A 115,226-nucleotide genomic window follows, 5' to 3' on the forward strand; every position below is an offset into this window, starting at 1 on the left:
CAACTGAATGTAGAGTGTGGAGTATGCAACAAAGAAGAACCAATATGAACAATAGATAGACCTTTACCATCACCAATGTACACTTTGTCTTCTCCATGATAAGGATTGGGAGATTGAATGTTGAAGATATCATTTGTAATATGAGAAGTAGCGCCAGAGTGAATTAACCAGGATGGAGTATTAGGCTTCATTGAATGATGATCACACATTGCAGCCAACTTTGCAGAGGGTACTTTACCAGCAATCTCAGGATTCATGTGATCATAACAGTCCATAGCCTCATGACTATTGGAACCACAGATTTGACATTGTATACAATAACTAGATGTATTGAAATTGTGAGAGCCATGATAATTTCCCCGGTGATTGGAATGATTACCTTTGGGATTGTAATTGGAACCACGATTGCCACGATTATTGTAGTTATGACCTTGATTGTTGTAGCGGTTGCCTCAATTACCAAGATTGTGCTTCACAAAATTCTGTGATTGAGGATACTGAGTTGCAAAGACTTGTGGTGTAGGAAGAATAGGAGCTTTAAGAAGCCTGAGTATGAACGGAGAAGGCTTGAAATCGTTATGTGGCAGTGGAGGAAGCAAGTTTCTTTCTTCGGACAATTCTTTGGTGCGAAACAAACCGTGCAATTCATCAAGTGTTGTGGGAGAAAGATGAAGCATAATAGAATCGATCAACAACTCATATTCATCTGGCAAGCCAACAAGTGTAGCAGCAATTAAGTCACGATCGGTAACCGAAGCACCAGCAACAATCAAGGAATTAGAGATCTCTTTGATTTGCTGCATATATTTAGAGATTGACAAAGATCATTTCTGAAGAGATTGAAGGCGATATCTCAATTAATGAATGTGTGCATTAGAAACACTCCCAAATCGTTGCTCCAATTTGATCCATAGATCGTGAGATGATGAAACGCCAACCGAGAACGGAATAACTTCTTCAGAAAGGATAGAATTTAACCAAATAAGGATGTTATGATCTTTCTCATACCAAATTTCAAAGGCCGGATTTAGCGAATGATCTGGAAGTAGATGAAAAGGACAAGGTTTTGTGCCATCAATGACACCAAGGAGTTTGTGGTGGCGAAGAATCGGAGCGAACAAAGCACGCCATGGAAGATAATTGGAGCGTTTAGCTTGATCGAAACCATACTGCCAATATTCTGAATCGTAAGAGAAGTATATGAATTGGAAGGGTTAGGGTTTAAGGAAGATGAAATTTGGGCTGGATTTGGCACCGACTCGTGAGAGAATTCTAACGGAGAAGCCATTGATACACACAATAGAGCTTCACAAGAACACAAATCAAAGAAACAGAGAGAAAATGTCGTCGAGAATCAAAGAGTGCAAGCGGAAATTAGACGGATCGAAGTCGTCGGAAGGCAGAGGGCGAGTGATATCATATTGAGCCTTACAGAGGAAGCTTAGAGAGGAAGAAAACTCTAAACTGAAAATACTTGTATTTCTCATTAAAAATAATTAGTTATACACTTGGTATTTATAGTGTTAACAGAACTAGCACTTTACACATATACCCTTAGTAATACTAACAATTACATATTCAAGTATAACTATACAAAGAAGAAAAGAACATTACACCTATATTTGATTACTCTATAAGGTGTTGTAATGTCCAGGATAATCTAAACACAAGTTATGTGCAACTTATTTTGGATGGAAGATTTAACGAAGTTAGAATGGGATGACAAATTATAATTTCAAAAAATTAATTTAACAAATCACTTAAATTTTTAATTCATATGACAAATTAAAAAATAATGTATACGTTTATGATATTTTAAAAAATTTCTCAAAATAGTCTTCTAGAATATGATCTTGAGGAATATGGGCTTCTCTAAAACCTTAGCATGGTCAAAGGATTGGATGAAGATGAGGCTCCGTGCGCAGCCGGACGAAACACGTGGTCTTGGACTCTTGAGATAATATATTTTTTTGGATACGATCGTTATAGAAAATGTTGAAATTTCGCATCAGACAGCTAAGAACCGATCGTGAGATTAATGACTCTCAACTAGCTGAAGTCCCCATGCCACATCCTCACAGTGTCTCACATGAGGCAAAATTGCACCCGTATCCACTTTTTTCTTTGCCTTGCAGTCATAAAACGGGGGAGCATGAGAGCAAGGCTCCATCGACCTGACCCGACCACAAGGCGGATCCGGCGTCGTTCGATTCTCCGGCTTGTACAGAATCCATGGTTTTAAACCTCCAAGACCTTGAGCCACGTACCCGAAAGTTGACTGCGCACTTGTGACCAACATATCACACAGACTGAGCAGATACATTTCTACCCAAGCTTTCCGGTCATGCAGATTCTTATCTGTCTGCTGATGCTCTTCGTGACTAGGCTGGAAAACCCCGATTGTGTCCCCATTCACAGTCGGATGTTCCCAGTACATGTTCCTCACATCCTCAGAATACCCCGAGGTCAAAGAAGTAATTAAAACCGACTTCAGTATCGGCATCCCTGATGAAGCTGTGACGATTGGTTTCCTCCTTTCTACCAGAGGCAGTAGTTTCTCCTTGAAAACACACGCATAAATTTGGTTCATCACATGCGGAAAGGGACTAGGCCCCGGCTCAAAAGTTCGAACTTGAATCCCAATCCTCTCATCTGCATTTGCTAAGTAAGCTTGGTAGTACCTTGTGATCATCCCCCATACATGATTTGAAGGGTGGAAAAGATACTTACCCAAGAGGTGGAAAACCGTTTCCTTTTCGGGGAAGAGCTTTTCGAGTTCTTGCTCGAAAGATGGCATCAAGAAAAGCGATGGAACAAAGTAGATGTTTGTTCTCATTACCAACCATGGCACTTTCTCAATAGGAATTTGCTCTTCATCACAGAAAAAAAGTTTGTCTTGATCATCATTATTATGAACCAGATGGAGATACAGAAAAGATGTGACTGATTCTGGTGAAGTGTTCTTAGTGTTGTTCTTTTTCAAAATGTTTCCATGACAATGGGGAGATTTCTGATCAAGTGTGACGAATTGATCTTTTAAGGGGAAGTCATTAGGCAACAGCCATGAGTTTTCAGGGAAGGGCTCACAGAAGAGGTCAGCCATGTCCGTTCCAGGGTCGACAAGAAGGACTCTGTTAGAGAGCAGGGCATAGAGGAAGGCGGAGGATATGGTCAGTATCTTGTTCCCCAAGCCACTGTAAGATATCCAAACCACATACTTGCACTCTTCTGAACTATCAGCGCTAGTGCTGCTAGGGTTACTGCTGGACTTGAGTTGTTCTAGGGTTTTGTTGTAGGGTTTGGTGTGGGGTCCACATTTCTTGTGGAGATCTTCATAGCTTCTCAGTCTGGAGAGAAGATGAGAAGATGGTTTTTGTGGTGAAACTTTTCTGTATGAATTGGATTGATATCTGCTCAAGCAAGAGGCTTCATCAAATCCAGGAGCAATTAATCCATCTTGTAGCTTATCTTCGGAATCATACTCTGCACGCACATAGCAATTGACAACATGAAAGAAAGTAAGAAAATGAGCGGAATATATATAGACATATACTGAAAATATGATTTTAGCCCTTGAAACTCAAGTTTCTTTACATAAAACCCAACATAGTCTTTTTACTTGAGTAAAACCCAATGATTAGGTTCCGCATAAGCAAATTCATTAATTCTGTTTAACTTTACAAATTTTACATTTTCTAGATGCTTAAAATACCCTAATTACAATTTTAATATATACATTTAATTCTATGCAGATTTGAAGAGAGGGATTAATGAAAAAAAATGTATTAATGTTTAAATTCATTGCATATTAATAAATCATAACAAATTGTATATTAATGCTTCTGGCCAAAAAAAAAAAATAATAATAATGTTATACTTTCCTTTAGATTTCGTAATTGTTTTCCAAATTTGCATAAAATTAGACAATTTTAATTTAATCTTGTCATTTTTTACCAAATGGAAACCGAAAGGGTGGAATAATTTACATAAAAACATAGGTAAATTATTTGGACATATGTGTTAGTAATAAAATATTCCCAATATATGTAATAGTACATGCAAAATAATTTACCTACAAAAAAAAAAAATGTTATTTGATTCAATATTAATTTATCTACATTTGATATAATAAAATATAATTGCAAATATATATTACTAAAATGTGCCCAATATATGTAATAATGTATGTAAAATTATTTACCTACAAAATAAAGGTATGTAAGTTGATTAAAAAAATAATATATCTACTACTAAAATGCGCCCGGTATATGTAATAATGCTTTTAAAAAAATTACCTACAAAATAAAGGAATGTAATTTGATTGAAAATATAATATATCTACTACTTTTTGTTTTTGAATTTCAATCTTCCTTTTTTTTTTTTTAGAAACATAATGTACCTACAATATAATTTACCTATTGTTTAATTCTTATAAAAAGTTTAATTTACTTATACTTTACATATAAATATGGATAAATTATTTTTGACACACATATATAATAACAAATCAAAATGGCTAATGTATATAATAATCTGTGTAAAATAATTTATCTACAAAATAAAAGAATATTAATTGATTCTTGATTTTTTTTTTTTTATCAAACAATATTATTTGATGCAAAATAACTGATTATACAAAGAATCTTTTTTTTTTTCCATATGAAAAATGTGCCTATAATTGTTTATGAATATGGGTAAATTAATATATATATATATATGTATAAATGTTAATAATATTAATTTATGAAACAAAAAAGGTAAAATTTCCATACGGCGTTAATTGCTAATCATAATTAGGGTGAGTAATAATATTTATTAACATAATTAGGGTCTTGTGGCATAAGTTCTAAATATGTTGTAATAATTGGTTATATATTTATCAAAATAGTACTCTCTTTGAAATTTGAGTTTTATTTGAATGTTTAATATTAATCGGATTTTTGTTTGAAAAATAGGATTTTCAAGGGTCATTCTCTAAAGAACCTAATTAAAATAAACAAATTTTGATACCCAAACTCCCAATCTTGCATGCAGGAAAAGTAACCATTAGAATTAACGTAGAAAACTCATTGTTATACTTTCCTTGCATTTTTCTCTTGAGCCAAACAATGAAACAAATATTAAAGAAACTATCAAATATGTTACCCCGTTTCGTTTCATTTGGAACGAGTGTTTCGATGATTCTGGCGTCGGCGAAGGCGTTGATTCGTTCAGGAGGCGGGTTTCGAAGAACAACACAGAGGTTGACGAAAAACAGAAGAGAGACCAAGAGGGCTGACAATAGCTTGGTCAAAGTCATGGGAGTAATCTGCCTGAATTTCGATGAGAGAGATCTCAGAAAACTGAAATAGTGAAACTGATAGATGGCTAGAAGAATTGCAGACAGTGGTTGATAGTTTTCTGTATTCATTTAGAGCAAAGAGACTAAAATATGTACAAATACACCAATCCAAGCACCTTCTTCTACGGCACAGAAAACGTGATCCGCCTAAGGTGGGATTTGGTGCAACTGGAAGATTCTAAAATATGATATTGGTGTTCAACTGGATATGGAAGTCAGGACTCCAGAAGGCTGTTGCTGCAGAAGACTCGGCGGCCTCGGCAGGAGGAAAAGAATCACGTGGTCTGGCCCCTTGGTTCCCGCAACGCTGGTGGTTTTGATTTGCTCGGCCATTTGAGGTTCCTGTACTGTTGGAACCAACGCGTGATAAATGTACATTGCTATTATTTATTCATGATATTTATTATTTGGAGCAAGTCTTAAAATTTCCTTTCCATTCCTCCCTCTCTCCCAAAACACTCCAACATTTGTTTTAAAATGGAGTTAAGTGTTAAAACTTAAAAATAAAAATAAAAATAAAACCAAATTCCAGCTAAGATTTAGCCCAAAGTAATAGAGTCCACATATGAGGGTTAGAAAAAGCAAGTGAAAGGAGACAAAAAGTATATTATTTTCATTACTTATATTATGAGATGTAAAGTACTGTTTGAAACCCGATGCATAAAAAAAAAATCTGTAAAGCTCAAAACAATTAGCACAGAATAATCTGGGCCCAGCAAAATAAATGATTAATCTGAAATTTGAACTTCTTCTTCTTCATGAATCCAAAGACACGCCCATCAATGAAATTGGAAAAAGAAGCCCAAGCTTAAGTACTCAAAGCCCATCAACTAAAGTCTAAAGAGGCGGCGGAGGACGGAGGGAACGTCACCACGACCAAAATCGGCGGCCTTGATTTCGGGCATATCTAAAATTTACCCAATTAGGCTGGCGGCCTGGATTTTCGGGGCATATTTCGAATCAAGCTAGATATACACTAATCATATATTAGCATTCATTAAATCAAAAGATTAAAGCTAAACGACAGAGATTAGCAAAATTAACGATCACCAAACGAACAGGACAAAAGTATTCGTAATCGACGATTTGGGATTTATCCACTCCCAGTTTACAAGCTTACGGAGCTGAGCTGAGTTACCGCGAAGTTTTCCTCCTTGGCACTTAGGATGCGCTTCCTACAGGTCTCATTACATTTTTCACTTTCTAGTACGTTCAAACACGTGTGCTACTCTTATTCACGTTGAAAACGGATATGGAGATTGGAGATAGATAGTATCACTTGTTTTCTAGCTTATAATTTTCGTAGTCTCATGTCTTCTGTGTGGAAAGATGCACTTGCAGATAGCATATTGTTGACTTTTAAAGTTTCTATTTTTTGTATTGGTTCATCGTACTGAGAACAAAAACAAGATACAAATATATAGAGGAGTTTGAGTGAGTTGCAAACTACACTCAACACTCAAGACCCTAACCTAGGACTTTTTTGAATCACACTGTGAAGCCGGCATAGGGAACATAACTAAGCTCCTTCGATTAAGGAGATGACAACCAGATAAGACCCTTATACAAGTTGAGAACAAGAAGAAGAAAACAAACGGCTATTAACTAGATAAAACACTACTAGGGTAGACACAAACCCTATTACACATATAATACCGAGAAACCCTAATCCAGTGAGACCCTAAATACCCAGAGGACTTTCAATACTCCCCCTCAAGCTGGATCCAGAAGGTTGATGGATCCAAGCTTGCCGAGAAGCCGCTGAAATTGAGGAGATGCTAAAGGTTTAGTGAATAGGTCTGCGAGTTGATCGTAGCTCTTGACAAAATGAGTTTTGATGACCTGTGATTGTACTTGTGCACAAACATAGTGACAATCAACTTCGATGTGCTTGGTTCTCTCGTGGAAGACGGGGTTGGAAGCAATGAGCATTGCTGCTTGGTTATCACAGAAAAGAGACATGAACTGAGGAGTAAAGACACCTAAGTCGCATAGCAAACCTTTCAGCCATATTAGTTCACATGCAGTAGATGCCATGGCTCGATATTCAGCCTCAGTGCTGGATCTTGCAACAACTGCTTACTTTTTACTTTTCCAAGTAACAAGGTTGCCTCCCACAAATGTGCAATACCCCGTTGTAGACTTACGATCAATAGAGTTACCAGCCCAATTAGCATCACAATAACCGGTGATCTCAGTGCTCTCATTCTTCTTCATGATGATGCCACGACCTACTGAACCTTTTAGGTACCGAAGTAGTATTTTGACAAGATTAAAATGCTCCATAGTGGGATAGTGCATAAATTGGCTAGCAATGCTTACTAAATAGGCTATGCCAGGCCTTGTAATAGTCGAGTAGATCAGCTTACTAACAAGACGCTGATAATAGCTGATGTTTGGAAGTGGTTGCCCATCCAAGCTAAGTTTGAGTTTCGTGTCAAGAGGTGTATGGACAGGTTTAGCATCACTCATGTTTGCTTCCTTGAGAAGGTCCAGAACGTATTTCCGTTGGCTGAGAAAGAAACCCTTGTGAGAGGTAGCCATTTCGATGCCAAGAAAATATCTGAGTATGCCAAGATCTTTGATTGCAAAACGTTGTTGTAGTGAATGCTTGAGCTTAGTTATTTCGTCCGTGTTATCTGCTGTGATGATCAAATCATCGACATAGACAAGGACGACCAATTTCCCAGCAGTGCCAGTGCGCACGAACAATGAAGAGTCTGCGTTGCTTCTTTTAAAACCAACCGTTATGAGGACGGAACTGAGCTTGGCATACCAAGCTCTTGGTGACTGTTTAAGACCATAAATTGATTTGTGCAATCTGCACACAATATCAGGTTCATGACTTTGAGGATGACCTGGGGGTAACCTCATGTAGACTTATTCTTCAAGCTCACCATGTAAAAAGGCGTTCTTTACGTCCATTTGATACATAAGCCATCCTTTGTTAACAGCAACTGAAAGGAGTACTCTTACAGAGTTCATCTTTGCAACAGGAGTAAATGTTTCTTTGTAGTCCACATCAAATGTATAAGTAAAGCCACGAGCCACTAATCTTGCCTTGTGTCTTTCTATGGACCCATCTGAGTTGAATTTAACCTTGTATATCCACCTGCAACCTACTGTCTTCTTTCCCTTAGGCAGTGTCTCAATGCTCCAGGTTTTATGTTGATCAAGAGCATGCAGTTCATCTTGCATAGCTTGCTGCCAAACTGGTGATTGATTTGCTTCTTGAAATGACTGAGGCTCAACATGCTCAGATATAGTACACAGGAAAGCAATGTGTTTAGGAGACAGTTTGTGATAGGACACGTAGTTGGACAGTGGATGCCTTGGCTTGTAAGTGACAAAGTCTTGCAGTCTTGCTGGAGGGTGTCTTTCACGAATAGGATTGCGTCGAGGCGTAGTCGATTGCAACTCGTAGGATGATTCCTCAGGAGCAATATTGTGGAGAGATTCATTTTCAGCAGAAGCGTTGGTCTCATTACTTGAGTTTTGGTTGTCATTTTTAGCAGGGAACTTTGTGTGATGAACATGCACCATTGCATCAGGTTGAGTGACTGCAGTGGCAAGGATTTCAGTTCTTGGCAATGGAAACAGATCCAAGCAATACTCCCCCTCACTTGTACTATCCAGAGATTTGCTGTAATGAGGGTTAGTTTCATGAAATCTAACATCCTTGGAAACAATTAACCTCTTAAGTTGTGGATTGTAACATTTGTATCCCTTTTGTGTGGATGAGTAACCAAGGAAAATGCATTTGGTTGCCCTCGGGTCAAGTTTGTCTTGATGTAAGGACTGAACATGGACAAAACAAATGCATCCAAAGACCTTAAGGTGTGACAAGTCTACTTTTCTGTTTTTGACAATTTCCATTGGTGATTTGAACCCCAAAACCCTGCTAGGTAACATGTTGATCAAGTCAGTTGCTGCCATAACACTTTGAGACCAAAAACGTTTAGGTACATTCATTTGGAACATCAATGACTTAGTTTTTTCAAGAAGATCTCGATTTTTTCTCTCGGCAATACCATTTTGTTAAGGTGTGCCAACACAACTAGTTTGATGCATGATGCCATTGTTGCTCAAATATTGAGTCATGACTTGGGACATGTATTCGGTGCCATTATCAGACCATAGAGTTTTGATTTGAGAGGAAAAATGGTTTTTAACAAGACTATGAAAGTCTTTAAACACTTCCATCACTTCACTCTTTGATTTTAACAAATATAGCCAAGTTGCTCTTGAATAGTCATCAACAAACGTTATGAAATATTTGTAACCATCAAAAGACTCACTAGTTGGTCCCCATATATCCGAGTGTACAAGTTCAAAAAGATGAAAAACTCTAGACAAAGATGAACCAAGGGGTAACTTTGTTGCCTTTGACATATGGCAAGTTTCACAATGAATTGGTTCTTTGTCTAAGTCAGGAAACAAGGTGGACAAAACATGTTGAGATGGGTGTGCTAGTCGCTGGTGCCACAAAAACTGATCTTGAATGAAGGCACGGATGGGTATAGACTTGGCTTGTAATCCACTAGAAGAGCTTTTTCGATATGTAATAGAGACCATCTAGGTAAAATCCCTCACCAATCTTCCTCTTGGTGACAAGATCCTGAAAAATGACATTTTTTGGTGAAAAAATGGCTACGCAACTTAAGGAATTTGTGATTTGTCCCACTGAGAGAAGTTGGAATGGAAACGAAGGCACGTATAAGGCCATGGACTCTATTTGATCAGATATCAAGTGAATTTTTCCCTTGCCTACAATCCTAGCACCTTTACCATTAGCTACAGACACATGTGATGGTTTATGAAGTTTCTCAAATTTATGCAATTTTGACACTTGATTAGTCATATGATCTATGGCACCTGAATCTACAACCCAAAAATCATGCAACTCATTAATTTTAAGAGCAGTTTTGAAAGCATTTATGATACCTTTCATGTCTTGTTGAGGTAAGCAATCAGCATCGGCCAGGAAACCAGCAAACTTGCCAAGCAATGCCGTGGTACTTCCATCTTCATGGTCAACAGCTCGATTCTCCCTACCCTTCTTTTGATGGAGATAGGCTGCGAACTCATTTATAAGAGTAACAGGATTTGCAGTGAACTGTTTGTATGGATCAGAACTGTTGAAAGATGAAGATGATGTGGTGTTGGCACGAGGATATGCTCGACTTGTCTTCTGTGTAGTTTTATCCTTCATGAAATCCGGCTTAAGTTCTGGATGCAGGATCCAGCACTTATCTCTCACATGCTCGATGTTGTCACAGTGTAGGCACTTTAGAAAAGGGTTTTTTCCTTTGTATCTTTTTTCATTTGTCAGATAAGCCCTAGCTTTAGTCACAATGGTTTTTGTACCATTGTTCATGACTTTTCTTCTTACTTCCTCACGTTGGATGGTTGCACAAATACTAGTGAAGGATGGTAGCTCAGGATTCATGAGGATATGGCTTCTCAAATCCTCATAGTCTAAGCTCAGGCTAGACATCAATTGAAATATCTTATCTTCTTCAGTTCTTTTAAGAAGCACAGTGGGATCAGTGGTGTGAGGTCTATAAACATCCAGCTCATACCACATGCTTCTTAGAGAACCAAGATGTTGAACAAAGGTTTTACCTTCTTGTTGAACGTTGGAGATATCCTTCTTGAGTTGAAAGATGCGGGCAAAATTATTTTGATTACCATACATCTCCTTCACAGTTGTCCAGAGAGTGAGTGATGACTCGGAATAGCTGAAGATTTCAGCAATCTTCCTTTCCATGGAATTAAGCAGCCATGACATGACCAGTTGATCTTTACAAAGCCACCCTCCATATTCAGGAGAAGTGACTCCAGGAGCAGGATGACTGCCATCAATGAAACCAAGTTTGGATCTTCCACCCAGTGCGAGACTAACCGCTCTTGCCCACGGTAAATAGTTGAACTCATTCAGTAACACTGAACTGAGTCGTTGATTTGGATTGATATCCACTTCAGAGATGTGAGTAGAAGGAGAAGCAATGGTGCTTTCACCCTCTGAATGCTCATCAGCCATATTCTTGCTGAAGGGAAATCACAATGGTGAGATATGCAAAGACAGGCTTCATAAGGATGCCTGCTCTGATACCATGTTGACTTTTAAAGTTTCTATTTTTTGTATTGGTTCATCGTACTGAGAACAAAAACAAGATACAAATATATAGAGGAGTTTGAGTGAGTTGCAAACTACACTCAACACTCAAGACCCTAACCTAGGACTTCCTTGAATCACGCTATGAAGCCGGCATAGGGAACATAACTAAGCTCCTTGGATTAAGGAGATGACAACTAGATAAGACCCTTATACAAGTTGAGAACAACAAGAAGAAAACAAACGGCTATTAACTAGATAAAACACTACTAGGGTTGACACAAACCCTATTACACAGATAATACCGAGAAACCCTAATCCAGTGAGACCCTAAATACCCAGAGGACTTTCAAAACATATCTTGTCTTGCAGTGCATTCGTCGATTCTGTGATGAGAAGGATGTGAAGTACATTTGCAATGGTTTAAAGTACTTATCGACAATCGTTGCAGTTATTATACAGACTGTTTATGAAATGAAAAAGGGAAAGACCTCCTGGATGGTGGTAGCTTTGATTAGCTCCGCTGTTGCAACGACAATGAATACGTACTGGGACATTGTAATAGACTGGGGCCTTCTGCAAAAGACATCAAAGAACACGCATTTGAGAGATAGGCTTCTAGTTTCACACAATACCGTATACTTTGCAGCCATGGTAAGGTTTGTGTTACAGTTTCTACTATTAATTCCCAGTATGCTTATGTGTTTTGGAATTTAAACTGCGTACCATTCATAAAATGACAATAACAACCATCATTTGCCTTCCTAGAGGTCATTCGTCGTGGCATTTGGAGCTTCTTCAGGTATTTTTTCTCATGAAATTCAACTTGAGACTTTTTGCAGTTTTTGTCTTCAGTCGTTGCATCCTTTAAGTAGCTTATGCTTGAGAGGTTAACGTGTTCAATTTAATCAGGTTAGAGAACGAGCACTTGAACAATGTAGGCCAGTACTGCGCTTTCAAGTCAGTCCCTCTTCCCTTTGGTTACTACGATGAGGACGCTGACAAGGATGACTAAACATGACAGTCTCGCTCCATTCATACACCTTAGTATAATAAAGCAACAAACCAAGAACAAACGTACGATCTGTGGTTAATTATATATATGGAATAGCCTTGTTCATTGTTGATCCTGAACAAAATTCTATGGTTCTGGTTCATAAGAAATTGTATACAGGCAAAAGCATATATATTTACTAGTCCATCAATTTGTCGACCTGTTAGTTATTCGACGGAGTATACCATTTACAAATTTCCGAAAAAATCAGAACAAAAGAACTACTGATGCAACTCTGCGTTCAGCAAAAAATTAATGGAGAAGGGGAGAAAGAAAAGAAAGAAAAGTTTCAGCAGCTTGTAGACAATTTGAGATGTTTGCAATTTTCTTTGCCTACAAAAGTTTGCCATGGTCTTCATCATAGTTGAAGGGCAGTGGCACTGACTTGAATGCTCTGTACTTTCCGACATTGTTCAGATGCTCATTCTCCAACCGGAAAAAATTCCATATCCCTCGACGAATTATCTCCAAGCTCGCCACAACCGTGATCATTGTCTGTCTATGCATGAAGGAGACATTGAATTTCAGAACTGTCTGCAGCCAGGCAAATCTCAGCAGCACATTCAACACCTGCAGTGTTTTGTCAACAAATCAGTCAGAAAATTTTAAGCATTGCACAAATCGAAGTAAAAATTATACTGTCAGACTGTGAATCTGAACCATTTATCAAGAGCACTGACCATCGCTATGAAGTACACGCTTTTGTAAGGGACCAAGAGTTTGTCTCTCAACCATCGGTTCTTGGAGCGGCGTTGCAGAAGTCCCCAGTCTACAACAAGATCCCAATATGTTGCAAATATGGCCGCAACGATTGAGAAAATCCCAGCAAGAACTTTCCAGTTCACGTCGTCGGTAAGTGTGTGGGCTATCCTCATGCTAACTGATACTATGATTAAGAAAAATTTCAGTCCATTGTAACCTTGCATCGGATCTTTCTCGTCAACCAAGCGGCGGATGCACTGAAGGAGGCGGGACCAAAATGGAATGCACGCAACGAGGAAACTGAAAATTTTGAAGACGTCACTTGATCTGCAAGTTGTTTCTCTGACCTTGTAGTCTCCCCAGCCATAATAACAAATGTAGAATTGCAGACTTCTAAAGGCTTCCACCTGGCTAGTTAACTGATCTGCCAAGAAGAAATCCGGCAGTGTGACCTGTAAAGGAATCGAAACTTTTATCAGGACATCCAACCGAGTTAAATTTTACAGTTTTTAACTCGAAAAATTAGGGTGTCTGCAGTAAAATTTTACCTTATAGAGAGGAGCACAGATGCTGTGGAACACACAAACAAGGGAGAAGTAGCGACTCGAGCGATATATGATGTTGAAGGGGCATAATAATATCACAATCAGAAGCTGCATAAGAAGAATTAGTTCAGTATATAATCTCTAGAGTTGTGATGAGCCAATGCAGCTGAAATTAACTAGTTCAATTGATGACATGATCTTACCAGGAGCAAGAAGAGTGGGAGAAGTTCGGTTAGCTCTTTGTAATCTTTGGTTTTCGGGTCCATCTCCATGTCAAGATTTGAGAGCACAGATGCTAGTGCTAGCACTGCCACACCAAAACTCAGAAGGAGGACCTCTCTGTATCCCAGCTCGGTTCCTTGCTTGAAACCGAATATGAAAGAGTAATTGACTCTGAACCGCCGCCAAAAGTATATATTTCCGGCATACATAAGCATATGCAGAACAATGAATCCGAACAAGCTGCATTGAACAATAACATGTCACGAAAAATTCAGTATTATCCCTTTTTTCGGAAACTTGGAATGAAGAATAAAAAAGCGTAGGGTTAGTTACCTGTATAGGGGGAACATGTTTTCCATGTATTGACTTCTCCCCGACTTATCCATAATCTTTCGAGCACGAGTGACCAAAACAAGGGCCAATATGAAAGCAGCTGTGCAGCCAGCAAAGCAACCTGAAAGTTTTCGAGTGAACAGATTCAGACGAAAGAAATTGATACTGAAATTATGCTTGTTCAGTGAAAGAAATTTTACTATGCTGATTCAGCTAGAGGCCTTACCCATTGCGAATGTTATCCTGTGTCTTTCCACCTTCGATTTTGGCCTCAAGACCGCCATTCCTTTTCGGCGATTTGAGTTCGAGAAATGCTTGATGAATGTAGTTTCAACCCTCTCCATAAATTTGGTAACCTGCAGTATTGGAAAATGCCATGAAGAATTTAAAAATACGAACAGAAACTCATAATCATTCCTCTATTTAGCGTCACGCATGAAGAATCCTCACCTCGTCGGAGCTGCCAAGGTGCGAGTTATCCACCATGTTCATGTAAGATTTTGATGCATCTCTCGAGGCCACCTTATCGTATTTCTTCATGATCTTCGAGAAAGCCAACGTATTCAAAAATCTGTTTCATTGGCGGATAAAAAAATTAGCTTCACAGTCAAGAAACAGAAGGAAAACCAACCAAATAGGTGCCCCAAAGTCGTTATATCTTTACCCGTAGCTCTTCAGAAGCCGAAGCTTCTGGTAAAATACAACGAAAGCTCCCCTCAACAGTTCTTCAACTTTGTTGAGATTAACCCTGCTGAACTTGAGCTCCGTTTGCGGAGCCACGTTGAGGAAGCCTTTGATGGTGGAACACGGCGTCTCAACCGTGTGATTCATTGTCACACGGTCTAGTATATCCAGTGGCGCAGGCCTAGTGCCTCTCCTGCCCTCCGACTTCTTCATCATTTCCATCTCAACGTCTCCACTCTTTTTGTCATCTTTTTCTTCATCACACGAACTGTTTGACTCGCGCTCTTCAATCGCATCCATAGCATGTACCCGCCCTGCTCGCAAATCATAATGTTAAACAACCCACGTTTAGACATAAACACAATTTAGCCCAGCGAAGCATTTAAAACTAAGAAAAATTTGGAGTTCAAAGGAATGTGCGGGAGTCTACTTCTAAATGGCTAAAAGTATTTGGGTTCTTTAGATATATGCTCATGCAACACTTATTTTTCTTTACAAAAACTCATCTCGTTTTAAACATCCAAATAAAATTCAAATTTGAAATAAACTGTCATGTAAACAAATAAATACCTATTATTTTCAAAATATTTACAATTGTGCCACAACACCTTAATTATGTTGTTGAATTTAATTATCCACCATAATTATGGCAAATAAGTGCTATATTATTACCAAAGTATCTACTTATACTTGTCTTACCATCATCTGTTCCATTTCTTATATTTGTTTGACAATCATTGTAGGTAAATTATTTTGCATGTATACATTAGGCACATTTTGTTATTATTATATATGTCTGAAATAAATTACCTATATTTTTAAGTAGAATATAGGTAATTAATTAACTTTGAATCAATTGGCTAAAAACATCCTTTTATTTTGTAGGTAAATTATTTTGCATGTATTATTACATATACTAGGCACATTTGTTATTATTATGTGATGTTTGCAATCAATCAACATTCATTTATTCTATAGGTAAATTACAAAAGTATCTACTTTATATGTCACATCCCGGTCCCAGCCCTGCTGTCACATCCCGACCCGGGCGGGACCACTTCCCGGGCCCGACTCCACCGTAGCACGATATTGTTCGCTTTGAGCCCCTAGCACACCCTCATGGTTTTGTTTCTAAGAACTCACACGAGAACTTCTCAGTGGGTCACCCATCATGGGATTGCTCTCACGCACTACTCACTTAACTTCAGAGTTCCGATAGAACCCGAAGCCAGTGAACTCCCAAAAAGCCTCATGCTAGGTAGAGATGGGAATATACATATAAGGATCACTCCCCTGGGCGATGTGGGATGTCACACCCGTTGTAGCACGATATTGTCCGCTTTGAGCCCCGGCCACGCCATCACGGTTTTGTTTTTGGGAACTCACACGAGAACTTCTCAGTGGGTCACCCATCTTGGGATGGCTCTCGCCCGAACTGGCTTAACTTCGGAGTTCCGATGGAACCCAAAGCCAGTGAGTTCCTAAAATGTCTTCTGCTATAGGGAGGGGAACATGTATATATAAGGCACATCACCCTTTCTCCGTTGGTTGATGTGGGATGTTACAATCCACCCCCCCTTAGGGCCCGACGTCCTTGTCGACACACTCGCACCATACGGCAGAATGGCTCTGATACCATTCTGTCACATCCCAATCTCGGCCCCGCCGTAGCACGATATTGTCAACTTTGAGCCCCGGCCACACCTTGACGGTTTTATTTCTGGGAACTCACATGAGAACTTCCCAGTGGGTTACCCATCCTGGGATTGCTCTCGCCCGAACTCGCTTAACTTCGGAGTTCCGATGGAATCCGAAGCCAGTGAGTTCCCAAAGGGCCTTATAATATAGGGAGGGGAGCATGTACATATAAGGCACATCACCCCCTCTCCGTTGGTCGATGTGGGATGTTACATTATACTTGTCTTACCATCATCTATTCCATTTCTTATATTTGTTTAACAATCATTGTAGGTAAATTATTTTACATGTATACATTAGGCACATTTTTGTTATTATTATATCTGTGTGAAATAAATTACCTATATTTAAAGTAGAATATAGGTAATTAACTAACTTTGAATCAATTGGCTAAAAACATCCTTTTATTTTGTAGGTAAATTATTTTGTATGTATTATTACATATACTAGGCACATTTGTTATTGTTATGTGTTGTTTGCAATCAATCAACATTCATTTATATTGTAGGTAAATTATTTTGCATGTATTATTACATATGTTAGGCACATTTTGATATTATTGTATATATGTGTATACAAATAACTTAACTTTTGAATCAAACAATATTTATTTATTTATTTATTTTGTAGGTAAATTATTTTGCATGTATTATTTTACCTGGAACTTATATTGTTATTTTATATATGTAAAATATTGGTAATTTTTTTAATAAAATAACATTTGTATATTTGTGAAAAATACTAATTTACATGTTACAATTATTTGAAAAGGATAACAAAATGCTCATTTTTACGTAAATGTGAAAACAACTATATAAGGAATCAAAACTCTAATATCATGTAATTTTTGTTATTAATATGCATTGAAATCATGATACTAAAATTTTTCTTTTCCAAATTTGCATAAACATTTCAAAACGTTTAATTGAATGAAATAATATAAAATAAATGTAGATAACAAGTAATAGACCAAAAGTCAATGATATTAGGGGTGATTTAGACATCTAATACCAATTTTGCCAAGTCATACTTAATTATGGATAGAGTGTTGTTAAGCCTACCCCAATGTCTTATTTCCACACTCACTATAAAATGATACTTTTATTGACAAATTTATCCTAGTATAAAATAACTTTTAAAGACCTAAAAACCAACCAATCATATAAAAAAAACCCTAAAATATCATAAATAAGAACAAGAAAAAAAATATAATGAACCCCACAAGTTTTCCTGGGGAAGGAAGTTTAGAAATTAAACTTATCAGGAAGAGGGTGAATTCGGACTTGACAAAGCAAAGCCTTAAGGCTCGCAATAAAGCGCATGTTGTGGAAGGTGTGATCAAGCTTCACCAGAGAGTAGAGCAAGATAGTCTTCAAGACTATTATAATGTTGAGATAGATGAAGAGAGAAGCTCATAGTCCATATTACATTAGGGGACTCACGGATCCGACACTCGTTGAACTCCGATCGTGTTTGGTGTTTTGGAACAATTTGGATACCTACCAAATACTGAATTTGGAGGAATTTGATGTTAGGGAAAGCCAGTGCAGCACCAAACTATGAGTGAAGCTCTTCCAATTTAATCACACTCTCTCTTGTGTGGTCTGAATTCAAATTGGAAACAATAGAAATTAGGTACTGGAGCGGTTTTCGAGACTTGGTGGTGCTGCGATGGTTGGCGATAGAGGAGGGGCGCTTGGTGTTGGGGATTTGGGGAGTCGATAGTGACGGTTCTGTAAATTTTCTGGGGAGAGGGCTGCTGCTGGTGATATTTGGAGTGGGCATATCACCACTCTTATGGATATTGCTTAGTTGAAGCCTAGTCATTGAGTTTTTATTAAAAAAATTTACAATTGTGGGTTTTAGTTAATGAAAATTGAATTTCAATGAGTATACTCATATTTTCAGAAAGTATTTCTGACTATATTCGTAAGTCCTTTTGGGTCACGAAAATGAAATCGTTTTTGAAAAGCACCTGCTATGAGCATATTTAGCATTGGTGCTTCCAATTTTCAATAAAATTTCAAACATGTGTTTAAGCACTTCTGGCAAAAGTGCTTATGAGTATACTTACAGCTTGCTCTGGCACCGTGAGGGCTGGCGGCAGCCAATGCAGCGGTAGACGTGGCAACATCGGAAGCAAGGCGAGTCATCTCCCCCGACCAATCAAACATTCTCTGAGGGTTCTCCACTTTGATCCGAAACGCAATCAAAGCGTCCATTTGCTTGTTCAGAACTGCAGCTTCCTTCATCACCTCGTCAACCTTCGACCTATAAAACTTGTCAACTTTATTAAACTCATTGTCGAGCTTCTTGAAGTACTCCAGCTCCTGAACACCGCCTTCCTCCGCCGCCATCAGAAAGGTCGTCTGGTAGCTCTCGGAGTCGTTTTCGTTGACGGAGTGAACAAGAATGGCCTGGCTCTCGATGTCGACACCACCAAAGGTGGAAGACGGGCTGCTGGGCTGCTGGGCGTGCCTGCTTTTTGTCAGACCACTGAAGGTTCTGTACAACGCGAGCCTCCGCTTTCGGGCTTGACTGTGGGGCGTGGAAGCGGCGGCCAGTGAATCGGGGTTGTTTCTATGCTTGGAGAGTTGGATTTCTTTTAAGAGGGATTTTAAGTACCCGTAATCTATGTATGCAGCTCTCCATTCCGGCACCATCTGTGCCGAAAATTCCTTCCCAAACTTCATATCCGAAAAATTGTCAAATTCGTTTTCAATTTTATTTCAGTTTTGAGCACTAAAAAACGTAGGGTTTCAGATTGGTTCTTGATTATATTGCTGTACGTGCATATAACAAGAGAAGAGCAAAGAGTGGAGTGAGGGATAGGGAGAAATATCGATGAGCCAATGAGGTGAGCTTTCTGATGCAACTGCAGCAACTCTCTTTATATATATATATATATATGTATGTATGTATGTATATATATATATATGTATGTATGTATATTAATTTAAGCTACCTTTCTTCGGTTTGTTGAGGTTGAAAAATATGGAAAGGAAGTTTCAAAGTATGAGTCAGTCAAAAGTCCATCTAGGCTGGCATGACAAAATCATAATAGATGAGGAGAGTGAACTGTCTGAATCTCTGGTGCATGAGAAAGCAGAAGATATTATTTAGAGAAGAAGATATAGGCAAAACGTGTCACGTGATTTCCTTTAAGTAGCGTCATTTTCACCTAGCAATTGCATGTAAGTTCACCTGGGGGTCATGACCTTAGTTAGTATTATTTATAATTAAATGCACACGTTTTGCCTATCTTCTTGTCTTTCACTTACAAGTTTTCAACAGACCAATTTCTGGTTGGACGACAAGAGACAAATTTCAACCCAATTGTCCACGTTATATATAATCGTAACCCCACTTGGCACAAGGGCAAATGCTAGTCGATGCTTTGATTTAATCTTCTTAGAAATCGAAAGTTCACCACTACAAAGTCAAAGGCACCCTGAGAAAAATACTAGTGCCACGATAATAAATTGACTACTCAAACCTGATTGGCTGCATGGCACGCTACGATAACGTACGAATATCTTTCTTAATCATTACACTGGCTTTTTAGTCAAAATGGCCGCATAAGATCATCTCTAACCGAAGGGGTCCGAAGGGTCCAAAGGATCGAAATAGCCCAAAAACCGTCTCTAACCGAAGGCTAAGCCAGAAGGCTCGTGGGTCCCATGGATTATGAAAAGGCCAAAGGGCCAATTGGCTGGCCCAATCCAGCCAACTAGCCCCGAGCTAGGCCAGAAATTCTAGCATTCATGTCGGTTATAACCGACAAGAATTCTAGGCAAAATTTCAAATGCAACAGCTAGCCGTTATTTTTTTTTATTTTTTTTTTTTTACAGTTTTTTATTTTTTACACAATTTTTTTCCTATAACTTCTATTTTACAAAATTTGTTTTATATTTTTTCTAAATTATATATTTTTTTTCCTATAACTTCTATTTTACAAAATTTGTTTCATATTTTTTTTTAATTCTACTTTTTTCCTATAACTTCTATTTTACAAAATTTGTTTCATATACTTTTTTAAATTCTATTTTTTTTTCTATAACTTCCTAAGCCATTGTTGTCACATCCCGGCCCGGGGCGGACCAATTCCCGGGCCCGCTCCACTACCGTAGCACGATATTGTCCGCTTTGGGCCCCGACTACGCCCTCACGGTTTTGTTTTTGGGAACTCACGAGCAACTTCCCAGAGGGTCACCCATCCTGGGAGTGCTCTAGCCCTCTACTCGCTTAACTTTGGAGTTCCTACGGAACCCGAAGCCAGTGAGCTCCCAAAAGGCCTCGTGCTAGGTAGGATGGGAATATACATTTAAGGATCACTCCCCTGGGTGATGTGGGATGTCACAATCCACCCCCCTTAGGGGTCCGACGTCCTCGTCGGCACACACGCGACCAGGGTTAGGCTCTGATACCAAATTGTCACATCCCGGCCCGGGGCGGACCAATTCCCGGGCCCGCTCCACTACCGTAGCACGATATTGTCCGCTTTGGGCCCCGACTACGCCCTCACGGTTTTGTTTTTGGGAACTCACGAGCAACTTCCCAGAGGGTCACCCATCCTGGGAGTGCTCTAGCCCTCTACTCGCTTAACTTTGGAGTTCCTACGGAACCCGAAGCCAGTGAGCTCCCAAAAGGCCTCGTGCTAGGTAGGATGGGAATATACATTTAAGGATCACTCCCCTGGGTGATGTGGGATGTCACAATTGTGACAACCCGTTCCAAATTTTAATCGGATATCCCCGAAGGGACAAGGAACCAATTAGAAAATAAAAGTGAAGCTTGCAGCTAATCAAAAAAAAGAAAGAAGAAAAGAAAAGAAAAGAAAAAAAAAAAAAAAAGGGAAGAAAGCTTCCCGTGCACCCATACCGCACCACCGCGAGGCCATCTTCCAAGGCCGATTCCGGCCAACTCCGGTGGAGTTTTTCGATGCCACCACCACCATCTTGAAGCTCTCATTCCCCTCTACAAAACCCACCCAAGAACCACTTTGATTAACCATGGGATGTGGAGTTTTGAGGCCACGAAAGTTGACGAAAATCAATGGTGCTCCGGCCACCCTTTTCGATTTTCCGGCAAATCGGCAAAGCAATGGCCGATGCCATCACTTGGGCTTTGTAGCCCATCATCCCAGGAGCAAAACCCAACCAACCTTGACCCCGTTGGACCACCGTAGACGACGAATCGACGTCGGGAAGTTTTAGGCATCCGCCGGCTTCGTGGGCAAAATTGACCATCTTCCGTCCATTTTTGGACTTCGTGGCAGGTATGAAAGTTGCTCCACTCACTGAGATCTTCATTTCTGTGAAGTTTGAGAATTTTTGGAAATAATTGGATTTTCCGGCGAGTCGAGGCGGCCGACCGCCACCCGCGGCGGCGCGTGGCCAGTGGGCCGCCAATGCTATTTTTAGGCTATGTCAAATGTCTTGAATTCAGTTTTGTCATTTGAATGACGTAGGTTGATAGTTGGAACCTAAATTCGTTACGATACGTTACTTGGTAAAATGTGAATCGATGATCCGACCGTTGGATCATCACCAAAATTGGATACATTATAATACATAATATTTAAAGATTATAGGAATTTACGGATCGAGAATCCGACTTATGGATCTTCCTGAATTGGATTTGTAAGTTAGTAAAATAAATGTTCACGGCCACTTGTTTTAGGCAATTGGCGGAGATCTGACCGTTAGATCATAATGAAATTTTAATATGTTATTCTAGAAACATATTGTGGATCGTTGGGAGTTGCGGATTGGAAATCTGATATGCTGATCTTCCGGGTCAAGTTATACAGGGTTGTAAACCCTACCGTCGATCTTTGATCGACGGTTGACTTGTGGTCAATGGGTCTCAAACTATTTTAGAATGTCGTTGAGGTTGTGTTTTATGTGAATTACATATTCTACGGATAAGAGTTCTGAGATGTGATTTGATAATTGGTCACAGGGACCAATCATTCAGGACGCCTCGATGCGTGCGCTAGAGAATCATAGCGTGGACTCCAGGTAAGTGGATCTTTTCCTTTTTATCCCACATATTATTGAGAGTTCTATCGACACCTTTAAATTGATTAGCCACATTACTTTCATATATAATTATTGTGAATGCTTGAAGTACTATATGAACTACGAATGGCTTGATCCCTGTTTAGGGTACGTAGGCAGTCTAACGAGACGTTAGATGCAGCCATAAAATATTTGAGACAAAAACCTTGCTTGGGAAATTAAGTAAGGCGAAGGAAATTGGTAAAGGCAAGTTTTAGTTTTATGAATTAGTTAGCTAAATTAGTGTTAATTGGGTCGTCATGGATAATTATCCCTGAAAATGAGTAGTTTGGGAGTAGGGCGTTATTGATTATACACTTCTCACTGTATTGTTTATAATTGAACATGCTACGACATGGTTGAGTATTAGATTGCATCATGGTATATCAATATGTATATTAATTGCATATAATTATTGGGAATGCTTTCAAGTGCAAAGGTGAACTCAGGACACCCAGGTAAGTTCAGGTGAGTTTATGGTACTAGTTGAATCGATTACGTTATAGCATGGCTACAGTTATGAGTTAGGCAACTTCGATACTGTCGTACTGGTTGCCATGAGTTGTACATGCTATATTGAGATGCATTGAGAGCTCATAAACCTGCACCCCGGTGTTAGTGCTCCCGCCCGTGGCCAGGGCACAGTTCTTCACGTGATGTTCACCTCCCGCACCTTACGCTCACCTTGGATCCAAGGTAGGTGCACAGTCCTGTCGTACAGACCACTTTAGGTGGTTCCGACTCGTAGGTGACCCGCGATTATTCGCACAGCCTTCACGTGATCGTAGCACTAGAGCGTTTATATGTATTACACCCAGGCCTGTCGTACAGACCACTTTAGGTGGTTCCGACTCGTGTGCAGGTATACTTATTGAGATATTGGCTAGCCAGGATTGACGAGATATGGATAAGTCGTACAGGTCACTATAGGTGACTCCGACTTATATGCTAGCCAGGCTTGACGAGATATGGATAAGTCGTACAGGTCACTATAGGTGACTCCGACTTATATGCTAGCCATGATTGGTGAGATATGGATAAGTCGTACAGGTCACTACAAGTGACTCCGACTTATATGCTAGACAGGATTGATGAGATATGGATAAGTCGTACAGGTCACTACAAGTGACTCCGACTTATATGCTAGACATGATTGGTGAGATATGGATAAGTCGTACAGGTCACTACAAGTGACTCCGACTTATATGCTAGACAGGATTGATGAGATATGGATAAGTCGTACAGGTCATTATAGGTGACTCCGACTTATATGCTAGCCAGGATTGATGAGATATGGATAAGTCGTACAGGTCACTATAGGTGACTCCGACTTATATGTTAGCCAGGATTGATGAGATATGGATAAGTCGTACAGGTCACTATAGGTGACTTCGACTTATATGCTAGCCATGATGGATGAGATATGGATAAGTTGTACATGTCATTTTAGATGACTCTGACTGATATATCATTTTGTATTGATTTAGTTCATTTGGCCTACTTATTGATGTATGGTGGAGTTGATGGCAAACCGTGGTTTTGGTCATTTCCGAGTATGGTTTGGATATATGTATATATGTTGTATTGTCTTATGGAAAACGATACGGGTTTTACATTTAGGGGCATTACTTTTTGAGAGGTAGTAACTTTGGGAAGCTTGGTTTTATTGCTTACTCACACCTTCTGTTTGGTGCCCTCCAGGTTTTAGCTGCTGAGTTTGTATCGACAAGAATCTGTGACGAATCTTTGTATTGATGGATATTTTTGAGGGTATGATTCTTACCCATACTACTGTACCTTACTTATGCTCTGACATCGCGTGTGAAATGGGTTCGCTCCCACTCGTAGCGCACTCTGGTATTTAGACACTTTTAGATTCAAATTTATTCACTTTTTATGCACTATCACATTTTATGGCTTCGTCACCTTCCAGGTGTCGGCCAGCACAGCTCGATTCAGGGTCCAAGTGGACTTTCTGGGTCGGGGTGTGTCAGTTTGGTATCAGAGCATTTGTTGGGCAGTATTGTGTTCATCATACGCGTGATGTGAGCACTCTTGGTTTTTGTGTTTGACTTTCGATGATGCCACCTCGTCGAATATGGAAAAATATGTTAACTTTTCTTCAGTTTTGGACAATTTTGTGGTTTTGACGACATTTTATAAATCATTTTGGCGGTTGTCCTTAGAATTAAAACGAAGATTTTCCTTGTGGAGGAAAGGTATAAAAATGAGGCTAGTTGATGGACTAAGTAAATGTTTTGATAATCATGTATCGCCAGAGATATTACCAAATAATTCTATCATTGTCCTACCACCGTTAGTATTGACTCTTTAAAGATTGGAAATCTTAGTTAGTCTTGATTTCTTAGTAACATTTCGCGGAAGATCATCTGAGGAATAATTATTGTTCGGTCCCTATTAGCACTAATATCTTCAAGCATACTTGTGTTTATGTTGGATCTTTAGGAGGAAGATCGACTGTCGATGAAGTCTTTTTGAAAGTAGATCTTAAGCAAGGTCTTTTTCTAGCGTTGGGATTTTTCAATCAACGCTATTCCCAGATTTTTGCTTTCGTAGTTATACTTATTAAATGGGTGAGAATAGGCTTGCGAATGTAAGTTGTCATATCCTGGGAGTTGTAGGAATCCAAAAAGCAATCATCAAATCCTCCTAGGATCAATGAACTACTTCGCTTGAGCCGAATAAATTAGGATTGTGGAAGCTTAGGAATAAGCTTTGCAATAGGACGGTAAACTCATGATTGTTGTTTTTACCCTATCACTTATCTAGGTAAACGAAAACCCTTTGACTAACCACCTCTCGATCACTTCCATAGGTAGACATTAGAATCGAAATGCGGGATGATATCTCACTGTTAGATTGTTATGGGTGTCAAGGAAACTGTGAAGACCTTTTAGTTCGTGTCGTAGAGTTGGTTAGTAGTACTGTAAATTTCGAGGACGTATACTTTTGGCATCATATCCCAAAAATCTTACCGCGGATACCACCACATTGTTAAGTTGCTATGGCAACATGACGGAGTATTGCTTTTATTTTTCACGATTAGAATCGTTTGAAACGAACCATCTTATTCATTGACCTAAAGTCAACAGTCATCACATTATTTCGAAGGCTAGATGACACTTCTCGATGGAGATTTTGATGATGCATAGTGATTGTCGATTGATGTGACAAGTCAATTCGGATTCAGACTTTCTTAGTATGTTAACGCTTATGTCTCTCGGTGGTAGAACTGCTAAAGATGAACCATCATACTTATGACCTAGAATTAACAATTTCTAATTTCATTGGAATATTGATTGGGACTCTTATGTAGAAAAGTGTGTCCAAATCTTCATTGATCTTCGAACTTTTTATTACATTTACTTTTTGGAACAAGCTAAGTTTTGTCGGAGGCAATAGTAGAATTAAATTGGCATCTATGAGTGCACTATGATGTACCTACTCTCGCACACTTCCAGCATGTCCTTTTCTATTTGATTGGGAAGTATGAGTATCGATATGGATTTACCTTTAATCTACCAAGAAATGGTTCAAATGATTTTAATCATTTTGTATGAATGGAGTTAGAAAGTATCTTTTTATATGCTCAATTCGAGATATGTTGTATATGTAAAGAATGTGAAATTCATTAATCGTGATGCTAAACCAATGATACGCTTATATGATGTTCCAATTGGTGGTTGTTTACTTAAGTAGAAAACAATATTCTTCTTGCTCTAAAAATTGAAGTATTGGCAATAGTTATTTCCTGAAAATGGGTGTTGAAATTTCAACAACAAGACACTTGTGAAGACCACTAAGATAGAAGTGGGATGTAGTCAACCTCTTCGGGGGATGTGATCTAGAAATTATCTTTGTGACGTGATCAAATGTGGAAGTAGGAAAGAGATAAAATCGAGGCTCCCGTTGATGTGTTCTAAATGAATCCTCACTCTAGATGTACCCCGCTTTTGATTAATGTTGTGGGGATGTTGAGGATATAGAGTTCAAACTTCCTTGGGCAACTACAATTTTCTAATTATGTCCAGAGGACGATGACTTTTGAGAAAACTACTCCTAGACTCCTATACAAATTCAACAAATAGAAACCTGACAAGATTATCATCTTGGTGTATTTATATTTCATCATGTTACATGTTTCACTTCCAAGCCTTTGGATGTCGTTATGAAGGTTTTGAGTATTAGAAGTTGTTCATTATTGCATTTCTATCCCTAGATTAACGATTAGTTTGAAATGAGTTACTCAGAACTTTGTGGACGAGTTACATCTTGTTTGTCCCACCAGTAGCATGGTTGCAGTATATCCTTATTTCCATTCTAGTCACTTGTAACCACAGTTACAATTTCGGGTTAACTATGGTATCATTGGAGATGATGTATGGAGATTTTACGCACAGCGCATATTTAATGGACGCATACTTTTGTTAGAATTATGGGTAACTACGGTTACATTCCTGTATAGGAGTATGGTATCCTTCGAAATATAATACAAATATTGTGTGTGCAGCTTGTGATTTACAGCAGATTATTGCGAATAAATATTTGATTGAGATTGTGATGTAGAAAATTTATGTTAGTGACGATGTTGCCTCAGAAGGTAGTGAATGAGTACGATCGAGGCTGGTATGTGTATTTCCCATTGAGGGGCAAGATGGTAATATTGCACCCTCGGGAATTGTTACTTGCTTATCAAGACAACAGTGAATTGTCGGTTTTGTGGGGTGCAGACCGTAATATTAATAACTTATTCGTTGGGTTGTTAAGCAAGTAAACAAGTAGATTATTCTACGTTAATATTTGTATTTACTTATTTAATTCGTTAATTGTTATTTGGGCTTGACCCAAAAATATTACATGCTTAATTTCGAAGTGCATTACGCTTTGAACACGTTTATGAGAGGATAGTAGGAATTTGGAGGCATGAAAGAAGAGTCACTACACTCCGATCATGACGGAATGTCATCCTCTTTTATGTAGTCGCTATCACTTTGTGTCTTCCTCGTGTATGTATTTACATACATATATCTCTTTAATTTTGAGTATTTTACTTTGGACTTATGATTTTAAATTTCGAGGACGAAATTTTCTTAAGGTGGGTAGATTGTGACAACCCGTTCCAAATTTTAATCGGATATCCCCGAAGGGACAAGGAACCAATTAGAAAATAAAAGTGAAGCTTGCAGCTAATCAAAAAAAAGAAAGAAGAAAAGAAAAGAAAAGAAAAAAAAAAAAAAAAGGGAAGAAAGCTTCCCGTGCACCCATACCGCACCACCGCGAGGCCATCTTCCAAGGCCGATTCCGGCCAACTCCGGTGGAGTTTTTCGATGCCACCACCACCATCTTGAAGCTCTCATTCCCCTCTACAAAACCCACCCAAGAACCACTTTGATTAACCATGGGATGTGGAGTTTTGAGGCCACGAAAGTTGACGAAAATCAATGGTGCTCCGGCCACCCTTTTCGATTTTCCGGCAAATCGGCAAAGCAATGGCCGATGCCATCACTTGGGCTTTGTAGCCCATCATCCCAGGAGCAAAACCCAACCAACCTTGACCCCGTTGGACCACCGTAGACGACGAATCGACGTCGGGAAGTTTTAGGCATCCGCCGGCTTCGTGGGCAAAATTGACCATCTTCCGTCCATTTTTGGACTTCGTGGCAGGTATGAAAGTTGCTCCACTCACTGAGATCTTCATTTCTGTGAAGTTTGAGAATTTTTGGAAATAATTGGATTTTCCGGCGAGTCGAGGCGGCCGACCGCCACCCGCGGCGGCGCGTGGCCAGTGGGCCGCCAATGCTATTTTTAGGCTATGTCAAATGTCTTGAATTCAGTTTTGTCATTTGAATGACGTAGGTTGATAGTTGGAACCTAAATTCGTTACGATACGTTACTTGGTAAAATGTGAATCGATGATCCGACCGTTGGATCATCACCAAAATTGGATACATTATAATACATAATATTTAAAGATTATAGGAATTTACGGATCGAGAATCCGACTTATGGATCTTCCTGAATTGGATTTGTAAGTTAGTAAAATAAATGTTCACGGCCACTTGTTTTAGGCAATTGGCGGAGATCTGACCGTTAGATCATAATGAAATTTTAATATGTTATTCTAGAAACATATTGTGGATCGTTGGGAGTTGCGGATTGGAAATCTGATATGCTGATCTTCCGGGTCAAGTTATACAGGGTTGTAAACCCTACCGTCGATCTTTGATCGACGGTTGACTTGTGGTCAATGGGTCTCAAACTATTTTAGAATGTCGTTGAGGTTGTGTTTTATGTGAATTACATATTCTACGGATAAGAGTTCTGAGATGTGATTTGATAATTGGTCACAGGGACCAATCATTCAGGACGCCTCGATGCGTGCGCTAGAGAATCATAGCGTGGACTCCAGGTAAGTGGATCTTTTCCTTTTTATCCCACATATTATTGAGAGTTCTATCGACACCTTTAAATTGATTAGCCACATTACTTTCATATATAATTATTGTGAATGCTTGAAGTACTATATGAACTACGAATGGCTTGATCCCTGTTTAGGGTACGTAGGCAGTCTAACGAGACGTTAGATGCAGCCATAAAATATTTGAGACAAAAACCTTGCTTGGGAAATTAAGTAAGGCGAAGGAAATTGGTAAAGGCAAGTTTTAGTTTTATGAATTAGTTAGCTAAATTAGTGTTAATTGGGTCGTCATGGATAATTATCCCTGAAAATGAGTAGTTTGGGAGTAGGGCGTTATTGATTATACACTTCTCACTGTATTGTTTATAATTGAACATGCTACGACATGGTTGAGTATTAGATTGCATCATGGTATATCAATATGTATATTAATTGCATATAATTATTGGGAATGCTTTCAAGTGCAAAGGTGAACTCAGGACACCCAGGTAAGTTCAGGTGAGTTTATGGTACTAGTTGAATCGATTACGTTATAGCATGGCTACAGTTATGAGTTAGGCAACTTCGATACTGTCGTACTGGTTGCCATGAGTTGTACATGCTATATTGAGATGCATTGAGAGCTCATAAACCTGCACCCCGGTGTTAGTGCTCCCGCCCGTGGCCAGGGCACAGTTCTTCACGTGATGTTCACCTCCCGCACCTTACGCTCACCTTGGATCCAAGGTAGGTGCACAGTCCTGTCGTACAGACCACTTTAGGTGGTTCCGACTCGTAGGTGACCCGCGATTATTCGCACAGCCTTCACGTGATCGTAGCACTAGAGCGTTTATATGTATTACACCCAGGCCTGTCGTACAGACCACTTTAGGTGGTTCCGACTCGTGTGCAGGTATACTTATTGAGATATTGGCTAGCCAGGATTGACGAGATATGGATAAGTCGTACAGGTCACTATAGGTGACTCCGACTTATATGCTAGCCATGATTGGTGAGATATGGATAAGTCGTACAGGTCACTACAAGTGACTCCGACTTATATGCTAGACAGGATTGATGAGATATGGATAAGTCGTACAGGTCACTACAAGTGACTCCGACTTATATGCTAGACATGATTGGTGAGATATGGATAAGTCGTACAGGTCACTACAAGTGACTCCGACTTATATGCTAGACAGGATTGATGAGATATGGATAAGTCGTACAGGTCATTATAGGTGACTCCGACTTATATGCTAGCCAGGATTGATGAGATATGGATAAGTCGTACAGGTCACTATAGGTGACTCCGACTTATATGTTAGCCAGGATTGATGAGATATGGATAAGTCGTACAGGTCACTATAGGTGACTTCGACTTATATGCTAGCCATGATGGATGAGATATGGATAAGTTGTACATGTCATTTTAGATGACTCTGACTGATATATCATTTTGTATTGATTTAGTTCATTTGGCCTACTTATTGATGTATGGTGGAGTTGATGGCAAACCGTGGTTTTGGTCATTTCCGAGTATGGTTTGGATATATGTATATATGTTGTATTGTCTTATGGAAAACGATACGGGTTTTACATTTAGGGGCATTACTTTTTGAGAGGTAGTAACTTTGGGAAGCTTGGTTTTATTGCTTACTCACACCTTCTGTTTGGTGCCCTCCAGGTTTTAGCTGCTGAGTTTGTATCGACAAGAATCTGTGACGAATCTTTGTATTGATGGATATTTTTGAGGGTATGATTCTTACCCATACTACTGTACCTTACTTATGCTCTGACATCGCGTGTGAAATGGGTTCGCTCCCACTCGTAGCGCACTCTGGTATTTAGACACTTTTAGATTCAAATTTATTCACTTTTTATGCACTATCACATTTTATGGCTTCGTCACCTTCCAGGTGTCGGCCAGCACAGCTCGATTCAGGGTCCAAGTGGACTTTCTGGGTCGGGGTGTGTCAATTGTACAACATTAAATTAAATTAAGTAACATGAAACAACATTAAACAATATGAAACAACATTAAATAACATTAATCAACATAAAAAAAAATATTTAACAACATGAAACTTAAACAACATTTTTAAAAACATTTAACAACAAAAAAATTTCAAATCAAACGACTAGCTGACGTCACTTAGCCGTTGGATTTGAATTTAAGATGTAGTTTTTTAATAATAAATTATGTTTGGCCATATGGCCCTTTATTTGTTGTGACAGGGCTAAAACGAGTCATATGGCCCTTTGGCCCTCAGTTGGAGATGGAGGAAAATATGGCCATGTATTGTTCATTAAAATATTAATATCTTGGAAGGCCAGAGGGCTAAAATGAGCCCTCTAGCCAGCCTTCGATTGGAGATGGCCTAACTCCTCACTTTGATCCCTAAGATTTGAAATCAATAGAATTGGTTCTTGAGTTTGTCCACCATCAATCATTTAGGTCATTCCTTAAAAACTCCATTAAAAAAAAAGTAAAATGACAAAAACACCCTTGAGTTTTGTCAAATTAATTTGGCCCATTGTTTATTAAATTGAGGATATTTTTGTCATTTGGTCCTTAATTTTTTAGGGAAGGATCAAAATGATTGATGATGGACAAACTCAGGGACCACTTCTATTGATTTCAAATCTCAGGGACCAAAGTGATGAGTTATGCAAATCTCAAGGAACATTTTTGTGACATCCCACATCGCTCAAGGGAGTGATCCTTATATGTATGTATATTCATATCTCTACCTAGCACGAGGCCTTTTGGGAGCTCACTGGCTTTGGGTTCCATGTAAATTGTCACATCCCGGCCCGGGGGACCACTTCCCTGGCCCGCTCCACCATCGTAGCACGATATTGTCCGCTTTGGACCCCACCACACCCTCACGGTTTTGTTTCTGGGAACTCACACAAGAACTTCCCAATGGGTCACCCATCTTGGGAGTGCTCTCGTGCGCTACTCGCTTAACTTCGGAGTTCCCATGGAACCCGAAGCCAGTGAGCTCCCAAAAGGCCTCGTGCTAGGTAGAGATAGGAATATACATATAAGGATCATTCCCCTGAGCGATGTGGGATGTCACAATCCACCCCCCTTAGGGGTCTGACGTCCTCGTCGGCACACCACGACCAAGGTTAGGCTCTGATACCAAATTGTCACAATCCGGCCCAGGGGGGACCGCTTCCCGGGCACGCTCCACCACCGTAGCACGATATTGTCCGCTTTGGGCCTCGACCACGCCCTCACGGTTTTGTTTCTGGGAACTTACACAAGAACTTCCCAATGGGTCACCCATCCTGGGAGTGCTCACATGCGCTACTCGCTTAACTTCGTAGTTCCCATGGAACCCAAAGCCAGTGAGCTCCCAAAAGGCCTCGTGCTAGGTAGAGATGAGAATATACATATAAGGATCACTCCCCTGCGCGATGTGGGATGTCACAATTTTGGCTAAAGAGTCTATTACACTTGATTCCATCTTAATTAAACCCTAATTAATCTGTTTTCAAATTTAACTAAATATAAATATATTTTTTTTCTTTTGTCAAAATTGTTTCGTTCACGTTTAAAAAATATTACTTATTCGCCACTTAGTACTATGGTGGGGTCTAGTGGTATTCCTCTTCACTTGTAAGTAAGAAATATAAATTCAAATCTCCCCAAATACAAATTTGAACCACATTATTATAGTTGGTCCATTGTGAAGCTTAGCACACTCCTTTACTCCCTCAATGTAGACACTACCGTTTGTTTAATAATAATAATATCGTTTGTTAAAAAAAATATCATTTATTCAATGATAGAAAAGACTGCTATGTTTTATCTTTTTTAATTACAAGAGACTTCAAAACTCGAGCAAAACCATATTGATTTTTTTTTTAAATCTTATATAAAATGTTATTCATAGAATATTATAAAATTTCTATATTTAGATTGCGAATTATAATACCTAATAGAAAATGAAACAAATATAAATACATTACCACACGAGAACAACTTGTGTGAGGCTTAGCTTATCGCTGGATTTTGTTGAATGACACTACATGACACACCCCAACCTAGATCGACGTGCTGGCCGTCATCCTCCCGGGCCGGGATGTAACACTACAATCCAGTCAAAACTCGCCACATGACAAGTTTAAATATAGTCTTTTATCATTTTTTTTATATTTCACATTCTCATAATTAATTTTATACTAATTAATACCCATCATAAAATGTAACATCCCACATCGCTCAAGGGAGTGATCCTTATATGTATATTCTCATCCCTACCTAGCACAAGGCCTTTTGGGAGCTCATTGGCTTCGGGTTCCGTAGGAACTCCGAAGTTAAACGAGAAGGGGGCTATAGCAATCCCATGATGGGTGATCCACTGAGAATTTGCTCGTGAGTTCCCAAAGAACAAAGCCATGAGGGAATGGTAAGCCCAAAGCGGACAATGTCGTGCTACGGTGGTGGAGCAGGCCCAGGAAGTGATCCACCCTGGGCCGGGATATGACAATTGGTATCAGAGCCTAAACCTGACCGCGTGTGTGCCGACGAGGACGTCAAGCCCCTAAAGGGGATGGATTGTAACATCCCACATTGCCCAGGGGAGTGATCCTTATATGTATATTCTCATCCCTACCTAGCACAAGGCCTTTTGGGAGCTCATTGGCTTCGGGTTCCATAGGAACTCCGAAGTTAAGCGAGAAGGAGGCTAAAGCAATCCCATGATGGGTGACCCACTGGAAACTTGCTCGTGAGTTCCCAAAAAACAAAACCGTGAGGGAATGATAAGCCCAAAGCGGACAACATCGTGCTACGGTGGTGGAGCAGGCTCGGGAAGTGATCCACCCCGGACTAGGATATGACATAAAATCTATCCAATTTCTTCTTATCCCCTTTTTTTTCTTCCCATATCTTCCCTCTAATTTATATTTTTCTGTAGGACTATTCATTTTATTCTCTCCTATTTCTTGCTTTTCTTATAAAAAAAAAATAATACTAAAAATTCGGCATCCAGTGGTAATTGGGGGGTTTTTGGTTCTTTAAACAATATTCTCTTTTTTCCTTTGTACAATAGTTTGTTTGATCCCGTATTAGGGTTAATTCTTTCTTTCTTATAATTGAGGGTTTTCGGGTTCGGGTGGGGATATTCGGTTTCTTTATATTGATAATATGAATTAGGTTATTTGGCTATTTTGACACAACATCTAGCTACTTTTCTTTATTATGAGTATTTTAAGAATATGTTAGTCTAATTTTGATTTTTTCAATTGATAGGAGACTACTGAAACAACGAAGTTTGCAGAAGATCTGAAAAATTTGAGAAGAAAAATGAGAGCGAGGAAAAAAAGAAAAAAAAAGAATCATTAAATTGATCTCATGGTGTATATTGTATATTAATTAATATAAAAATAACTATGAGAATGTTAAATATAAAATAATGATAAAAAAATATATTTAAGACTTGCCACGTGGTAAATTTTGAGTGGTTTGTAGTGTCACTCAGCAAAATCTAGTGGCAAGTCAACCTCTATACAAGTTTTTCTCTTACCACACAGTCTTATGAGCTAATGCTAAGGAGATCAACTTTTTAAATCAAATTTGATTTAAAAAGTTTGTATACATAGCATTACTCGACTATAAAAAGACACAAAAATAAAGTGTTTAATAAAAGGTTGACGTTTTGAAAACTTTAACATGTGAGAAACCCCACAGGGGTCAAATAATTGGGAAAATTTGAAATAGGTCCAATTTTATAGATTACCTTTTGAAATAAGTTCAATTTTTAGTGATTTTTGACTTTTGAAATAGGTCCAATTTTTAGTTACTTTGGACCTATTTCAAAAAACCCCCAAATAATTCATGCCATGACATTTCTTCGCGGATTCACTTTCAAAATATTTACCCTACTTTCGACCAACCAACGTGTGAAAATCTGCACATTTTACCCAAATTGTGATGCATACAACAAGTTTGTCTAAGACATCAAAAGGAGCACCTGAATCACAAACAGTTTCAAGGTTTAAACCCAGAAATACAGAGGTAATTAAGCAAGTGAACTTTGTATTCTTTGATTTTACAGGAGGCTTCTCATCAGGGACGTCATTAGGAACATTGAGTTTGGTGATCAAGTCCTTCAATCTCCCCATGCTTTCTTCTTTCCCACAGACCAGTTGCTCGGGAAGAACATATCGTAAGCGACAAGTTTTAGTGTAAATATATCGTTGTATACAAACAAGTTTTAGTGTTAACGACGACTAGTACAACAAAAATGATAGAAAAGACTCCTATTAATCCATTGAACCGGCTCCGAAAACGAATTTATAATCAATAGTTAGGCGAATTCCCGTTGTTGTGTGCATTGACCAAAATCTTAATCTACTAGAAGAACTGAAGAAGCAAAGCATTTAGGAAAAGCCCGTGCGAAGAAATATGGATGGTTTAAGTTTATAAGATCTAAAAGCTCAATAAAGGCTGCTATAAATTGTCCGAGTTTTCAAACCATCTAATCTATGGCCAATTTCTTACTCATAACCCAACCCACTAAAATGGGTTATCCCTTTCTTGCTAAACCCATTTTATATTTATACCATTTTGAGTATACTTTCATAGAGAAATGCTAAGAGACTCTCAAAAGTGTGACCCATGAATTCTCAGACACTTTAAATTTTCAGTACAATATTTTATAATGTTGACACGGAAAATCACATTAACTATGAGGTAGCAGAGAGTCAATGAAGAGTCCTACCTTGAAAGAGTTTCCGTAGCATTTCTCTACTTCCTAATTTGCAACCAAATTCACACTTTTTTTTTATCTATGGTAAAATAATCTGAATAGGCCATGTTTCATTTTCACACCTACAAAATAAAATGCAATTTGAAGGATCAGTTGCCAAAACACTTGGAAAATTTTTAACCCAACAATAGACTTTTTAAAGTGTTGGAGCGTCCACAGCTGTTAGGTTGGAATTTTGTATTTTTATTGTCTTCTTTATAAATAACTTTTTTCCACTTAAAAGATATTCAATCCATCAAAATAAAACTTAAAGTGGGTATTTATGCTCTTCGTCTTCTTTATATGAAAATAAAAGGACAATGAACCATTCCAACTTGTAAGTTGGACCCGAATTACAAATTTTAATTATTTAATACTACGGTGTAGTTGTATTTCTCTTCAATTGTAAGTAAGAGGTTTTGAGTTCGATCATTACCAAAAGCAAATTTGAAACACATTATTATTAGTCAATTATGAGACTAAACTTATTCCTCTCTTTTAATATAGATCGTTTGTTCAAAAAAAAAAAAAAAACTCTAATGAGAAATAATGCGTACGGAAATTATTTACCCACACCACTAGGTTTTTTGTTTTGTGGGAAGTGGCAAGTTGTCACATTTGTGTACCTGAACAGTATGCATTAGTGCAGTCAAGATTATACACATCAGAGACAAAAAACCGTGAACATTTGATTAGCAGTTGATAACGTATCAAGATAATCTTATCCACAAGCAAAATCTATAATCCATCAGATTTGTTGAAACGCACTGCAAAAATCTAGAGAGAGAGAGAGAGAGAGAGTTACAGAGAGAAATAATGGACACTCTCTTCACTCTATCTTCTTCATCCTCCAATTTCCTCTTCCCCACTCCAAGAACAAAGCTTTCACTAGCAAAACCACCAACCCATCTCAAGAATCCCGTCCGGCTTGCTGTCACCGCTCTTTCCTCCCCGCTCCATTGCGACCCGTCGCTCCCTCCGCGGGTCCAAACGTTCTGGCAGTGGCTCCGGGACGAAGGCGTCGTCTCCGCCAAGTCCCCTGCCGCAAAGCCTGCCCTCGTCCCCGAAGGCATGGGGCTCATTGCTCACCGAGACATTTCCAAAAACGAGGTCGTTTTGGAGGTACCCAAGAGGCTCTGGATAAACCCAGATACCGTCTCGGCCTCCGAGATCGGAAGTGTCTGCAACGGGTTGAAGCCGTGGGTGTCGGTTGCTCTGTTTCTGATCAGAGAGAAAAGCAGAGCCGACTCCAAGTGGCGGACTTACCTTGATATCCTTCCAGAGTCGACCAATTCGACTGTGTTCTGGTGGGTTTTGGGTGATTTAGTAATTTTGTTTAGTGGCAATTTCGGGTTTTTAATGGGTATGTGGATTTGATTGTGGGGGTTGATAAAGAGTTTGTCTTTGATGGGTTTCAGTGCAGGTCAGAAGAGGAGCTAGATGAGCTTCAAGGTTAGCCACTTTAACTGAAATTCATTAGGCCATGTTTGGAAGTGCTTTTAGCTATCGTAAAAAGCACTTTCATTAAATCAAAATCATTTCTAATAGCATTTGGCATGAAAATTTTGAAGTGTTTCTAGATTAGAAAAGCACATAGAAATATTTTTGTCAGAAAAACCACACTCGGACTTGCTTCTGGGTGGGAAAAGCACTTTAGAAGTGATTTCTGGAAGAAGCATCTGCCTCCCTTTAGGAAGCACTTGGTCTTTTTTATTACAAATTTTGATGTGCTTCTAATGCTGCTTCATATACATAATACATGATATTGATAGCAAAATCCTAATTAGGCCAATGTTGCTTATGTTTGTGAGTGTAATCTGGGAGACAGAAAAACGACAGTAAGTTCTATCGAACATGTTGATTGTTGCAACTTTGAATCTTTGGTCGGATATGATTGAACTGAGATTTGCAGGAACCCAACTTTTGAGCACAACAATGAGTGTAAAAGAGTACGTGCGGACTGAGTTTCAAAAACTTGAACAAGAAACCATCCTCCCTAACGAGCAGCTTTTTCCTTCTCCCATCACACTGGACGACTTCTTCTGGGCCTTCGGCATACTCAGATCGAGGGCATTCTCCCGCCTTCGCGGTCAGAATCTTGTTTTGATCCCTCTTGCAGACTTCGTAAGTTCTTGAATTCCCAATGCAAACACCTCCATCTTCGAACGTTATGATATCTTGGTGGTTTCCTTGGATATCAAGTAACGGATTCATTTGTCAGATTAACCACAGTTCAAGCATAACCACTGAAGAACATGCATATGAGGTCAAAGGAGCAGCAGGTCTTTTCTCTTGGGATTATCTGTTTTCGCTACGGAGCCCCGCTACTGTCAGGGCTGGTGAGCAGGTGAAGTTTTCCTCGTTCTGTTTTCTTTGTGTTGGGCAGTGATAGCCTGTGCTCTGCCGCAGGAATCTCATGCTTCTCATTTCTGGACAGGTTTTCATCCAATATGATATAAACAAGAGCAATGCTGAGTTTGCTTTGGATTACGGATTCCTGGATTCCAACGCTAATCGCAATGGATTTACCTTAACGCTGGAAATATCCGAATCAGACCCATTTTACGAGGACAAGCTGGACATTGCCGAGACAAATGGTTTGGGTGCAACTGCGTACTTCGACATATTTTTGGAGAGTTCGCTTCCACCTGCATTGATACCATATCTGCGGCTGGTAGCTCTTGGAGGGACCGATGCTTTCCTCTTGGAATCTATATTCAGGAACGATATCTGGGGCCATCTTCAATTGCCGGTGAGCCCTGCCAACGAAGAGCTCATATGCAGAGTAGTCCAAGACGCCTGCAAATCCGCTCTTTCCGGCTATCCCACCACTATCGAAGAGGTATGTCTTCATTCCTTCATACATCTGCATGCTTTAGTACATTTGTAACAACTGAATTACAAAATCTTTGGTTGCAGGATGAGAAGTTGAAAGAATCAAAACTGGATCCAAGGCTTGAGATTGCTGTTGGAATAAGGCAAGGGGAGAAGAAGGTGCTGCAGCATATTGACGGGATTTTCAGGGCCAGAGAATCAGAGCTACTTCAACTGGAATACTACCAGGAAAGGCGTCTCAAGGATCTCGGCCTCTGCGGGGAGCTCGAAGACATTGTCTTCTGGGAACCCAAGTAGGGAAAATTCATGTCACTATGAGAGAAGTCATAAACTAGTTTCATCTATGGACAAACGCTTCCGTCTATATTCGTGTTATTTGTAATTTATATCGAACTGAACAAATTGAAAGATTAAAAACGAATGAATACATCTTTGGACGCCCAAATGGGGAACTCGAATCCTTTTTATACCGTTCCCTACAAAACTCTCGTGTGTGTGTACATGCTTTACTAATATGAAAGGCCACATGGATTTGTTTACCCCTCTCTTTAAGACAATTCTGTGGAAGGTTGATTCCCGATTCGATCGCTTGCAGTCACCCAGTTTTACTTGAGTTGCCAGCGCTAAGCAAGTCGTCGCAATTTGTTTCCTCGCAGAGGCACTCCTGCGGATTTGCATAAAAATAGTCTTCCTCCTTTGGCCTGTCTGCAATAACTCTTCGTCGAGTTGGCTGTCCCATTCTTTTCTCGTGTACGGACCGCACAGCATCTGAAAATTCATTCCATGTATGTGTTCCATTAAGATGCAAGTCCAACAACTCCACAAGTCTTTTCCTATCCAGCAATATGCTTTTTTTAAACCCAAGGTATCTGCACGAAATAGAATGAGAGGTGTGTTAATTATTTTACGATACAAAAACCTACACCGCCTTGTGAGGGTGTTTGCATACCTTCGGTGACCTTCAACAAGTTTCGCCATGTTCCCATCATATGTAGGAACAAAAGTATTACTAGCTACCGAAACTATAAAATCCAAAGCTGCCATTTGAGATGAATGATTCTGAAACTGTTGCAACTCCTCCGGAGCAAGAAGTGTTTCCTTCTTAACCTGAAACAGACAAGCAAGATGACCGAAGTGTTTCAACAACCATTCAGTGCAAAACTAATATAAGAAGTCCCAAACGTGCAACAGTAAAAAGACATGATACATATTTTAGAAAACCAACTCACAATCTGTGGAAATGCAGCCCGTAGCGGACCTAGTCTCCTTTCACTACCATAAATCTCACCAGCTGCTATATAGATTTGTGTATCCGTACTAAAACCCAAAGCTTGCAAAATTAATGCACTCTCCTCGGGTGTTAGAGGACAAAGACCTTGAGATCTCTTCTCTTCAGACACTATCTCTTTCTCTCTCCACCAAGGATATGCGTATCTGAATGAAACGTCCACCAATACATGCAACCATACCTAGCTCAATATTTTTTTTTTTTTGCTATGTACAATAAAGCTCAAAGCTTGCCTCTTTATCAAGCAAACCATAATAAAGTAATACTCATGAAGATTGTTTGTTGCTTGAATTTCAAAAAAACATTCCACAAAACTAATGGTCAAATTTTGAACACAACAAACCTCAATCGTTTGAGCTCGTCAGCTTCTTCCTCAGTGCAGCCATGAGTACAACCTGAGAAAGCCAACATGTCCATCTCGTACCTTAGATGCAAAGCCACATAAGGTCCCTTTTCTTGAAGTATACGAACCAATTTGTACCCTAAAGCCTCGATCTCGGGAGTGAACTTCAGTGCCTGGAAATTAACACGACACCGGAGTTTCTGAAGATCAGGAGGTATCAAATTGTTTGCCAAACGTGCATCTGTTCTGTTAAAGTGCACCACCTTATGCTTGCTAATAAGTGGCAAAATCTGCATAACAGGATGAAGACACTGAATCAGGATGCGTTACTGAAAAGTTGAAACTTCTGCATACGGAATCAAATGCATTCAATCAGTAAGCAGAGAGAACAGATAAACTATGAAGCCAACAAAACAGAGACATCAAATATCTTTTATCACACTACAATGTGGAATATGCATTAGTTACATCTCTATGTTAGGCAAAAGTGAATTGTATGTTATCCACAGGATGATAAATAGTTAACAAACCAAGCTGTAGAATCACCAATTTAGTACTCAAAAGACCAGATACTTTGTTGGCCAAAATAACTGGGAAGAGAGGACACAAACCTGTTCCAGGTAGTATTTTTCGTTTGACCAACTAATTGGAGGCATCTGGAGCGGTTTATATCCATATTTTCTACTAAACATTTTTGGAAGTCTTCTGACAATTCGGACTTCATCTCGCAGTGAATCAATGAAATGTCTTACATCAAAGATATCCTCAAAATTACTGCAAAAAAAATACCAATAGTTGAAATTAATAAGCATAAGCGAATGATTTTTTTAAGTCACGGTTTCATTCAGACCAAGGACTATTACCTAGGATCAGCCCAGAAAGATGTCTTATCGAGCTCTGGAACAACCAATGTAAGATTTAAAAGCCGGGCAACAGTGACCATGTCACAAATCTGAAATGCAAAAGCTTATGTCAACAGCTAGACATAGGATAAAGTAATAATGAAAAGTGAAGAAGAAAACAGCACAAACCGCAGCACGCATTTGATTCAAGCCCCCATTGCAGGAAACTCTAAGAAACCCATTACTTGTATAATTTCCTGCAAAACTCAGGTCAATAGGCATACATATCTAACCAGGCTCCAGATACTACAACGGAACTGAACATGCAGTCAGAAAATCTTACGGTCTCACCACACAACCTATTTGACAACTTCATTAAAACCTTGAAATAACGAACTTCTCACAAAAGCAGATTTTAATTTCAACAAAAAAGAGTTCCAAAAGTATAGTTCTTGCAGGCATTCTGTCATGCGTCATTCCAACAGCCACTCACCTCATACAAGGTGCTGAGTCTGCAGTGAGCCGAAAATGACAACAACGACCTATATGAGCACGCCTAACCATAAACAAATTCTCCACCGATAACTAAAAACAACCTACTCCCTCCTAACCTCAAATGATGCAAACTTATAAACAAACAATCCTCCAACACTGCCAAATCGGTTTGCATTCCTCAATCGAAAAAGCAATTTCATGGCCTAAACTCTGAATTCATGAACAAAATCCGGTAACATTTACAGAACTCAATTGAAGTAGTGCACTACTCTCAAATTAAAACTACAGCAATTACATTCATGCTCAACACAAGTGAAACTAACAAATTATCTGCACTACAAAACAATTTAAGTTAAACAAAAAACAGAGCTTTTCTTTTTAATCTAAAAACTCACTGGCAGGGAGAAGAGGCGGCGGCGAGGGAACCGCCGGAAGTGGAAGCTGCGTGATTTCGGAAATCCGATGGGTCATATTGGAGAGCAAACGCGGATGCCATAGCTCCCCAACCGCCACTAACTGGACCAAACACGTCCACAGAAACAAGCTCGAACACACCCGAATGAACCACACCTGCAACCGCGTCCGCCCAATCACCGGCGCCGGAATCTTATCGCATCGCACCTGTAAAGCGCCCTCAGATCTAACGTCCATTCCTCTTTCACACACCACATCGCCACTTCATGGATCGTTTCCGAAAATGCCAAAAAAAAATCCAATTCAAATTCAGCTCATGAAATCCCCAATTTCAATCCCGCATTTCCGAATCAAACACACTTGGGAGCCGTAAAAAGCCCAGATTTTGAAACGGGAAAAAGTTCGAAACTTTGTGTGAAGAATCGGTGCGGAGAGGCAGGAGGTTGAAATTTCACGAGTAAAATGGATGACCCAATTAAAATTTTCAACGACCCAATGCGACCGCCAGGCACTTTTTTATTTTCCTTTTGCTTCCTCCTTTTTCCGGGAAAAATCTTCCAATTTTCTCAGCAACGTGATATGAACTCCTTTTTAGTAAAAATTAAAAAAGAAAATGAAGAAAATAATTGAGGAATATTTGGTTGGTTAGATCCAGGTTTCGTCCCAAGTCGCAAATTTTAACAGCAATTTTTTACTTTTTACAGTTTTACTTACTCGTCTGATAAGTGCTGTCAATTTTTACTATTAATTTTTTGAATTTTAACTGTCAATTTTTTTGGAAGTTTTAACGAAAAACTTACAATATTATTCATTTTATTTTTTTTTTTATCTTTAATTTTGTCCTTATCATTAAAATTCAAAATTTTCAGACCCTTTTAATTAGTTTTCCTTAAAAAAAATTATTTGGTTTATAAAAGTAGACAGTAAATTGCAGTGGAAAAACCAAGATCCACCCTTAATTAGCTGATTCTCGTTCTTTTAAATTAAGAAATAAAACAAAATTAGATGGATTTAAATTATATATTTTTAGATTTGACACGCAGCCAAAATATTTCCTATATAACATTAGGATAAATCGAAACTATGTTACCAAATTTGCTATGTATTTATTTTATATATAAAGTCCAAATTATCATAAAAATAAAAAATTAATGGTGTTTAAAACATGCATGTCTTTGCAATACACAAGAAAAATTTGAGCAATAGTTTCTGAATTTTAGTTCAATTGGAATTTTAGTTGCTAAACTAAAAATATGTGAGTACTGTTTCTTGAATTTGTTATGATATGAAACAATGATCTTTTTAGCTAACTCTGTTATAACATCCATCTAAATAAAAGATTTAAAGGAACAAATATTACAAATACAAAAGTGCTCATGCACTTTAGTATTTTGAGGAAACAAACCTAGTGGGTGGTCTTAATTGTGATTGAAATATGACTTTAACTCTAAAACTCAATTTTCTTCGTATAAAATCTGATATAACTTTTTTATTTGATTAGACTCCACTAAGTAAATTCATTAATTATATTTAACTTTACACTTTGTTAAAAAAAAATTAACTTTACACATTTTACGTTTTTCAAATATCTAAAATACCCCTAGTTGCATGTTCAATGTGCACAATTAATTCTATGTGGATTTTAAGTGGTAGGAAAAAAAAAAAAAAAAAAACACTACTGTTCTAAATTCATTGCATGTTACATGAGAGTTTATGATTTTCATGTTTTGTAATTAATTTGGTTGTAATTGATCACGTGCATTCATGTTTCTCTCACTTCATAAAATCTACTTTTAATTGATATAGGAATTGACTTAGCCGAACTCTCTTATCTTTTAATATAAAAATATCGATATACTCAAAAATGAAAATGATATAAGAATTAATTAAGAAAGTTTTTTTAATCTCAACAATATTTTTCAATTTAAACACACTTCTTTTTTAGTGAAATAATTTATCTATTAAATTGTTTATTACAAAAATAATTGTACCTATAATTTCATAAGATAATTTATCTACCGTATTTTTGGACATCTCAATTCGCTCTCACGTCAGGTCTCTTTACCCCCATTTTTTTGAATGAGTGAAGCGGGCAAAAAGCAGTGTGAAGCAAAGCAAAGGGCAAAAGTGTCATGAACCGTGAAATCATGGTAATGTACGTATAATTTTATAAAATAAATTCCAAATTGATGTAAGATGCTGAGCATTTCTGTATAATTCTCACACATATAATTATTTTCTTTGATACTGCTATTTTTTAATATATGTGCATTCGATTCTGAAAATGATCTTACACTTCCAGATCGATGGAGACATAGCACGTATGAATGCGATATGCAATATTAACACTGTCGGACTGGCTAGTGGATATGCAGGCTAAGCTGGCAATTTCCGGACATATACATTCTTCTTAACCACTTTACTCCGCGTAAAATATTTATTAAACGAGTTACGTCATTTTGGAAAAGTGATAAATATCTATTGAACGAGTTCCGTTATTTGACTATGTCTTGATGCCAGCTATACGGCTTGATATTATGAATATTAACATTTGCTTACACATTTTGTGTGTATGAACATATTTTTTTAGAAAATGAGAAAAAGAGAGAGAGAGAGAGATCGTGGGGGGTGAGTGGGAGGTTTTTGTTTTTAAATGTTTGAGGTATTTTAACATCACGTGTAGGTGAGGTTTCAATAAAAAACAGTAAAATTTGGACCTGTGAAATTACATTATTGGCCATCATTTTTTTATTTTTTTTTGTGATAGAAGACTAAGTTGTCTTTTCATCATCTTTTAGTTGACCAAGAGAGTTTTATTAATTAGTAGAGATAAGTGATAACTTATTTTCAACGGATAAAAGAGTAGAATGAAATCTTCTCAATAACCTATGGACAAATGGTGAGACAAGTTGCAATATGAATAGGCTCATGCGAAACATGTGTCTTGGCGCATGAAAAGAGAAGATATACCTCTTTAGGTTATTGTTATGGACATTGCACAACTAAAATAAGGTGTTGAAAATTATCTCGTTTGCTTACCTAGCGTGAGACCACTCCATGGAATGGACTTGGACTTTGGTACTTCCAAATAGGCTAAAGACTTCATTATTGAAGAGTATGGCCTAGTGTACCTCTATAACCTTCCACACGTCAACCCCTTTAGCAAGCTTCGTGAAATCCGCATGTCTTGGGTCATATGAGCTTGGTAGATGTTGGGTTTAAAAGAATGTGTTCAGAATGACATAATATATTTCCTTATTTGGCATATCATGATAATTAATTAAAATTTGTGTAAAACCTTATTTAAATACTATTTATTTTCACGAACCCCAACAATGGGTCTTCAATCCACTTGGGCTTTCATGTGCACTTTTTGGACCCCAACAATTTCATGAAGTAAAGTTTGCACTATATCCATATGCGATATGATGCACATACGTGAAGTTTAGATAAGCACGGGAAAGTAAAATTCAACAATCACAAAGTTCATCAATCGTTTAGTTACCACGTTGTTTGCTTGCAATCCTAAGAATGTCCAAAAAAAAAATTCTTAAGAAATCACTAAACTCTTTGCTGTATTGCATTCCAAAATTTATATAATTCGAAAGAAAAAAAAAATACCTGATTTAGAGAGACGAAACTTGACACAAAGAAACCACTCATGGTTAAATTCCAAAACCGGCCTATTAAATTTATTAAAAAATTTGACAACAAAAATTATTAAAAAAAAAAACAAGAAGTCCAACAGGGCAACCTTTGGAATTTCCGTGTGTCAACAAATGACGAACAAACACGTGTTCAAAAAGCTGACATGGCCTGGCCTAAATCAAAGCAGGCCCAAACGGCCCAACCGTAAAATCTACACAAACGAAGGATTCCAGATTCTCTGACTCACCTCCGAAGAGAACGAAGAACACCCCCCTCCCCCTTTCCTCTCGGTTTCTCTCCGAGTCGCCGCATTTTTCCCACCCGAGTCATCCCTCAGTCAGAGCAATGGTCGGATTGCGCCTTCTGCTTGCTGCCGTAATCGCAGGGTTCTTATTATCTTCATCCGAATCTCTGCGGTTCGAGCTGCAATCCGGTCACACGAAATGCATCGTCGAAGATGTAAAAAACAACGCCATGACCGTCGGAAAATACAGCGTCGTCAATCCCAACGAAGGTCAGCCCATGCCCGATTCCCACAAATTGACCGTCCGGGTACGCCTTGATTTCTTCAATTTTTTCTACCAAAAGGATGAATTTCTAAGTTTTATTTATTTTGGGTATAATTATCGGTTTAATTGTATTTGTATATATGTATAGGTGACGTCACACCACGGGAACAACTATCACTACTCGCAGCTGGTGGAATCGGGGCAGTATGCGTTTGTGGCGGCGGAGGAGGGAGATTACATGGCTTGCTTCTGGGCACCGGATCACAGGCCCCAGACGACGTTGACCATTGAATTCGACTGGAAAACCGGCGTCGCCGCCAAAGACTGGTCCAATGTCGCTAAGAAAGGCACCGTCGACGTAAGCATCTTCCTACCCTTTCTTATTTTTTGAATTTTGCATCAATTTTCAGCTGAATTTAGCTTGTTTAATCACGATATTGCTATGGATTTAGCTTAAATACTGTTAACTGTGTAGTAATTTTGTTTACTTCTTATCTAAAACAGATTGTTATACAAAGGATTTATGTTTAACCATTACTAGTAATTGATGCTTATCTGCTAATGCAATTGTCAATAAATCTGATTGTATTAAATCAACAAGCTTTCCCTCATACTTTTCTGAATATACCAAAAAGGATGGTGCTTGTTTTCGAATTCAGATCCACTCTGGATCTCGCAGTCGGGAGACGGACCGAGAAATCTGGACCGTATGAAGAAGGATCCGGACCATTGATTTGTGTGAGGAGGGTCTAATGGGGGCTGTAGGATTTTAAAATGAGCGATCCGGATTTTTCGGGCTGTCTGCCCTAGACTGCGACATCCGGGGGATCTCGATTGGTTCGGGTAGTTAAAACTTAAAATACGGAAATTGAGGTATTGAAACATTGTTATGCCATTTTTCTTACGTGCCAGGTAATGGAATTAGAGCTTAAGAAGTTGTTCGATACGGTTACGTCCATTCACGAGGAGATGTCCTATCTCCGTGGAAGGTAAGCAACTGTTCTCCGTCCTTCGAAAGTTCGAATATTTCATGGTGGAAGTATATTTCTCGTTTCGGCATTTTACATTTTGTGTGCCCAATGTTTGTTTCAGGGAAGAAGAGATGCAGGACCTCAACAGAACAACGAACTCGAGGATGGCCACGTTGAGTCTTCTTTCGCTTTTTGTTTGCTTAGGAGTCGCAGGTATGCAGTTGTGGCACCTCAAGACCTTCTTCGAGAAGAAGAAGCTTATCTAATTTATTTCGGGAGAGTTCTGTAGTTCCATCTTTCAATGCTTGTTTTGTAACATAGTTTGCAGAACATTGTATGTTGGGATACGACCGATTAGCGGATCACATTGTTAGATGTAGGACAACCAAATGTTCACTACAACATGTTATGTTTCGTTTGTCCTTCGTTTTAAAGACTATTTACGTAAAATGTTAACCGGATTTCCCGTTCCTCCGCGTCAGGTGAGAGTGAGTACACCTGTAAATCGATCTTGATCAGAAACGCGAGATTAGACATACCTGGCCTTGGAAACGGATATCTCCAACTTTGCACCATCAGCAAATTCTTCCAAGTTCCGACACAGTTTCAAAGCCGAGAACTTTTTCTTCAACCATTACGGGCTGGTTTGGTATTGTTGTGCTTTGAAAAAAAGTTGTTTCTGCTGTGTTGTAAAAATAAGCAATTGTGAAAAAAAGCAGCAGAGTGTTTGGTAAACTTTTTTGTGAAAGTGCTTTTGAAAAAAAAAAAAAAAGCAGTATTATAATGTTTGGTAAACTTTTATGTAAAACAGATGTGAAAAAAACCGATTTTTCAAAACTGGATTTTGCAGCTTTTTGTTTTTGGCTTTTTTTCACCCAAAACTGTGAAAAAAAAGCTGAAACTGAATGTTTACCAAATACAAAAACAGCTCCTAGCTTTTTTTCTATACCAACTTTTTTCAGAATCCCATCGGCACCAAACTAGGCCTACAGAAAGAAGAGAGAAGAAAACATATAATCCGGAGTCCCGGCTAATATACATCTCTTCTCATAGTCACTTCAAGACTAGAACAAATTACGGTTGAAAGAAGATAAGGAGATTATCAAGTCAAAACATGAAAATTCTCATACGTTAATTTGGACAAGTTTGTAAGACGACGACGTACTGTTATGCAGAAAAAAAAAAAAAAAAAAAAAGAGAAAGGAAAAATGCCGTTCACAATAAGAATCTGAAACAGAGTAGTAGAACGCTAGTCGCAACAATTACTCTCGCAAGATTTCACGGTTTAGCCTATTCACAATCCCAGTGCAGATCCGGAACTACAAGTGAGTGGCAGAGGATCACTTTCACTTATGTACCTGGCAACGTCGATACTTTCAAATTTATGCATTAAATATGTTCCAGTGATGGTCTGCTTGTAGAGCTTTTTCCTTTACCTTCTCAAGCCTTTTGAGAATGTCCAAGAAAGAAGGCCTCTGGTTCATGTCGTGAGACCAACACTGCTCTATTAACCTGTAAAACAATCGACGGAAAGAAGTAAGCAACCCGGATTTCGAGTTTTAGTGGATATATTAAAAGCATAAGGATCTTTAATTTAATTAGCAACCGAATGCCACTCTTTCGGAATGATGTAAGGTAAGAGATACAAAATGCAAAATTTTGTTGAACATGTGGACGTAGTTTTGGATTTAATTCAAAGATGGGCGATGCAAGTGGAATAACACGAACGAAGGGAACATTTTGGTTGGCTGAAAAATTACAGAATCGACTTACTCTTTCAGTTCCGGGGTGTGACCTTTTCCATGAAACAAAGGCCTGTGTCCTTCCGCCACATATTTGGCTGCTTCATAAGGCTCGTAATTCGAAAGTGGTGGGTCCCCTTCAAGCATCTGCATCAGTTGAGAGTGTTATAAATCGGGCCTGGAATTGAACAATTTGACATCTTTTCCTTTAAGGGTTAATCTGAATTTGATATCTGCAGAAACCAACTTTACCTCGTATAGTATCATTGCAAAAGAGAACACGTCAACCTTCTTATCATATCTCCGGTGCCTAAAAACTTCAGGAGCCATATAGCGGTCTTTTGTTTGTTCCGAGGCAAAACACAAAGAACAAGTTTTATTGCAATAATTTATTTTATCTAATAGTAACTCGTACTCAATATTGAACTTTTCAGAAGACACTCACAACTTCCAGTTTCGCCGGTCATCTTGTATACATCATGAGAATTCTGAACCTTGATGAGCTTGCTTAATCCAAAATCTCCAACTTTTAAATGGTCGGCACTAGAATTGACTAAGAGAACATTCCTGAGATAAATAAACAAAATTCAGAAGTACAAATAGAAAATACTGCAAGCAAGCCACATTTTCTCAGTGATGGAAACAGACTAGAGAAATAGAAATGGAAACTCGTAAAATTGTACAAATCCAAAGTTTCTTTCATCCTGTGCAGACACATCATCTAGGGCATTGCATTAATTAAAGACATTCTAGCATAAAAAATCAACTTACCTTGGTTTTAGGTCTCGGTGAATTATAACATTTGGCTCGTTGTGAAGATAAGCCATGCCTCTGGCCATGTTGAAATTTAGAAACATTAGCAAAATTGTCAAAGACAACTTATTTCTACATGTTCATAATAGTAAAAAGTAACCATTCTTTTTAGATTAAGAAAAGCACACATTTTCATGTGCTAGTATGATTCCAGTCTCTGCATTTTCCAAACAGCAGATGTACTGAAAACTGAAATTGGAGAATCTACTAATTTTATAGCCTTGTTTTCCTTCAATGGGATGACAACATCAGCCATATATCTCTGCATGAGAAACCTCTTTCATGTCCGAAGGGGTTGCTTAAACTAAGGCAATAAGTGGATTGAAGTTTTTATACAAGTACCTGGCAATATCCAAAGCAAAGTTAATTGCCGTTGTAGGACTAAGTGCACCCTTTTCCTTGAGGTACTGATGAAGATCACCCTAAAACAGTACACGATACATTAATTAAGAAGCAGCGTCTTTTGCAAGACACATTTTAAAAACCAGTATCAAGAACTCTGACGGAATTCCAAACATAAATCAAATATGGAGAAGTATACCCCTCTTAAATACTCCGTTATTAGCATAAGGGGCTTCTTCTCAGTGACAGCTCCAAGAAATTGGACAATATTAGGATGACGAAGCTTCACTAGCAAATTAACTTCATGCCGGAAGTCTTGGCTGTATCAGGAAAGCAAAGCGCAAGTCAGAAATTTACCTTTTAATATAATGGAAATGTGGGGTAAAGAAAATATGCTGATTGTGATTTCAATTTTAAGCATTACATTAAGGAAGCCCACCTCCCGGGCTCCATAAAACTTGATATATGGAATTGATTGAATAAAGTTGTCAACTTCTAGGAAAGAATGATGCATAAATTGTTTAAAGAGCCCCCTCTTGGCGAACCAAAATTTTGTTCATTTGTCAATCAAACACAGTTCATAAAATATATTAAAAAGAACGAAGTATTCTTTCAAACGAAAAAAGATCCACAGTAACTTAAGTTGCAACCATTTTTTTATCTCGCACATAAAAGTTAAGGTGGAACTTACATCACCAATCTATCACCAGAAAGAGATGGAAGAATGCGTTTGACAGCAACTGGTGTCCCACGCCAATGCGCTTTTAAAATTTCGCCAAAAGAGCCCTGCAAGCACCACAAATCAGGGTGAGGCCATATCTTGCCGAACACAGCGAGATTATGGAAATACAGAAGGAACTAGTGCAATAACACCAAATCATGAACAGACCAAAACTACTTCAGCTAGCTAAACAAAGAATAAATCCAAAAGATCATTGGCATAAATCAGCAAGAAACTACATTAGGGAAAATAGGGTGCGACTTAATGGCTCAAAGGAACCTACGCCTTGTAGCCTGCAAATGTTGAACAGTAACTACAGATTATAGTGGGTTAAGGAAAAAATATAAAGCATGACAACTCGATTAACATTATGGAACAATTGAAACAACGCAACATCTTAAAATCCACAGACGTGAAAATCCAAGCAACAAGATTTACATAGCAGTGCATCACAAAGCAAACCGAAAACTTAAGCAGAACGATATTGTTTTAACATATATTGCAAGATTTGGCCATTCTAAAACTTGTAGATGATAAGAAATTCAGACCTTCCCTATCGTAAGTGAGCTGGAGAAGTCGAGTTCAGACGGTTCAATCTCCCAATCACACTTGTTGGGCTGAGGGGGCGGCACCGGCTTCGGTTCGAAATGGCTCCCATTTTGGCCCTGCAGCATCAATAACACTCAAGACAGAGAATCAGAGCCAATCAAACCAAACAACATTTAAAAGAACTTCACTCCATGAAATGAATTATAGCTATGGAGTTTGGACTTACATAAGACAAGCCACCGTACGATTTCAGAAGCTCAATCATCTTATGCTTCTTAGCTCCTTCAGCATCAGCCAGAGGCTGCCATCAACATTAACAAAATTAAGACCCGATTAACACATATAATCGTAATTACACACAATATGCATTGCGTTTATTTTGATTAATAAATTAATTGAATAATTAACAAAAGATTAGGAAGAAGTACAGTGTTCTTCCAGCGATCTTGGGCGTTGACATCGGCGCCATACTCAATAAGGCACTTGGCGACGTCGATCCAGCCGTGGAGCGAGGCGACGTGGAGCGGAGTGCGGTTGTCGTAGTCGCGGGCGTGGACGAGGGATTGATCCTCCTCGAGGAGCTTGCGGACGGCGACGACATCGTTGTGGTGGGCGTGCCAGAGTATGAGGGAGGTGCGGCTGACTCGGGCCTTCTCCTTCTGCTTGTCCTTGTCGGCCGTGAAAGCACACCCGCCACCGGACGAGTCGGAAGCTTCGGAGCTCATCAGTGAAGAGCGGATCGGAGTTTGGAATGTGGAATACGGATCGGCAAATGCTCGTATTTTAATTAATTTTAATTTATTATCTGTTTTTTGTTGTTTTGGTGGAAACGGGAAGGTGGGGTGACTTTTGGGGATAGTCGGTTGGTTTTGTTGGTTATGTTTACTTATTGGGCAGGGAGCGCAAATACATGGGAAATGATTGTACATACAATATACTAACAGATAAAATTTTCAGTGTGGTACCATCAGTTGGACCCTTTGAACGAAAAAAATCAACCAATTGTATTATGAAATTTAGTGTACTAATATATTTATGTAACAATCCTTTTTATTTACAATAGATTAAATTGAAGAGGAAGATTCTTACTGCTAATAATCTATCACTTGATACAAAATAATAGTTACATGCTCTCAACCAGAAGGCTTTTTTTATAGCTTTCCTCTCCTATACTACAGACCTTAGATCTGATTCTCAACAACTGCTCTTTGCTCTTGCTTGGAGTCGGGAGGTAGCTCGCTACCCCTTCCTTCTAATCCTCCTACTTCCCTTCCATCTCCTCTTACCATATCCTAGCCTCTCTTCCTTTCCCTTTTCCAGCCTTCATTTCCAAATTCAACTTTTTCTCCTTTTCTGTTTCCTTTTTAGTTTTGTGTTGCTTTACTTTTGGCCTTTTGTTTCGGATTTCCTTGAGTTTTGTCTCAATTCTTCTGAGCTTATCTCATATTTGGGCCTTCATGCACTTTCTTGCTTTGATGCTACTTTCTGTTACGTATCATTAACCATCAACCGCTGCTACTCGGCCTGGGTGCTCCTCCTCGGCGATGCTACTTTCTATTACGTATCCTCAACCATCAACCACTGCTACTCGGCCTGGGTGCTCCTCCTCGGCGACATGCTTGGGTTTTGGGTGGCTATTAAAGTGTTATTAGTATTATTTAGTGGGATTATATGATGGCTTACTGCGCAGGTGGCTTGCTCACCTACATTTTCTGTTAATCCAGTTGTTTCGTTGGTTCGTTCTCTTGGTGGGGGTGGTCCTGCGATGGAGACACATTTGACTTTGTGGTGGCTGGTGGGTCCTCTCCAACTTTAGGGTTTTCTTTTGTTGTTTTTTAGCTGGCACTTTTTAGGCCTTTCTTTTGTATTTTCTTTCTCTTGTTAGGCTTGTATTTAGGTTGTGGACTACTTTTTTGTCTCTCTTGACACACCCCGACCTTGGAGGGTCGAAGTGTGCTAGCCATCATCATGAGGTGACGTAACCATAAGGATAAGTGATGTGAAAAAGTGAATAAATTTGAAACTAATTAGAGCTAATAATACTAAGCAGTGAAAGAATGCGCAATCGTGGGAATAATCTACTACAATTATTCAAAGCTTAATAGACAGTGCAGCGACCAAAGAGTAGTCAAAGTAGCTAGAGTACACTTATTACACAATAGTGACAAGTTCGTACGTCTAAACCGAAGATAATGTCAGAACTGCTGAGATTCCTCGAGTGCCACAAAGAGTACAGCTATCTAAGTCCTGGAGGGGCGAAAAACAAAGTTGAGTGGGTCAGCAAAACAATGCTTATAAGAACACCTTTATTTTTTAATATACTAACCCCTCGCCATAAAACAAGTATAATATCCTTAAAACATACTACGTAGGTATGTAAACAATAATACAACAGCATTATAACCAGAAATATGTCGAGTCATGATATATCAAATGACACAGTAATATAATCATGTGATAATCAAGTATAACTAAGTGCTTATCCATCTAAGCTGACATGAGTTCGAATAGATAATCTCTAACACGAACAAGATTGGGTGTAATCAATACGCTCTAGTACTATGATCACGTGAAGGTTGGTGCAGAAGCACGGTCACATATAAGTCGGATTGCCTAATGTAATCTACCTGACAGGACTGGCACCTAACTTGGATCCAAGGCGAGCAAATGGTGCGGATGTGAACATACATGTATAGGACTAGCTCTGGCCCTAGGGCGAGTACTAACACCGGGGTGCAGCAGATGAGCATGTATAAATATGTATGAATGTCATGACAGTAATATCTCATCCATATAGCAACATTTATCACAATTTATACCACAATAATGAATACTTGGAAATATAAGCGTAAAAGTGAAGTAACTAAGTATTTAGGGAATCTATAAATATGTATAGGTATAAAATGAAAATGCCCACTCACAAGTACATCGCTAGGTAGTAGCCTCCGAGCCTAGCATGGCCGGAAGTGTGCCGACAAGGACGTCGGGCCCTTAAGGGGAGTGGATTGTTAGATCTCACATCACCCAGGATAAAGGATCCTCTATGCCTTATATGTACATGCCCACCTCTAATTAACACGATGCCTTTTGGGAGCTCACTGGCTTCAGAGTTCATTGGAACTCCGAAGTTAAGCGAGTTCGCGCGAGAGCAATCCAAGGATGGGTGACCCATTGGGAAGTTCTCGTGTGAGTTCCCAAAAACAAAATCGTGAGGGTGTGGTCGAGGTCCAAAGCGGGCAATATTGTGTTACGGCAAAATCGAGTCCGGGATGTGGTGGGGGCTCGAGCCGAGATGTGACAATTTGGTATCAGAGCCAATACCTGGCCAGAAGTGTGCCAACGAGGACGTTGGGCCTTAAGGGGGGTGAATTGTTATATCACACATCGCTCAAGGGAGAGGATCCTCTATGCCTTATAAGTACATGCCTACCTCCATATAGCACGAGGCCTTTTGGGAGCTCACTAGCTTCGGAGTTCATTGAAACTCTGAAGTTAAGCGAGTTCACGCGAGAGCAATCCCAAGATAGGTGATCCACTGGAAAGTTCTTATGTGAGTTCCCAAAAACAAAACCGTGAGGGCATGGTCGGGGCTCAAAGTGGACAATATCGTGCTACGGTGGAGTTGAACCTGAGATGTGGTGGGGGCCGGGGACTTAATTGTCTACCTAATTGTGATAAATGAAGTTTAATATATTACATGTCATAAACGAGACCATTCATTTTTAATTGATATTTAAAAATCATTTACGTAAAAAAACTAAGAGCATCTCCAAAGGAGATGTCAAAATTGCCACATAGCATACAACAGTAAAAAAAAATGGCAGCAAATTCTCTCCAAACTAGCCTTCAGTTTCTTAGGTGACGCTGAGTCATTTGAAGGCAAAGCCTTTTGCTATCAAATTTGACAGCAGATGTCACAGCCCATCCCAAATTATTTTTATCGATGGTGTGAAATGACTAAATTGCCCTTGAGCGTGTTGGTGGTAATCTGTGCTATTGGGCTAAGGATTTGGACCAATTAAAATCTTTCCTAAGTGTTTGGACCCATTTTGGACTTAAGCTTTTGTTTGTTTTGGTTGGTAGCCCAAACTAGGACCACACACACACCCAAACAACCCCATTGACCCTTATTTCTCTCATTCTCTCAGATTTTTCTGAAAGACCTTACAACTGTACGGACAAACCTCAAACCAGACCATTTCTTCACGGATCGACATCGAAGAGCCTGCTTTCGTGTTCCTTGTGAGCTTAGGAACCCATCTATACCTTTCATTGGACGTGAAGCCTTCGTTTTCCCAAGAAACCAAGAACCCTGATTTTGAGCAATGTTCATGTGATTGTGATCGTGGAATTTTCAATAAGTTTTAAGGTTCTAGGAAGCTTTAGGACGTCTTCACGAAGCTCGTGGAGTAATTTTGAAGTGTTTTAGACGTCGGGAAGTTCGAGTTCATCGAGTTGCAGAGGTTGCCGGAGTGTTCAAGGTTTCTCCGGCGAGATGCCGTGGATCTTAAGGCTTGAAAGTGATAAGAATGTGTTCTACTCACTCTAAGCTTCATTTTGAGACAAATTTCATGAATTTTGGTTAAGAAATGAAAGATTGAATATTTTCCAGAAAACGGCGATCGCAGCGGCGGCGGACGGCGGCAACCGACGAGGCTAGCCGGAAAAGGAAAACAATATTCCGTCAAAGTTGACGAAATATTCTAACGGCGTCAGGTAACGCCGGTAATTTATGTTAGGGTTGTAACGCCGTTAATTTATGTTAGGGTTTTAACAGAATATTCCAAACAGCAGTTAAGTTTCTGTCAGGGTTGGCCGTGCGTGGGGGTGTGTCTAGCCGTGCCCTTGGCAGCACGTGGGTGGTCCAAAAATTATTTTAAAAATATAGGGACGTTCATGAGGTTGAGTAGATCACGTTGGTGCATTCAAACACCTCATTTGAGCATGTTTGAGAAGTTATTAGCTAGTTTTGGTTATATGCTTTAAATAATGTTTATTTAGTTATTTCGCATATAGGTGAGACCTATCCAGAGGACAAGCACCATCAATCGAGGCTCGGGGGCTACGACCCTTTGACATATCAGTGAGTGGGCTTTTGGTTTTCCTTATATACCTATATACTTGAGATTTTTCCTAGAAAACAAATTTGAATGATTATACGTTTTGAAATGTCATGCAAAGTATCTGCCTATTTTATTTATGCATTAGTAGTTGCATATATTTATGATTGGTGTTGCGAATGCATAGGTAAGTGTTAGGTAAGTTTATAAATTAAAGATATGAGATTGCTTTAGTTATGCGAGATATGATGTGATGCATTAAGAGCTCATAAACCTGCACCCCGGTGTTAGTGCTCATGCACAGAGTTAGGGTACAGTCCTTCACGTGATGTTCACCTCCCACACCATATGCTCACCTTGGATCCAAGTTAGGTGCACAGACTTGTCGTACAGACCATTATAGGTAGTTCCGACTCGTAGGCGACCCGCGATCATTCACACAGTCTTCACTTGATCGTAGCACTAGAGCATATTTATTTTACACCTAGTCTTGTCGTACAGACCACTTTAAGTGGTTCCGACTCGTGTGCAGGATTTGATATGATGGAGATTGGTTATGAGCTATAGACTCAGCCGTGCATGCCACGTTAGGTGGATCCGGCTGATATGATATCTGGCATTGATATATTTTAACTGGATTACTTATTGTGACATCCTACATCGCCCAGGGGAGTGATCCTTAAATATATATTCCCATCCCTACCTAGCACGAGGCCTTTTGGGAGCTCACTGGCTTCGGGTTCCGTAGGAACTCCGAAGTTAAGCGAGAAAGAGGCTAGAGCAATCCCATGATGGGTGACCCACTGGGAAGTTGCTCGTGAGTTCCCAAAAACAAAACCGTGAGGGAATGGTAAGCCCAAAGAGGACAATATCGTGCTACGGTGGTGGAGCGGCCCCGGGAAGTGATCCGCCTAGGGTCGGGATGTGACAATTTGGTATCAGAGCCTAACCCTGGCCGCGTGTGTGCCGACGAGGACGTCAGGCCCTAAGGGGGTGGATTGTGACATCCCACATCGCCCAGGGGAGTGATCCTTAAATGTATATTCCCATCCCTACCTAGCACGAGGCCTTTTGGAAGCTCACTGGCTTCGGGTTCCGTAGGAACTCCGAAGTTAAGCGAGAAGGGGGCTAGAGCAATCTCATGATGGGTGACCCATTGGAAAGTTGCTCATGAGTTTCCAAAAATAAAACCGTGAGGGAATGGTAAGCCCAAAGCGGACAATATCGTGCTATGGTGGTGGAGCGGGCTCGGGAAGTGATCCGCCCCGCGCCTGGATGTGACACTTATGGCATTTCATTGAGATACTTTGGCATGGTATATTTCTATGGATTTTCATCGTGAGCATGATTTCTGATATAGCATATATATATTATTTTTCTGGGAAATTATACAGGTTTTACGACGAGGGGTTAGCGCTTTTGATAAATGAAATGATTTTGAAAAGTTTTGTTTTTGCCCACTCACACTTTCTGTTTTGCACCCCTCCAGGTTTTAGGTAGAAGTGCTTTGGTGGCTCACGGGGATTTCGACGGTGGTTCTGACAGAACATTACAAATGTAGGATCACCTTTGGGTGTTGTATAATTAGTACCTGTCCAATTGGACTGCACTTAGGCTATTTATGCTATGATTGTGTATTTCACACTTAATCTCGCACTAGCACCTTATTTTAGCTAGTACTTTTAGTAGTTTTGTTTTTATTCACTTGTGTTTCTATATATCAGTATTGCTTCCGCACTGTGCACATGGTTACGTCACTCTTACGTGAAGGCTAGCACGCCTTGATTTAGGTTAGGGTGTGTCAGCAGATGTCAAATTTATTAAATAATATTTTAATAAATTAATATAATATATAATAAATGTTGTTATATTTTTGAAATATTTGATTGGTTGCTTTAATCATTGGACTCCACAAAAAAGATAAAAAATTTATTAAATGATATTATTATTTGACATATTAGGTGGAGTAAAATATTGTACAAAATGTCAAATTGCCACATAAGCTATCAACTATCATTTTGATGTTTAAAATTTGACATCTCCTTTGATGATGCTCTAAGAGGCTTTTAGATGGGCTTAAATAAGATTATTCTTGCATCATAGCCTGAGTAGTTTTATAATTCTGAATTAGATCCCCCTTATAAAACACTAACCACATTATCTACAATAATATCCATAGATTTTGCTATTTGTTACAAGCTTGCCATTTTTTCTTACTTGATGTCCGTAATGCTAGATAACTGTATCCCTTACGTGGCTCCTTGAAAAAGGGACAACACAATAGAAACATAGAAATCTAATGAAAATGGCTTGAAAACTTTGAGTTTTAACTTTTAAGGAGAAAGACAAAATAAAGGGTAAAGTGAATAGTACCAGGATTAACTTTTTAGTGTAAAAATGTGTTTTTCGTTAAAGTAAACAGTACCGGAAGCTTTTCGTTAAAATTCCTAAACATTTCCTTTGACACAAGGGTATTATAGTAAAAAAAAACAAATAGCTAATCTAAAAGGGAAAAATAAATAAATATTCTTCACTTGTAGTGAGAGGTTTTAGGTTCAATTTTCTACAAATGCGAATTTGAACCACATTATTGTTAGCTCATTGTGAGGCTAAACTCACTCCCTCCGCCTTAATGTCGATAATATCATATGTTCAAAGAAAAAGAAAAAAGTGTATAGGTAAGGAGTTGTCAATTTACCATTTGAACTTAAATTTTAACCCGTTACTCCCTTAATTTTTTTTTATAATTAACCAATTTTCTCTTAAGTTGAAATTCCTCCTGAAGTTTTATAATTTGACCAATTTCCCCTTGAATTTTAATTTATCCCCTAAACCCTAAAATTCAAACAAAAAAGTGTACAGGTAAAATAGCGGAAGAGAAGAAGAAGAAAAAAAAAACCAATATGTTGGCCACACCTTTTTGCAATTATGAAAGTTCAGGTGACTACTTGGCTAAATTAAAATTTATGAGAGAAATTGACAACTTCTTATAAGTTCGCAGGTAGAATCGACAATGCTTTAATTATAATAATATGTGTACGCAGTTGCTTTGACAATATGGTGCAAAGTTTGTGTGCACCAAGTATTTGTGTGGGATTCTTTTTATTTTATTGAGATCTAAACAAGCTAGTAAAGAAAAATAAAAAAAGTGACGTGTCTTTATGGCTTTACTTTTTCAACGGAATCGCATTCCTTTCTCACCTTGTTTTATCTTTTGGCGTTGCGTTGGTGTGCCAACATGTGAATCATGTTACTGCTACTGTTTCCAATTTGCGATTATATTCATTGAATTAACTCCGCCGCCAGATGGGTGGGAACTTGGTGAGAAATTTTAGATGTGGCATCGCACATTGTATTAGTAATCGACGTAGTTGATATTTATAATTTGGGAAATTTTATTTGAACTCTAGTAATCTTTTTTTACATTTAAATTATTTTTTATACCTATATTATTTTTAATTAAAGAATTAATATTTTTTTAAACCCAATTTTATTACCTAGACTAGCTTCATGAATCCAATTCAAAATGTAAATTTATCTTTGCACCCATTTAAAAAACGAAATCCCAAATTGAAAATTTGATTGAAGTTTGTATCTGTGCACCACGGGAAACAGATCTCCAATGTGTTCCTGAAAAATTTGAATATGTTGAGGAGTATGTTAGAATATTTGAACCGCTTTTGTTTAAAGAATGTCACCTAGGATAAATTAACAGAGGGTATTTCTAAAGATGCTCATATGATTGTTCGTGAAAGAAGCATAAAGGAGAAGGAGAGAGAGATGTCCCATGTCCAATTTGTTTCCTCCTACTTCAGTGATACATCTGGGTACAGATTTTAGAAATAATGAAAACAAAATTGGCTAACCATGTATACAGGGTTGGCCAATGGCCAGTATAGCTATAGTACCTACGCTTTTTTCATGGCTTTATGATTATGTGAACCGACTAAAGTTTAACTTTTGGTGGTACGATGTAATAGCCCTTCAAGTTGGTGAATGCAAGTAGACATTGAAAGAGAGGATGTGGCAACTCTCTCAACTCCAATTCTTCTCTATATATACATGTCGACAAGGGGTCAATAAATTCAAGAGGCAAATAATTATCATTCATCCATAAATCCATGTCGGCAAGGGATTAAAACTTCAAAATCATGATCCATCGATAAAAAAAACTTGTCTTTCTCTACAAGAGTTATTAGCATTTTAGTCGAAACAAATGTAGGATAAACAAGAAGTGATAATACAGTTTAATTATAATGTGTGGGTTTATTGAGACATTTTAATTTTATTATTAATTTCATCTTATACTTGATGGTAATTGTACAAGAGGGTAAAAAGAACAATTAACATTTAAAATTTAAGTTGGGTGTAAAAAGAAGTTACATGGGTTCAAATAAAATTTCCCTTATAATTTTAGGGTAAGTGGCGAAACCAAAATTTTAACTTAGAAAAGCTCCAAAAGTTTTAATCTAAAACGGTCTTCTGATTTCACAAAATTACTTTGTTGCGTGGTGAGCAAGCGAACACCATCGTTTGAATATGGTATAATGTCATCCCCATCATCCTCTTCCTTAAACCTAAAACCGAGCCTCTTGCCTGAACTCCACAGGAGCTGCCAAACCTCAAATCAAACCCGATGAAGGGAATTAATGTTACAAGATCGAAGACTCAAAGTTATATACGACCGACGCATACAATAATTCAGTATGCGAAATGCAATCGAGACAATGAGCGTTGAACAACCCCAGAACTTACAATGAATATATATAATATACAGTTTAGAGATCCAGGGTATGTATATGAGTTGCATAGAAGAATGCTTTCTTAGACAAATATTCAGTTCCAGGCAGGAATCGAGTACTCTTTATGGTTCTTGTTCGTCTTCAAGCGAGCGCTTTCGAGCCCTAAGGTTGAGCTCCAGGCTTTGAGGCAGAGGAGGGCTTATTCCGCGACGGAACAGAACTGCTAAAGCTCGCATTTTCTGGCACAGATCGAATACCTAAAGTTATAACACAACGAAACAATTGTTGTTAGAATTCAGCAAAAAGTGCATCCATCATCGTTCAATTACAATTTCGCGATGCTTAAAAAGCCAATTTTAAAGACGGGTCTCTATTTCTTACTGATGAGGCCTCTATTTCTGCAACACCTTCACAACCTTTACCTCCTCCTTGCAACAAGTCACAATACCTTACAGCTTCGTTCTCATCCTCGAAAACCTACAAATGCCGTTGAAATTTCAAAAAATATGCAACCGTAGATACAATAAGAGAGATTTATTAATCCCTACGAGATGAAAAATTCACACGACACCAACAATGCAAGCATTTACACAATTGGCAAGAAGAAGAGAGAAAAATACTTACAAGCACTCCATCTCTAATATCCTCCACAAGCATCTGGAACTTTGTCTCGTTCGTCGGCTGCTTCTTTTGATTCCACTTCCCTCTTTTTGAGAACAGCTTCCCAAGCTCCGTTTCAACTTCACTGTCACATATAAACCACCAATATTTCACCACACCTAGTGACTCATTGAGGCCACAAATAACAAGAATTAAAGCCCACCAAAGAGAAAGGTAACAGACACACACAGGAGAGAGAGTGAGCAGAGGAAGGAGACCTGCGATTTCTTCGGGTTTTCATGGTGCACAACTGGTTTTCCCTTTGGGTTAATACATACACAGGCTTGGAACGTCCTCTCCAAGGGTTGGCCTCCAATACTGAACCAAGATTTGTGTACACAGAGATTAAATCACATTCATCCAACAGACAACTAATGTGATGGTAATGCTCATCAGCACTCAAGGTGGTGAGAAAAAAGCACCATAACGCGGGATGCTACAGTGACAGTATCGTACACTACTCAGTGTGCCTGGAACATGGACACATACGTTATATGTCATTATACAAGCGGAGGGACATATGAAAAACAAATTCCTTCCACTTGTTTAATGACATATGGATATGGCAATACTACCACGTGTTCCGAGCACATTAAAAAATCTCTCCACGCCAATTATGCACAACGATAGTATACCAAAGCCAATTATGCACAACGATAGTATACCAAAGCCAATTATGCACAACGATAGTATACCAAAGCCAATCATGCATCGTCATACACGAGTTTTCGCAACTCTTTCATTTGCATTGCATGTGTATTCAATTTTTGGAAATTAAGAAAAAACAGAGTATAGATCATGTGTGAATCAAGTTAAGTTTCTATATCATATAACACTAATTTAAGCTAATGAATCACGAATTAACAAACAAATAAAGCACGATTAATAGTTAATTAACTTAATAATCGCTCAAAAAACTCACAATCACCAAAATCTCATTTCTCAAACGGCTGAATAAAAGCAGGAGCAGCTATGAACTTAATTCGTACCATCGTAGCTGCTGGAATCGAAGGTCTGCTGGAGGTGGCGGCGCATGTCGTAAGCACGAGACGACACGCGTTTCACGAACTCGTCGGACGTGGAAGGGATATTACCGTCGAGGTGAAGCGCTTTCTCCACCTGCTCACTTCCGTCGTCGTCGTCGTCATCGCCATCCTCCTCGTCCTCCTGCGCAGTGCCGCCGCCGCCGGACGGGCACACGAACCTCCTTCTGGAATAGGGAGAGCACGGCACACCGAATACAGAGGAGGAGGTGGAAAATCGGCAGAGACTTCGATTGTGTAAGCTGCCGTGCGAAGAAGAAGAAGGGGGAGGCATCCGGCGGCGCCGTGGACAGAGAGGGTTGGTGACTACGGAGGGAAGCACTTTTACCGATGAGAGAGAATCCATGGATGATGCTCGTTTGGGCTGTGAAATAATAAAATTGAAATCAAAATCTGGTTCAAAATTGCAAGTATGTATGGGTCAAATCCCTCTCCCTCTCTCTCTGGGTTGGTCCGGTTCGGTGGGTGGTAGGTGGTGGAGCTTAGAAGGTGAGACAAGGAAAGGAAGGAAGGAAAATATGGGTTGTGAATCTCAAAGAATCTGCCTGAGGGATATTTTTTCTTCTCTCCGGTCCAGTCTTTGGAGCTCTCTGTCTGTGTTGTGCTGGTGGGTCCAGGAGACTTGGTTCCTTGGTTGAAACGGGACTATGTTTGCGGAATTCGAATCTCTTTGGATCAGAAAATTCGAGACCTTAATTCCTGTGAAAGAGAGAATGAGCACTTAACTTGTGCAAACGAAATGAGTCAATAAAAACTTCAGACTCTTAATGAAGACTTGCAGATTTTATTTGCGTAGTCTGAATTACATGATTTTTGAATTTCAAACACTGAGATATAACAAGATTTACGTATGTTTGGGCACCTATTTGTTCGTGATTAATTGAAAATTTAAAAAATATTATTCAACTTATTTACCAACAAAACGCGTCAACGCGTAATCGTAAAATTATACAAGATCTTACTAAAAACAATTCAACAAAAACGCTTACATTATGACAAAAAAATTATTTCTTGACATTTGCGTTTGTAAGTTATGTCAGTTGACTAAGAAAGTATGCAACTACATACTTAAACGTTAATTACAATCCTTTATTAATTAAAATTCAACTAACCCAGATTAAGAACCTCTAAACATAATTTAAAACAACTCGATGTGTTTTCTATCGCCATCGCCATGCGTGCAGAACTGGGAGTATTGCTTGGTCCTGGCCAAATCAAACTTCGATATTTAGATATTAAGATCGTAACGAATCCAGATGTTTTTTTGGGGTGACGAGTTGACAAGTACATGATCGTCATGCAAGTGGACCTCGCAATATTTATTGTTCTTGGCACAATCATACTCATGACAGAGTACCGGGAATTTTCCGGTACTCCACCGGCTGGGACTGGGCGTCGAGAGGCTGCCGGTGGGGAGAAAGGCAGCACCGCAATTATACGGCGGAACATCTTGGAACCATCCCGCACACATATCAAAATTAGCTGATAGAAAAAATGACATATTTTTCTTTTGATGCCCCTCACTTGAAAGGGTAGGAAACGGAAAAGGATCGAGTTCCGTTGGTTCACAGTAAATATCTATATAACCCGTAGCGTGTTGCTGTTTGAAGGCTTCCCCGAAGTAGTTTTTTAGGGAAAAGTGGTGTTCTTGGGCTCCAAGGCAACTCCACGCGCCGCCTACGGTGTCCGGGAGTAACATTACCGACGAGAAAATCATCAGGCATACCAAACGAGCCGTTATATTGTTATTCGCCATCGTATGCAGTCCGACAAAGTCCGACGCAATGGAGTTGTTGATGCGAGCATGCTTTGTTTATTAACGTGCTATGAGGAAGAGGTATGCTCATTAATCTGCTTGAGTTAACGGTTTAAATTGAGTAAGAAATTCGTCAACTACTAATTTTGATTTAAACAGTTTTTCAATACTCTCGTTTGCTTCTTAATCTATACGTTTTTCTTTCTTTCTTCGTTTTAATTAAATATTCACTAATTAAAAGGGTGATTTATACTTTAATTAAATATTAATTGAAACATTTTCAAGTAAATATAAAAAAAGACTAATGACAAAGTAGAATACGGGGAGAATATGATAAGAATGTGGTTCATAATTCAGGCAACAAAGCATATACAGATACAACATTTTGAATAAAGTTACCAGTACCGGAGATGGTATCCGTATCAGGTATCCGTTAATGAGAAAGCTTAAAGTACAGAATAAAGAGGATTGCAACGATAAGAGCTCCGATAACTGAGCCGATGATCCATTTATGCTTCGTCATCCTCCGCGACATGGCAGTTAAAACTCTTTTACTCTTGTCAATGGCGTCATCTACTGCATTAAGCTGCAAAAGAATAAGAAAAAACACGCACGGATTAACAAATTCACTAATGCAGCTGCCTTGTTCACATCGTATGTCGGATTTCAAAGGAGGACTATGGCCTGGGATGATAAAGGGTGAGACACCCACATTATCTTGGGTTTTTGGTGCACTACCATGAACTCCACTTCATGTGTAAGGTCTTTAAAAAAGTTTAGGAATGAATCTGGTTTTGAAATGTGAGAATGACATCTACGAGAAACTCCACGAATTCGACATCAGGAAAGTCGAACAGAAGTCTAAGTGACAATGAACCTTCAGTTAAGCAGAAACGTGATTAAAAAATTTAAAACTTACTTTTTGATGGGAATGCAGGAGAGTTTCCCGCTGTTGATGCAAATCTTGGAGGATGGAGACACCAAGCTCTTCAGTTTCCAATATCGTTCTTCTACTCTGTGTGATTCTATCACTTGATTCATTCAATCTCTCAACAGACATTGTCATTCTCTCTCTTTGATCAGAAGAAACCTGTTTCATTGTCCATAAATCATCAAGAAAATTTATTGTATTCTACCAAAGAAAAAGCAATGGAAGATAAACATTACATCTATCCGTAAATAGTACACCGAGAATAAAAGAAAACGGCCTAGTAGAAGCCGTTGTCATAAATCAAGACGAAAGGTATGCAAGAACGGGCACCCTAGGTAGTTGGGAATTAGATTTCAATTACAGCATGTCAAGCATAAATGTGTAAAATTCATCGAATCAAATATGCTTTGGTAAAAACTTCTCAAACAAGGATGTGTACAATGTCCAATGAAAGTGGAATGATCCAAACAGCGTCCATACTTACCACATGTGCATCAGCCATTCCTGCCTCCAGCAGTTCGTCCCGAGCAGCCTGACTGGCATCAGGCGATGCAACTCTTTTGATTTCCCTTTTCAACTTATTGAGATCAGATTTATACTCCCTTAGCTTAGCAAGAAGCACCGCCTTCACGCTCGGCTGCAAGCTTCTGGCTTCGAGGTCCATTTTCCGAATCTGAGAAAATAAATCACATCACTCGTTCGCATAAACAAACAAGGAACGTATATAAGCCCCAGTAGCTTTCCAGAAAAAGCAAAAACAAGTGAAATTTGTATGTTGTGCAGCATATTACCAAAGCTTCGGCATCATCCAGTCCAATTTTAATCTCAGAAAACTTCTGCTTCTTCTGCTCTGCAATTCACATTGATAAAAAACGAACCCATTTCATAAAATGATCAGAACTACCCAAAAACACACGGTGGCTTAAAGGACTGGAATTGCACAAAGCAACCCAACAAACAATTGAACAAAAAACTACCCAATAAACCCCCAAAAGAAATCCCTTAATTAATGTTACTAAATTACTAATTGATTAATAAAACACATAATTAAGAAGATTAGGAGCTAATCTCACAAACCCATGTCACTGGATCGGCAGAAAACGGAATAACAGAACAGTACCATAGTCGGAAAGAAGGGCGGCGGAGTTGGATTTTCGCGAGAGGTTTGCGGAGAGCTCGCAGTACTGACGCTCGTAGCCTTCGAATACCTCACTCATCTCGGTCACTGCTTTTACTGCGCGGCGCAGAAATTTGGTAATTCAATTGGGAATTTGGGAATCGGGAAGGCAACGATCTGGGCTTTGGAGGATCGGGGGTTGTCCTCAACGTCGATGTTCCGATTTTGGTCTTTACGGAAATCCAGATTCGACTTGGAAAGGCTCCGTGAAAAATAAACAGACGTCTACTTCTCACTCACTCTCTCTCTCTCTTCGTTGACAGTTAAAAGACGTCCGTTAGATTCCGGAGTTTCAATGTCATTTTGCCCTTGTGACGCTGCGTTTTGATCATTTTGACAACACAGTAAACCTCAGTAAAAGTAGTCTCAATACAAGTTCCTTTTGTGGGAAGAGGGTCCGCTCCGAACCTAAGCGTCCGGAGCCTCCTTATTAAGCAATTTGGACCGTTGACTAGTGTGTAAGTCAAATCAAGACCGCAGGTTATGTGTGATGAGCCAAGAAAATAAATTAATAGAAACCATTGAATTTAATTTGTGCGGTCCAAATTGTTTGATGAGAAGACTCCAGACACTAAGGTCCAGAGAGATCCTCTTCGCCTTTTGTGTTGAATGAAATTCTCCAAGGGGTAGAAACTTCCAAACTCACAAGTACAATTTAGTCTAAAACAACGAAAGTAACGGACTACTGCTGGGATATCACAGAATTGACTTAAAAGTATAACCGAAAGAAATAAAGCGACGGCAGGAAACAGCCTCCTTGACCGTACAACCTCACGCCATTATCTTCGCAGACCTCACGTAGAGGCTGTCCACGACCTTGCCGATGTTGGATATGGTCTCCAACGTTGCAGGGTATATTGCGTCTGTCTTTGGATCGTCAAAGATGATGAGGCATCCAGCGCCCTGGTCCAAAGTCCCTGCAAACTTCTTGTCCAAAATCATCTGAGACAGTTTCTTCTCCACATGGTCGATTGGCAGTTCAATCAGTTCTGCAATGTGAGCAATCTCCACCCTTGAGAAAGGCTCGATCAACCTGCAGAGATTCTGTTCCAAGAGAGTGTCGTACAGGGAGGAGAGGTGCCTGTGGACAATAGGGTCTTCCTCTAGCTGTGCCTTGAAATCACGAAGAGCAGTCTCAAAAAGCTTCAAAGAACGCTTCGAGTGAGCATCAGCAACCGCTTTCATAGCATCCAGCTCAGGTCCCAAGTACTGCAGGCCCGCTTTTGATGATATTATACCTGCCACATCATCAGCCTGGCTCACCATAATTTTGCACAGCAACATATACTTGAGGCTAAATACAGCCCGAGGATCTTCAAGAGCATTGAAGGCTTCAAATGCTTCAAAGAAATAACTGTATGCAGTCTTGTAGTCCTTCTCTTCTGCATGAAGGATCCCGCTCTGCAAATCAATAGTTCCTTGCTGAGCTGGAGGCACATATATAGAATTGGCGGCTGTTCTTGCAGCTGTGAGTGAAGCCTTGGCTTTAGGGAGATTTCTCAAAGAAAAGTGGAGCTTACTCTCCAACAAATCTATGTCCACAAGGAGAAGCTTGTCATCTAGCCTTCTCACTTCCTTGATCAAGCCTGATAGGAGAGTTAGTGCTTCCGAGAACTCTTTGCTTTCCATCAAAAGAGATGCAAGCCTGGCCTCCACTCGCTGTCTAAGGAAAGTTCGCTTCTCAGCACGGGTCCACTGCACCATTTCTTTGCAAAGGGAAATCTGAAGTTCTGACGTGTCTGGTATCTTAGCAAGTGCATCAATAATAATGCGGACGATTTTTGCAGTTTTCGCCTTGGGAATCAAGTTAAAAAAAGGCCTCAACTGAGTGAGAAGGTTACGAAGATCATCCGCCCGATTTTCTTGTCTTAGAAGATCCGAAAGATTTGTGATGGCCTGCTCCTTTATCCGTATAGCTTCAGGAGATGCTGATGGGTTTTCAAGAACGCGATAAAGAATAGAGATGGATTCAGATGGAGCTTTGGCCTCTAAAGCCTGAGCAATCGAATCAGTAGTTGCTGGGAGATATGATGAAGACATTCTCAATGCTTTGAACAATCCAAGTCCTGCAGAAATGGAACAGACCAAAATATTAAAATCATATAGCAAATTACATCAGGCAATAAATATCAAAATTAAAGCGGGATCAGTTAGGATCCCAAGAAGTAGCAAATCTCTTATGAACTCTGATGCGCTGGGTGAATTTCCTTTTAATAATAACACGCAAAGAAAGATGTTACTTAAATTCAAATTCTACAGCACCACAAATTCATCTAGCTGACCCAGTTCGAGAACCCATGAAATCTTTAATCAAGTAAGATCTACATGGCTAGTCTATAGTTTCTTGTTCATCTGCTTATTTATATCTTTCACTATGACGCACCAAAGATAATCGATATCTAGCACCACAAAAGCATACTTAGTATATCGCCTTGTCAACATCACAAACTGGGGTTTTAATAACATTTGGTAATCTACAATATAACTTCGTGAGCTAACAATAATGGCATCCTGCAGATTTCAAGGTTCAACTTTGCTTCAAGTACTCAGACACCCATTAATAAACAAAATTCAAACCGAAAAGAAAAAAATCGAACTCGAACGCCAACAAACAAACATAACAGTAAAAATGGAACAAAATCAGGGAGAGTGATGATTAAAGAAAGTACAAATTCAGCAACACATCAACATTCGAGCAAAATCGGATGAAAATAGAGTAAAAACATACTACCCACAGATATAAACGCAACGCAAGTCGGAGACGAGAAAACCCCTAAAATTCTAGCAGAAAGTAGATATGAACATCAAATATTTGAAATTGAGGAAAGCCCTAAAAGTAGAACGTATCCCTAATTTGAAAAATACAAAAAATTAAACCTAAATTCAGAGAATTTCAAGTAAATGAGATCGCAGGAAAGAGAGATTACCCGGTTGACCTAGGGATTTTGACGAGCTTGAAGAAATAGCGAAGGCGATGCGGAGAGGATGACGGTTTGGCGAGCAGCCCAATTTGTGAAGTCCCGACTCTTAAGTAAAGGTCTCTCTCTCTCTTCTTCTTCTTTTATTTTTTTTTTATTTTTTTATTTTTTAACAAATGATATTACCTCAATTAAGAAATAATGTAATTCAAACTCGTTTTTGACGGGAATCATACTTAATACTTCACTTACAACTTACAATTAAAGAGAAGGCCCATTAGAACTATTAAATGACTCTCTCTCTCTCCCTCTTTTTAATTTCTATTTTTTTTTTCAGTGGTATGCTGTGTGTAATTTAACTAGAGGACAGCCGTATGGAATAAAGCCTCCTGCCGACCAAAAAATTTGCCCTTTTCTTTTTTCTCAAGAAAGAAATAAAATATCAAATATAAATAAATGCAGGGGTAAAAGTTAAATAACAAAAAAATAGTGCTTAAAATAAATAAAATATAGAAATAATGCGGAAAAAAGTTTAGAAAAATTAAAATGCAACAGGAATATGGTAGCGTCTCGGACGAATGGTACGGTGTAATCTAATTTATTTTTTTAATGTTTTATTTATGACAATGTATCATTAGACTGAAACGTTATAACGGCTCCAAAGAGCCAGAGGAGTCTCTCCCTACTTTTGGACTAATTGCTAGGTAAAAGCCCCAAACGATTGTCGTTTGAGATTGCGGCCCAGGTTGATTTTAGGCTGGGCTATAATATTTTTTAAGGTCTTCACTGATTTGAACCGACCAAAAAAAGAAATATTGACCAAAGAAAAGAAAATTAATATAGATGAAGTGTAGATCCAAAATAAAAGTTGAATGAAAGGTTCTGATCTCCTTTTCTTTCACCAAAATTCGTCTCTTCCTTGATGAATGCTTCCCTTCTTGCATCGGTTTCTATAGAGGAGATCAAGGAGGCGGCTTTTCAAATGGGGAGATTAAAGGCCCCGGGCTTGATGGATTTCAAGGAATTTTTTACCAGTTTTTTTGGGATAATCTTATGGGTGAAGTCAATGGGTTCGTTCGGAAGCTTATGTAGGGATCTGTTTTTCCAAACCACATCAATTCCACACATGTTGTACTCATTCCGAAAGTTCCTAATCCGGAGTCTATTTCCTAGTTTCTTCCCATTAGCCTCTGTAACTACTCGTACAAAATCTTGTCCAAAGTGTTGGTTAACCGCCTTTGTTCCTTGTTGCCGGAGTTGATTTCCCCTTCACATAATGCTTTTATTTCTGGCAAGCAAATATAAGACAATATTGGCATTGCCCATGAGCTCTTCCATTTCATTCGGACAAGACGCACAAAAGCTAAATTTGAGCTTGGTATTAAATGAGATATGCATAAGGCTTATGACAAGGTCGCATGCGTTTTATTAATGGCAGTCATGGAGTGAATGAGATTTGATCAACAATGGAGGCATTTGATATTCTGTTGTTTTTCTTTGGTTGATTTTGCTATTCTGGTTAATGGTTAGCCGGTCAGAAGTTCACTCCCTCACGAGGCCTTCGTCAAGGTGATCCACTTTCCCTATATCTTTTCTTGATTGTCAGTGAGGTGTTTTCCTCATTAATCTTGCGCACCTGTGAGGATAGGTTGTTTTCTTTGCTGATGATACACTGTTCTTTTTAAAAGCTAATGTGGAGAATTGTAATAATTTGGTGAAGCTCATACAAGACTACTGCATGGCCTCCAGACAGTAGCTTAATTTCCATAAATCTACCGTCTTTTTTTGTGCAAATGTCTCAACGACCTTGTCAAAAGATCTTGGCAACATTCTAGGTATGCCAATTGTTGATGATCTCGGGACTTATCTTAGTGTGCCGGCTATGTGGGGACGATCTAAGCGAAAAAGATTAAAGTATGTTAAAGAGCGGATTATGGGGAAACTTCAGCGATGGAAATAAGCAACCCTTTCACAGGCGGGTCAAGAGGTTCTGATCAAGGTAGTGGTTCAAGCTATTCCGACTTATTTGATGAACCTGTTTAAATTCTCGGCTACCATTTGCAAGGAACTGGACTCTGTAATTCCTAATTTTTGGTGGGGGCCTGATGCGGGGAGGAAACACATTCATTGGGTCTCTCAGGTTACTCTCAGACTTCCTAAGGAAAATGAGGGGATTGGGTTTAGGAACTTCATGCATTTTAATGATGCACTTCTGGCAAACCAGTGTTGGAGGCTTATCCATGAGTCAGATTCACTATGGGCACATGTCACATCCCAACTCGGACTCCACCACATCCCAGGCTCGACTCCGCCGTAGCACGATATTGTCCACTTTGGGCCCCGACCATGCCCTCACGGTTTTGTTTATGGGAACTCACACGAGAACTTCCCAGTGGGTCCCATCCTGGGATTGCTCTCACACGAACTTGCTTAACTTTTGAGTTCATCGAAACTCAGAAGTTAAGTGAGTTCGAACGAGATCAATCCCAGGATGGGTGACCCACTAAGAAGTTCTCATGTGAGTTCCTAGAAACAAAACCGTTAGGGCGTGGTTGGGGCCCAAAGCGGACAATATCGTACTATAGCGAAGTCGAGGCAGGGATGTGATAGCACAGGTTTTGAAAGCCTGTTATTTTCCCCACTGTTCTTTTTTTATTTTTTTTTATTTTTATGCTAAATGGGATGGATGAGCGTCTTGGGTTGTTGACTCGAAAGATGGTTTTATTGGATTGGTGGTGAGGCACTCTGTAGGTGCTTTCATTACTACTCATGAGTTGTCTATCCAGGTTTCTACTGTTATGGTTGCTGAGGCTTTGCCCATTATACGGGGTTGTGAGCTCGGTCAATCGTTGGGCATTACTCGTGTGGTTGTTGAATCTGATTCATTACAATCCATTTCATGTTTATCAGGTAGGTTAACAAATGGCAGATGGAAGGCATTTCCAATCTTATCAAAGTGCAAGAAAGTTGGAGCTTCCTTCCATGATTGTCATTGGTATTAGAATCTAAGATCAGCCAATATGGCAGCGGACCATTTGGCGTCGTGAAGTTCTGTGGAGATGTGTGACTGTACTTGGGTCGATAAACCTCCATCTTCACTTGTTCATGTCATTCACAATGATGGTCTACCTTGCCCACATTAATTTTGTTTGGGTGTGCAAGGGATGACGCTAGTTGCTTCCCTTTAGTGTCGTGTTTTCTTCCCCTTGCACTCCTGACTTGTTTTTTTGGTTGTTTGCCTCGTTGTGGGCTTGCGTTGTACTTTTGACATCTTTACCCTGGTTAATATAGCTAGCTTTCCAAAAAATAAAAAATAAATAAAAAAACCGTCTCCTCCTCCAGTGAACAATAGAAAGAAAATATCTTGAATGACAAAGCATAGTTTTGATGTATATTAATTTATAATGGTCCAAATTTTATCCAACTCGCATTTAATCTAGTAATATTTTTTTTATTTTCTAATGTGGGACGACGCTCGAAGTTCAAGTTTCCGCTTATGTGGTATCATTTACATTACAAACATATAAGTTTCAAGGTATGACTACTCTCACATTTTGTAATTTTTCTTTAATCGACATAATACTAAATGATAAAAAATTGAATGACTAAAATTGAAATTAAAACATTTAACAATTAAATTCTATGTAACATTAAAGCCATTCCCCACATTTTTATGTCACCCACATTCTTCATCTTTCAAAAGATTTGATGTGACAGACATTTGCAAATTGTTACGAAAAAGGATCCTCTCTGGATCTACTATGTGGAATTTTAAGAATTCCCACATTCTAACTGTTTATCGTATATCGTGTGGTTATTTTTCATCATGTACTATTTATGTTTTATTTTAAATAAAAATGTTAAATTATTTATGACCGTACGATACACGATGAATGACTAAGATGTGAGGATTCATAGAATCTCTGTAATTTGGATTCAGATGAGGTTCAATTCCAATGGTTACCCTTAATCAAATTATAAATGCCCTGCCAAAATTACCCACTAAATCACGTGACATATCACGTGACCGTGGAGCCAAGAGTCTCCAAAAAAATCTGGCGATGGCGGGAATTTGACTGGTAGTTGGAGGAGCAGATCACGGTCATCTTCCGTTCCTCCTCCGTACCGAAATCCCCAAAATCGCCTCGAAATCCCCAAAATTGCCTCGAAATCCAAGTACAAAGCACCACCGCTTTTATCACAGTAACGGTAAACTCCCCATCCATCACCTCACGGAAGCTTCCTCGCTCCCGTGAGAAATAAGTAAGCAAAACGCAGGGGTATTTTCGGCACCACAAAAGTCCCAAGCATCCAAACAGTCGGATCGAAAGCTTCATCGGTTCTCCAAACCTCCCGAATTTCTAGGGTCTCGCAGAAATCGAGAAATGCTTGTCTCCGCCCTGCTGACGTCACTCGCCATCAACTCCGGCCTCTGCGTCCTCTTCTTCACGCTCTACTCGATCCTCCGGAAGCAGCCGAGCAACTATGAGGTGTACATACCGCGGCTGCTCGCCGAGGGGGAGTCCGACAAGTCGAGTCGTTTCAACCTCGAGCGGCTGATTCCGTCGCCGTACTGGGTCAAGAGGGCCTGGCAGCTCACGGAGGACGACCTGCTGTCGTCCTCCGGCCTCGACGCCGTCGTTTTCATGCGGCTTATCAATTTTAGTCTCAGAGTGTTCCTGTTCGCCGGAGTTATCGGGATATTCGTCCTGCTTCCCGTCAACTGCTCCGGCAACCAGCTCGAGTATGTTGACTTCGCCGATCTGTCGAATAACTCTCTCGACGTGTTTACGATTTCGAATGTGAACAATGGCTCAAGCAAGTGAGTGATTAGATTTAAATCTCTGATTTTATCATTATTTTGATTCTAATTAATCTACAATTAATCTCTTAAATTCTAAAATTAGTAAGAAATATTTACAGTTAGTCTTCCTTGCGTATTTTAAACTACTTTAATTTACGGTGAGCGGAGATTTGAATTACTTTAGTTTACGGTGAGGGGGATTTTAACTCGAGTTAAGGGGCAGAAAAACTACTCTGACCAAATGGCCTAACCTACGTATGCATATATTATAGCAACATGAGGTGCAAAAATTAAACTTACTAATGCAGACGTTTTCGACAGATTATGGATTCACTTTGCTGCTGTGTACCTTGTCACCATCTTTGTCTGCTGTCTACTTTATTATGTAAGTAAAATCTTTGGTGCACTTATATAATTAAACTTTCCTAAACCGAATTTGATGTGCTTAAGATATATGTTATGTTGCTAGTTTTGATGTTACTTTTGCCTTGGAAAGCAAACTACGCTAGTGAGATTCGAATTCTGCTGTCACTGGTTAGCAGCTCATGATCTACGAAAGAGTGAAGAGTTGAAGTGGATACTGAATGATCCTTCTTTGTGCAGGAATTTAGATATATTTCTCAAAGACGGGTTGATTATTTTCAGTCATCCAAGCCTCAACCGCATCAGTTCACAATCTTAGTTCGCAGCATTCCCGTTCCTTCTGGGAGCAGTGTCAGTGAAAAAGTTGACAGCTTCTTTAGGGAGTATCACCCTTCAACGTATTTGTCACATATTGTTGTTCGTCGAACAAACAAAGTTAAAAAACTCCTTGTAAGCATTGTTTCTGATGTCTATATACTGTTTTGGTGTTGTTAAGTTTTGTTTTTCTGTCTTTCTGCATGCTTCAACATGTTTTTCTATGTTTTATACTTTGTTCTTAACACTATCTCATTTTATCAATCTTTAGAAAGATACGAAAAAACTGTATACCAGGCTCCTTCACTTGCAATCGGATCCAAACCAGCAAAAGTATACACGATCCTGTTGTTTTGGATTGTTTGGACACAAGGTTAATCTTGTGGAACAGTATGAAAAGAAGCTTGAAGACGCAGAGGAGAATGTGAGATTGGAGCAATCAGAGGCTTCATTAGGAGGAGAAGTATGTGCTGACTTTCTCCCCTCCTCTCTTCTGCATTCCAGATGATATTTTCACTGTTTGTTGTATGTAATTGTGGTTCTCAGGGAATGCTATTAATTCAATTTTTTTTTTTTTTTCTATTTTATGTTTAAGGAAGTTCGATCTGCTTTTGTTTCCTTCAAGTCTCGGTATGGTGCTGCAATTGCTCACCACTTGCAACAATCAACCAATCCTACCAACTGGGTCACAGAGCAAGCTCCTGAACCTCGTGATGTTTACTGGCCGTTCTTTTCGTCATCTTTCATCCGAAGATGGATATCTAAGCTTGTGGTTATACTTTTATGCATTGTCCTAACAATCTTGTTCCTTATTCCTGTTGTACTTGTCCAAGGTCTTACCAACCTTAACCAGCTGGAAGCTTGGCTTCCCTTTCTCGAAAGTGTTCTAACCATGTGAGTAAATATGATCGATTAAATTCATGAATACTTCTGCAACATTTGTGAAATACTTGATCTTAAGCAAGGTTCTGGGAAATCTATATGTACCAAAATCATTATGGAATTCTGAAGATTACAATCTTTTGCTCTTGCTTTAAATGACCGTTGTGGTTTTATACAGTTTAAAAAATTAACCGACAGTCATTTCTAACAATTTTTTATCTTTTGGATTGCTTGGTGATGCAAATTTCTAACTTTCTGTTTCTTCCTGCAGAACATTTGTTAGTGAAGTCATTACAGGATACCTTCCCAGTCTTATTCTTCTATTATTTCTGAAAATAGTGCCCCCCGCCATGGAGTTCCTTTCATCCATTCAAGGATATGTTTCTCTCAGTGATATACAAAAGAGTGCGTGTACAAAAGTACTTTGGTTCACGATATGGAACATTTTTTTTGCTACTGTATTTTCCGGATCAGTTCTCTCTAAGGTTTATCTCTTTCTTGACCCCAAGAATATTCCTTCAAAGCTAGGCGTTTCTGTTCCAGCACAGGTGAGAAAATGTTTCCTCTACGATTTAAAATTAGTAGGACACAGGGAACCGCAAATTTGTTAACTGCTTATATGTTATGTGTTAATTGTCAACGCATCTAACCTGTAGGCTTTTGTTTGTGCATTTTGAGTACCAAATTCCTGCTTCTCTAATCGATTTCACAGTGTAATTTGGTACATCTTTTATTGCGCAATTGCCCTCCATTTGGTTGTCTATAACTGTACTTAATCACAATCTCACCAAAAATGTATATGAATCCTTTTTAATTGATGAGCTAAAATCTTCAAACTTTTTTTCTTTTGAATAGTATCTTGTACAAGCAAGTTTTAAGTTATTTCTGCAACTGTTGCAAGTGATCACAGCTGCTCATTTCAGGGAGACGGCTACAATCACTATGCTCAGACATATTTAGTCTCGGGCACTTCTCAGAACGAATATATGTTTTTGCATTACAAATCTGAATCTGAATTACGTTCCCTTCAGTTTAAGCATGCGATAAAAATGATGCGTTTATACTTTAACTGCCTTGTCATTTGCATCAGGGTCACTATTTTCAGTTTTCTAACATCATTTACTTTGAGTGATGCAGTCGTCTTTTTTCATTGCTTATGTCGTCACGTCAGGATGGACAAGTACTTCATCAGAACTCTTTCGCATAATTCCTCTGATATGGAGTCTGTTAAAAAGACCTTTTACCGACAGTAAAGATGATGAATTTGAAGTTCCAGCAATGAATTACCATAATCACATGCCAAGAGTTCTTTTCTTTGTACTTCTCGGCATCACATACTTCTTTCTAGCTCCACTGATTCTTCCCTTCCTCTTAGTGTACCTCTGTCTTGGATTCATCATCTTTCGCAACCAGGTCAGTAGATTTCAATTCACAAGTTAGAGGATTTGATTTGAATGTAGCGTATTGATACTCGGCAAAAATCGTTGTGCAGTTCATAAACGTATATGCTCCTAGGTTTGAAACTGCAGGGAAGTTTTGGCCGATCGTGCATAACTCAATGATATTCTCTCTGGTCCTTATGCATGCTATTGCAGTGGGAATCTTTACAATCAAGAAGGTCAATCTAGCATCGACATTAATTTTCCCTCTTCCTGTATTCACACTTCTCTTCAATGAGTACTGCCGGAAGCGCTTCCTTCCAAATTTCGTTGCTTACCCTGCCGAGGTATGTTTAATCTCACACAATTACTATACTTACACACAACTTCTCACCTATAATATTTGGCTTGACCTACTTTCTTTTTTGTTCCAGAGTTTGATACGAAAGGACAGGCAAGATGAGAACGATCCTACAATGCCTGAATTTCTCGATAAGTTGGTCACGGTCTATCAGGACCCTGCTTTGATGCCTATCAACTATTCTGGGAGCAATGACAGACTCCGCAGTCCTCTTTTATCTTCTGCTCGTCAAGCGTAGGTGTGAGGTATGCTCGTGAATGTCTTTACGATGTACAATGGTGTTATAGTAGTACAAGCCTCTACGCGTTATCTTCCTCTCATTTTCATTTCATTTGATAGCTTTATTCTTTTCCCTCTGCAATACAAAATGTCCCGAAAAGATCTCTTCCATCCCGATCGATGTGTTTGCTCTCGTCCTGTGTATCCATGCATATCCATCTGTGAATTGGCGTGTTCAACGATCTGAGCTATTTAGACGTGTTCTTGATACCAGTTTCTTTAAACGTGCCTCAGATTGGTTTTCCTTCGTCTTATTGCTCCGTAATCTCTACTTTTCTCCCAAACTAGACATGTCAAACTGTGATTAGTCCGCTCTAATCGAGATTAGTTATCCCGGAGAGTTGACAAACACAGTGTCGAATGCTGCAACGTACCTCATGGTTTAAACCATTCACAAAGGTAAATCATCATTAGTGCCCTTCTTTGGTCTAAGTCATGCTCCTGAGCTAAATTTTAGGAAAAAAGAAATGTTTCCTAATCTACTTTTCGATTAAAAAGTCTGATTCTTCCCCTTTTGATAGCAGATTGTCAAAAGTTTTCATTCAAATTTTAATTTCAATATACTACATATGCAGTGATGGATTCATTTCAAATTAGTTTGACTTAACATAATATGCATTTCATTGTTCAAAGTTCTAAAGGATTTGTCCAATGCGGGATAGTTGCAAAATGTGAGTAGCGGGTGCTCGGCACAATACCGTCAGGTGACCGGCCACTCACATCCCGTAACTATCCCGTAAGATTAGTCGCACATTTGACAAATTCTATGTTGTCTTCAAGTACACGAATTTGAACAATAATTTATTATTTTAAAAGTGAGTTTTCTAATTTGGTCTTAAACTATACTGGTGGCCTCTTCCCATTTGCATGTACGTGTTGAAGTGCATAATTTGACATCACTGAACAGGTCTTCTTGCCGCCCACTGAAACGCGGTGTCTTCATAATTGTTTTTGACTGCAATATATTACAACTTTCTTACTTTTAACTTGGTGCAACAAAAACGTGTTGAAAATTTTAAAATTTGACACCAAAGTTTCTAAAATCTTACATTTAAATGTTTAAGATTTTGAGTTTTTCATCCGTTGTTACTTGTATTTTACATGCCGATATTTTAAATTTTTTTTATATTGTAAAAGTAAGAATTGAATATAGGTTCAAAAGACGAACACTGTTTTGATTAAGTGGCTTAATTCGAATTAATTTTTGACTCTTTTGTCTTCGAGCTTGGCATAACCGAGATTTGAAATTAATAGAAATGGTCGCTGAGTTTGTCCATTATCAATCATTTTGATCATCCTATGAAAATTCTATATTGGGCGAGAAAAAAAACGACACAATTTTTGTTAAATTATTTTGACACATTATTTATTAAATTCAGAGTATTATTGTTATTTAGATTCTTATTTAACAACAAAAATTCATGGAAATACAAGAATAACTACTTCTATCGATTTCAAACCTCATATCCCAAAGTGAGGAGTTATGCTAATCTCATAAATCATTTTAATTAAAAAGCCTTAATTGTTTATTGGGCACTTGGTAGGAACACTCACTTTTTGACATTTTGATTTTAGAAATGATCAATTTTTTAATAGCGATAACATATTAATGATATACGACGACCCAACGATATTATAACGACATCTAATTATTTTTGCAACAAAAAAATGATCATTACTGCTAATTATTATTTTTTTAATAGAATGATCACTTTAACAAATCAAGAGTCGTATTTTACCAGCCAAGGTAAATAATTTTATCATTCCCGATGTATTGATTAATCGAGAGTCATCTTTTTATGAATCTCAAAGACATCATGATGAAAGCAAAAGCAACGGATGGAGATCAAAAGTCTCGAATTCATATTTCATCTCTGCAACATTCATATATTCATCTATATAATAATGGATTTTACTTGTCCCAAAAAAAAAAAAAAATCTATATAATATTGGAGTGCTGGTAATATATAATCTTATATGACGCAATTACGAGCACATGAATTATAAAACATAGACATTAGTTTCTGCTAATCAAACTTATCAATCTTAAGTCAACTACATAGTCTTGTTGCTTGAATTGACTTCAATTGTTACAGTGGGGGGATTTGATCTTTTGTCTCCATTTTATGTTTCCTCGTTTCTTCCTTTCCTTTTCCAAATTGTCATCACGGGCATCGATGATATTGACACCGTTAAAGAAACGTGATAAGAAGAAAAACTTGAGTAATGACGTCTGACATGTTATCATTCTTTTCACGTGATGAGTGTCATAAGAAATTTTAGTTGTACGCAAGACTTTTTGACTTAAAAGCCCATGTAAATATCATTCATATTGTACAAACCAAAACAATGGAGACTATATGGCCAAAAAAATAGAAAAATAGTAGAAGCTATGGACAATGGATATTATGTGGTCCTAAATCTTGAAAGGTAAGTTAAATCTTTATAGGCTCCACACTAATTATATTGTCCCGTCACCACATTCCAATTATGTTTATCCTTAAAATACAAAGGAGCTCACTTTCCTAAGTGCATCAATGGACCCTTTATTAGAGAAATTTTTTAGTATGTCGAGAATATAGTATGATACATAAAGTGTTATAATACAAATAGTTGGATGAAAAATGTTCAGGGGACTCTCTTAAAGTGAGACTCTCCATAAACTCTCTGCCACCTCATATTCTCATGTCAACATTATAAAACATTATGGCAAAAACTACCACCTCATATTCTCATGTCAATATTATAAAACATTATGGCAAAAACATGAGACAGTAAAGACTCTATAGAATCTCACTTTTGAGAGAGTTCCCTTAGCATTTTTCATGGTTGGATTCTTGAAAAAAAAAAAAATTCAACAATTTATATTGTAACACTTCGTGTACCAAACCATGTTGACCGCTCATTAAAACATCTCTCCCCTTCTTATGATCTTATCATCACACTAGCACTAATCGTGTTTACAAAAGATGCTGCAAAAGGGGGGCAGCAGGTAGTAATAAAAGTGGAAATACGAATGGAAAAATGTTCAACAATGTTAAATGGACAAAGAAATACAAATTTGTTTAAGCCCTTCATCATGTGGGTATTGAAAATAAAAGAAAATTGATGATCTAAACGCTTCTTTTTCAATCTCTTATACTCTTTTAATTTTTCGAGTGAAAAAAAAAAGATATTATAAAATAATCAGTTTAATGCACAAATAATTAAGAGTTGGTTCGGCATTATTTAATTTAATTTTTTTTTTTTTTAAAAAAACATCTTTTCAAAAAGTTGGGGCAAGATTGTGTTTGGTAAATGCAAAAAAAAAAAAAAAAATCAAAATCATGGATTTAAAATAACAAAAAATTAAAGTAGGTTTGAAAAAGTAGTTTTGGAAAAAAAAAACACAGCAATTTCAAACTAATCCTAAAAAAGAAGCAATATCGATATTCAAAAGAGCGATAGAATAAAATAAGTGTTTTAGGTTTTTTTTTTCTTTTTTCCCCTTAATCTAAGATGTCATCAATCTTATGTGGACAATCCTCTAAGAGTCTATGTATTTTATTTGTTCTCTTAACTTTTCAACCTTGACTAACACTTGAAGGTCGCATAAAAATGGCCCCAGAAGATCCAGATTAACCGTTTACAAAGACAATGATGCCTTAAACAAAAGGAGAAAATAGCCAGTCAAACATTGTGAATTTGTAGAAATAGAACTAGCAAAGTACAAAAGATGAATTAAAAAAATAGTGTAAAAGGATAAGAAGAACCCTAATAATTACCACCAACAATTATAATTTTGTTTAAAAGGCCAAACCTTTCCCTCCTCATTTGACTTCCAAACATTTTCAAGGAAAAAATCTAAGGTAGAAGAACCCATGTTTTTGAAAGGTAGTCAATAAACCAAAAAGGTGTTTGAATGAGAATACCCTAAAATAGAAAAGCATGACGGTGTAGCGTTTCATCACTGTTATATAATGTAATGTAATAAGAATTTAATATATAATACTATATTATTGGTACGATGAATAGGTACATATGTATAAAAAACATGAGTGAAAAATCCGATCACGTTATTCTTAAAGCATCTTTTACAAAGGTTAAAAAATGTTGTATATCAGTGTATGTAATGTACGAACGTTTAATGAAGTAATTCAACCAAAGTTTTTTCCTTCAAATATGATAAAATCTTTAATAGAACAGTCTTGTCACGTCATTCGTAATAAGATACTGAACTTATTTTTCAATTTTTAATTTCAAAATTGAAAGCTGCCCTAACCAATTAACTCGACCCAATTTTTACTCTACCCTAAGATACACACACACACACACTCTCTCTCTCTCTCTCTCTCTCTCTCTCTCTCTGCAGAGACTGCTTTAATAAGTCCAAATAGATTGACAAGTCTTTTTACCTTTTCTTAGGCATCAGTCCTACTTTTCCCTTTCAAACTAAACTTACCGGAATCAAAACCCTCTCGACATAAAGAACCTTACAAGACTCCGGAACTAAAACCCAAACTCTCTTTCCTCTTCCCCTCTCACTCTGTCTGCTATATAACTACACACTCCTGCTTACTGCTCAGTCATCTTCCTTCTCACTCATATCACAAAACAGAAGCCATCCTATCTCTCATGCTCACAGCCTCCACGCCTTTCTCACTCCTGTTTTCCCTCTCAATCAAGCCATGGAAGACACAGAAAACTCCAATGGCAACCAGAAATGCCACCCCAAGACCAGAACCCTGAGGGGCGGCACCAGAGCCAATCCTCAGAACCACCACCACCACCACCACCACCACCAACAACTAATCCACCACGCAAACCAGTTCGGTTTCTGCAACCAGAACCAGTATTATCAGAGATACTCCTCCTCCTACCCAGCTCTTCTTCCTCTCCCTCCTCTCCTCCCTCTGCAACTCGCTCTAACTCCACCGCTGCCTCCAAACCACCACTTCCGATCAAAAACCCACCTCCAGAAACCTTCATGCAGGCTCAATACTCCTCCTTTTGCCGCCTCCTCCGAAACCCAGGTGCCCCAACTCACAATTTCACCAAGTAAGCCTCAAAGCCCTCTGCTTTTTTTAGCTAGTTCCCCTTTCGTTGCATGTCATTTTTTCTCTCTGTGTTTCAAAGTTCTGGTTTTTATATTTTACCTTCAGTTTCACATATTTGGTTCTTGTTCTCACAGTAATTTACTTTCTGCTATAGAGATGGATAGAAATTTATCTGCATTGAGAAGGGTAATTGTTGAAAATATGATATATGTTACCTGTTCAGAAGCATTAATTTCAATAAAAATGGTTGATTTTAGGCTTTAAATTCCTTAAAATTTTTATTAATCTTGATATTTACTATTAATCAGAAGCTACAGAGGGGTATCAAAAACAAACCAGTTCACCATTTATAGGAGAAGATGGAAGGAAGTTGCTCACAGCTGCAGGAAAAGCAATAGTGACTGCAAGGAGGCCAGATTCTGGTGGTGTGGAAGGGACTGTAATCTCCCTCTTGGCTAACCATTTTCTTGTCCAATTTGATTCATCGCAGCAAATTTTCCATTACAATGTCGACATTTCCCCTAACCCCTCGAAGGAAGTTGCTAGAATGATCAAACAGAAGCTGATGGAGGATAACTCGGCTGTGCTATCCGGTGCAATTCCGGCTTATGATGGCCGGAAGAATCTTTACAGCGCCGTTGAATTCCGAGACGATAGGCTTGAATTCTATGTAAGCCTCCCCATCCCCGCAAGCAAGCCAACATTGCCATATGGGGCATTCAATGACTTACAAGAGAAGCATCAAGAACATAAACTTTTTCGGGTCAATATCAAACTCGTGTCAAAGCTAGATGCGAAGGAATTGAGTAGTTACTTGAACAATCGGGGTGATGAATGGAAGCCGCTTCCTCAGGATTATCTCCACGCCTTGGATGTCCTCTTGAGGGAGGCGCCATTGCAGAAGTGTGTACCTGTGGGAAGATCACTCTACTCGAGTTCAATGGGTGGAAGTAAAGAAATTGGAGGAGGGGCTGTAGGACTGAGAGGGTTCTTCCAGAGCCTTCGACCAACGCAACAAGGACTAGCTCTCAATGTTGATTTCTCCGTGACTGCATTCCACGAAAGCGTTGGAGTGATCCCATACTTACAGAAGCGCCTCGAGTTTCTTCAAGACCTTCCTCAAAGGAAGACAAGGGGTTTAACTGAGAAAGAAAGGAAAGAAGTGGAGAAGGCATTGCAGAACATCAGGGTCTTTGTTTGCCACCGAGAAACTGTTCAGAGATACCGCGTTTTTGGCTTAACCGAGGAAGCCACTGAAAATCTTTGGTTTGCAGACAGGGATGGGAAGAATTTGAGGCTGTTGACTTACTTTAAGGATCACTATAACTATGATGTACAATTCAGGAATTTGCCTTGTTTGCAGATTAGTAGGAGTAAACCGTGCTATCTTCCGATGGAGCTATGTATGATCTGTGAAGGCCAGAAGTTCCTCGGGAAGCTGTCTGATGATCAGACTGCAAGGATACTTAAGATGGCCTGCCAACGACCGAAAGAACGAAAAGCCATTATAGATGGAGTTATGAGAGGTCCTGTTGGGCCAACAAGGTAATCTCTCAATTCTAAGAAGTGTTTCAGTTTACTGTCTGATTATTTGTTGATGTTCATTTCATTTTTTTGTCCTCTTGCAGTGGCATTCAGGAAAGAGAATTCAAGCTCCATGTTTCGAGAGACATGACGCAATTAAAAGGAAGAGTTCTTCAACCTCCGAAGCTAAAGCTTGGTGATGGTGGTCATATAAGAGACCTAATTCCCTCTCGTCTTGACCGGCAGTGGAATCTTATGGACAGCCATGTGTTTGAAGGTACTCGAATCGAGAGGTGGGCATTGATTAGTTTCGGTGGCACCCCTGATCAGAAGAACAGCATCCCGAAATTCATACGCCAGCTATCTCAAAGATGTGAACAACTGGGAATCTTCCTCAACAAGAACACGATTGTTAGCCCCCAATTCGAACCATCCCAAGTGCTTAACAATGTGTCGCTGTTAGAATCTAAGCTCAAAAGAATCCAAAGAGCTGCATCAAACAATCTCCAGCTGCTTATATGTGTAATGGAAAGAAAGCACAAAGGCTACGGAGATCTCAAGCGAATTGCGGACACAAGCGTTGGGGTTTTAAGCCAATGCTGCTTGTACTCAAACCTCGGGAAGTTGGGTTCGCAGTTTTTGGCAAACCTAGCTCTTAAGATCAATGCTAAAGTTGGAGGATGCACGGTTTCCTTGTACAATTCATTACCATCTCAAATCCCGCGGCTGCTGCTTGCTGATGAGCCAGTGATCTTCATGGGCGCAGATGTGACCCATCCACATCCACTCGATGACTTTAGTCCTTCTGTTGCTGCTGTGGTTGGTAGCATGAATTGGCCAGCGGCAAACAAGTATGTTTCGAGAATGAGATCTCAGACACATCGACAAGAAATCATCCAGGATCTCGACGCAATGGTGGAAGAATTATTGAATGAGTTTTGCCAGGAAGTTGGCAAACTCCCCAAGAGAATCATTTTCTTCAGAGACGGGGTAAGCGAAACGCAATTCTACAAAGTGCTTCAAGAGGAGCTGCAATCCATTAAAAGGGCATGTTCTAAGCTTCCCGGTTATGCGCCTCCCATAACATTTGCAGTGGTTCAGAAGAGGCATCACACAAGGCTGTTCCCTTTCAAAATTGATCCATCTTCGAAGCAGAATCAATTACTCGATGAAAACATTCCCCCTGGAACCGTTGTGGATACCGTGATCACTCACCCGAAAGAATTTGACTTCTATCTTTGCAGTCATTGGGGAGTTAAGGGAACAAGCAGGCCAACTCATTACCACATTTTGCGGGATGAAAACGAGTTCACCTCAGATGAACTGCAGAAGCTGGTTAACATTCTGTGCTACACGTACGCAAGGTGCACGAAGCCGGTTTCGCTGGTGCCCCCAGCTTACTACGCTCACTTGGCGGCGTACCGAGGCAGGCTTTACCTTGAGAGATCAGAATCCACAACGTATACAAGAAGTGGTTCTACGCTCTCCAGAGCCGGCCCTCCGAAGGAAATGGCTCTACCAAAACTTAGTGAGAATGTTAAGAAACTCATGTTTTACTGCTGAGTTTCAGTTAATTCATTAGGTTAATTATAGTTAAGGCCACAGAGGTGGTTAGGCCAATGTAGCAGAAGAACAGCCGAGTTTCTTATGCTAAGTAAACTACGAATCATGATTCATGATTAATCTGCATGCCAAACTCATGGCAAATATGGTTTTCCTAGATGAATTTTATATGCAGTTCTCAACATACACATGTAAACATTTTAGCTACAAACATCAACCAAAATTACCAGATTTAAGCGGCAAATGTGAGTTAGATCAGTTGACTAGTACAAGAGTTTGAATTCTCCTCTCTACAAATTAGAGTACTTTAAAAAAGAATATTGGTTTAGCAAAAAAGACACCTTAAATAGTTGAACCAAAATATATTGGGGTCTCATCTATTTTTTTCATTAATTAGTTCATTATCGTGAATAAATCTTGTGTGCAACTGCCCACGGGCAATATACACCTGGGGACAGAGCACAATCGTTAGCATTGTTACAAAACTATATAATATACACCTGAGAACAGAGTATAATCGTTAGCATTGTTACAAAACTATATTTCGTGCGTGAGATGGGAGATAGGCATAAGAGATGACAAAAGAGTGAGAGGATCTCGGATTAAGATTGGGGGCAAAAGGGGAGCGGAAAGGGAGAGACGTGTACATAAATTGAGGGTATTGAAGAGCACTTGTGACATGGCGTTTTCAGTGTAATTACTAATTTACATTACCATGCATGCAAACTATGCAAAACTATGCCGACGGCAAGAAGAATAGAAAGCAAAAGTGAAAAAGCACTTAAACGAAAGAAGAAGCACTTTCATGTATATATATTATATATTTATGTATGTATACGTATCTATGGTCCCCCCCCCAAATGAATGGTATCATTCAGTCAGAATCTGAAGCAAAAGCAATGCCATTGCCAGCCATGAATAATTCTAGAGAGAGATGAAGAAGACAACGAAGAGCCAAGAAAGTCCGACTTTGGACTTCCCCTTCTGTCTCTTCAGCTTTGCAAAACCCTGGCTTTTTTCCACCATTAATTTCTCTCTTCTACTCTCCGCTTCTCTCTCTCTCTCTCCCTCTCTCCCTCTCTCTCTCTTCCTCTCTTATGCAAAGAAGTATGACGGGTTTATCATCATTATTGAACCAAAACGTCAGATAGACAGTGAACTAGTTTTATGTACGAGCGAGACGAGAGATTTTAGATGCTGCACTGCCACGAGAAGAAACAGATAGATTGGGACACAACACTGCGTCAGTTTTGGCAGCCCAGCCCAGCCCCTCTCTGTACCTCTCCCGACTCTCATCAAAGCTCTATAAGTCTGGATAGTAAAAACAAATCCAATTCTGGGTTAAATGTAATTTTATAGGCTTTATTCCCCTCTCAAATCCAACCCAACCCAATTCATACTAAATGTGTGAACTAAAAGATAAAAGCAAAACAAAAGTCAAATTCCCCCCCTCCCAGGATTTAGCATATAAAATAGTGTGGGCACCACCAGCAGGATCTCACCCACATGGGCATATCTCCTAATATTTATTAAATTCAATGGCTGATATCGAATATAATCAAATCTAACGGTAAAAAAAAATCTAACGGCCCAAATTTAAATCTAACAGCTAAAGTAAATAAATAAATTATTTAAATCAATATTCACCCAAATTTAGTGATTTTTCAATATTTATCAAAATTTAAATATTTTTAGGTTAAAATGTTCATAAAATTAAATTATGATAGTGTACATAATTTTTTTTTAAATTACATTAAAAGAAAAAATTAGCTTAAATTTATTCTTTAATAATCTCAAGATAAAAAATTTAGGTCAAAATGATTAGAACAGAAAAATTATTTATAAGCTAAAAGTTTTAGGTTTTAAGACAAAGATTGGAGATAATCTAAATACATTAGATATAGGTGCCTGACCACGTCATACATTCGGCAATGGTAGAATTTACGTCCATCTTTGTGATGTGATCTGTCTCGAGCCGTATAGATGTAGCCTTTGGATGCTATACTACAGTTTTACCATGTAGGGGTAGGTAGGGTTTCTTTTGTCGGTGATGGAAACTTTCATAGGCATGGCTTTTACCACCGCAACCCAACTTTGCAGGTTTTACACCAACGGTCCTTCCATATTACATATATTCTACTGTTATTAACTTATGACGTAATAAATGTTTATTGAATAAACGGTTTATTTTTCAAACTCCTCTCAAATATTTTATCATAAGGCCAACACTGCTAAAATTAATAACAACAAAAAAACTTCGATAAAACTTTGACCGTAAAAATTGTATGACGTGATCGAACACTCCATTCAAGTTTTGCCCCATCACACAAAACAAACAAGTAGTGCAAATTGATCAATCCGTCCACAAATCCAGCGTCGATTTGCTGTCGCTTTGAAATAACAATTGATCACAGTTTTCCATGGCCAAATCAAATCAAATCAATTTGATTGGAGGTGAGGTGAGGTGAGGTGAGGTGACAGAAGAAGGCATCTCCCGTTTATTCAGGTGGCATTCCAGAGAGCCACCTCAAGTCTCTGAGCTTTAACCTGCAACTCCGTCTCTTTTTTTCTCTCATGCGATTGCTTAACAAAAAAAATACTTTTTTGTGTGCGTGTGCGCGTGCGCGTTTGAGGTGGGTGGGAGGAGGGTGGGGGTGTTTCATTAGGCTCTTCTATGGGTGGACCATGTCCTTGTCACACCCATACACTCACCCAACAATATCTCCCCCGGTGAGTGTGTTTTCAGTCTTTGGAGGGAGGCGGGTTGGGTGAGAATGATCATGAGAAATGGACATATTTCCAAGTGAATTCAAGCTCAAGAAACTGCGGAAGCTTAAATGCGCAACATTTTACCATAACATTTATCTGTTTTTACATACTTGATGGCCAAGAAGCTTTAAAATATGAAACAGCACAGAAGCATGCCAACAACTAATCAAAAAGTTAAAGATGTAGTTGCAAACAAGTGTTATTTTTACTTGGTCGTCATGAGACGGCAAAATTACCAAGTTGTCGGTGTCAAAAATTGCGCTCCGAGGCAGGTTTCTTCTCTGCCGGAAGCTGGAGTAACTCTCGAATCCCTTCGCATACCTGCAAAGAATATGACAATAAGAGGTGCAAAGGGAGGAAAAATAGAAGGCTGAATCGTTGGTCACAATTTCATATTTGCCTTTTCTAGTGGTTCGGTCTTCTACTTTCTACAAAGAAACGCAAATATACTCTATCGAAATGACATAAATGGGAGAGCACCAAACAATTTCAACTTTTCTGCAACACATATCCGAGAAACAAAATGTGATGAGCAGATAGAAAGCATGTTCGGAAGTTTACATACCAGCTTTATCTGAGCTTTAATTGACGCAATAAGGTTAGTACACTCTTCAACTTGCCTACACATATCGACTGAGCAAATTAGTAGGATAAGTTTCACTAATATTTAGTAGATTTCGAAAGGATTTCAAATGATAAAATCTGTCGAAAAAACCAACTTGTTCAACAATAAGCAAAAGGTTGTACCTGGCCAACTTTTCTTCTCTTTGAGATATGTAATTCAAAGCTTCAGACCAGGTGAACTCCACATGGAATCCTAGTCCAATATCCACAAATACGCGTCGTGTATCTGGCCTGCAAACGCGCAGAAAAAAGATAAGGGACGCTACGAAGTCGCAAAAAAATGTGGTTTACATACGGCTGATTTCCGGTTAGTATCTCGGTTCTAATTTTCATCAAAAGTTTGTAACCGGTTCTATTTGTGCGTATCTTCCACGGAGAAAGTACACAAAGCATAAGATGAATTAGTGTGAGCATCAAAAGAGAAGACAGATGCCAAGACTCACACATCAGCTTGCATATACACTTCGGAGCCAAGATTAACCAAGGTCCTAAGACTGGTCGCACTATTTTTCTCCAAATTCTCTATGTTCTTCCGCAAATCCGAGCTTTCAATTAAACAAAAGTCAAGAAAACACCTTCAACAACCAAAATCACCAAATGGGTTGCAGATTACCCACGTCGAATTTCCGAAAAATCCCATTCGGGTAAAATTCAATTCATCAAAAGAGGGAAGATCGAAAAGGATACAAAACTTTTTGTTGCTCGAACACCTTGTCCCTGCAAAACAAGAATCACACCCAAAAAAAAAAAAATAACACTTTGATAAGCAAATATGAAACCCTAATGGAGCGCAAGCATGTGATTTTACTGCTCGAGCTTGGTAACGTCCGCAAAGAAAACCCTAGAAAATGGGTTACAGTAAAGTAGTGGGGAGAGGGTGTATGAAACGGTACCGTTGAGCAATGGCGCGAACGAGGTCTGGTTTGAGGCGTTGGTCCACGAAATCCTCGAATTTCTGAATTTTGTTTTTGCGGGAGATGTCCATCAGCCCTGGATCAGACTGGATTAGCAGAGCTCGCTTGCTGCTTTGCACACAGAAAGTCGGTCTCCGACTCTCTGGAGGTAAACGACGATGCAGAAGGAGGGAATGAAAAGTTACAAACTAACGATGATGGACAGGATTATATTTACTGGCTTATTGGGGTCCAGGCCCAAGCCCAAAAATATGTGAACATAGATAAAGGGGGGGATTGTTTACCAAGCCGTGTTCCCCGTGTACCCTTCCGGAACTGGAAAGACTCATATAAGCATTTCAGCCTTTCTTGGCCATCATCGTGCAATTCACTAGCGTCAAGAATCGAACCCAAGACGTGCCGTATGAAATACGAGCCTGAAATTTGTCCACAAGCACTGGAATAAACATTCGGGATGCTCTTCAGATGGCTAAAAATGCTTTTGGATAAACACTTGAATTTGTAGTAAATTTTTATTGTGCTTCTAATAAAAGCACTTCTATCAAAATCGTTTACAGGCACAAGTGATGTATATACAAGCATTCATTCCCAAATAGAACCTTTATTTCAATTTGTGTGATTCAAGCTTTTGTTCTCCCTTGGATTTTCAGCAAATTCGGGTAGAAGTTCAACACATAAATTGTGGACAAATTTGAGTAACTTACATGTATCAACCACACTATTTTGGCATAATGTATCTTAAAATAAAACTATATGAACTATGGATTTCATCAATTTATTCTTGGAAGAAAACGACGCTTTCCTTTGTGGCCTTCAGAAATCTTTTCCTCATCCTTCATCCTCCTAGCTCCCTCAACAAGTCGATCTTTGCACTCAAATGAAGTAAATACTAACTAGCTGAAGGCACTTGAGCTTACCTCTGGCCGTGAACACTTGCCAGGAAGGGCTACGATGCACAAGTTTGCGCCGTTTAACAGCCCGTGACCACAAACTGGCAACGAAATCCTAATTTTTCATGCAGCAGCTCCCATCTTCAAAATAATTGTAACAAATAGGTTATGTTGATGGTGTCATTGAATACCAACTGATTCAGAAGAAAAGTTAACCGTTTCCAAAACGGAATGAGATTCACCATCCAAAGATGTTTCCATCTTAAAAGATCTGCAACTGAAATAGAAAACCGCGCTGTTCATGGAGTCGATAAGCACCACAAACGAATACATGATCACCAAAAGAGGCCCTTCCCAAATGCGCGAAGACCCATCTCCGTAGCTCAAAGCCTTCACCCTATGCTCAAACAATCCCTCGATGAATGCCATTCCAATACTCGAACCAAGAAATATCAGAAGACCAACCTGAGTCTGGCCCTTGATCAGAACCCCAGACCGAACCAATGCCTCTGGTCCCGAGACATCCTCCAACACAGAGATCACAATAGCAATGTTGCAAATAATAACGGCATTGGCAAAAACAACCGAGAAGACGAGCCCGACCACCATTGCAGCATACACAATATAATTCGGCGACAACCCTACTATCGAACATGCATTGCACACAGCAAGAAGAAGAACCAAAAACAAGACGACGCAACCAGCAACCACCATACACATCCACACATAAGTTGAAACAACCCGCCTCCATGTCTTGCGCATAACCAAGTAAAACTGTGATGCATCAAACTTCTTCAGGGAGTAACTACAATACACAGAGTAAACCACCGCGGCTTTTGACAACAACGACAATGTGATGTACAAGGGGAAGCACATCGTACACGAAATAGCCATCTCAGCAAACTTCTGGCAAGAGTGACTGATAAAATCCCTCAAAGGGAGTCCACTGGACTTTGCAATTAACAACATCCTAATGGTTAGTCTCTTTACAAGTGACTGATCAACTACCAAATTCGACAAAAGCAGGGCGGAAACCGGGCAGATTAGCAACAAGGCAATCGCCAAAAACCCCCACGAATTGTACCGGAGAATTCTAACAGTTTCTCTCAAAATTTCCAGAGCACTCATCGAATGAAACCTGTGATCGTTACCGGAGAGTTCTAACTCGAATCTACGCAAATGGGGTTCTTCGGATCCCTCTTTTTTCGAGTGATCCAATCTCATTCTGGGTGAACTTTCAGCTTCCATTTTTTTCTTCAAATCAATCACTCACAACACCAATTCAACCAAAAATTACAATATCTATATCTATATATCTAATATCTATATCTATATAAATGTGATTGTAATTAAAGATCAAACGGAGCTAGATTCAACTCAAAACGCGAAACCCAGAAGCCAGATTCACACGAAAAGCTTTACCGGCACTACAGATCTGAGAAGCCACGGAATACAGACGGTACAGTACCTTGAAAGCTGGGAGGCAGCATTGGGGGTGGCGATGGAGAGGCGTTTCGCGGAGGTTCTGCGGCGGGATAGGCGGAGGAAGAGGAGGGAGCTCCGACTATCATGGAGGATTTGATTGAGAATCGTGCGAGGCGTGTTGACTTTGGGCGTGAAGAAGAATTAAAGCAATGAATCGATGACAGAAGGAATTGCGAGTGGGCACGTCGGTGACTTTAACTTGTTCGTCGGGGCTTTATATCGGATTGTGGCGGAGATGCCAGCTGCACTACCTGACGACTCTGGACGGCGACGTTTGGAATTACCTTGCTTCTTGTTGATTATTATATGGCTTAGGAGAAAAATGTTTATTTCTCGGAGGATACTAGGGATTTGTGAAAAAATGGTTTTAGTGAAAAAATAATAATGAAAAAAAAATTTACTTGTGTACAATTTGATATTAAGGTTTCGTTTGGCACTATTTTCAAAAGTGACAAAAACGTTTATAGGACGGAATGAGGATCTTTTCCGGATTCTTTTTGTGGGGATCTTAAAATTTTTTCAATCATATCCGTTAATTATATATCGTGCAGTTAGTTTTCGTCAGGTACTGTTTATATTCAATTTTGAATAAAAATATTTACAATTATTTCTGACCGCACGATATATGATAAACGAACGTGATTGGAAGATCTCCAGAATTAGGAGAGGATCCTCATTCTATAAGACAAGCCTGTAATTCGCTCACTTGTGCATAAATATACTAGTTACGACTTTATATTTTTTTTCTTTTTAAAAAAATGGATTAGATGGTTGTTTCGCCACGAAAGTCCACTTTTCTGAAAATCAGAAAATTCACATAAGCATTTTAGCTTTTTATTGACCACATATGCGATTCAACAGTACCAAAAATCAAACTAAGGAGTTAGCACTTGATTTGGAACATGTAGGTGTGACCAAAACATGTGATCTCCCCACCTAGCAACAAACATTAGCATTTAATGAAGCATGTGCATATGTGGACCTTTTAAAGATGTGGCAAGTGCTGCTTAGGTAATGCATGCATGTCTCCTTAATACATTACGAATCATATGGAAAGGTATCCTAGATTCCTTCCTTTTTATAAGAGAAGCCACGGAATACAGACGGTACAGTACCTTGAAAGCTGGGAGGCAGCATTGGGGGTGGTGATGGAGAGGCGTTTCGCGGAGGTTCTGCGGCGGGATACGCGGAGGAGGAGGAGGAGGAGGGGGCTCCGACTATCATGGAGGATTTGATTGAGAATCGTGCGAGGCGTGTTGACTGTGGGCGTGAAGAGGAATTAAAGCACTGAATCGATGACAGAAGGAATTGCGAGTGGGCACGTCGGTGAGTTTAACTTGTTCGTCGGCCTTTTATATCAGACTGTGGTGGAGCTGCCAGCTGCACTTCCTGACGACTCTGGACGGCGACGTTTGGAATTACTTTGGTTTGTTGTTGATTATTAAATGTTTATTTCTCGGAGGATACTAGGGATTTGTGAAAATTTGGTTTTAGTGAAAAAATAATAACGAAAAAATAAAATTAATTGTGTGCAATTTGGTAAATTAAGGTTTCGTTTTGGCACTATTTTCAAGAGTGATGTAAGAAGAGGGAAAGGGATCATTTCTAGATCCCTTTCACCAATTTCATCAATGTCACAAATTCGGACATTTGAAATTTGAACAAACGGCTACAAATAGGAATCTATTTTAAAAGTTATAATAACTTTAGCTGTTGGATCAAATTTCAAATGTCCGAATTTATGGCCTTGGTGGAAGATATCCGGAGATGATCCATTTCCTAAGATGAGCCTTTAATTTGCTCACTTGTGCATAAATCTAATTACAACTTCATTTTTTTTTTTTACCAGATTATTATTTTGCCATGGCAGTCCATCATTTCGAAAATTGGAAAAACCCACATAGGTATTTTAGTTTTTTCTTGACCATATATGTGATTCATCAGCGCTATAAAATCGAACTAGGAGTTAGCACTTGATTTGGAACATGGATGTATGGCCAAAACATGTGATCTGCCCACCTAGCAACAAACATTAACATGTGCATATGTGGACTTTTATAATATGTGGTTAGTACTACTTCTTTAGTGCATGCATATCTCCTTAATACATTATGAATCAATGATTTAATAATCATATGGAAAGAAAGGTATCCTAGATTCCTTTCTTTATAAGTAGCATGATAATGGGTTTCCAATTAAACACTCATTTGGTGCAACTACCACCTAAGCAAGAGATCTAAGTCTTTTGTATTGCTATCCACTAATACTGTAATTTAGTGACATATATATATAATTTTTTTTTTTTCATATAAGTGATAATTTTTATGTTCGATTCATTTAGATGGCGATATATTAGTGGAATTTACGCGCAACAAATGCTTTTAATTATGCTATCTTAAGTCTATCACATTGTTATAACTTTTGGTTAGGATCGAGGGGCATGCAATTATTGACATACATTTTGACACCCTCTTTGTAAGGCCCACTTCATAACTTTTTTCAACAATTCGAATTGTCTATCTCTTAGTCCTCTTTCAAAGATCATGTTTACAAAAAATCACCCAAATTCGAAATCAAACAACCATTGGATTAAAGTTACTCATTTTAGTTTTTCTTTACAAAACCGTATTCGTCAATTTTCTTCACTACAAATGAATGTGTTAATAGTTTTGGATTTGTCATTTTTTTTTTTTTGAATGGTGATCTAGGAGTAATGATTGAAATATAGATGGTTTGATCAATGAAAAAGGTTTACAAAGTCCATCCTACAAAGTAAATGTCAAAGTATGTGTAAAGAAAATAAGTGTCTCCCAATCATAATTTTTTAACTTTATTCACATAACATTGCCCGATTGATATGAGATAGAATGAGTTGCAGCCCAATTTGTTTGGAAAAAATCCTTGTCGAATCATTTTCTTGGGGATCCGAGGGATCCTGTGATCATGATCGTTCATCGTACATCGTGCAGTCAGAAATCATTTGAAATTTAAAATTAAATATAAATAATACCTAACAAAAACTGATCACATGATATACGATGAACAGTCACAACCATGGATCCTCTAGATCCCAAGGAAAAGGATCCGGCAAGAATCCTTTTCCAATTTGTTTCACCTAGTAACGGCGTCCCGACGAAGACCAACCCAAAAAAATTGAGCCACGTATCCAGGCCCGTCCCAATCCCGCCGAACTCATCGAAATAATCCCATCCTATCCGAACCACCGAAAACTGAAAAGGACAAACAAAGCATCATCTTCTTCATCTTTTGCTTCCTTTAACCTGCAATTCCAAAACCTTCGAACTTCTTCACTTCCGATCCGCCATGGCAACCCCATCTCCGCCTCTAACCGTTTTCACAGTCCTCAATGAATCCAAGCGCATAGTCAACGCCCACTCCCGCCACTTCTTAGCCCTCTCAGTCCTCTTCCTCCTCCCTCTCGCTTTCTCCTCCACCGTTTACCCCACCATCCAGAACCTTCTCGCCGATCGAGTCACAGACAACCCCAAGCTATTCCTCGAAATCTCAACTTTGGACGCCCAACAGCGCGAACCCATCATCCCCGCCAAAACCCTTCTCGTCGCCCTTGCTTTCTCCTTCTTCGCCGTCGTCTTCTCTCTCTGCGCCCTCGGGTCGATCACTTACAGTGTGTTTCACGGATTCTATGGCCGGCCGGTCAAGCTCGTCTCCGCCGTCAAATCCGTCGTCTCCTCCTTCCTTCCCCTGTTGGGTACTGCTCTAATTTCCCAGATCCTCGTTTTATTGGTTTTTATTCTTTTCGGGCTGTTCGTGTTCTTGGTGGTTCGCAGTGCTGAGCTTATGGGATTTGAAATGGAATACTATTCGCCTTATTTCATTGGGTTTGTAGCAGTTGTTGTGACTGCTCTGTTTCTGGTTTTGCTCCATCTTCAAGTAAATTGGACACTTGCTGGTGTGGTTGTTGTGCTGGAATCGAAATGGGGGTTTGAATCCTTGACTCGAAGTGCGACTTTGATAAAGGGAATGAGAGGGGTGGCCTTGTGCTTGCTGATGTTTTTCGGGTTTTTCGTGGGGGTTTTGGGGTTCTGCAGTTGGGTTTCGGCATTGGATTTGAAGGGGGATACTGATGGGTGGAAGAGCTGGGCGTTTGTGGTGCAAATTGTGGTGACTGCGACTTCTCTCGTGCTGCTGATGCTCTACAATGCTGCTGCGAATACGGTGTTGTATATGTATTGCAGGGCTGTGAATGGTGAGCTTGCCATGGAAATTGCTGAGGAGTTTGCTAGGGAGTATGTGAGCTTGCCCTTCGACAACGGAAAAGTCCCTCATGTTGTTTCGGTTGCATATGCTTGACGAGGAGCTTGAGGTCAGTCAATCTCCTTTGTGATGGCTCTGATTCAGAATGTCTTATTAGTGTAGTTTAGTTCATCAGCGTCGAACTTTATTTGTAAAGACCTGTAAATATAAATCTTGTTGCCTTATTTTCGTGTTTTGATGATTGTGGGAAACGGTTGGCTTTATTGTTTTCGAATTGGTATGTGAAGTGAAGCCATTGTGCTTGCAGTTGCACCTCCATTAGAAAACAACTTGAATGTGTGATATGTAATGTCTGAAAGTAATGATTCTCTCGTTTTGTTTCAACGGAAAAGCTGCCTGTGCAGTTAGCTCCGTCGATGATAAACTTGATACGAAGTGCATAGCTCGCCTTGCTGAATCTGGGTCTTCTTTGAGTTCTCTGGTTTTGGTAGTTTGTTTGATTAGGATGCTGTGAAAGGCACTAACTGTTAAAAAATCATTGCTTTGGCCTTTGGCCTTAAAACCAATTTCCAAATTGCGAGTCTAACAAGGCAGCATTTTGGCCTTATATTTGGATGCAGCGAAACGCGGATAAATGCACAACCTCTCGGTGCCAGCCTCCGGGTCCTTTGGCTTTTGTATGAAACCAGGAGAGTAGTCACTACATAAACTGTCCTTACAGTCCGTTTCTTCCTTATTCAGCCATGGCAAGCCAAGTACTGAGCACATCTCTGAGCCTAATCAACGCCCCCACCGCCCGCTTCTTAGACCTCTCGGCCATCTTCCTTCTCCCCCTTGCTTTCTTCCTATTAACCATCGCCTACCCGGCCTTCCTTGATTTCTACCCCAACCCCTTCTCAGTAAGTCTCACCATTCCCACCATCCCCGACATGACTGTTTTGACCTTCATCACCTTCCTTCTTTTTCTCCTCATCTCCTCTCTCTGCACTGTCGGGTCTATCACCCACAGGGCATTTCACGGACACCATGATCGGCCTGTGGCACTGTACTCGGCGATCAAGTCGGGTCTGGCTTCCTTCTTTCCTCTTCTGGGTACTCTTGTGGTCTCGCAAATGCTGGTCTTGTCGATTTTTATTTCGTTCGGACTATTTCTGTCTCTGGGGGTTGGAGTGATGGAGGAGTCTTGGTCGGCCTATTTCAGGGCCGTCTCCACGGCAGGCCTCTTTGCACTGCTGCTCTACCTTCAAGTGATGTGGAGCCTGGCATTTGCGGTGGTTGTGGTGGAATCCAAGTGGGGATTTGGCGCCCTGATTCGAAGCTGGCGTTTGGTCTGTGCAATGAGACTCAGAGGCGTTGTGTCGTGTTTGATGGTGCTGTCTGGGGCTTTGAGTTCGATTTTGGGTTTATTTAGCTGGCTTTTGGAAGTGGCATCGGTGTCCGCAGCCGTGGCTTGGAAGAGTTGGGCAACTGCTGTGCTGTTGGCGGTGCTGCTCTACTATGCGGTGGCGATCACCATAGTGTACTGCAAGGCAGCAGGTAGTGGTGGTGGTGAGGCAGTTTCTAATCCGATGGATTATGTGAAATTGGATATGGCGGATGATGAGTTAGTTTCTGCTTCTGTTGTATCTGTTTAATTCCATTAAGTAAGATGCAAGCACTTGGGGAAGCACTTTTAATTAAGAAGCACTTTTATTTAAGAAGCACATGAAGAATCAAATTAATCATCTGTCAGTACAAAACATGGAAGCAAAATATATAATACAATATTAAATCCGGAAGCAAAATATATAATCAAAGCTCTTCTGAAAGCATTTTTAGACCTTCCAAAAGCGATTCCATCCCGGTACTGTCTTACCGGCTACAAGCCCTGTATGAATTGGGAAATCTTTTGCAGGAGTTAATCCAGCGGAGGCTGTGGCTGCAATTAAGCTCTCATCAGATTAGACAATACAAAAGTATGTGCATCTCGGTTAAAAGTTTGAAACCAAACTCTTTGAAAATTTTCTATACATGGCATGCCATGCCTGGATCCTTGCCGGCCTCACAAATGAAAGAATTAAAATTAAAATCACAGTCGATGATGATCAGTGCCTTCTTGTGTTAGCCGGGCCGGTGGATGAGGAGGCGTTCAGTTTGACAACCCGTTCATCCTGATCAGAGCCAAAGAGAAGGTTACTCCAGTTTGTTGACCTTTGGACGATTCTAGTAGGAACCCTGTCGCTGTCTTCTCCACCCGATGCTTCATACCCCTCATAACCATCACTGGTTGACCTTGATAGTGGTATTTCCCTCTGACCAGCTGCAATAGCGCCAGGCAGACCTGTAAGCCGCCTTGCCTCTTCGGCTCCTGATGATGACACCCGGAAGGGATGGATGTCAGGTGAGTCTAAACTGCTCTCTGGAGAAGAAGCAACAATCCCCGTGGAGCTTGACATAGCTCGGCTTGTTTGGAAAGCACTCCGAGCTTCAAGCTGAAGGGGGGCCAAACTAGTCGATGTCTCAGTAAAGCCCTTGTCAACGGCTTTAGCTGAACCCTTCGTTATAGCCTCCATGGGAAGATCAGCTGGGAGTCGCACCCGCTTAGTAGCCCGCCTTCTATTATTGTCAGGGCGTGGAACCATTCTGCGCCCACCACTGCCAAAGCTGCTGTCTCTTTCTAGTACAAAAGCAGCATCCCGTCTCACAGGCTGCAGGATCTTGGACTTCTTTCTTGCCTCTGCTGCAGCTTTTGATACCTCTTCGGCGTTTAATCTTGCCAGAGTCCACGGACTTATCTTTACTGGTGCATTCTTCTTCTTAACTGGTCCCTCTCCCACCATCTTTTTTCCGTATGAACTAACAGATCCGGTCTCTGGGGGTACAACATCAAACTGGAAAAGGGAAAACAGCAAAACAAATAATCAGCCTATTTCGTTTACGATCCTTATTCTAATTTCAGGGCAGCTGCTGGAATTTACAGTCTATTCCTACTTGCAGCACTAAAAACTGGTGGAGTGTTGCCATATGCGCATCATTCATTACAAAAAGAAAAGGGATACGTTCTGGTCGATAATGTGAAAATAAAGTACACTAAATTTAACAGAACTACAGAAAAAGCAATTATATGAGTTTCGCATCCAAATGCTTCAGATACACACAAGCTGCAATGACCCCAGATATAAGGCTTTCATATATAAATTATGCAGGCCAAAACTCACAACGTATTCTCTTTCATGCTGATGCTAAGGAGAAGAAACTCTAGAAAAGTCCACAGCTTGGAAAACAACCACCCGATGGAACAAGTATAAACACAGATTAGGAAGCACTCTCTACTGCAGCAAAACGGTTGCAATTCAGATTACCTGATCTTCAAGGAAAAGTCGTGGAGGTGTACACCATGCGCCATGGTGGAAAGTATTAAAGGAGCTTGCACTACTTAATCCAGTAAGTGAGCTAGCAGGAGACATTTGAGCACTCTGCTGACCTCCAACTCCTTGTTGCTCTTGCTCCTGCTCCCTCAAAGCGATGATGTAATCATATGTGCTGATTCCCTGCACAAATTCAGATTACCATTGTTAGCTAATTAACAATTTATGTATTCACCTAACATATATGCTGCGTGAAAAAGGAAAAGAGAGGTTCTGCAACGGAAACTGTTAGGCAAGAAATTGAGGTGAAACCGACAGATATTCTATGGAAAAGTATTGTCCTATAACAACTAACTTTTATTGAACTGTGAAACAGGTGACTAATGACTACTAGAGAAAAAGACATCGAAGCCATGTAAACGGATCCTGAAACTGTAATGATAAAAATGACCCAGATGATTCTAACAACTTCATTCTATGTATGAAGCAATTGCGAGGCTAACCTTCTTTATAAGGAGGATATGAAAAAAGAAAAGCTGTACAAGTGGAAGGGTTGCAACCATAGCCAAAAGGCTGCACACTGCCTGCAAAGTTTAAGAATTTCATGAGTTGTATAATACAAGCACAAAACAGATAAATTAATTCTCATGATGTAGGAATCGCTCAGCTCGACTAGAAAAGCCATGAATTTACAGAAGGTTGATTAGGACTTGCAGCTAAATTAGAAATCAAGACAATAGCTGAAGACTCACCACCACAATGATGAAAGGCACCAAAGTGAAACTGCTTCCCAACTTGGATGAAATATCCACAGAGAACTGCTTCCTCTCGATAATACAGCAGATAAGCACGAAGATTCCAGTTGACCATTGTAAAATAAGCTGCAATCTCAAGACCATGGTGCACAAACCATGTACATACCTGTCAATAATTAATTGGAATGAAAGTGACTTGAAAATAAAAATGCTTACTCTGAGGCGATCTTCAGGCTCCGGTTTGTTGCTTTTGGGCTTAATGACAAAAAATATAGGATAAAGAAACCAGGAAAGACTGTCGAGGTAACAGTTGGGGAAAGCCAATGGCGAAACGAAATTGATTAACAATATTGCCAAGGACGAGTCCTACAAGTTCTAAAGCAAAGGCCCTACTGCATAAGTAATAGATGACATATGGAATCACTGGCAAAGCTTCATCAAGATTTTAAAGAAAAGGCTAGAGTGCATGGGGGATGATTATAGGGCACGGGTTACCTGGAACTGGAGCAAAACTCAAAGGGCTATTAAAGAATCTTAAAAGGCAAAGAACGGAGGGGTATGCTTACCAAGAGGAGAGAAGTAACCATAAGGGTGAAAAATTGTCGGTAATTCCTTTTGCCAATACAGTTGTTAAGCCACTACAAATCAAAATTGAATGAAGTTAGAGGAGTTAAAAAGGCACACAAAAAGGACATTCAACCAATCAAGATCATGTATACCCTGCAGTGATGATCAAACTGGTCTACGCATTTGTCACAAACTCTGCAGTGCTTGCTGTACTTGTAAACCTGCATGCAAAGAATTATTTGAATTACATTACTAAGTACACTATCAAAGCAAATGCCATGAACATTTCAAGAATGGCTAGGAGATGCTTGAGAAGATATTAGGAGAAAATGATCGCCAACAGGTTACATTTTAATTAAGCTTTTCTCTTAGAAAACAAAAAATAAAATAGGAAAAGTTGTTAGGGCAATCATGAAACGCAACCAATTCAACTTTGCAGTAGGATATCTCCCAACTATAAACCAAAACTAGAATGCCAAATATCTACATGCAACACTATTGTCCTGACACCCCAAATGAGTCCTTTTCAGTTTCTGCTGCTTGTTATCAAATACAGAACTCGACTCAAGAAATCTATGGGAAATGAATTTTCGTAGAGTTCAAGTGCATTTACACACCTCAACTTCACATAAACTGCAATAGAACATGCCGTCTTCACTTTGTTGCAGAGATTCCTCACTTGAACCGGAGCAATTGCACACATAAGCACATGGAGAGCAAGCTAGTAGAAAGCAAGATGTATGTTCTGATGGACTCTTTCCACCATCACTGCTGGACATTTTAGAAGTCCCATCTTTGCCCAGAACATCCTTATCCAAAGGTTTTCCTCCAGCCGCATTAGCATCATTCATTGATGATGTTGACTCCCCACATAGTTTAGAATCTTTTGTTCTCGTATGTTTTTCATCAGCTGGAATGTTGAGATATTTTTTAGACCTAAAAACTCGTGGATCTGCTGGATCAGCAGCTGCGCACCATATATATAGGCCGAAGACACATGTAATCTGAAAAGAAAATAGATGTTACAACTTAACGAGCAGAACATAGGTAGAAGTATATTATAGTGGATGCAATCAAGACAAATGTACATCTATTTCATTAACGGGCATATCAAACACGCTACTTGGGGTTCCAAAATTGATGTTCCTCTCACTCAAACAGACTATCTTCCGAGTCTATTGTTTCCCTTTTATCTTTAAGTTTTCTTGAGCTAAGCATCATTTTGTTCTTCATACTTCTCAGAATCAAAATCCCCGAGCAAAGTGAAATTAAATGTAGATTCTCAAGGCCATGAAAACGCAGAGCAATAAGAACGGTGGACTAACCCCTCATACCTCATCCTAGATATTCATAAAATCAACACAACTAGATTGCTACCAAAGAAATGACTTCACAGACTAAAGATATTCTCCGAACGAGCTTATTTGTTAATCTCTAAAGGGCATTGCAACAACAGCAGAAATCACTGCAAAAATTTCGAACGACCTCATTTCAAAATCTCATGTTTGGAAGCTTCATGCAACAGAAATCACATACGATAAAAGACAAGCAACCCATTTCCGTTATAAGCTAAAGTGAATGATAAGTACCAAAGTCCAAAATTAATCAAACAACCCAGAAAGAGCAAGAACCCAGATTGGAGAATAAATTTTAGACATAAATAAACAACCAAACGCATAAATCACATGGAAACAAGAAGAGAAAGCACGGATCTCAGTTATCAACCCACAAAAAATAGCAGAAAATTGTACAAAAAGTTAAGGGATTCGAGAGAAAATGGCTTACAAGAGGAGTGTAGAGTCCCATCACAATATACTGAAAAATCTTCCTTCCGACAAAAGGAGCAAAGAACACATAGAAAGCAAAGGCCAGCGCCAGAAATACAGCAACAGCCACCACCTTTAGAGATACAAAAACAACCCCAGAAAACAAGATTAGTACTCCAATTCACCGAGCTTAAACAACAATGGCGACGAAAATTTATACCTGGAGAGGATGGTAAGGAAGTTGCCATCCATGCTTCCTCATCTTTCAGCTGGAATGCTGAAAACCCAAGATTGAAAAGCAGATTAAACAATGTATGGGGAAGAAAAATAGTGACTTGGGTATCTCTTTTACTTATTTTCCTCCACTTTCCCTCATTTTCCGGGAAAATAAAAGATAATTGAGGTAGTGCGGAACCAACCCAACAGAGATTAACATTTTCCAGGAGGGTATCTAATCAGAGAGAAAAAGTAGCTCAAAGGGTGGAGAGAGAGAGTGGGTTTTCGAGAGGAATGAGCAACAAACAGCAATGGGGAAGGTTTGTCCTGGTTCACTCAATCATAACCTTTGAGCTATGGAAGGTGAGAGAAAGGAAGAGGACCTTTGCTGGTTTTGGGTTTTCTCTTGTTTCTTCCTGCAGGGCTTTTTTTTCACTAGAGCAAAGATCTGTGACTGATTGACTGTACACAAATGAGACGTGAGGAGAGAGAGAGAAAGAAGACAGAGAGAGAGAGAGAGAGAGAGCCTCTGGTTTTCTTTCGTTGCCTATAATTACCCACAACCCACCTTTTACTTTTTTTTTTCTTGTTGCTGGCGTTACCTTTTCCTCTGGGCGAATCAGTCCAGCTGACAGTTCACAGTTGTTTCCTTCTCCTTTTTTGTAGTCGCCCTCGACCCCCATACAAAAGTGTGTACCTCCCTAACCCAAATGGGTACGTTTGTTATTGCGACGGTATTTCAAATTAACAGATACATCATTGTTACAAAAATATTTAAAACTAAAAATATATTGTTATGTATAATTCTTTTTAATCAATTTTAAAATATCGCTAGTTGTGTAAAAAAATTTAAAACACATGACATTATGTTATACTCGAGACGCTGTTGCAATTGCACGTCAAGTATAGATAGGTCACTTCTCCTTCTATCCTTCTCCCTCCCTCCCCTTATTTTGTGGAATTGGATTAAATCTTCCTCTTGTGGAAAGGAAGGAAGACAATTGGGGGGAGTTCTGAATTTTGCGTCAAAATTTGTACTTCTGAACTTGTTCTTTATATCCATATTGTATTTTGTGATGGGAAAACTTTCTATTTCTTTTGGTGATAACTCCTTTTAGGAATTGGACAAATACCAACTTAAATTAAATGCTGTTTTTTGGTTCATCGTGTAGTCTAAAATGATAAGGAGGGGTAGTTGGATTGATGCCTCTAGAACAACACCAATTCTGGATCTAGCTATGCCTTACCATCAAACCTTCTATAATTTTGAGTAATTCTGCAAAGAAAAATGTTACGGGGACTCTCTCAAAGTGCGACCGTTTATGAATTATCTGTTATCTCACAGTTTAACGTTAATTCTCGTGTCAATGTTATAAAATATTATGTCAAAAACATAATATAGCAGAGAGTCTATGAAATTAAGAGTTTTACTTTTGAAAGAGTCTCGGGAGCATTATGGCAAAGAGAAATGTGCAACAAGTATGCTGATGTTGAATGGTCCTAGTTTGTTTTGTCTCACTCTCTATTGCTTTGCCTTGATGAATGCTTAAGGTTCACATTTGTTCTTTTGCACGTCATTAGTTAGGAAGCGTTACAATCTAATTAATTAAACTCAATACTCTAGAAATTGTGATTCGCATGGCTGTGTTTGTACTTTTGCATTGGGAGAATCTGTTCTAACATCAGTTACATGTAAGTTCACACGAGTGTATCGTTTTGTCATCTAAGTAAATAGGGATATAGACTCATCAAATAGTGTATATGGTTGTTAATAGAACGAAATTCATTTGTTTACAAGTTTTTCTTATACGAACTAAAACATAGTATGCACTGAGATTCATAACAATTGGATTATGTTGATATAATTATTCATTCGCCTGATTTATGATATGAGCCTGTTTATTTTAATAAATTTACTCATTTACCCCGTACCTTTTAACTTTCGCAATAATTTAACCATAATAATCAAAATAACTTCCTATTCGTATATCGTTTTGGTAAACAATGCAAAATTGGTGCTTTGTCTCTTGCTAATTGCAAGTTGCCAAATATATGCGTAATTTCGAATTTGAATGTTTTCATGTTCCACAAGGCTACAAAGCAATTACAGTTTCACGGGTTTTAGGAAGTGACAGATTTGAAGAAGACAACTACCAATTTGCCAAAAAGGCATAAGTAAATACAGGGAGATAACGAATCTTGTAACTGGTTGATATTTTAGACTTTTTAGTCGTTAATTTTTTTGTAAAAAACACAGAATTAAATTCAACAGTTAAAAATTAGAATAGAAATTTCAATAGAGCTTACTATGATAGCTCTCACACCAATTTGGACAAACGTGACGCCTAATGAAACCAAAATATAGAAGTCTTGTGCTTTTAAGAGAATTGCTTAACAAATAGCGTAACCTATTTAAGTATCCTGGTTAGTTTTTCTCCCATTTGAGAATTACCAAGAGTCTCTCTAATGCCTGCCAGATTAGAAAAGGATTTTCTTATGTGTTTTTGAGTATCGTAGTACTCTAAATGTTATACCCATTAGATGGTTGCACGTATCGAATGGACATTAACAATACGTGCAAGGGCCAGAAGGGAAGAGAGTGACATTACAGTGAGAAAAGGGTCAAAAGGGAAATCGAAGGGGATGGTGCAGATTGCGAAGTCCATGCATCGGAGGGAGGGGCACTGGTTTCTGGGGTTTTTAAAAGAGAATCTTAAAGGGAAATCCTTTTGTCAATTTGCTTTTGGCTTTTTCCTGTCAGATTTTGGACTTGATGAAACGTTCAAAATAAAATTATCAAATAGTTAAAATACTACAAGTTGGTAACCAAGAAGATTGAGACGGACCTAACTTCTTTACCCTTTCAGTTCTCACACACTCACAGTCTTTTTTATTTGTATAGTCACGATTAAATTACGTTAATATTTTATATTAGCATTGTTTTTTGTCTTATTATCGCTATAAAAGAAATCAATATAAAATGCAGACATAGCTTAACCATGACCGCACAAAATATGAGGCAATGAGAGTGTATGAGAACTGGGAGGGCAGAGAAGCCGGGTCCGATTGAGACAGCATATAAGAAAATTTTTAGCCTAGAGAGATTTTTCATGTGGTTGGAACACGGATTGATATATTATGTATCATTATATAATTAGAGAAATACAAGAAAAAAATAACTTTACTCTAATTGTTTATGACATGTAACATACCTTCCTTTATTCTGACTACACAAAAGAATCTCTCCATATGCGGAACATTGTTAACCACTATCATATATACCAGATGTATGTGGAGTGATACATATAACCTTTTTTTTTTGTTAATAAATAAAATATATTGATGAGAAAAAGAGAATACAAGCAGCAAAGAGTAGCTGAAAATACAAACACGCAATAAAGAGTTGCAGCTATAAGAAAAACAGATAGCAAAGCTAACAACACTACATCAAAGCAGCAAAAATAAGCACTAACTATTCATGGTTATATTCATTCCCGTAAAGTAGACTCATTAGCAGTTGAATAGGCAATTTTCAAAGGCACTCAATCGAAGTCCAATGATGAATTTAATTGAGTTGAGAATCACCATAGCAAGTTAACATGAGTTATTGAATCTATGGTTGTTCCGCACTAACTAAATATAACCCTATTATATACACTTAAGCCATCTTCGGACTATAGGCTAATTTAATCCCGCATTCGTGCAAAATCCGTCTTCAGCCAACGCCTAAAATAAAAATCTACTAAAAGAAAGCAGGGTAAAATTTAGTTAAGGTATGGATAATAAGCCCCCAAATCCACACCAACATGTGCATATCAAACCAAGATGACACATAAATTATTACCCTGCGTGGCTTTTTTTCTCGGTATCTAAAAATTTTCTCCCTGTGTATTTTGAATAATGCTTGGCTACTCAAGAATGAGTAGAAACTTATATTCAAAATTCTTCATGTTTGAATTACAGAGTTTTGTGATTATGATCAGAATCGTTCATATTATAAATCATTTTGTAAAAATCATCTCTGACAAAAAATGAATTAAAATTAAGGTCAGTTTAGTAAATATTTTATAGCAAATACATAGACGGTCTATAATGCTTTTACCAATTCCGTTCATCTTATTTTATACAAGTGGACAACAAAACAACCTTAGTTTGAATTAATCTTTTACAAAGACAATCTTTATAGAGTAATTTATAATATAAACGATTCTGATTATAAATATAAAATTTTATAAATCGACAACAAATCAATTTTAAGTAAAAACTCATATTCATTATTTAAGTAATCAAGTATTGGTAGGGTATTTTTGTGGTCAAATCCGCACATGTGTGCATATAAAAGTTTTACCGGTTTGTTTGGGTAAAAGATAAAAAGTGAATTGAATAAAGGGAGGTTTACGTGTAGTCACTGACAAAGTAGTTGGACTGTATTAAATTCTTTGGATCTCTATCTGTCTGCATATCCGACCTCGAAACTCGCCTGTCTCAGTAATTTTTTTTTTTCAAAAAAATTAAGCTAAATAAGAAAACATTTTAAAAATTAGTTGGGAAAAGAAGTCAAAATCTAACTAACTATTTGCCAAGAAATTGTTGCTTTGCTTACTTATTTCTAAGAAATAATTAAATATATAATAAGACGACTTATAAAAAAAATTATAATTTCCAGTAAAAAATAAAATATTATAGAAGATGATAATCTGTACCATTATTAAGAGAATCTTCCATGTCAATTTTTTGCTCATTTTTTTCTTATTTTGTCATCATTTTTGATACACAATACTTACATAAGAAGGGCAAAATAATAATTTTGTATCTTTTGATAAAATGACAATTATATCCCTATTTTTCTATTTTACTCTTTATTTTGATACACAATATTTATATAAGAATGACAAAACAGTACTTATGTAATATTAAGATAAAATATACACTTATTAAGATAAATATGCACTCTTTTAAATATTTTAAAAATTTATCATACTCCTTAATAAAAAAATAAAAAATAAAATGAAATTAATCACACACACAAAATGTATGCTTATTAGCTAATGAATTAATTACGAAAAGAATACGACGGTAGTACAAGAGAACAAGAAGGTAAAAACAAAAAGAACGACACAAAATTTGTGTTGAAAATAATAAATTATGATTAATTATTTGTAATCAGAATCTCGTGCCAGACAAGAAGGCACAGCGTTTGACCCGTGACCATCCTCGCTCATCTTTTTCTTTTGAGTTGTTTATTCGCAATGCTCGTGACTATAGCTTCCCTTCCCTCCCCTCTGTTGGAGTTGGATGGAAATCATGGAACCAACCAAGAGAATATTCAATGGTTCTTTCACCTAAATGAAACTACTCTCACTATTCTTTCCACTTGTTTCATACAACGTCAAATCGTTACAATGACTATTTCATGTCAATTATCGTATTGTTAGGTGAAAGATTAAAATTATTTGAATATTGTGAGTAAGTTTCTATCTCAAGTTCATAGACAACAACTGATCTCATACACACAAGCCGGTATTGCTGATATTTCTCCTATTTTAGTTACACGGAAGAAACGAATATGTGGTTTTACCGACCAAAATAATTTGTGGTACCATTCTTTATAAACCAGTAGATGTTCATCTCACTAGCCGGTGGGGACTCAATTTTTTTGGCTCAAATCTAAGCCACCAAACTCCAACATTCATTTCTCAACATTCTTGAATAACGGCTGATATTTAGTATTGACACATATTTAATGGTTTAAACTCCTTTTAAAAGCCCCAAAAAGAGTAAAAGTCATGGCCACGTTCCACAGACAACAAGGGTTATGACCTTAATTTAAGGATGTGTTAAAGATTATTTATTGGATTATTGGATATCCCACGTTAGCTGTCAAAAATTAGCACATATATAAATAGATAAACTCCCCTTTTTTTCACAATCAAGGATAAGGGTTGCAGAATGTAGCTTTCACTAGAGAGACAAACTTGCTGATATTCCATTTTCCTTAGCAATTTCTCCTTACCTAAATTCTAATGGGGACCCAAAACTAGACATATGAAGGAGGAGAGGAATTTGCAGGATACGTGATGCTATCGTGACGGTGTACTCAGTGATGGATGTATATTGAAATCAAGTTGGTCCCAAGACCACCTGAAGTTTGGAAAATATACATGTGAGGGTCTTTTGAGGACCATTTGAACGTTTGGTATGAGTCTCTTTTGTGCCCACCAAATGTTTCACTGACAAATTCTCTCAATAACACTCATCAGATTGCTTCAACAAAATGCCTCAATAAATCAAATGAAATTTTTTGCACGCTTCGCGTTTTGTTTCTATTAGAAAAAACTTAAACCTTTAACACTAGAACCCCTAATATTCAAATTCTAAATCCACCACTGAATGTATCTGTGCTATACCATTACTTCTCACGAAGGACCCCTCATTCAAATCCAAGTAAACACTCAATATTTTGGATGATGAATAGGATCATTGATCAACAACCATAACAATATGAAGTTGCTTTCATTTTGTTGCAAACTTGCAAAGGCATTCCCTTTTTCCAAAGTACATAGAAATTTATGCTAAAGTATTGGATAATTCACATTATCACATACAACCGATGCAAGTTCATTTTTAAAGTAAGAGTTCGACTATCTTTTCTTCACAAAGAGATAATGCTTTTGAATTTTGAGTTTTGAACAACTTACTTCTTCAAAAAAATTCGTTGGCCATCTCGTAAAGTCATCGTAAGACCTTTACGTTTTAATTTTGAGTAAATTGTAGCAATGATTATTCAACTAAAAATTCATTACCAATGGTCCCTCAACTTATCAAAATGTGTAGTTATAGTCATTTTCATCAATTTCGTCAAAATTTTGTCAAAATAAGTTATGTTGGGATAACCATTTATATAATAAGGGTCCCTCAACTCATCAAAGTGTGTAATTATGGTCATTTTTGTCAACTACGTCAAAATTTTTGTTAAAACGAGTTACGTTAGAAGGACCATTTCTACAATTGGGTTAAATTTAAGGGACCATTTCTCGAGTTGAATTAAAGTTGAGGGATCAATGGTAATGAATTTTTAGTTGAGGGACAATTGCTTCAATTAAGTTAAAGTTAAGAAATCATAACTACAATTTACTTTTTAATTTTACATGATTTAAAAGCTGATTCTACTCGACGTGAGAGCTATCCTAATAAAATAATCTTACATAAATTTATGTGGTGTCTCAAATCATAAGGCTAAGAAGTAGTACGAGTGTAGGACCATGGAGAATTAAAAGCTGAGGGTCATTCTTCACTCTTTACTCGATGGGAAATTAAAGAAGGGCAAGTGTCGGGTGGGTGTTGGTCCCTTTGGCTTTTGACAAAATATTACAATTATTACTTTAGACAAACATTGTGGTGCATTTAATCATGCCTAGGCCTAGCTAACCTATTGTCCCCACTTTTCTATATCCTATCTTGTCCCACACCTATATACCCCACTTGGGCTCACAAATGTGGTCCAAAACTCGCACCAATAAGAAAATTCAGCCCTATTACCTGGGCCCATATTTCTTACCATCTTACAATGTGACTTTGGGCTGATCTGAGCCCATCAGAATCCAAGAGCAATTATTTAGCCGGTCTGGGCTGGGCTGAAAGCTCAAATCATCTTTCAATTTCAAGAATCCAAATACTACCTCTTATCAAGAATCTAATCTCGTAAACTTAACGAGTTTAATTCCTAATTTTAGGTTATAAGGCAAAGCCAATTACATTTTGACTCAAAATGGTGACGAGCCGAGTACTACGAGTACAATGGAGGGAGGAAGCAAACCTTTGTAGACAGCTTCGCTTCCTCGTCGCTTCTTTTCTAACGACTGGCCTCTCAAGTGGGTGGCTTGGTAGCTACCTTCAGTATCGGTAAAATCCCTATCAATAATAGCCCAGAATGGAAATGGAGCAATCACCATTTCATAGCCGCTATGTGCGATTCCATTTTCTCTCTTTTCGTTCCTTTTTAGTAAACATGTCATCAATGTAGTTGTGGGATAGGATAATCCAAAATCATATAAATTTCAAGAACATGGAAATTTTAATGCTTTTGCAGCCATCGATGAAGTTGTTGTGTCTCTTAATTTTATATAGTCTCAGCCTTTAAACATGTGTCCCCAATACATTAGGCAGGTTCAAGAAGCTCTATTTATGTAAAGCACATACTAAAAAAGAAAGTGTTGTTAAAAGTGGGTGTGGGTTTCGGCAGCAGGGAACAAACCAAGCAGGTGCACTACCACAACATAATAATTGGGTTGGTGATTTTGGAAAAAAAATTATTTATATATATATGTATATATAAATATATCTTGTATCTCTTTTGTTGGTTTTTTTTTTTTTTTTTTGGTTCCTTTTTAATAATAAATTAATAATCTAGGTAATTTATGATTAATCTAATTAAACATGATTAAGCAGGAAGTCTTTGGACTGGGTGACATTAGAGAGAAAAAGTTCAGTGCGCCGGAAACACGGCTATAGTACAATTGGTTGGATTTTTTTCTTCAAGTTTTCAACAAATTGTATTATTACAGTCGATGTACCAGACCGTATTTTCGGCACACTAAAAAATCTCTCGGATCTAGAACTCCACAAAGTCATTAATAATCATCCGATTATATTTTGATGTAGTTGTTTGATTTATATATTATGTCCTCCTCCTTAGTCTTTTGAGTGTGATTTGCACCTAACTAAGATATTATTTGCTTAAATAATTCTTAATATATATATATATATATATATATATATATATATATATATATATATAGAATAATCACATGGTGACATGAACTTGTAGCCATGTAGGTGTAGTAGAAATAGAAAAATGCATCAAGGAGCTTAGCCTTCATTTGTGGGCAAAAGAAAGTTGTCTTTCACTTTCATTAATGTAGTTCTTAGTGTTGTTTTTTCGGTTTTATTTTAGAAAATTTTAACTAAAAGCTTCCGATACTGTTAATTTTAACAAAAAATCACATTTTTACACTAAAAAGTCAATTCTGATACTATACCTTTATTTTGTCTTTATCGTTAAAATTTAAAGTTTTCAAATCATTTTCATTAGTTTTCCTTTTATTTTATTCCAGTCTGCAAACTAAGTTAATTTTTTTTTCCTTCACTTTTATGCAAGTCTTCTCGTTTGAAAAAAATCAAAGTTGGACCAATAGTGCTAATGTAACGAGATTACAAGAACGAACGTGCAACGAACAAAATTACAACAATGAAAGTGAAATCCGAATAAACTACAAGAACTACTTCGTGCAAGTGAGCCGAACGTTGAACTTGAAATAAGTTTGAAAGGGACTGATCGAGCATCAATCATTCCCATCTTTTTATATGTTACCTAATTTTTGTTCAATTGGGGCTTATCAAACATTAAGTCGAGTTCTTTATTGGACACAGAAAAAGTCTGGTTTATAATTTGCATGTGGTCCAATATTGTAGTGATTAAGGTGTTGGGTTTTTACACATGTGTTCTAGGTCCGAAACTCCTCCTCTTATAAATTATTATAATAGTTTTGAATCCTTCTTCCTTCTCTTAATAATAATAATTTTGAAAAAAAAAACAGTCTAGTTTATAATTTGTTTGTTGTTCATCTGGTGGGTGTGATCGATCATGAAAACAAACCTTAGTCTAAATTAATTATTTTTATGGCTCAACCACTTACACACGGGGATTTTTTGATGCGGGAGCCAGACTGCCAGAGTAGGGTATATGTGAGTGGTTCAGCCAAAGAAAAAAAAATAATTTTAAAGATATTATTTCAAAATGCAATTCTTCATGAATTCTCTGTCATCTTATAGTTTAACGTTAATTTTTGTGCCAATATTGTAAAATATTGTATAAATAAACATGAGTTAATAGAAAATCCATAAAATGTTTCGTTAACATTTCTCTAAAAATAATTAATTTAGATTAGGATTTGTTTTCATCCTCCATCACACCCACCAAATGAACAACAAACTTACACACAGAATTTCTACACACGGCACACGGTTAGTCTGAGCTAGTCAAATCAAGGCCAACTAATTATGTATTATTTTAAAATATGGGTTTCTTGTTTAAGCATCCCATTAAGCCCCACTTATTAAGTTAATATATAGTTAAACTATAGTTTTCTAACAAAAGTTTAGCAATCATTGATGTTTCCATAGATACAGTGAAACACGCTATTCGTGCATTCAAGTATGGACAAGGATTGTCTGCCCTCCCACTTTCGGTGCTCTCATGTGCCCTCTTGTTTGTGTGGTCACAGTTAAGCCAAGTCAACATTTTATATTACTATTCATTTTTGTTTTATTATCTCTATAAAAAAAAAACAATATAAAATATTGACGTGGCTTAACCGTGACCACACAAAATAGAAGGGCACGGGAGGGCAGACAATCCTTGCCCTTCAAATATTGGGTAGGGGTTCGACAAATTTTAGCGTCTTTCAACAATAATAGTAAAGTCATATTTCATTTAGTGAAGATTCGACGAACTCTCCTCTTTCTTTATCCAGACTTGAAATTGACAATGTAAGATGAACTTACATAAATTCAAATAATTTCATGCAGTGACAAATTCATAACTCTTTTTTTTTGGGTGGGCGAAGTATAAAAGTTTCGTGTGGTGTTTTAGCCTAAGTTTCCTTGTCGGTGGCCGGGTCATATCAATGGTGATACTAGAGAGATTGACGAAGGAAGCTGAAAACTTAGGATGGACAATTTTGAGTAAAGTGGGTGAATTTGGGTAAAACAAGGCACCTGCATGAAAACGTCCCAAAGAGTTAATGATGGTTGGCTCCGAACTTTCGAGTAGAAAAGAGGCAACTGAGCTTTGCCGAGCTACTAGGCGGACATTCGGTCTTAGGTTCTCACCTTCGTCATTGAATCCGGAATACGCTGGAAAAAACTATGGCACTTAAGCAAGGTTCATGAATCTAAAAGTTAACTTTGAATCAAGTTTGGGTGGTTACAAACTTCTCATATGTCTTCCAATACACAAGTATTTTGACGTTACGCAAAATTGACTCGTTGTTTTCACCAATATTACACGTAGATTAGCAACAACAGTGGCGAAGTCTAGGAGGGTCACAAAATCTTAGTCTGAAATACTCAACTGATCTAAGAAAAATTAGTAATGTCATGTCTTGAACCACTAACCACCGTCATTTGGATCTGGTATGAGATCGTCCTCATCATCCTCTTCCTTAAGCTCTCAAACAACGAATTGTCTAAACTTCACATATAGGAACCACCAACCTCAAATCAAAGGTGTAGATTGAATCGGATGCCGAGGTGCTATTGCAAATGATTAACAAGGAGATTGAAGTGGATGTTGATTTGGAATGTCTTCTGTTTGATATTGATTCTTTGGTGAAGCATATTGGAGATGT

At 38.6% G+C, this 115,226-nt stretch overlaps 14 protein-coding genes and 1 pseudogene across 16 annotated transcripts; 5 read left to right on the top strand and 10 right to left on the bottom strand.

Annotated features, from left to right (window-relative positions):
- Nucleotides 1-2,035: 2,035 nt before the first annotated feature.
- Nucleotides 2,036-7,885, bottom strand: LOC125477731 (galactoside 2-alpha-L-fucosyltransferase-like). Its single transcript, XM_048585146.1, has 3 exons — nt 7,489-7,885; nt 5,146-5,274; nt 2,036-3,483 (listed from the first exon to the last, which is right to left on the bottom strand). The coding sequence occupies exons 1-3, from the start codon at nt 7,883-7,885 to the stop codon at nt 2,036-2,038; spliced, it is 1,974 nt and encodes a 657-aa protein (XP_048441103.1).
- Nucleotides 7,886-12,795: 4,910 nt separating this feature from the next.
- LOC103947195 (phosphate transporter PHO1 homolog 3) lies at nt 12,796-19,548 on the bottom strand. The gene is made up of 9 exons (XM_048584866.1): nt 18,772-19,548; nt 14,980-15,313; nt 14,766-14,886; nt 14,542-14,671; nt 14,316-14,436; nt 13,964-14,222; nt 13,764-13,868; nt 13,194-13,667; nt 12,796-13,083 (listed from the first exon to the last, which is right to left on the bottom strand). Exons 1-9 carry the CDS (start codon nt 19,388-19,390, stop codon nt 12,847-12,849), a joined length of 2,400 nt encoding a protein of 799 aa, XP_048440823.1. The 5' UTR covers nt 19,391-19,548; the 3' UTR covers nt 12,796-12,846.
- Nucleotides 19,549-36,685: 17,137 nt separating this feature from the next.
- LOC125477595 (ribulose-1,5 bisphosphate carboxylase/oxygenase large subunit N-methyltransferase, chloroplastic-like) lies at nt 36,686-39,237 on the top strand. The gene is made up of 6 exons (XM_048584887.1): nt 36,686-37,251; nt 37,368-37,396; nt 37,857-38,068; nt 38,166-38,291; nt 38,382-38,786; nt 38,864-39,237. The coding sequence occupies exons 1-6, from the start codon at nt 36,761-36,763 to the stop codon at nt 39,074-39,076; spliced, it is 1,476 nt and encodes a 491-aa protein (XP_048440844.1). The 5' UTR covers nt 36,686-36,760; the 3' UTR covers nt 39,077-39,237.
- Nucleotides 39,122-42,779, bottom strand: LOC125477594 (rhamnogalacturonan I rhamnosyltransferase 1-like). The gene is made up of 8 exons (XM_048584886.1): nt 42,143-42,779; nt 41,442-41,509; nt 41,274-41,362; nt 41,022-41,184; nt 40,411-40,700; nt 40,009-40,213; nt 39,729-39,886; nt 39,122-39,648 (listed from the first exon to the last, which is right to left on the bottom strand). Exons 1-8 carry the CDS (start codon nt 42,396-42,398, stop codon nt 39,375-39,377), a joined length of 1,503 nt encoding a protein of 500 aa, XP_048440843.1. The 5' UTR covers nt 42,399-42,779; the 3' UTR covers nt 39,122-39,374.
- A 3,178-nt stretch (nt 42,780-45,957) lies between these two features.
- Nucleotides 45,958-47,759, top strand: LOC125477537 (annotated as a pseudogene).
- A 629-nt stretch (nt 47,760-48,388) lies between these two features.
- On the bottom strand, nt 48,389-52,335 carry LOC125477857 (integrin-linked protein kinase 1-like). The gene is made up of 11 exons (XM_048585365.1): nt 51,885-52,335; nt 51,683-51,757; nt 51,456-51,572; nt 50,878-50,972; nt 50,386-50,506; nt 50,187-50,266; nt 49,803-49,862; nt 49,477-49,598; nt 49,284-49,369; nt 49,063-49,178; nt 48,389-48,801 (listed from the first exon to the last, which is right to left on the bottom strand). Exons 1-11 carry the CDS (start codon nt 52,179-52,181, stop codon nt 48,672-48,674), a joined length of 1,299 nt encoding a protein of 432 aa, XP_048441322.1. The 5' UTR covers nt 52,182-52,335; the 3' UTR covers nt 48,389-48,671.
- Nucleotides 52,336-61,108: 8,773 nt separating this feature from the next.
- Nucleotides 61,109-63,564, bottom strand: LOC125477512. Its single transcript, XM_048584661.1, has 5 exons — nt 62,908-63,564; nt 62,137-62,236; nt 61,883-62,003; nt 61,640-61,735; nt 61,109-61,515 (listed from the first exon to the last, which is right to left on the bottom strand). Exons 1-5 carry the CDS (start codon nt 63,305-63,307, stop codon nt 61,381-61,383), a joined length of 852 nt encoding a protein of 283 aa, XP_048440618.1. The 5' UTR covers nt 63,308-63,564; the 3' UTR covers nt 61,109-61,380.
- A 1,463-nt stretch (nt 63,565-65,027) lies between these two features.
- LOC103947205 (vesicle transport v-SNARE 12) lies at nt 65,028-67,063 on the bottom strand. The gene is made up of 5 exons (XM_009358064.3): nt 66,769-67,063; nt 66,440-66,498; nt 66,133-66,321; nt 65,637-65,807; nt 65,028-65,303 (listed from the first exon to the last, which is right to left on the bottom strand). The coding sequence occupies exons 1-5, from the start codon at nt 66,863-66,865 to the stop codon at nt 65,151-65,153; spliced, it is 669 nt and encodes a 222-aa protein (XP_009356339.2). The 5' UTR covers nt 66,866-67,063; the 3' UTR covers nt 65,028-65,150.
- A 266-nt stretch (nt 67,064-67,329) lies between these two features.
- On the bottom strand, nt 67,330-69,909 carry LOC125477636 (26S proteasome non-ATPase regulatory subunit 11 homolog). The gene is made up of 2 exons (XM_048584986.1): nt 69,753-69,909; nt 67,330-68,891 (listed from the first exon to the last, which is right to left on the bottom strand). Exon 2 carries the CDS (start codon nt 68,863-68,865, stop codon nt 67,597-67,599), a length of 1,269 nt encoding a protein of 422 aa, XP_048440943.1. The 5' UTR covers nt 68,866-68,891; nt 69,753-69,909; the 3' UTR covers nt 67,330-67,596.
- Nucleotides 69,910-73,813: 3,904 nt separating this feature from the next.
- On the top strand, nt 73,814-78,373 carry LOC125477608 (CSC1-like protein At1g69450). Its single transcript, XM_048584931.1, has 9 exons — nt 73,814-74,565; nt 74,869-74,932; nt 75,151-75,360; nt 75,497-75,688; nt 75,821-76,119; nt 76,379-76,655; nt 77,245-77,520; nt 77,600-77,833; nt 77,921-78,373. Exons 1-9 carry the CDS (start codon nt 74,129-74,131, stop codon nt 78,083-78,085), a joined length of 2,154 nt encoding a protein of 717 aa, XP_048440888.1. The 5' UTR covers nt 73,814-74,128; the 3' UTR covers nt 78,086-78,373.
- Nucleotides 78,374-82,439: 4,066 nt separating this feature from the next.
- LOC125477607 (protein argonaute 7) lies at nt 82,440-86,431 on the top strand. The gene is made up of 3 exons (XM_048584930.1): nt 82,440-83,163; nt 83,471-84,707; nt 84,791-86,431. Exons 1-3 carry the CDS (start codon nt 82,794-82,796, stop codon nt 86,247-86,249), a joined length of 3,066 nt encoding a protein of 1,021 aa, XP_048440887.1. The 5' UTR covers nt 82,440-82,793; the 3' UTR covers nt 86,250-86,431.
- A 2,646-nt stretch (nt 86,432-89,077) lies between these two features.
- Nucleotides 89,078-90,669, bottom strand: LOC125477623 (protein UXT homolog). Its single transcript, XM_048584966.1, has 6 exons — nt 90,536-90,669; nt 90,330-90,359; nt 90,086-90,187; nt 89,766-89,873; nt 89,584-89,638; nt 89,078-89,339 (listed from the first exon to the last, which is right to left on the bottom strand). The coding sequence occupies exons 1-6, from the start codon at nt 90,625-90,627 to the stop codon at nt 89,268-89,270; spliced, it is 459 nt and encodes a 152-aa protein (XP_048440923.1). The 5' UTR covers nt 90,628-90,669; the 3' UTR covers nt 89,078-89,267.
- LOC125477622 lies at nt 89,078-93,293 on the bottom strand. 3 transcript variants are annotated; one of them, XM_048584964.1, is made up of 5 exons: nt 90,536-93,293; nt 90,086-90,359; nt 89,766-89,873; nt 89,584-89,651; nt 89,078-89,339 (listed from the first exon to the last, which is right to left on the bottom strand). In XM_048584964.1, exon 1 carries the CDS (start codon nt 92,692-92,694, stop codon nt 91,627-91,629), a length of 1,068 nt encoding a protein of 355 aa, XP_048440921.1. In that variant the 5' UTR covers nt 92,695-93,293; the 3' UTR covers nt 89,078-89,339; nt 89,584-89,651; nt 89,766-89,873; nt 90,086-90,359; nt 90,536-91,626. The 3 variants fall into 3 exon arrangements, with proteins under 3 accessions (XP_048440921.1, XP_048440920.1, XP_048440922.1); XM_048584963.1 differs by lacking the exon at nt 89,584-89,651; XM_048584965.1 differs by lacking the exons at nt 89,584-89,651; nt 90,086-90,359.
- Nucleotides 93,294-96,255: 2,962 nt separating this feature from the next.
- Nucleotides 96,256-97,391, top strand: LOC103947211. Its single transcript, XM_009358072.3, has one exon. The coding sequence runs from the start codon at nt 96,256-96,258 to the stop codon at nt 97,261-97,263; it is 1,008 nt and encodes a 335-aa protein (XP_009356347.2). The 3' UTR covers nt 97,264-97,391.
- Nucleotides 97,392-99,086: 1,695 nt separating this feature from the next.
- On the bottom strand, nt 99,087-104,366 carry LOC125477621 (probable protein S-acyltransferase 22). The gene is made up of 9 exons (XM_048584962.1): nt 103,823-104,366; nt 103,622-103,735; nt 102,454-102,840; nt 101,989-102,057; nt 101,836-101,907; nt 101,267-101,395; nt 101,018-101,098; nt 100,509-100,697; nt 99,087-100,037 (listed from the first exon to the last, which is right to left on the bottom strand). Exons 1-9 carry the CDS (start codon nt 103,862-103,864, stop codon nt 99,252-99,254), a joined length of 1,869 nt encoding a protein of 622 aa, XP_048440919.1. The 5' UTR covers nt 103,865-104,366; the 3' UTR covers nt 99,087-99,251.
- Nucleotides 104,367-115,226: the final 10,860 nt, after the last annotated feature.

This window comes from the organism of the source record quoted next, unplaced genomic scaffold, assembly GCF_019419815.1.
Source record: "Pyrus x bretschneideri cultivar Hongxiangsu unplaced genomic scaffold, Pyrus_bretschneideri_v1 Contig22, whole genome shotgun sequence".
Classification (NCBI taxonomy): domain Eukaryota; kingdom Viridiplantae; phylum Streptophyta; class Magnoliopsida; order Rosales; family Rosaceae; genus Pyrus; species Pyrus x bretschneideri.

Bases quoted from the DNA above. Each gene is read 5' to 3' on its own strand.
- LOC125477731 (XM_048585146.1), bottom strand. From the start codon at position 7,885: ATGGCTACCTCTCACAAGGGTTTCTTTCTCAGCCAACGGAAATACGTT. The intron at 5,275-7,488 runs GTAAGTCTACAA...AGCTATTGTCAG, and splicing joins GGCTGGTAACTCTATTGATC to CCCTCTTGGTCTCTCTTCTG. The intron at 3,484-5,145 runs GTAACATATTTG...ATGTGCGTGCAG, and splicing joins TCCAAATGAAACGAAACGGG to AGTATGATTCCGAAGATAAG.
- LOC103947195 (XM_048584866.1), bottom strand. From the start codon at position 19,390: ATGAAGTTTGGGAAGGAATTTTCGGCACAGATGGTGCCGGAATGGAGA. The intron at 14,887-14,979 runs GTAAAGATATAA...CCAATGAAACAG, and splicing joins CGGCTTCTGAAGAGCTACGG to ATTTTTGAATACGTTGGCTT. The intron at 13,084-13,193 runs GTCAGTGCTCTT...AAAACACTGCAG, and splicing joins GCGTGTACTTCATAGCGATG to GTGTTGAATGTGCTGCTGAG.
- LOC125477595 (XM_048584887.1), top strand. From the start codon at position 36,761: ATGGACACTCTCTTCACTCTATCTTCTTCATCCTCCAATTTCCTCTTC. The intron at 37,397-37,856 runs GTTAGCCACTTT...TGAGATTTGCAG, and splicing joins GGAGCTAGATGAGCTTCAAG to GAACCCAACTTTTGAGCACA. The intron at 38,069-38,165 runs GTAAGTTCTTGA...TTCATTTGTCAG, and splicing joins TGATCCCTCTTGCAGACTTC to ATTAACCACAGTTCAAGCAT.
- LOC125477594 (XM_048584886.1), bottom strand. From the start codon at position 42,398: ATGGACGTTAGATCTGAGGGCGCTTTACAGGTGCGATGCGATAAGATT. The intron at 40,701-41,021 runs GTTTGTGTCCTC...CCTGTTATGCAG, and splicing joins AAAAATACTACCTGGAACAG to ATTTTGCCACTTATTAGCAA. The intron at 39,887-40,008 runs GTGAGTTGGTTT...TGTCTGTTTCAG, and splicing joins GGGCTGCATTTCCACAGATT to GTTAAGAAGGAAACACTTCT.
- LOC125477857 (XM_048585365.1), bottom strand. From the start codon at position 52,181: ATGAGCTCCGAAGCTTCCGACTCGTCCGGTGGCGGGTGTGCTTTCACG. The intron at 51,573-51,682 runs GTAAGTCCAAAC...TTGATGCTGCAG, and splicing joins CGTACGGTGGCTTGTCTTAT to GGCCAAAATGGGAGCCATTT. The intron at 49,863-50,186 runs GTACTTGTATAA...CAACATGGCCAG, and splicing joins TTTGCTTTGGATATTGCCAG to AGGCATGGCTTATCTTCACA.
- LOC125477512 (XM_048584661.1), bottom strand. From the start codon at position 63,307: ATGGATTCTCTCTCATCGGTAAAAGTGCTTCCCTCCGTAGTCACCAAC. The intron at 62,004-62,136 runs GTCTCCTTCCTC...TATATGTGACAG, and splicing joins AAAACCCGAAGAAATCGCAG to TGAAGTTGAAACGGAGCTTG. The intron at 61,516-61,639 runs GTAAGAAATAGA...TTATAACTTTAG, and splicing joins CAGAAATAGAGGCCTCATCA to GTATTCGATCTGTGCCAGAA.
- LOC103947205 (XM_009358064.3), bottom strand. From the start codon at position 66,865: ATGAGTGAGGTATTCGAAGGCTACGAGCGTCAGTACTGCGAGCTCTCC. The intron at 65,808-66,132 runs GTAAGTATGGAC...ACAATGAAACAG, and splicing joins GAATGGCTGATGCACATGTG to GTTTCTTCTGATCAAAGAGA. The intron at 65,304-65,636 runs GTAAGTTTTAAA...ATTCTTTTGCAG, and splicing joins TCCTGCATTCCCATCAAAAA to CTTAATGCAGTAGATGACGC.
- LOC125477636 (XM_048584986.1), bottom strand. From the start codon at position 68,865: ATGTCTTCATCATATCTCCCAGCAACTACTGATTCGATTGCTCAGGCT.
- LOC125477608 (XM_048584931.1), top strand. From the start codon at position 74,129: ATGCTTGTCTCCGCCCTGCTGACGTCACTCGCCATCAACTCCGGCCTC. The intron at 74,933-75,150 runs GTAAGTAAAATC...TTCTTTGTGCAG, and splicing joins TCTGCTGTCTACTTTATTAT to GAATTTAGATATATTTCTCA. The intron at 77,834-77,920 runs GTATGTTTAATC...TTTTTGTTCCAG, and splicing joins TCGTTGCTTACCCTGCCGAG to AGTTTGATACGAAAGGACAG.
- LOC125477607 (XM_048584930.1), top strand. From the start codon at position 82,794: ATGGAAGACACAGAAAACTCCAATGGCAACCAGAAATGCCACCCCAAG. The intron at 83,164-83,470 runs GTAAGCCTCAAA...ACTATTAATCAG, and splicing joins CCAACTCACAATTTCACCAA to AAGCTACAGAGGGGTATCAA. The intron at 84,708-84,790 runs GTAATCTCTCAA...GTCCTCTTGCAG, and splicing joins GGTCCTGTTGGGCCAACAAG to TGGCATTCAGGAAAGAGAAT.
- LOC125477623 (XM_048584966.1), bottom strand. From the start codon at position 90,627: ATGGACATCTCCCGCAAAAACAAAATTCAGAAATTCGAGGATTTCGTG. The intron at 90,188-90,329 runs GTATCCTTTTCG...TTTAATTGAAAG, and splicing joins TTCGAGCAACAAAAAGTTTT to CTCGGATTTGCGGAAGAACA. The intron at 89,340-89,583 runs GTATGTAAACTT...TATTCTTTGCAG, and splicing joins TTAAAGCTCAGATAAAGCTG to GTATGCGAAGGGATTCGAGA.
- LOC125477622 (XM_048584965.1), bottom strand. From the start codon at position 92,694: ATGGAAGCTGAAAGTTCACCCAGAATGAGATTGGATCACTCGAAAAAA.
- LOC103947211 (XM_009358072.3), top strand. From the start codon at position 96,256: ATGGCAACCCCATCTCCGCCTCTAACCGTTTTCACAGTCCTCAATGAA.
- LOC125477621 (XM_048584962.1), bottom strand. From the start codon at position 103,864: ATGAGGAAGCATGGATGGCAACTTCCTTACCATCCTCTCCAG. The intron at 101,396-101,835 runs GTAAGCATACCC...TTGAGATTGCAG, and splicing joins TGGTTACTTCTCTCCTCTTG to CTTATTTTACAATGGTCAAC. The intron at 100,698-101,017 runs GTTAGCCTCGCA...GAATTTGTGCAG, and splicing joins ATATCCTCCTTATAAAGAAG to GGAATCAGCACATATGATTA.